This window comes from Pleurodeles waltl, chromosome 5 (genome assembly GCF_031143425.1).
Source record: "Pleurodeles waltl isolate 20211129_DDA chromosome 5, aPleWal1.hap1.20221129, whole genome shotgun sequence".
In the NCBI taxonomy this organism is placed as follows: Eukaryota; Metazoa; Chordata; class Amphibia; order Caudata; family Salamandridae; genus Pleurodeles; species Pleurodeles waltl.
This window is the reverse complement of record NC_090444.1, coordinates 406,831,320-406,975,498: the sequence shown is the minus strand read 5'-3', so window position 1 is coordinate 406,975,498 and position 144,179 is coordinate 406,831,320.

Sequence of the window (144,179 nt, the reverse complement as noted above, 5' to 3'; positions counted from 1 at the left end):
ATGAGGGCCGCCTGCTGGTCACTGCTGCACCGGTAGTTGGTTCCTCTCGGGCCTGGGGGCTGCGGGTGCAGTGCTTCTTCCAGGTGTCGGTTTCTTTGTTACCGGGCGGTCGCGGTCTGGGGGAGCCTCTGAATTCTCTCTGCAGGCATTGCCGATGGGTGAAGGGAGGTTGTCTCAGGGTGTCCACATCATCAGAGTCGCCTGGGGGTCCTCGCTGCAGTGTTGGTTTCTCTGGACACAAGCCGGGGGTGGCGGGTGCAGAGTGTTGGGGACTCACACTTCCAGAGTGAGGCTGGAATCCTTTTAAAGTTGATTTCTTATTTGTTGCTTAGAGAGAGCCACTGTCCATGGGAGTTTCTTGGTCCTTTGGTTTGCAGGGCAGTCCTCTGAGTCATCAGAGGTCACTGGTCCCGCTGGATGCGTCACTGTTGCAGGTTCTTTGAGTCTGGAGACAGGTCGGTAGGGCTGGGGCCAAGTCAGTTGTCGTCTCCATCGTCTCTGCGGGGCTTTCATGTCAGCAGTCCTTCTTCTTCTTTAGGTTGTCAGGAAATCTGTTTTCCTAGGTTCAAGGGTGTGTTTGGGCTGGAGGGCAGTAGCCAATGGCTACTGTCCATGAGGGTGGCTACACCCTCCTTGTGCCTCCTCCCTTTGGGGAGGGGGGCACATCCCTAATCCTATTGGGTGAAATCCTCCAAAGCAAGGTGGAAGATTTTTATAAGGAAGGGGTCACCTCAGCACAGGACACCCTAGGGGCTGTCCTGGCTGGACGATGTCTCCTCCCTGTTTTTCTCATGATCTCCTCCGGACTTGCTGCCAAAAGTAGGGGCTGTGACCAGGGGGCAGGCATCTCCAGTAGCTGGAGTGCTCTGTTGCGCTGTAACACCAGGCTTGAGCCATGGAGGCTCACCGCCAGGTGTTACAGTTCCTGCAGGGGGAGGTGTGAAGCACCTCCATCCAGGACAGGCTTTGTTCCTGGTCCAGGATGCACAAAGGCATTCACCCCATGTGGCCAGACACCCGTCTGGATGTGGCAGGCTGGCAGAAACTGGTCAGTCTAGCACTAGTAGTTGGGCTGGCATCAGTGTGGGTTTATTGTGCTGAGAAGTTTGATACCAAACCTCCCAGAATTCAGTGTAGCCATTATGGAACTGTGGAGCTCGTGTTTGACAAACTCCCAGACCATATACTCTTTATGGCTACCCTGCACTTACAATGTCTAAGAATTGCCTTAGACACTGTAGAGGCATAGTGCTCATGCAGCCATGCCCTCACCTGTGCACTATAGTGCACCCTGCCTTAGGGCTGCAAGGCCGGCTGGAAGGATGACTTACCTATGCCACAGGCAGTGGGTTGTGGGCATGGCACCCTGAGGGGAGTTCCATGTCGACTTAGTCTTTTTCTCCCAAACAGCACACACAAGCTATGAGGCAGTGTGCATGTGCTGAGTGAGTGGTCCCCCAGGTGGCATGGTACATGATGCAGCCCACAGAGACCTTCCCTGTCCAGAGGGCCCTTGGTACCAAGGGTACCATTTACAAGGGACTTATCTGTGTGCCAGGGCTGTGCCAATTGTGGACATAAAGGTACAGTTTTAAGCAAAGAACACTGATGCTGGGGCCTTGTTAACAGGGTCCCAGCACACTTTCAATCATAACTAGCATCAATAAAAGGCAAAAAGTTAGGTGGTAACCGTGCCAACAGTGGCATTTTCCTACACTTACTTTGTACAATAAGTCATTGTACTCAGCTGCAACTCAAAGTTTTGTGTTAGCCACAACTAGCTACAAAATGTCAGTCACACCTAAGGTCCATGAACATGGTGGGCCGAGTTTGGCCTCAGGGGTTGATATTCCTCAAAGCCCGGGTGAACTCCATCCAAAAAACTGTTACCACTGGTCTACTGGTCGCCAGTTACAGTGAAACCAGTTTTTCGTTTTAACTGATGATAACTTCCTTGCTGGGTTACCAAACTTCAGTCCGATGACTTTCCTAGGTCCAGCACACTTGGGTGCAATTTTTGAGGGTTGAAACTCAGTCACCCAGGCTATACTTAAGCGGACAGGCATTCTTGGCTATCAACTCGCCAAGTCAGGCTTCTTCAGCTTTCATTGCTGTGTAGCTGTAACAGAAAGTCAAACAACTAACCTTTGGAGCCACTTTTTTTCCTGGGGATCGGGGACAACCTTTCCTTAAGCAAGGCACCAAAGGCACACTTCTCTCTTTGCTAGCCCAAGGAATAGCAGGTGCAGCCAGTCTTTCATGCAGGCTCTTTTTGTCGGGACCAAATAACAGCAGGGCACTCCTTCTTTGGTCCTCCCTCCAGTACTGATGTGATCTGAGGTCTGGGTGCCAGGGGTGCCACTTTAATGCCCAGTTTTATTCCGAAGACCTCCAAGGCACCAAAGGCCACTGTAAACTGCTAGAAAGGAAATGGCAAAATAGCCAAGACACCATGGACAAAACTACCTAGACGGTTGCACTCAGATGCTATCACCACCAAATTAGAGACTCCAAGAAAACAGCACTAGTGGACTGCATCGAAGGAAGCTCCAACAGCTGCAAGGAGATCTTCTCAATTGTCAAGGATTTCACCTCACCATAAGCCACTGTCAACAACATTGCGGCTACCCAACAAATGTGCGACAAACTATACAACTTCTTCAGAAGCACAATCGCAGGCATTCCAGCAACACTGCACATCAATCCAACCCCAGATAACTCATTGCTAACCTACCGACCAACAACAAAGACAGCCACCGGACCAAACGTACAACCCTCTCCAGAAATGACACAGTGCCAATCATGTGGACCATCCACTCTGGGCCCCACTGGACCCATGACTCCACCACAACCACAACCTGGGAACATCACCAATCAGCTCTAGCCTGACACACATCATCAACACCTCCATCAGGTCTACGACTTTCCTGGATGAATGGAAATTTGCAGAAATCAATGCCCTTATCAAGCAGCGGTTGACCTGAATCAACTGGGCAACTTCTGAACTATCTCCCTGCTCCCCTATTCAACTAAAATGATTGAGAAGGCCATTAACAAGCAACTCACAGCCCACCTCGAACTTCACCATTTTCTAGACAACACACAATCAGAATTCAGAAAGAACCACAGCAAAAAAATAGCACTCATCATGGCCAATGACGGCATTCGAAATATCTTGGACACAGGAAAAACAGTGGCCCTCATCCTGCTCGACCTCTCAGCAGCCTTCGACATTTTGTACCATATCACCTTCATCAGAAGACTCCATGAGATTGGCTTACAAGGATCAGCTCTCAAAGGGATCTGTTCCTTCCTCATGGGGAGAAGCCAAAGGGTCAGGCTGCATCCCTTCACATCAGAGACCAAGAAACTGACATGTGGTGTCCCACAGGGAACGTCCCTCAGCCCCATTCTTTTCAACATGTACATGACATCTCTCGCCAACATCATCCCATCACACGCCATCACTGACATCTCCTACGCTGATGACACTGAGCTCATCCTCTCCCTGATGGACAAGACAAAAACCACCAGAACCAACTTCACCAACTACATGACTCTGTGAGCAGACTGGATGTGAGTCAACAGCCTGAAGCTCAGCTCCAACAAGATGGAAATATTGGTCTTTGGCAACAAGACCTCCCCATGGGATCGGCCGTTAGAGCTAGGACCTACATCCACACACACAGACCACGCAAGAAATCTAGGGATCCTCCTAGTGTTGTGTAGCGATTTTAGCTATAGCTCCATGCACGCTATTTTACTACACTAGGCCAGGCCGCTGTGCACTCTAACCTAGATATATTTTATTCTGCTTTATTTTATTGTTACAATAGCCACTTTTATGGTCTTGTTTTATTTTCTGTTTATCTAACTGTTTTTGCCTAGGCCAGCACTCTGTTCTCAAAAAAGACATTCTTGCTCAATCTGTGCTTCTTCCAAGGCTACAGCACAGTACATTGCCGGTGAACGTGGTAGAAGTTTAGTCTCCAACATTCGTAGAAAACACACATCCTTACGTAGGGACATTTTCTCAGAACATCAGCTGTGTTGTTATAAAAAGACTTCCTTGTCCCTTACACGTTAGAGGGAGATTCCAGCCAGAGAACCACATCTGTATGCTGATTGTCGAATGCTTTGCTGCAGCTGTCTTGCAGTCCGCAGGCCTTTGCTCAGGTATGGGGGATGATGTCTCCCCAGGGGAACCTGAAGGGCAGAATTAGAGCTTAACACACTGTGCTCTATTATAGCTTAGGTAAGAGTTAGTCTACAGACTATAGTGACAATATGGTAGTGTTACTCTTATGCTTGACTCTCCTTGTCACAATTTTAATATTGTCATGTTGTGTCATCCTGGTTATTGCGGCTCACGCATGGAGTTGTTTTATTAAAATCACTATTGAAACATATAATGCCTCTGTTTGTCATTGTATATATGAGACTAAATGTAACTGAGAGAAACGGATGAGACCTGAGTGACCACGGCTTCCCTGATAAACCAATTATGTCATGTGTTCAGCTGCCCAGTGATCACTGCCCTTGGGTGGAGATGAGGCACTGCTAGTTGGCCGGAGCAAAACCCGGATTGGAGTGACAGGTGTCACCTGCAGTGGGACAGACTCAGGGGGTCATTACGACCTTGGCGGTATAAGGCGCTTACCGCCGTGCAGAAGAGCGCCAATACACTGCCGCGGCTGCGGTAGACCGCCAAAAGCTATTATGACACACATCTCGGAATCCGCCGAAATTCAGACACCCACACAACACCGCCACACCAAAGGTCAGCGATAAACTGGCGGAAACAAATCCTCCACGCCAACAGAAACACGCCCATGCTATTACAATCCACGTGGCGGTCTTTCTACCGCGGTATTCCATTGGCGGTAAACACCGCCAGGCTCAAAATACACACACATCTCCAAAACACCGCCACATTGGACATTTCGAAATACACACACCTGACACACATACACACACCACTCCCACACACCCAATACTATATAAAACACACACCCACATCACACACAAACCCCTACGACCACAATTTCTGAGAGAAGGCCAGAGAGAGACAGCACAGAATAGAGAACCCCATTACACAGAGGCACACTACACCATCACCCACACAACACCCACGCACAAAACACCACATACCACTACACTCACCACACTCATCAACACATACACCACCCCACACCTCACCCACACCACCCCATGTCACGCCAAAGACACCCCGCTTCTCCGAGGAGGAGCTCAGGGTCATGGTCAAGGAAATCATCCGGGTAGAGCCACAGCTATTCGGATCACAGGTACAGCACACATCCAGAGCCAGGAAGATGGAGCTATGGCAAAGAATAGTCGACAGGGTCAACGCTGTGGGACAGCACCCAAGAAATAGGGAGGACATCAGGAAGAGGTGGAACGACATATGGGGGAAGGTGCGTTCCACGGTATCCAGGCACCACATCGCTGTACAGCGGACCGGCGGCGCACCCCCACCTCCTCCCCCACAACTAACAACATGGGAGGAGCAGGTCTTGTCCATCTTGCATCCTGAGGGCCTCGCTGGAGTCATTGGAGGAACGGACACTGGTAAGTCAAATCTTCACTGTCATATCCCCCACCCTACCTGCATGCTATCACCCCCCCCACCCTCACACCCTCCCCTATCACTCCAAATCCTCACCTATCTACCCATGACACCAACCACCCATCCCAACCCCAAAACCTGCATGACCTAACTAAGCATGGATACCCATCACTAAAGCATGCCCACTGCACAGACCCACAACACCCCCCAACTATCACCACACAAGCCCCAACACAGGAATGCCTGCACTGGGGTACACGCACACCCAAACATTGCACATCATGAAACACACACCTGCAATAATCATGTACTCATACCCCCGCAGGAACCCGAAGGAACGTCACCACACCAGAGGGTCCAGACAACACCACTCCACCCCCAGAAGAGGCCCACAGTGGCGACAGCAGCTCTGCCCTACTAAATCTTGATGACCAGCCCGGACCATCATGGGCCTCAGGACAGTCGGTTCCCCTTGCCCAGCCACAGCCCAACACCAAGCTTACACCCTCTGGTAACACCAGCACAGCACCCACCCAGCGGGCCCATACCTCCCTACCCAGGACAGGTCAATCAGCGGTGTGTCCACCACTACAGGGCACCCAGGCGAACCCACCACCCCAACAACAACAGGGACCTGGGGGCAGTGGTAGTGGGCACACGGTCCAGGGGACGGAGGCACAGGAACACAGGGGAACTGGGAGGGCTGCTGTGCGACAGAGGGAGGACAGGCCAAGGGAACCTACTCTCAACGAGGCCCTATCCTCCATCATGGAGCATACCACCACTCCCAGGAGACGATGGCAACGGTACTGGGCAAGTTGCAGGAGACCCTGCGTCTGCAGGAGGAACAGTATTTGGGGTTCAGGGAGGAGCTCAGGACCATAGGCTCCTCCCTGGGCACCATTGTAGGGGTGCTGACGGACATTCAAAAGACCTTGAGGTGGCACTCCAAGGGGCCCCTGACACTAGCCAGGACGATGAACTGCCCACCACCTCCGCCGGCGCTAGTGGACAGGAGGCACCGCCACAGGACCATCACACTAGCACCCCATCACCTGCAGACGGACCACCACCACGCAAGCGGGCCCTGAGATCCAGGAACAGGACAGAGCAAGATGGCAAGATCCCCGCCAGGAAATAAGACCACCCTGATCGTCCTCCCACTGTCCCACTTTGTTACCCTGTCCAAATCGGAACTGCCCCAGCTCCACTTCCAATGGCCAGATGTGCAATGTACCTGTGAGACTAATAGACTGGACTCTGCCATGGACATTCCTCCACCATCACCCATCCCCATTTCACAACCCCCCTTCATTGTTATGCACTTAAATAAACACCCTGGAAACATTAATAAAACTGGAGTCAGTCAATGATTGTGAACTTTGTGTTGTCAATTACAGTGTTAAAAAAGGTTACCCATTGGAAGGCCAACATACCAATGTCACACATCACAAGCCTTTCAAGGGTGCAAGCTGTTGACACGTAGGTTACCACAATAGTGAAACTGAAAAGGAAGGGGACAACTCAGTTAACAAATAGGGAGTGAAATATAGGTACAGGATAGAGGTAGACGTGTGAAAGTTAATAATATGCAAAACATGAAAATTTACTCACCTGTGTCTCACTGAAAATATTGCTGTATGACTGACTCCCTGTTGTCGTTTTCATCTTCATCAGCTTCATCCTCATCACGGACCACAGGCTCCCCAGGCTCCCCCGCTGCAACAACACCGTCATCTGGATCATCCTCCTGCAGAAAAGGCACCTGCCGTCGCAATGCCAAGTTATGGAGCAAGTGATGATGATGTTGCACACCTTCTTCAGTGAGTAGAATAGGGATCCACCAGTCATATGGAGGCACCTGAACCTGGCCTTCAGGAGGCCGAAGGTCTGCTCGATCACCCTCCTAGTCCGTCCAGGGGCCTCATTGTACCGTTCCTCTGCCCTGGTCCTGGGATTCCTCACTGGGGTCAATAGCCAGGACAGGTTGGGGTAACCAGAGTCCCCCAATAGCCATACACGGTGCCTCTGGAGTTCACCCATCATATCAGGGATGCTGCTATTCCGCAGGATGTAGGCGTCATGCACAGAGCCAGGGAACATAGCATTTACCTGCGAGATGTACTGGTCTGCCAAACAGACCATTTGGACATTCATGGAATGATAACTCTTCCTGTTCCTGTACACCTGTTCATTCCTGCGGGGGGGACCAGAGCTACATGGGTCCCATCAATGGCACCTATGACATTGGTGATATGTCCAAGGGCATAGAAATCAGCTTTCACTGTAGGCAAATCCTCCACCTCAGGGAAAATGATGTATCTCCTTACGTGTTTCAGCAGTGCAGACAACACTCTGGACAAGACGTTGGAAAACATAGGCTGGGACATCCCTGATGCCATGGCCACTGTTGTCTGAAAAGACCCACTTGCAAGGAAATGCAGCACTGACAGCAGCTGCACATCAGGGGGGATTCCAGTCGGATGGCGGATTGGTGACATCAGGTCTGGCTCCAACTGGGTACATAGTTCCTGGATAGTGGCACGGTCAAACCGGTAGGTCACGATGACATGTCGCTCTTCCATTGTCAACAGGTCCACCAGCGGTCGGTACACCGGCGGATTCCGCCATCTTCCAATATGTCCCAACTGACGGTGCCTAAGAAGGACAACAGCCAAGAAACTGTCAGCATTCCTGCAGGTATGTACCCACAGTCACACACAAGACTACAACAGACAATTAACCCATCCGGGAAAGGTTTTGAGTGTAGGCCTCGGTATGTGTGACGCAGTAGTAATTGAAGCCATGTGGGCCCCTGAAATGGCGGCTGCCTGACCTCTAAACTGGGACAATGGGATTGTGGGGTAACTGCGCTGGCGTTGGACACCGTCGCGGTAGGCGGTCGTAGAGCGCGGCGCAATGCTGCATTGGTTAACATTGGACCCTATGGGTCCCAGGAGCCAATGAACAGGTGTGCTGGCGGTGATGATGCGCCCCGCCGCGGACGTCACCACCATTTTCTATCTCCTCAATCACTAGATACCTGACCTTCGACAGGAGAGGACCTACACTGCTAGTGCTGCTGTGACCTCGGTCTGGAAGCGGCGATGGCTGCTGCGTCTGGGGAAAGGGCCCCTGCCTTCACTGCACAGGAGTTGGAGAAACTTGTGGATGGGGTCCTCCCCCAGTACACGCTACTCTACGGTCCTCCAGACCAACAGGTTAGTACACAGGGAGCACGTTGTATGGGCTAGGCCTGGGTGGAGAGGGCTGGGTGGATGAGGGAAGGGGGCAGAGTACATAGAACAGTTATGCATGGGGATGAATGGGCCACAGGGATAGAGTTGGGAGGGGGCCAATCACAACGACGGTGCTGTAGGTAATGACTGTCCTCTTTCCTTGTGCATGTCATGTAGGTCAGCGCCCACCAGAAGAGGGACATTTGGCGTGCCATCGCCAAGGAAGTCCGGACCCTTGGGGCCCACCAGAGACGGGGCACCCACTGCCGTAAGAGATGGGAGGACATTCACCGCTGCAGCAAGAAGACGGCGGAGGCTCAGCTGGGGATGGCCTCCCAACGTGGGAGGGGTGCCCGTCGCACCATGACCCCCCTGATGTTCCGGATCCTGGCAGGGGCCTACCCGGAGTTGGATGGGCGCTTAAGGACATCACAGCAGACACAAGGGGGTGAGTACTACCTCATCATATGGACTTTGCGTGCAGTGGAGGTGTCTGGGTGGGGGTGGTGGGTTGTGGGTGTCCCTAGGCCAGGGCGAGTTAGGTAGGCAAGGCCCCTCCATTTTGTAGGCCATGTGGCACTCTACCCCAGCTCAAAACAGAGGGAAGTTGATGTATAGTTGCCCCTTTGCCATCCATGTGGGCAGATTACTACCATTGCCATGTAGGCCATATCCCAGAAATAGCATGTGAAGAGGTCAGGAGCACAGGGTAATGCATGGGGCTGCTGCGTCTGTCTTGTCCGCCAATGGTAGGGGTATGCCATGCACTAAAACTCTCTTTCTTCTGTCTCCACCCTTTTCCTGCTCTCCCTGTTTTTTTGTACATCAGCATCAACAGGCAGAGGTACAGTGGCACCGGAGCACGAGGGAGCTGCATCCCACATGGCCATGGAGGGCCACACCACAGACTCTGAATTCACCAGTGGGACGGAGGGCGAGGGGAGCTTCACGTCGGCCACCAGATCATTAACCAGCGACACGGACTCGTCTGCCGATGGGAGCTCCCCTGTGGTGGCGGCACCATCTGTGCGCCCCACTTCTACAGGTACAGCCGCCACCTCCCCTACCAGCACCGCCCTCCCAGCAGCCCCTCAGCGTGTGTCCCGTGCCCGCTCACCCAGGAGGGTGGGCATCACCTTCGCCCCAGGCACCTCAGCCCCTGCCCCAGTCACCCCTGCTGCCCTCAGTGAGGAGGCCATTGACCTCCTCAGGTCACTCACTGTTGGGCAGTCTACCATTGTGAATGCCATCCAGGGTGTAGAACGAGAGTTGAAATACGGTAATACATTCCTGGAAGGCATTCATTCTGGTCAGGCTGTCCTTCAGCAAACCCTGCAATCTCTGGCTTCAGCACTGATGGCAGCCATTGTCCCTGTGTCCAGCCTCCCCCCTCCAACCTCCTCCACCCAGACCCAATCCCCTGTACCCCAGCCCATCCCAAGCACACCTACAGACCAGCAGGCACACAAGTCAACACCCAAAAGTAGCTCAAGCAAACATAGGCACCACACACAACACAGGCACTCACACAAGCATCACACCCATACAGACACAGCAACATCCACTGTCTCCACTGTGTCCCCCTCCTCCTCTTCTCCCTCCTCCCTCCCAGTGTCGTCTACACACCACTGCATGCACCACATCTACAGGCACTAGGACTCGCAACAGAACACCCAGCACCACAAGCCGCTCACCTGCACTCACCACCTTCACTGCCATTTACACGTCCCCTGTGTCCTCTCCCAGTGTGTCTGTGACGCCCCCTCCCAAAGTACACAAACGCCGGCAATCACTCACCCAACATCCATCCACCTCACGACAGCCTCCAGTACCTGCACCTGCACCCAAAACACCTAAAGTGACACCTCCTACAACCACCTCCTCTACCTCCACTCCCAGACCCCCTCCAACTACCCATCCCAGTGTCTATCAGAAACTGTCCCTCTGTCAAATTGACCTGTTTACCCCCACCCCCCCCTCCAGTTCATCAGTCCCATCGTAGCGCCTCAGCCAAAAAGCCTCCAGTACCAGTGGTGCGTGTTCCAGGTTTTTGGAGTGCACCGTCCACCAGGGCAGGCAGTAGGACCCGGAGCCAAGGCACTGTCAGCCCACCCCCTGTAAAGGCACCGAAATTGGAGAGTGGACGACGGGACCGTGTCAAGAGTCCTGGTGGGACAACAAGTGAAATGGGATCGAAGGCGATTGGTGAGTCATCTGTAACTCCAAAGAAGGTGGGGAAGGTTCCGAGGAGGTCTCCCCAGCCTGTTGTGAGTGTCACGGCGGAGAAGTGCGCCATCATTTCCGGCGGTCCAGACACAACCACCAGCACAGTCGTTATTGGTCCAGAGACCACCGCCAGAGTCATTGCCCAGGAGGGCCCGAGTATCGTCACTGGTCAGGAGACCACCGCCAAAGTCATTGCCCAGGAGGGCCCGAGTATCGGTACTGGTCAGGAGACCACCGCCAGAGTCAGTGCCCAGGAGGGCCCGAGTATCGTCACTGGTCAGGAGACTACCGCCAGAGTCAGTGCCCAGGAGGGCCCGAGTATCGTCACTGGTCAGGAGACCACCGCCAGAGTCAGTGCCCAGGAGGGCCCGAGTATCGTCACTGGTCAGGAGACCACCGCCAGAGTCAGTGCCCAGGAGGGCCCGAGTATCGTTACTGGTCAGGAGACCACCGCCGGAGTCATTGCCGGAGTCATTGCCCAGGAGGGCCCGAGTATCGTCACTGGTCAGGAGACCACCGCCGGAGTCAGTGCCCAGGAGGGACCAGGATCCCACAGTCCCGCTGGGCGATGATGGAACGTCATGCCACATCCCAATGTCCAGTATGGAGTTCGTCATGCCACACCCCAATGTCCAGTGTGGAGTTCGTCATGCCACACACCAATGTCCAGTGTGGAGTTTGTCATGCCACACCCCAATGTCCAGTGTGGAGTTCGTCATGCCACACACCAATGTCCAGTGTGGAGTTCGTCATGCCACACCCCAATGTCCAGTGTGGAGTTCGTCATGCCACACACCAATGTCAGTATCTGAACCGCCATCTCAGGCTACCGCTGAACAGTCCATAGCCAGCAATGGCAAAGCACCGCTGAACAAGGCCAAGACCGCCATGGTGAAGACCGCTGAACAGTTCATAGCCAGCCATGGCAAAGCACCGCTGAACAGTCCATAGCCAGCCATGGTAAAGCACCGCTGAACAGTCCATAGCCAGCCATGGCAAAGCACCGCTGAACAAGGCCAAGACCGCCATGGTGAAGACCGCTGAACAGTCCATAGCCAGCCATGGCAAAGCACCGCTGAACAGTCCATAGCCAGCCATGAAAAAGCACCGCTGAACAAGGCCAAGACCGCCATGGCAAAGCACCGCTGAACAAGGCCAAGACCGCCATGGTGAAGACCGCTGAACAGTCCATAGCCAGCCATGGCAAAGCACCGCTGAACAAGGCCAAGACCACCATGGTGAAGACCACTGATCAGGGCAAACACTGTGTGGATATGAATAGGCCGCCACATCAGGCATCCTACTCCCATGTGCAGCTGGGACAGTGACAGGACAGGAACTTTCACAGGGAGACTCATCCAGTCTGGGCACCAGTCCCACCCAGTACCAGTTGAGAACTGCATCTACTTGCGTCAATGTGGCTTTGCACTCCCCAGGATGGTCCAGTGGGCAACCCACCCACTGTAAAGACTTGAGAGACTGTGGCTTTGCACTCCCCAGGATGGTCCAGTGGGCAAGCCACCCACTGTAAAGACTTGAGAGACTGTGGCTTTGCACTCCCCAGGATGGCACAGTGGGCAAGCCACCCACTGTAAAGACTTGAGAGACTGTGGCTTTGCACTCCCCAGGATGGTCCAGTGGGCAAGCCACCCACTGTAAAGACTTGAGAGACTGTGGCTTTGCACTCCCCAGGATGGTCCAGTGGGTAAGCCACCCACTGTAAAGACTTGAGAGACTGTGGCTTTGCACTCCCCAGGATGGTCCAGTGGGCAAACCACCCACTGGAAAGACTTGAGAGACTGTGGCTTTGCACTCCCCAGGATGGCACAGTGGGCAAGCCACCCACTGTATTGACTTGAGAGACTGTGGCTTTGCACTCCCCAGGTTACATCAATGGGCATGGAGCCCCGTCGTGGATCTGGCTTTGCAGTCATGTGGCTGAGGTGCCCCCCCTTCCCTTCCCCCTGAGGTGCCTGTAGTGTTTCAATCTGATGCCCCGGCAGTGCTCTCTCGGATTTTGGTCAGGTATCTATTGTGGGCCTCGCCCATGCATTTTTGGACTGTTGGTGCACGGACATTGTTGTGTACATATCTGCACTACTTCTTGTATTGTATATATAAATATGTCAGATTTCGAGTTATGATTCAGTATATTTTTATATGACATGTATATTGGCACATTACAATATTTGAACGGATCTCGCTTTGTCTTTGCATTCTTCCGGGGGGATTGTGGGTTGTTAATGTGATAGTTTTGACTGCATTGGTGTGTATGTTGTACTATGCGAGGGTGGGGGTGTTTGGTGGGTGTCCCCCTAACTTTTGCCTCCCCCCTTCCCGTGTCATAGATGCAGTACTCACCGGTATGTTCTGCGCCTACGTCGCTGTTGTTCGTACAAGAGCAGAAAGACAAGGGCAGGGAGTGTTTGGAGTTCCGGCTCCATGGAGTCGTCGTTCCTCGTGGAGTGTGTTGAGGTGAGCGTTTTCCCATAGCAAAAGCTGTTTCCGCCGTGTTTTTATCCACGGTGAATCCGCCCCGGAAAAGGTGGCGGATTGGTGTGTTGTAATAGTGTGGGCGGTACATTGTCTCCCGCCTGTCTGTTGGCGGTGACCGCCACGCTGTTTGTCTGTACCGCCGTGGTGGGCGAAGTGTTAAAGTGGCTGTCTTTGTTGGCGGTTACCGCCAGGGTCGTAATTCCCTTTTTTTTCCGCCGGCCTGTTTGCGTTATTACCCCACCTTTTACACCGTCCGCCAGGGTTGTAATGACCACCTCAGTCTCCCACACCGCTGGTGATTCTGCCACTCAAAATCCAGTAGTCTCATTAGAATAATGACAGCCTACGATAGATGGTGCCGCCAACGTTTGGTCAGGCTCTAATTTTTGGGTCCTCCTGAGTATATCTGTCTCATTATATACAACAATACCTCAATACTGTATAGGGAGACGTCCGTGGTACTGAGGATTTCTGCCCCAGCTAGGTAGGTTATCCTATCTGGTGCTGGAGGTTGTTCAAGCTTAAACTCTAAAAGGAAGAACCCTACTTGGTGTGCCTTCTCTGAACATATTTTCTACCTAGCATGGCGAATCCACAGCAGGTAGCAATAGCAGTCAATATGAGACAACCTCTGACTACACATTTATTAGCAAATGGCCTAACAGCCCAGGGTGGTCCAGTCCCATTTGTGGTGGATGCCCATCCAGCTGGTAGAACAGAACATTTCTATTCTTGGGTCACATTTCTAGCAGTTGATGGGAACTCAAACACATTTCATCATTATACACTTGCAAACGTACCTGGACAATACAGGGCATATGCATATTTAGAAATACCAATATCTTATCAAGAACATAATAATTGGCTTGACGGCACCCTACCCCACACAATACTACCAGTAAGGTTAGGTCCTCTAAGTAATGATGGTCCTATCATTCCTTTATTACCCACCTATCCACCACACCCTGCAGTAGCGACATTAGCAGTAGCTGAGGTTCGTTGCTTACATACTGAATTAACAGCGATATATAGACGATTAGTACAGTTTGTGAAGCAAACGTTAAATACAAGCCCAGCACGTGCTGCGCCAGCACAACCACATGCAGTGACACCAGGTATAAACCCTCCGACTGTACATTCGATCATGGGTAAAGTACCCACCAAACAAGAGGAAAATCAGTTTTAGTTAGCAAAAAAAAAAAAATGCGATGGAAGCAGTATTTCCCCATACGGGACCTCAGGATAAACATAGAATTCTAACAATGTGCTTGCCATTTGGGATGGTCACTACAGTGGATAACTGTAATACCTGGGGCCCGGTATTTGCCCGGCTCTATACAACCGCACACCGTACACCGACACTTGGCAATTTGCCAGAAGTGTTGAAGCAAATTCATGATGAATACGGTGCTGCCACGGCCATGGACTTGGGGATGCAACTAATGGTCAATTTTGCCACAGTATCCTCAATTATTTTAAGTAATCTTAAAGGGGAAGCAGTCGCACTAGCAGTGCACATGTGGCTCCGTGACGTTCCTCAACAAGATCAGTAACACAAGTTGCCCAAGATTATCGCAGAGACCTATTCTAGCTTTTGTCGAGATAGTCTAGGGGCCAGACCAACTAAACCACAATTTCAGGGAAAATCTAATAAAGATTTTTCTAAACAAGCTCCTGAGGGTAATAATAAGCGCTGTGATAAAAAACAACAAACTCCTAAAAAAGAGAGGGGAGAATCTCCGCGTACGGAGACCCCACAGAATAGATAGAATCTCAGAAATAGAGATAATATAAAAACACCAGATAGATGTCAATATACTGATACACGCCAATCTCGTTCCTTTCAGGACTCATCGGAAAAATGAAATAAAAGAGGTGGGTGATCAGAGTGAAGAACAGAGTACGTGAAACCAAGACAGGATTCACAACGCTCATTGGAGGTTTCTGTTAAAAAGGAAGAGAAACCTGCCCAATAAAAACCCCAATTCAAAAAGAAAAAAGTGGCAGCAGTCTCAGTTAGACATGCCACTCAAGAAGAGGGTCCTCTTGAAGAACAGGAAGTGGGTACTAGCACTGCTAGACAGCGCGGCAGAGGTCACAGTAGTTCGCTGGAGTCTTCTAGAGCATCTGTAGGTGAAAGCAACTGATGACTTTCTACAAGTAGAAACAGTGGACATGCGTGTCTCCACGCCTGATAGGGTGTATAAAGTAACTCTACAGTTAGAAAGAGACACTGAGAGCAAAATAGACGCAATCTTTTGGGATTGCGTAGTAAACATATATGATGTTTTGTTGGCCGAACAGGATTGGCCACCTGAATTTATCCGTACCTGCCCATCTGCAGAAGATTTTGTTAAACCTTCTTTCTCGCCCCTTGTTCCGGAGGAACTCGCTGAATCCTATGCCATTGATTGGGCTTTGGCACAGGCACCTGCGTTATATTGCAATCACGTAGGATGGGAGAAAGAATCCCCCTACAATGTAATTCCTATTAAAAATCAACCACAACCTCAGTATCCAATAAAACATGATGCTAAAGCACCTGTGAGGGAAATTCTCACACAACAAGAGTACCAGGGCGTAATTGAACCCTGCGTCTCCCCAATGAATAATCCTTTATTCCCAGTGGCTAAACCAGACCATTCATACAGAATAGTCTTAGACTACAGACACTTAAACAGTCATACACGCGCATATGCTATACAAAACTGACATAGCACAGCACTGATGAACAATATAGTCTGTAAAAAATACAAAACAACACTGGACATTTCCAAAGGTTTCTTCTGCCAGAATATAGCGCCTGAGAGTGGAGACTTAACAAGTTTCAGTACACTAGACTCCCAGAAAAAAATCTTTTGTTTACCTCAGGGGTATAAGAACAGCCCAGGACTGTTCGCAGCTCGTGTAACTGCAATTTTGCACGAGATTGACCCTGAAACATTGTCCAATGTAGATGATATTTATCTTATAGATGACTAATTACTGCAAAATTTTAGATGGGTAGCCAGCATTGTTGTTGGATTTACTGAATTTGGCTACAAATTCAACTTTAAGAAATCAAAAATTGCCTTCCTCAACATCCTGTTCCTGGGATATGAGCTATCAAGTGAAGGAAAGAGCCAATCACCACAATTCTTAGAAAAATGCACACAACTACAACCTCCAAACACGATAAAAAAACTCCAGCCTCTATTGGGTTTTCTAAATTATGGCAGAACTTACATTCCAGATTATGCTTCACGCATAAAACCTTTATATGACTTTATACGTCCTGATTTTTCAAACAAATTTTGGACAATTGAACATACACGCATTCTCAGAGATCTGCAGACAGACATGCTTGCAGCACAACATCTACACACAAGGGACAACAAAACACATTTGGTCATCAGAGTAATTGCTGGTGCCATCAGTTTCACCTATGTGACATTTAATGAAGGTGAGACAGTCCCGATTGTATACAAATCACACTTATACTCAGCAGCAGAACAACGCTTTGCCCCCACTGAGAAAATTCTCATTCTGCACAGATGGCTGTCATTAAAGAAAGACCTCTAGCCCAGGGAAAACGCATTATTGTTGTTTCCCCAATCCCAGCCCTAGAGGCAGTCACAAAAGCCAGTGTTCCAAATGCAAAACCATTACATCCACGTTGGATACAATGGGCCACGTCTTTGACAGCCACTGATTTAGACTGCATTTTTGACCCCAAATTACAAACTCAAGAATTTTTGCAGTACGAACTAGAATACCCAGTTCCAGTAAACACACTCCCTATTGAACAATATCATAGAGTCATGTACACTGATGGCTCTGCACAACCTGCAATTGGCACAAAGCACCAATATTCTGCTGCTTGCGCAGTCGTAAGCGGCTATGTGGAGGACAATAAATTTTGTCCCCTGCATACATTCACGGACACCCTAGGGGATTGCACAGCACAATTGGCAGAGCTAAAAGCTCTGTTGATGGCACTGGAACATGTGGATCCTGCACAGCTAACGCTGATTGTTTGTGATTTGTACTGTTGTGTCCAGTCCTTCAATGAATACCAGCATTACTGGAGCCAGAATGGGTTCAGTGACTCTAAAGGCAACACCATTAAACACAGACTTCTGTGGGGGAAAGTAGCAGATCTAAAAGAAACGCTACCAAAAGTCCATGTTGTACACACACTCAGGCACCAGTGCATTGGAATACACGTTGTTGGGAAAACACTGACTGATAAAGCCGCAAAGTCAGCAGTGGCTGTGGCTGCTGTTGATGCAGTAACTCGTTTGAGTTCAAAACTGGACGCAGACATATGGGCTGCCATGAAAACTACGGCTGATGGTACGCCCTATCCAACAGCATTTCCTGACAAATATTACTACCGATTGGGAGGTTTCCTGAACCCAAAGTTAAGATACCAGGCATAGGGGTGTAAGATATTCCCAACTGAGATATAAGACCACAATTAATTAAAGCAGCGCATGAAGGGGTGGCATCTGCCCATTCTGGTGTGGCAGCTACAATCTCAATCTTACAAGCCCGCTATTGGTGGCCAGGCCTCTACAAAGAGACCAAGCAGTATATACTTTGTTGTGACATCTGCCAACAAATTAAAGTTTCCACTGCCAAACGCCCGCTGCAGACACCCATCTTGATTTCAAATAAACCTTTACAATGTGTGTACTTGGACCACTGTGGTCCCCTAACACCGTGTTTTGCTTTCACTAATGACCGAGCTGGCAAAAATCTCTGGAATGCATTTCTTAGTTTAAAGAAGACATTTATTATTACTTCACCACAAGGTTCCTAAAAAATGAAAGAGATTAGTAGGTCGAAGGCACACGTTTAAAAATAGTCACAGCAATGAAATGAATATATATCAAAATGATTCTCAACTGCAATGTACACAGCAAATATATGTGATTATAGTATAGCATAATTGCAAAGCAAAGGATAAAGTAAAAAATTCATCATCGTAGGGCCTGCCAAGCTCTTCATCTTTCTCATGCCAGCAAGAAGATGACCCTTGTTCAACTGCGAGAAAGAGATCCTCATCCTCACGGGAAAATGTCAGGCATTTGACGTCCAATCCTGACTGAGATCTCGGAAATTTCCTCGCTACTGAACAGGGTCACCTCTTTTATAGTTTAAACAATCATGGAAAGAGCCTTCTGAAAGGCCCTCCCCTCTCAGATGGAAATATTCAAACATGCTGGCTAAAGTAGGTCAGAGTTGGAAGAAAAACATTGAAAATCGTCCAACCATTCAAGGCTCCCCTTCCAAGGCCGCACCTTTCCCTGCACTGAAGAAAACAAAAAACATGTGCTCTCTTATTAAGAAGTGTTCGTGTTCAGTGAGAGAAATACGAAAAAACAAGCCTAGTTTACCATGTGAAAAAACACAGCTCATCTGCAATGTCTCAACTGCAATGTCTAACGCCACGATAAAGCCAATAGGCAACTAAACGTAATACAAAATGTAATCTGCAACTGGTGACCACTGAAGAACTAATATGCACAGTGGTGAAACAGTGGTCAAACCTACCTTTTTTCAATACACACCGGACAGTGCATACAAGTATATATTAGTCGCTGTTGATTCTTGCTCCACATTTTTATGGGTGTGGCCCCAACGCTCGGCTGACGCTCAGACTGTTCTTAAACATTTGCAAGTCTTTATCGGTACATATACAGTTGCGGTTTTCCACTCAGACCAGGGCCCTGCTTTCACCTCAAGGGCATTCAGGGACACCATGGATTTGTTAGGGGTCTAACTCCAGGACTCATCTCCATTTCATCCCGAGGGATGAATCGTGGAGCGATTAAACCATGATTTAAAGCAATCCTTAGCCTGAGTCTTAGGTACGGGTCGTAGTTGTCTCAATCACCTGTCTGGAGTTCAGAGAGCACTTAACAATCTGCCTAGATGGTCCCTGGGGGGTCGTACTTCATATGAGTGCCTTTTTGGAACTCAAATGTATGTTTCAGATCATGATGGTCCTGGCGTGGAGGTGGCAGAAGCACCTTTTGACATAAATTACAGTGTCACTGTCTTACAGGAATTACAACAGTTCCACGATGACAATTCTTCTGCCAGTATTGCCTCCGTAGGAATTAAGGATGCACCTGTAACATCTACCAGCTGGATTCCTTGAGCTGGGGATCTAGTACGTGAAAAGGTTGCTGTGAAAAAAGGAATTTTGTCCTTCTTATCGAGCACCAGTCCCAGTCTTGGGGATACACAATACCAGAACTGTAATTCTACCACTGTTGGCAGGTGCCAAAGAAAATCGCTTTGTCTCCATCAACAATGTCAAACTACATCATGTGGCCGATCCTGCACAGCAGACCAAGAGGAACAACCAGTAGTTCCAGAATCCCTCTCACTACTGGTCAAGAAGTCCCTCTACAAGTTGTAAGCAGCAACACTGACACCTCTCGGAGCTTGGAGAGTGTGGAAAATGATCTTGCATTGGTTCCACTATCATCAAATAATACAGAAATAGTTGATCGATTCGCTACAGCTTCAACACAAACAGATGCTGCTATTTATTTTGTGCCACCGTGAGAAACACTAACTCCACAAACTAACACAGCTCCAGTTTTTGCACGAACTGCTTCTGGATATTTTGCTGACATCAATGACAACGTCTCAGACTCATTCGCCTCTTCAACACCTGAACTGTTAATAACACGCAAGCTAATGAACTGGCCTTAAATAACATATTTTATTTTTCCATGGAACTATCTATGGCTTTCCTTGACTGTACTAGCTTTCCTACTTTGGATTTGTTTTGTCATCACTTTCTTTTTATTAATACATGGTCATTTTGTTCCTGAAAAACCAAGAGTCGAATTGGTGGATGAGGTCCTAAAGCCACATTTTCATCACACAAGGTCTGAAGAGACTTGTCTTTTGTGAGCATTTCTGCGATACCAATTCCTGATGGGATTGTTTGGGATAAAGTAACATTTGATATATACAGTCCACGGAGGTTATTCAAATACCATATGTGTTCAAACTTTCCATGAATTATATAATAATACCAGGCATTGTTTCTGAAGGTTGGGATGTGAAAACAGTTGATTCTATGATGACTGAATTGCAGTATTATACTGTATTTGAAAACGAAGATGTTTATCAATCTAAAGAAAATGATGGTGACATGTTTTGTATAACTATTATGGGCACCATTTCATACACAGAGCAAGCAGACCCAAAACTGTTTTTAATTATACACAATTGGAACATTGTCCGACTCCACCACAAGGGAGTTCCAAAACGTATTCTGAAAAGTTTACATATTTGTCTGGGCATGATGTTAAAAATACTGAGTCTTATTATTTTAAATTGCCACCTACTAAAAACATACACATATTATTGACAGATACGAAATTTATATATTCAGAATCCTTTGTTTCCCGGTTGACTATAGAAGGCTATGAATATTGGCTGAAGTCGATTGACTTAAAAAGTGTGTGGGGAACTAGACATTGGCAAATGAGGGGGAAGGAAGCTTTATTCAGAGCATGCCTGATACCTGTGCAAATGATATTCTTAAATGAAACAGTACAACAAACAAGTCGTCTAGGCTTAGCAAAGATTAAAGAATTAAATACGCCCAGTATTCCTGCCCCTAAAATTGTTTATAAATGTCAAAAATATACAAATGCAACTGAATATCAGCTCGACAAATGGGTCCAGAATGGTACAGTTAATGTTTCACGGACACGTCCTGGCGGGTGGTTATTGTGGCCAGTAGATACCAATGAGTGTCACCAACATTTTATCAACTCCTCGGGGGGTTTTAGAACTAATAGGCCGGACCCTCGCTATATATCATCGAAACATGCAGGTATAGTTACAACATACAGTGTAGGGAAACTATGCCAGCAACGGTTAAGAACTTTCTCACTAGATGCGGTTAGAGAACACCTCAGTCTCCTGTCTAATAATACTGACTTACATGATTTCCTGTTAGGCCCCAGAAAACACAGCAGAAAGCATTTCTTATATGAAGTATATAATGAAATTTGGAAGCTTTCCCAACAAGAAGCAGCTGCCCGGTTAAGGCAAATAGACCAGGAAAATCGAAACAAGGCATTTGCTGTTGTGGATAATGGGATTAATACCCTGTCCGACCGGATACACACCTTAAATAACATCGCCTCTTCTGCTGTAGACATTATACAAACAGGTATGTCTTCCTTACACCATGGACAGAGTCAGCCAAGGTCCATTATGCACGACACAAGAAAGAATAGGTGGTAAATGCCACAATGCTAGCACATCCATATAAATGTAAGTACAATGTCAATACAAAGAAGTCCTTTGTCACTTCAAGTCGCGAAAATATGATGGGTGCCAACCCGGCAGGGCATCTTACCACCCGAGGTGTCCAAAAAACCACTGACTGGGTAAGAGTCAGTAGTTATGAATAATATATGCAGAATGCCAGGTCACACCGCAAGCAGTCCTGTGTAGTTGATCCAAGTGGTAGTTCAATCAGAGTCGAAGTCCAAAACGTGGATGAAAGTAGGAATTTATTCACAACATGAACGGGTATCGCCAATTCCCTGCCAATTACCCTATGTACCACAATCAGCCCGATATACAGCAAACAGCTGACACGTGTTTCGTCTCCTAGACTTTATCCAGGCTTACGCAAGTATTGATGAATATCTAAGTGGGCACTAACGGAAAGGTGTGCCTTCCAGAGCAAGCAAAATGTCGACCTCAGAAAAGGCCAATGACATCCAAACAGTAAAAGTAAGGTTGGCCCTGATAAGCCAGTTATCATGAAGTTATCATGAATTTATGCCGTGCCGATATCGGTGGCAAGGTCGTCTGCAGAGATACAGTCCCTTTTAAGTACAAACTTTCCGAGACACTTTGGTGAACTCGTGGGATGGATATTTAATGCGGCCAGTACAACTGGAATCGCAAACTTTTTTAAAGCTGTTGGTTCTGGTTTCGTTCACACCTTCTCCTCCATATTCGGTTTAATGCCATCAGCCATTCATTAATTTTTCTCCAGTATTTTGGGGGTATTTCCAATAACTTTGGCTGTAATTGTTGGCATTTTGCTGTTGCTATTTTTTATGCACAATGGCTGTCCCGCCGCAACAAGGAGGAATGAAAGCGCTCCCATTAGCGCAGCTGTGTTGTGAACGCATGATGCAGTATTTTGGAGCAACACTCCTTGAACAATTGGAGTGTGGCTGGTCTCTATCATTCAAACCGGTTTTGCATTGTGTGCAGCCTGTGTTTCGGTGTCTCTGGTGCTCTTGCAGTGGCCTCCTGGGCAGCAGGGCTGGTGGCGGTGGCCTCCTGGGCAGCAGGGATGATGGCGGTGGCCTCCTGGGCAGCAGGGCTGGTGCTGGCGGTGGCCTCCTGGGCAGCAGGGCTGGTGGCCTCCTAAGCAGCAGGGTTGGTGCTGGCACTGGCCTCCTGGACAGCAGGGCTGGTGGCGGTGGCCTCCTGGGCAGCGGGGTGCTGGCGGTGGACTCCTGGACAGCGGGGATGATGGCGGTGGCCTCATGGGCAGCAGGGCTGGTGCTGGCGGTGGCCTCCTGGGCAGCAGGGCTGGTGCCTGTGGTCTCCTGGGCAGCAGGGCTGGTGCTGGCGGTGGCCTCTTGGGCAGCAGAGCTGGTGGAGGTGGCCTCCTGGGCAGCGGGGATGATGGCGGGGGCCTCCTGGGCAGTGGGGATGATGGCGGTGGCCTCCTGGGCAGGGGGGATGATGGCGGTCTTCTCCACTGTGCTGCTCTTCCCGAACTTGCTGACTTTCTTGTGGCCCTTCCCCACCTTGGAAGGTGTCGCAGCAGACTCCACACTCCCACCTGTACCCCTGGGAGCAGCTTTGGTGGCTGGAATCTTCCCCCTCTCCCGCTGGGCACTGGCCAGCTTTTGATGTTTGACAGGTGAGGGACTGTCCGTGCTGTGGCTCTGTGCCACACTGGCTGCCCTGGAGGCCGGTGCACTCCAGATTCCGGTGACTACAGGCACCACTGGTCCCAGAGATGTTGTGGGGACCTGGAGAGTCGGGCCCTAGGAGATGGACGGGGTGGGGGAGGTGAGGGAAAGAGGTCAAGTTTGGACAGGAAAAGTTTTTGGGGAACACTGGGACGGGTAGCTGGAGGGAGTTTGGGAGTGGAGGAAGAGGTTGTGGTTGTAGGAGGTGTTTGGTGACTTTGGGTGAAGGTGTATGCGCTGGAGGTTGTCATGAGGTGGATGGCTGTTGGGTGGGTGTGTGCCTGCATTTGTGTATCTTGGGAGGTGGTGTCACAGACACACTGGGAGAGGACACAGGGGACGTGTGAATGGCAGTGGGGGTGGTGACGGCACGTGAGCGAGGTGTGGTGGTGTGTGTGCTGGTGATGGAAGTAGTGGCTGTAGATGTAATGCATGCAGGTGTGAGTGTAGACGAGACTGGGAGGGAGGAAGGAGACGAGGAGGAGGGGGACACAGTGGAGGCAGTGGATGTTGGTGTGTCTGCATGTGTGTGAAGCGTGCGTGAGTGCCTGTGGGATGTGTGGTGCTTGTGTTTGCCTGACCTTCCCTTGTGTGTTGACGTGTGTGCATGCTGGTCTGAAGGTGTGCTTGGGACAGGCTGAGGTAGAGGGGATTGGGTCTGGGTGGAGGAAGTTGGAGGGGGGAGGCTAGAGACAGGGACAATGTCTGCAATCAGTGCTGAGGCCAGAGTCTGAAAAGCTTGCTGAAGGGCCACCTGACCAGAATGAATGCCCTCCAGGAATGTATTGGTTTGTTGTAACTGCCTTTCTACACCCTGGATGGCATTCAAAATGGTAGACTGCCCAACAGTGAGGGACCTGAGGAGGTCAATGGCCTCCTCACTGAGGGCAGCAGGGGTGACTGGGGCAGGGGCTGAGGTGCCTGGGACGAAGGTGATGCCCACCCTCCTGGGTGAACGGGCATGGGGCAAAGGCTGAGGGGTTGCTGGGAGGGCGGTGCTGGTAGGGGGGGGGGGCGCTGTACCTGTAGATGCGGGGGCACAGATGTTGCCGCCACCACAAGGGAGCTCGCATCAGAGGACGAGTCCGTGTCAATGGTGTCAGCTCCTGTCCCCGCCGTGGAGCTCCCCTCGCCCTCCTTCCCACTGGTGAACTCCGAGTCAGTTGTCTCGCCCTCCAGGGCCATGTGGGATGCAGCTCCCTCCTGCTCAGGTGCCACTGCTCCTCCGCCTGATGATGTTAATGCACACAAGAACAGGGAGACCACAAAAAGGGGGGACGACGACAGAAGAAAGACATGTTGAGTGCATGCATTACCGCTACCGTTGGCGGACACGACAGACACAGAAGCCCCTTGCACTATGCCGCGCACTTGGGGTCCACTCCTCAATCCCTGGGACATGGCCTACAAGGCTATGGCTGACATCTGCACACATGGATGACACAGGAGCCTGACTAGGTGTACTTGGCACTGTACACAGGTGGGGTGGGGTGCCACAGGGTCTGCCAGAACAAGGGGACCTAACTAGCACACTCGCCCTGGCCTAGGGAAACCCACAGCCCACCTCCCCCACCCAGACACCTCCACTGCACGCAAAATTAGCAGAATGAGAGTGTACTCACCCCCTTGTGGCTGCTGTGATGCCCTCAAGCGCCCATCCAACTCCGGGTATGCCACCGCCAGGATCCTGAACATCAGGGGGGTCATGGTGCGACGGGCAGCCCTCCCACGTTGGGAGGCCATCCCCAGCTGGGCCTCCGCCATCTTCTTGCTCCAGCGGCGAATGTCCTCCCATCTCTTATGGCAGTGGGTGCTCCGTCTGTGGTAGACCCCCAGGGTCCGGACGTCCTTGGCGATGGCACGCCAAATATATTTTTTCTGGTGGGCGCTGACCTACATGATTTGTACAGGGGGGAATAAAAGTTACTACCAACTGCACCGTCACAGTCATTGGCCCCCATCCCTACCCTTGCCATGTGGCACATGCACTCACCGTCGTTTCATGCACGCCTCAATCTCCCCCCCCATCTTTCATCCTCCCCACTCCACACAGGCATAGCCCATACAGCATGCTCCCAGTGTACTTACCTGTTTGTCTGGAGGACCGTAGAGTAGCATGTACTGGGGGAGGACCACATCCACAAGTTTCTCCAACTCCTCCGATGTGAAGGCAGGGGCCCTTTCCCCAGACGCACGAGCTATTGTCTCTTCCAGACCGAGGTCACAGCAGCACTTGCAGTGTAGGTCCTCTCCTGTCGAAGATCAGGTATCGAGTGATTGAACAGATAGAAAATGGCGGTCACGTCCGCTGCGGTGCGTACCGTCCCCGCCGGTGTATATCGTCATTGGCTCCTGGGACCCATAGGGTCCTATGTTAACCAATGCTGAATTGCGCTGCGGTCTTCGACCGCCTACTGCGATGGTGTACAACTTCAGCGCAGTTACCTCACATCCCATTGTCCCACTTTACAGGTCAGGCAGCCACCATTTCAGGGGCCCTCATGGCTTTATTTTTAACTGCGTCACGCATACCTAGGCCTAGCATCAACACTCATACAGGCCAAATTTCGGATTACGATTCGTGTTCTGTGTAAGCTGTGGGTACGTACCTCTGGTTGGTTGACTCTGTGCTCGCTGTTGTCCTTCATAGGCACAGTCCGCTGGGACATATGAGGAGATGGTAGCATCCTCCGGTGTACAGACCGCTGGTGGACCTGTCGACAATGGAGGAAAGACATGTGATCATCACCTACAGGCTTGATCGTGCCACAATCCTGGAACTGTGTGCCCAGCTGGAGCCAGACCTGATGTCAGCTATCCGCCATCCCACAGAAATCCCCCCTCAAGTGCAGGTGCTGTCAGTACTCCATTTCTTTGCAAGTGGGTCATTTCAAACAACAGTGGCCATAGAATCAGGGATGTCCCAGCCTATGTTTTCCAACGTGTTGCCCAGAGTGTTGCCTGCCCTGCTGAAACACATGCGGAGATACATCGTTTTCCCTCAGGTGGAGGATTTGCCTACAGTGAAAGGTGACTTCTATGCCCCGGGACATATCCCCAACATCATAGGTGCCATTGATGGGACACATGTGGCTTTGGTACCCCCCTGCAGGAGTGAACAGGTGTACAGAAACCGGAAGAGTTATCATTCCATGAATGTGCAGATGGTGTATTTGGCAGACCAGTACATCTCCCATGTTAACGTCAAATTTCCAGGCTCAGTGCATGACGCTTACATCCTGCGGAATAGCAGCATCCCTTATGTGATGGTTCAACTCCAGAGCCACTGTGTGTGGCTATTAGGTGAGCATCTGGAAGCAAGTCAGTGGGAATGGTTGTCTGGGTCTGGGGATATCCCTGCAGGTTAGTGTGTGTCTAACAGTTGTCCCTTGCCATTTAGAGGTGACTCATGGTTAGCCCAACCTGTCATGGCTACTGACCCCAGTGAGGAATCCCAGGACAAGGGCAGAGGAATGCTACAATGAGGCCCATGGGCGAACTCGGCGGATAATAGAGCGGACCTTCAGCCTCATGAAGGCCAGGTTCAGGTGCCTCCATATGACAGGTGGATCCCTATTCTACTTACCAAAGAAGGTGTGCCAGATCATCGTGGCCTGCTGTATGCTTGACAACTTGGCTTTGCGACGACAGGTGCCTTTTCTGCAGGAGGATGGTCCAGATGGCGGTGTTGTTGCAGCTGTGGAGCCTGTGGACAGTGAAGACGAGGAAGCCGAAGAAGAGGACATCGACAACAGGAACTCAGTGATCCTGCAATATTGCCAGTGAGACACAGGTAAGAATACAAACCTGCCTACTACATGTACTTTAACACTGCTACCTCTCTACTGTCTGTCCTTTTCACCCAGTGTATGGTCACTGAGTTGTCACTTTCCCTTACGATTTCACAGATGTGGGTCCCACTGTGTGACATCTGCTTTGTTTCCTCATGGACTAGAGCTGTGTGACATAGGTATGTTGACATTACATTTGAAAGAGCATTTTGACATTGTTATTGCTAATACACAATTTCGAAATCACAGACTGACTCCAGATTGTTTTGTGCTTCAAGGGTGTTTATTTGACTGCTCAATATTGGATGGGGTTGTAAAATGGTGAGGGGTGATGGTGGAGGAATGTCCATGGCAGAGTCCAGTCTATTAGTCTCACAGGTGCATTGTCCAAAGGGGCACAGAAAGTGGAGCTGGTGCAGTTTGAGGATGGACAGGGTGACAAAGTGGGACAGAAGGATGACATTCAGGGTGGTCTCATTTCTTGGCGGGGGTCTTGGCATCGTTCTCTGTCTTTGTCCTGGATCTCAGGGACCATTTGCGGGGTGGTTTACCCTCTGCAGGGGGTGGGGTACTGGTGTGGTGGTCCTGTGGCGGGGCGTCCTGTCCACTAGTGCTGGCAGAGGTGGTGTGCAGTTCATCATCCAGGCCAGTGGGGTGATATTTAGTGGTGTGTTGTGTGAGATGCGTGGAAGTTATGTGGGTGATGGTATTGTGTGCCTGTGGATGCTTGGTAGTAGTTTGTAGTGTCTCTATCTGGCCTTCTCTCAGTAATTGTGGTTGTAGGGGTTTGTGGGTGATGTGGGTGTGTAATTTATATTGTAATGGGTGCGTGGGAGTGGTGTGTATATGTGTATCAGGTGTGTGTATTTTGGTTTGTCCAATGTGGCTGTGTTTTGTAAATGTGTGTGTATTTTGAGCGCGGCGGTGTGTACTGCCAATGGAATACCGCGGTTGAAAGACCGCCGCGTGGATTCGTGTGTCGTGATAGTGTGGGCGTATTTCTGTTGGCTTGATGGTGGAGGTTTTGTTTTTGCCAGTTGATCACTGACCTTTGGTGTGGCGGAATTGTGTGGGTGTCTGAATTTTGGCGGATTCCGAGCTGTGGGTCATAATAGCTGTGGCAGATTTCCGTGGCTGCGGCGGTGTGTTGGCGGTCTTCTGCACAGCGGTAAGTGCCTTTTACTGCCAAAGTTGTAATGAGGGCCTCAGTCTCCTACACCACTGGCGATTCTGCCGCTCAAAATCCAGTAGTCTCATTAGAATATTAAGAGCCTATGCGACACTACATGAGAAGCTCAACATGACGGCTCAAGGCAATGCAGTGTGCACATCCTGGTTTCACATTCCATGCATGTTGTGAAAGATCTTCACATGGCTGCTTCAGAACACCAGATGCACCATCACTCTAGCACTCATCACCAGTAAGCTGTACCACGACAACACTCTCTATGCCGAAATCTCCAAATAACTCCTATATAAAAATCCATCAGATCCAGAATGCAGCCGCAAGACTCATACTCAGCATTCCCCACTGTCTCGCATCACAGGAGGCTTCACTGGCTCACTATTCACAAGTGCAGCCAATTCAAACTTCTTATGCTCACATGCAAAGCCCCACACAAGACAGGACCAGAATACTTGAACAGCTGCACACACGTTCATCAACCCACCAGATACATATGTTCTGCCTGATTCTCACTCACACACACTCCCTGCATCTGCAAAAACAGAACTGGAGGTTGTTCATTCTCCTACCATTGAACAACCTTGTTCAACACATCAGAGCTTCCTCCTCACTCCCTGAGATCCACAAGAAGCATAAGATCTGGTTTTTGATATAAGCACCTTGGGACCACATAACTGCACACCTTGCCCAAGTGCCTGGATACCCTCTTGGGTGATTAGGGCGCATACAAATCAATACAACATAACAACATAACATAACATCAATTTAGAAAAAGAAGATATCCAGATGTGCAACTATATCTACTCAACATAGTGCAAACACATTAAGGCCCTCATTATGACATTGGCCGTAAGTCCCACTTACCGCCATGCCGACTGCCGCCAACATACCGCTTCCGCAGCAGTTTACCCTACACATATTATGACCCATACATAGCAATCCATCACTATACAGACACACTAACAAGTCCGCCAGCCTAAAGGTCAGTGATAAACTGACAGTACCAAAACCCACACCTTTACACCAACAGAACAACACCCACAACATTATGACCCACGAATGACTGCGGCGGACATTCAATGGCGGTAAATCAATAGCGTTACATACCGCTGTACTCAAAATACACACACACATGCAAAACAACACCACATTGGACAATTCAAACTACACACACCTGACACACATACACACACCACACCCACACCACTATAAAACACACACACACTACCCACAACCCCTTATGACTCAGCGATATTGACAACTGAGAGAGACAAACCAACAGCACCCACAGAATCATAGCCACAAAACACCATCAGCCATACACCATACACGTACCTTACAGCACACACCCTAACACATCACCCCTTACACCCTCACACACACCACACACACTACACCCATGGCACCACAAAGACAACCCAGGTTCTCAGAGGAGGAGCTAAGGGTCATGGTGGAGGAAATCATCCAGGTAGAGCCACATCCATTCGGATCACAGGTGCAGCAGACATCCATTGCCAGAAAGATGGAGCTATGGCGAAGGATCGTGGACAAGGTCAACGCTGTGGGACAGCACCCAAGAACAAGGGATGACATCAGGAAGAGGTGGAACAACCTACGAGGGAGGGTACATTCCGTGGTAGCAAGACACCAGATAGCATTACAGAGGACTGGTGGTGGACCCCCACCTCCTCCTCCACAACTAACAACATGGGAGGAGCAAGTCTTGCCAATACTGCATCCTGAGGGCCTGGCAGGAGTAGCAGGAGGACTGGACTCTGGTAAGTCAAATCTTTACTACTTTCATGCCCCATACCTGCATGCCATCACATACCTCCACCCTCACCCTCAATCCCATCACTCCACTACCTCCCACACATCCCACCATCACAACCCACCCCTCCCACAACAAAGTCCTGCATGCAACACTAATGCATCAACACCCATCACAGACCTGCATACACACCCATCACCAAAGCATGCACACTTGAAACAATCACCTAGCCCACCAAATCACCACTCACACAAGCCTAGGCTGCCAGGGCAAGAACAACTAGAGATGGCAACACACGCATGCACAAGATGACACACGCAGAAACAATAGCACTGCATTTACATACCCACAGGTCACCCACACAACGTCACCAGAAAGGAGGTGCCAGCAACATCCAGTCCCCCCCATAAAAGGCCCACAGTGATGACAGCAGCTCTGCACGCCTGGATCAGGATGACCAACCATTCCCATCAGGGACCCATTGACAGTCGGTTACCCAGGCACAGACAACCACAGAGCCTCCCCCCTAAGGAAACACCAGCACAGCACCCACCCAGCAGGCCCATACCACTGTCCCCAGGTCATGTCGATCAGCAGTGTGTCCACCACCACTACCAGGACCCCAGGCCACCCCACAAACACAGGACAATCAGGGACCTGGGGTTAGCGGCAGTGGGCACACGGTCCACAGGACAGAGGCACAGGACAACAGGGAAGCTGGGAGGACTGCTGTAAGACAGGGGGAGGACAGGCCCAGGGAACTGACTCTCCACGAGGCACTCACCAACATCCTGGGAGCATAGCACCATTCCCGGGAGACAATGGGCCAGATACTGGCCAAGTTGCAGGAGACCCAGCGGCTGCAGGAGGGACAGTACCTGGGGATCAGGGAGGATCTGAGGGACAGCCACACCACCCATGTCACCATTGCAGGGGTGCTTGCAGACATGGCCAACACCATGAGGGAGGCAGTGGCACACCAACGGGCCCCTGACATTAGCCAAACCGATGAACAGCTTTCCACCTCCGCCAGTTCTAGTGGACAGGAAGCCCCGCCACAAGAACAACAGGCCATAAGCACCCCTCCCCTGCAGAAGGAGAACCACCCCGCAAACGGTCCCTGTGATCCAGGCGGAAGCCAGAAAATATTGCCAAGACCCCTGCCAGGAAATAAGACTCTCCTGAATGTCACCCTTGTGATCCACTCTGTCACCCTGTCCACCTTGAACTGCCAATGCTCCACTTCCTATGCCCCCTTGGACCTGTGATACAAATACACTGGAACTTTACCATGGACTCTCCACCACCACCACCCTAGCCCATTTCAATACCCACTCCACGTATTAGCACATAAATTTACACCCTTGTAAAAAATGTATGGAGTCTGTCAATTGATTGAACTATGTATTTGTTTAACAAGCTGTAAACATTGCAATTCAACTGTACAGTAATGTATTCATAGATATGACCTGTGTTTGGCTGCAGGTAACACACCAGGAGGCAGAGTGGGGCACAGATATCTGAAAATAGACATGCCAAAGGGTACAGTAAGTGGCCATAGAAGTGGGAAGATCAGCCTCCCAGTGACAATATCCAACACATAACTGTCAATGGAAGGTGAAGTTACAGTGTCTTACCTGTGTGTCACTGGAAGTACTGTCATATGACTGATGTTCTGTTGTCCTCATCCTCATCCTCTGCCTCCTCTTTGTCACTGTCCACAGGGTCCACTGCTGCCACACTCCCATCTCCAGCCTCCTCATCCTGCAGAAAAGGCACCTGGCGACGTAAAACAAGGTTGTGCAACATACAACATGGCGCGATGATCTAGCAGACCTTTTTGGGTGAGTAGCACAGGGAACCACCTGTCCTTTAGGAGGCCAAATGTCCTCTCTAAAATCCTTCTTGTTCACCCATGTGCCTCATTGTAACGTTCCTCTGCCCTGGTTCTGGGATTCCTCACTGGAGTCAGTAGCCATGAGAGGTTGGGGTAACCAGAGTCACCTGCAAATATTGAGGGATACCTATTAGACACACACTAACCCTTAGGGCCAACCCCATACCCATACACCAACATATACTGGGTAGGAACCATTGGCTTACCCATTAGCCACAAACGGTCCCTTCCGGAGTTGATCCATCACATTTGGGATGCTGCTATTCCTCAGGATATAGGCATCATGCAGAGAGCCAGGATACTTTGCATTGACATGGGAGATGTACTGGTCCCCCAGGCACACTATCTGAACATTCATCGAGTGAACATTAATCTGTTCATTTCTCCAGGGGTGGGACAAAGGCATTATGTGTACCATCAATTGCCCCAATAATGGTGGGGATATGTCCCATTGCATAGAAGTCAGCTTTCACTGTGGCCAAATCCTCCACCTGGGGGAAACAATGTAGCTGCGCATGTGTTTCATCAGGGCAGACAACACCCTTCCTGCTGCCAAGCCCACTATCACTTGGAAAGAACCAGTTGCCAAGAAATGGAGCACAGATAGCACCTGCACAAGATGGGGGTTCCCAATGGGGTGACAGATAGCAGATATCAGGTCTGGCTCCAATTGGGCGCACAGCTCTTGGATTGTGGCCCTGTCAAGACTGTAGATGAGGATAATGTGCCTGTCCTCCATTGTTGCCAAGCCCACCCAGGGTCTGTACACGGGGGATGTCTCCATCTCCTATTCATCCGCAGCAGTTGCAATCTAGGGGGCAAAACGATGAGCATCTGGTCAGTATTTCACATTTACAAACTGTACACTGCATTGCATGTTGTGACTGAAACAGTATGTTGTTGTATAAGCCCAAATGATGCCTATGTGTACTGTGACGCAGTTAGGTGCCATGGCCTGCCCCTCCCCTGAAATGGCATCTGCCTGTCCTGTGTGGATGGACAGGTGGAAATGAGGTAATGCCGCTGACGTTGTGCGCCGTTGCTGAAGGCGGTCAAGTACCGCTGTGCAACTCCTCATTGGTCGTCTATGGGCCCTATGGGTTACAGTGGCCAATGGTGATATACGCCAGCGGTGACGGTATACACTGCCACGGACGTTACTGCCATTTTCTATCTGTCCTCTCACTTGCTACCTGACCTTCAACAGGAGAGGACCCACACTGCAAGTGCTGCTGTGACCTGTGCCTGGAACCAACCATGGCTCGGGTCACTGGGGAAGGGCCCCTGCCTTCACCGCTGCAGAGTTGGAGAAAGTGGTGGATGGGGTCCTACCCCAGTACCGAAAGCTGCATGGGCCTCCAGACCAACAGGTGAGTACACTGTGAGCATGATGAACGGGCATAAAATCATGGAATGCTGTGTGTGAGGGCCTCATGTAATGGGGGCTGTGGAAGGGTCCTGGGCAAAGTGCTGCATGTATGGTGGGCAATGTCTGTGAGTAAGGGGATGTGAGGGATTTGGTGGGCCATGAGTGTAAGAGGCCGGACGGTATGGCTGATACCTTTTTCTATGTTCATTTTTCTGCAGGTCAGCGCCCATCAGAAAAAGGGCAGATGGCGTGCCATTGGCAAGGACGTGCGGACCCTGGGGGTCTATGGCAGGCAGAGCACCAACTGTCGGAAACAGTATGAGGACCTGAGATGCTGGGCACTGCAGAGGCCCAGCTGGCGATGGCCTCCCAACGAGGAAGGGGTGCCCGTAGAGCCCTGACCCACCTGATGTTCCGCGTACTGGCGGTGGCCTATCCGGAGCTGGATGGGCGCTTGAGTCCATCACAGCAGCCACAAGGGGGTGAGTACAGTTTCTAAACCTACTACTTGCACATGGTGGGGTGGTCTCCGGATGGGGGATGTTGGTCTGTGGGTGACCCTAGGTCAGGCAGGACATTGCATGATAGGTCCCATGTTGGGCAGGGTTCTCATGTGAAAGTCCTCCAACTAAGCTAGTATGCCTCCTCTACTGGGCAGGGGTCTGTGGGTCTCAGGTATGCTGCTATTGGCCTTAGACAAGCCTGTCCTAGGGCTGGTGACTAGCATTGTGACTTGTAGTGCATTGCATTGTGCGTAAGCCTGTTCCCTGTGTGAGTGTGCTGTGCATGCCAACTGTGGTGTTGGGGCAGCATTGACCAAGGCCCTCATTACAACCCTGGTGGTAAATCCCGCTTACCGCAGTGCAGAAGACCGCCAACATACCACTGCGGCCGCGGAATTCTGCTACAGGTATTTCGACCCACAGCTCGGAATCCACCACAATACAGACACCCACATAAGTCCGCCACACGAAAGGTCTGTGATAAACTGGCAATAACAAAACCGACACTGTCACACCAACAAGGATACGCCCACACTATCACGACCCACGAATCAATGCAGCGGACTTTCAACCGCAGTAAACCATTGGCGGTACACACCACCGCGCTCAAAATACACACACAGATACAAAACACAACCACATTGGACAATTGAAAATACACACACCTGATACACATACACAAAACACACCCAATCCAATATAAATCACACACCCACATTACCCACAAACCCTTACTACCAGAAATTTGAAAGCAGGCCAGAGAGAGACACTACCTTAAACAACGCCAGCATCCACAGACACATAACACCATCACTTACACAACATCCACGCACCTCAAACGACACACAACAACACATCCCCTCACACATCACAACACACACCATCTCACACATCATGGCACCTCAACGACCAAAGGTTCTCTGAGGAGGAGCTCAGGGTCATGGTGCAGGAAATCGTCCGGGTAGAGCCACAGCTATTCGGATCGCAGGTGCAGCAGACATCCTTTGCAAGGAAGATGTAGCTATGGCGCAGAATTGTCGACAGGGTCAACGCAGTGGGACAGCATCCAAGAACTAGGGATGACATCAGGAAGAGGTGGAACGACCTACGGGAGAAGGTGTGTTCCGTGGTCTCCAGACACCAGATTGCAGTACAGAGGACTGGCGATGGACCCCCATCTCCTCCCCCACAACTAACAACATGGGAGGAGCAAGTCTTGGCAATACTGCATCCTGACGGCCTCGCAGGAGGACTGGACTCTGGTAAGGCAAATCTTTACTACTTTATCCCCCACCCTACCTGCATGCCATCACATACCCCACCCTTACCCTCACACCCATTACCCCAACAACCCACAGATACCCCACCAACACAACCCACACATCCCAAAAACAAGCCCTGCATGTAACACCAATGCATGGACACCCATCACCAAAGCATGTCCAGTACAGATACCCACACAGACCCCAAATCAACTATTACACAAGGACCAAGCCAAGAATGCAAGCACTGGAGTAGAGGGTCACTCACCCATTGCACACGATGGCACACACAGATGCAATAATCATGCTTTTTCACCCCTACAGGACCCCTACCCAATGTCACCGGACAGGAGGTGCCAGACATATCCAGTCCCCCCACAGAAGAGACCCACAGTGATGACAGCAGCTCTGCACAACTGGATCAAGATGACCAGCCCGGCCCATCAGGGACCTCGGACAGTTGGTTCCTACACAGTCACAAGCCACCACAGAGCCTCCCCCTCAGGAAACACCAGCACAGCACCCACCCACCGGACCCATCCCTCTGTCCCCAGGACATGTCAATCAGCAGTGTGTCCACCACTACAGGGAACCCAGGCAACCCCACTAACACAGGACGATCAGGGACCTGGGGGCAGTGGCAGTGGGCACACAGTTCAGGGGACAGAGGCACAGGACAACAGGGAAGCTGGGAGGACTGCTGTGCGACAGGGGGAGGACAGGCCCAGGGAACCCACTCTCCACGAGGCACTCTCCAACATCATGGGAGCTTACCATCATTCCCAGGAGACGATGGCAACGGTACTGGCCAAGTTTCAGGAGACCCAGCGGCTGCAGAAGGAACACTACCTTGGGATCAGGGAGGACTTGATGTCCATTAACAACACCCTGGTCACCATTGCAGGGGTGCTGCAAGATCTTGTTAACACCAGGAGGGACACAGTGGCCCAACAAGGGGCCCCTGCCACTAGCCTAGCTGATGAACAGCCCTCCACCTCCACCGGCGCTAGTGGACAGGAGGCACCGCCACAGGAACACAACACCAGCACCCCACCCCACCCCCTGCAGATGGAGAACCACCCCACAAACGGTCCCTGATATCCAGGAAAAAGATAGAGAACATTGCCAAGACCCCCGCCAGGAAATGAGACCCCCCTAAATGTCACCCTTCAGTCCCACTTTGTCACCATGTCCATCCTTGAACTGCCATTGCGCCACTTCCTATGCCCCTTTGGACAATGCACCTGTGAAACAAATAGACTGGACTCTGCCATGGACATTCCTCCACCATCCCCCCAGCCAATTATACAACCCCCTCCACCTATTAGCACAGAAATAAACACACTTCAATCACAAAACAATCTGGAGTCAGGCTGTGCTTTCACAAATGTGTAATTGCAATAACCATGGAACATAGCAATGTCAATTTAATTGTGCACATATCGATGTAACAAAGCTGTAGGCCAGGAGGAAATATAGCAGAGGGCACAAAGTGGGACCCACATCTGTGAAATGGAAAGGCAAAGTGACAAGTCAGAGTCCATACACTGAGTGAAAATGACAGACGTATGCTAGCTCCAACAATTGTAGGAGATGTGGGAGGCAGTGACATCTTCTTGCCTGTGTCTCACTGGAAGTATTGCATGATTATGTTGTTTTGGTTGTCGATATCCTCTTCTTCTGCCTCCTCTTCTTCACTGTCCACAGGCTCCACAGCTGCCACAAGACCTCCAGCTGGACCATCCTTCAGCAGAAAAGGCACCTGCCATCGCAAAGCCAGGTTGTGCAGCATACAGCAGGCCACGATGATCTGGCACACCTTCTTTGGTGAGTAGTAGAGAGGGCCACCTGTCATATGGAGGCATCGGAATCTGGCCTTCAGGAGGCCAAAGGTGCATTCGATCACCCTCCTAGTTCACCCATGTGCCTCATTGTAGCGTTCCTCTGCCCTTGTCCCGGGATTCCTCACTGGGGTCAGTAGCCATGACCGGTTGGGGTAACCAGAGTCACCTGCAAATATCGAGGGACAACTGTTAGACACACACTAACCCTTAGGGACAACCCCATACCCAGACACCTGTTCACACTGTATTGGGTCCTTGGCCTCACCTATTAGCCACACACGGTGCCTCTGGATTTGCCCCATCACATAAGGGATGCTGCTATTCCTCAAAATGTAAGCGTCATGCACTGAGCCAGGAAACATGGCATTCACATGGGAGATGTACTGGTCTGCCAAACACACCATCTGCACATTCATCGAATGGTAGCTCTTCCGGTTTCTGTATACCTGTTCACTCCTGTGTCGGGGTACTGATGCCACATGTGTCCCATCAATGGCACCAGTGATGTTGGGGATATGTCCCAGGACATAGAAGTCACCTTTCACTGTGGGCAAATCCTCAACCTGAGGCAACACTTTGTAGCTGTGCATGTGTTTCAGCAGGGCAGACAACACGTTAAAGAACATTGTCTGGGACATCCCTGATGCAATGGCCACTGTTGTTTGAAAGGGACCACTTGCCAGGAAATGGAGTACTGACAGAACCTGCACTAGAGGGGTTATTCCTGTGGGATGGGGGATAGCTGACATCAGGTCTGGCTCCAACTGGGCACACAGTTCCTGGATTATTGCACGATCAAGTCTGTCTGTGACTATGATGTGTCTCTCTTCCATTGTCGACAGGTCCACCAGGGGTCTGTACACCGGAGGATGCCGCCATCTCATCACCTGCCCCAGCAGACGTGCCCTATGGAGGAGAAAACCGAGCAGAGAGTGAGCCAACACTGAGGTATCACAAAATGTCATTTGCAGAAATTTATTAATCAGCAATGTGCCTGTAACTGTGTGTATTCCAGGCCTAGATGGGTGTGACGCAGTTATTATTAATGCCTGCCTGACCTGTAAGGTGGGACAAGGGGATATGAGGTAACTGTGCTGACATTGTACACCGTTGCGGGGGGCGGTCGAAGACCGCGGCACAATTCAGCATTGGTTAACATTGGGCCCTATGGGTCCGAGGAGCCAATGATGATGTACGCCGGCGGTGACGGTACGCACCGCTGCGGACGTGACCAACATTTTCTGTCTGTTCACTCACTTGATACCTGACCTTCAACAGGAGAGGACCTACACTGCAAGTGCTGCTGTGACCTGTGTCTGGAAGCGACGATGGCTCATGTGTCTGGGGAAAGGGCCCCTGCCTTCACTTCGGAGGAGTTGGAGAAACTAGTGGATGGGGTCCTCCCCAGTACACGCAACTGTACGGTCCTCCAGACAAACAGGTGAGTACACTCTGAGCATGCTGAATGGGCAATGCCTGCTTTGAGTGGTGTGGCTGGAAGATACATGGGTGGGCTGAGGCCTACATGTGCGGATGGTGAGTGTATGTGCGTCATGGCATGGGTGAGAACAGGTGGAGAATGAGTATGACGGTCGGACGGGTGAGTAATGTCCTTTACCCCTGTACCATTCCTATAGGTCAGTGCCCACCAGAAGAAGGCTATTTGGCGTGCCATTGCCAAAGATGTCCGGATCCTGGGGGTCTACCACAGACGGAGCACCCACAGCCGTAAAAGATGGGAGGACCTGCGCTACTGGAGTAAGAAGACGGCGGAGGCCCAGCTGGGGATGGCCTCCCAATGTGGGAGGGATGCCTGTCACACCATGACCCCCATGATGTTCCGGATCCTGGCGGTGGCCTGTCCGGAGTTGGATGGGCGCTTGAGGGCATCACAGCAGCCACAAGGGGGTGAGTACACTCTCATTCAGCTGACTCTGCGCGCATTACAAGGTGTCTGGGTGGGAGAGGTGGGCAGTGGGTTCCCCTAGGCCAGGGCGATCTTGGTAGGCAAGGTCCCTTGTGAGGTAGGCTATGTGGCACCCCAACCCCACTAGGGGTAAGAACCATCTACACCTAGTCAGACTCCTGTGACTTCCAGGTGTCCAGCAATTGGGCTTAGACCTTGTACCCCAGGGGCATGTGAAAAATCTAGGAACTATAAGTGCATGGCGTATTGCAGTGGGCTGCTCACTGTCTGTTGTGTCCACCAACGGTAGTGATGTTGCATTCACTGAACATGTCTTTCTTCTGTCTCTCCCCCCCCTTTTTGTGGTCTCCCTGTTCTTGTGTGCAATAGCAGGTGGAGGAGCATTGGCACCGGAGCAGGAGGGAGCTGCATCCCACTTGGCCCTGGATGGTGAAGCTACGGAGTCTGAAGCCACCAGTGGGACGGAGGGCGAGAGGAGCTCCACGGCGGGGACAGGATCAGAGACCAGCGACAGCGAATCCTCCTCTGATGGGAGCTCCCTTGCGGTGGCGAACTCCTCTGTGCCCACTGCATCAACTGGTACAGCCGCCACCCCCCCTACCAGCACCGCCCTCCCAGCAGCCCCTCAGCGTGTGTCCCGTGGCCGCTCACCCAGGAGGGTGGGCATCTCCTTCGCCCCAGGCACCTCAGGCCCTGCCCCAGTCAGCCCTGCTGCCCTCAGTGAGGAGGCTATTGACCTCCTGAGATCCCTCAATGTTGGGCAGTCTACCATTCTGAATGCCATCCAGGGTGTAGAGAGGCAGTTGCAACAGACAAATGCATACCTGGAGGGCATTCATTCTGGCCAGGCAGCCCAGCAGAGAGCATTTCGGGCTCTGGCCTCAGCACTGATGGCAGCCATTGTCCCTGTGTCCAGCCTCCCCCTCCAACCTCCTCCACCCAGACCCAATCCCCTGTACCTCAGCCTATCCCAAGCACACCATCAGACCAGCATGCACACACATCAACATACAAGAGTGGTTCAGGCAAACAAGCACCACACATAGCATTGGCACTCACACAAGCAACATACCCATGCACACATACAAACATCCACTTCCTCCACTGTGTCCCCCTCCTCCATGTCTCCCTCCTCCCTCCCAGTCTTGTCTCCACTCACGCCTGCATGCACTACATCCTCATCAACTACCTCCATCACCAGCACGCCCATCACCACACACCACTCACGTGCAATCACCACCCCTCTACCATTCACACATCCCCTGTGTCCTCTCCCAGTGTGTCTGTGAGCCCTCGTCCCAAAGTACACAAATGCAGGCACACACCCACCCAACAGCCATCCACCTCACAACAGCCTCCAGCCCATGCACCTTCACCCAAATTCAGCAGGCGTACACCTCCTACAACCACTACCGCTTCCTCCACTCCCAAACCCCCTCCATCTACCCGTCCCAGTGTGTCTAAAAAACTTTTCCTGGCTAACATTGACCTCTTCCCTACACCACCCTCCCCGTCCTTCCCCTAGGGCCAGGCTTTCCAGGTCCCAGTCCAGCAACTCAGCCACCACATCCCCAGGCACAGTGGTGCCAGGTGCCACGTAGCGAGGGCAAGGACATTCCGCCACCTGCCAAGATGAAAAAGGTTTCCACATCACGGAGGGAGAAGCTGAAACCACCAGCCACCAAGGGGTCAGCGAAAATGAAAGGGGATAGTGGCAAGACAACTGTGCCACCATCACAGACCCCGCCGCCAGCACCGCCACCACAGACCCCGCCGCCAGCATGGCCACCACAGACACCGCTGCCAACACCGCCACGACAGACACCGCCACAAGCACCGCCAGGGGCCCCCGACGTCCTCAGACAGTTGCACCACCGCTGACATGCCTACCATCCCTAGTGGTCATTTGTCCGAGGCTGGTGGTGAGTTCCAGGACCCTGAGCAGCTTCCATGAAGCATTACTGTCATCACTGTTGGCACGTGCAGGTGGAATGAGAAGCCGCAGCAGTGTGGAGTATGTCGCTGCCTCCATGGCGTATCATGCTACCTGTACCTCGCCAATGTTGTGCCCACACACACCCAGGTGAGTGTATTGTACCGGCCACACTGCACATGGAGCTCTCTGGGCACCAGGCCCCTTCCAGAACCAGTGGAGAAATACATCCACTACCTCAGTCCTTGGCAGGATGAAGCACTCTGGACACCAGGCCCCCTCCAGAACCAGTGGAGAATGACATCCACTACCTCAGTCCTTGGCAGGATGAAGCACTCTGGGCACCAGGCCCCCTCCAGAACCAGTGAAGAATGGCATCCACCACCTCTGTCCTTGACAGGATGAAGCACTCTGGGCACCAGGCCCCCTCCAGAACCAGTGGAGGATGACATCCACTACCTCAGTCCTTAGCAGGATGAAGCACTCTGGGCACCAGGCCCCCTCCAGAACCAGTGGAGAATGACATCCACTTGAGAGACTGTGGCTTTACACTCCCCAGGATAAAGCAGTGGGCAAACCACCCACTTGAGAAACTTGAGAGACTGTGGCTTTGCACTCCCCAGGATAAAGCAGTGGACAAACCACCCACTGGAGAGACTTGAGAGACTGTGGCTTTGCACTCCCCAGGGTAAAGCAGAGGGCAAACCACCCACTGGAGAGACTTGAGAGACTGTGGCTTTGCACTCCCCAGGATAAAGCAATGGGCAAACCACCCACTGGAGAGACTTGAGATACTGTGGTTTTGCAGTCCCCAGGATAAAGCAGTGGGCAAACCACCCACTGGAGAGACTTGAGAGACTGTGGCTTTGCAGTCCCCAGGATACAGCAATGGGCATGGAGCCCCCTCGTACAGCAGTGGCGTTGTGCATTCATCTGGCTGAGGTGCCCCTCCTCCCCCTCCCCCTGAGGTGCCTGTTTCATTTCGATCTGATGACCCTCCAGTGTTCTCTCCGTTTCCAGTCAGGTATCTAGTGTGGGCTTCGCCCATGCATTTTGGGCCCAGTGGTCCACGGACAATGATTGGTGCACTATCCGGACTTGTGTAGTTGGTGTACATAATTTTATTTACTGGATTTTGAACTTTGATAATGAGATTTCACATGATCACATTCGTTCAAATCATTTCCTTTTGTCCTTGCGTTCTTCCAGGGTTTGGGGGGTGTGTGTGTACTGTTGCTGCATGTATTTGTGTGTATGGTGTTGTGGGTCAGGGAGGGGGTGTTGCGTGTTGCGTGTGTGTGTCACTCTCTTTTCCCTCCCCCCCCTGTGTTGTGGGTGCAGTACTCACTGTGGTTGTTGCCGCCGTCTTTGGTGCTCCTGATAGAAAAGAAGGAAGACCAGCATCAGCAGTATCTGCAGTTCGAGCTCCATGGCGTCCTGGTTCCTTGTGGGGTGTGGAGAGGTGAGTGTTTTCCTTTCTGTGTACTGTTTCTGCCGTGTTTTTGTTTGCATTGGTTCTGCCCCAGAAAAGGTGGCGGATAGTCATCTTGTGATAGGGTGGGAGACACATTGTCTTCCACCTGTCTGTTGGCAGTTACCGCTGCGGTGTTTGTTTCTACTGCAGTGGCGGTCAGAGTGTTAAAGTGGCTGTCTATGTTGGCGGTTTCCGCCATGGTCATGATTCCATTTTTTTTTCCGCTGGCCTGTTTGCGGTATTACCGCCGCTTTAACACCGACCGCCAGGGTTGTAATGGGGGCCCAAGTGTATCCTTTGTCTCCCCCCCTTTTGTTTTGTCACCCTGTCCTTGTGTGCATTAGCAACATCTGGCGGAGGAGCAGAGGCACCTGCAACCGAGGGAGCTGCATCCCACATGGTCCAGGAGGCCGAATCCACCGGCGGTGAGGGCACCAGTGGGATGGAGGGCGAGGGGAGCACCACGGCAGAGACAGGAGGGGACAGTTCTGACACTGATACCTCCTCTGATGGAAGCTCCCTGCTGGTGGCTGACACCTCTGTGCCCACCCCAACTACAGGTCCGGCGCCACGCCTGTACCAGCTCCGCCCTCCCAGCAGCCCCTCAGTGAGTTTCCTGTGCCCACTTACCCAGGAGGGTGGGCATCTCCTTCACCCCAGGCACCTCAGGTCCTGCCCCAGTTAGCCTTGCTGCCCTGAGTGAGGAGACTATTGACCTCATGCGATCCATCTCTGTTGGGCAGTCAACCATAGTGAATGCCATCCAGGGGCTGGCAAGCCATTTGCAACAAACAAATGCATTCCTGGGGGCATTTACTCTGGCATGGCGGCCCAACAGAGATAAATCCAGGTTCTGGCCTCCTCCCTGATGGCAGCCATTGTCCCTGTCTCTAGCCCCCCTCCAACTTTCCTCTACCCAGTCCCATTCCCCTGAACCCCAACCTATCCCAAGCACACATTCAGACCAGCATGCACTCAAGACAACACACAGGAGTGGCTCAGACAAACACAAGCATCACACATCATCCCACAGGCACTCATACAAACACCATCCAGAATCAGACACACCAACATCCACTGCCTCCATTGTGTCCCCCTCCTCCTCCACGTCCACTACCCTCCCAGTTGTGTCTCCACTCACACCTGCATGCACTACATCCTCATCCACTACCTCCATCACCATCACGCCTATCACTACACACCCCTCACTGGCAGTCACCACCCCCACATCCATGAACACATCCCCTGTGTCCTCTCCCACTGTGTCTGTGCCCCCTCCTCCCAAAGTACACAAACGCAATCACTCAGACACCCAACAGCCATCCACCTCACAACAGCATCCAGCTCATGCACTTGCACCCAAACACAGCAGACTGACACCTCCTACAACCACTCCCTCTTCCTCCACTCCCAGACCTTCACCCTCTTCCCATACCAGTGTCCCTAAGAAGCTTTTCCTCTCCGCTGTTGACCTCTTCCATATCCTAGGGCAAGGAGGCACCACCAGCTGTGAAGGACAAGGGCAAGGAGGCACCACAAGCTGGGAAGGGCAAGATCAAGGGGCCTGCCCCTGCAGGCAGGAAGGACAGGAGGCCTGGTGCAGGGACTTAATCAGAGCCCCCATCACCAACCATGGCGGTTCAGCTGTCCGAGGCTCCAGGGAACGGGCTGGAGCATCCCCCCACCACGGGCATTCCCAACACCAGCACTGCCACCAGCACCGCCACCAGCATCACTGCCTGCAGCAGTGTCAGAAACCCCAGTGGGCAGCCGTCTGAGGCTGCAGGGGACGGGCTGAAGCCTCCGCCCACCACGGGCATTCCCGCCACCAGTACCGCCACCAGCACCACCACCAGCACCACCACTAGCATCGCTGCCTGCAGCAGTGCCAGCAGCAGCAGCAGCAGCCCCAGTGGGCAGCCATCTGAGGCTGCAGGGGACGGGCTGGAGACCCCCCTCACCACGGGCATTCCCGACAACCAGCACCACCACTGCCACCACTGAGCAGCCGTCACCGCCGGCGGGCAGTGTGTAGTCCTGCTTCCATGGACTGAAGTGCGTCCTGGCCCTTGCAAATCCTGTGGATGTGACATCCAGGTGGGAGACTGTTACCTTGTACTCCCCATATGCTGCATCACAGGGCAGAAAGCCCCCTCTAGAACCAGTGGAAGAAGGCATCCACTCACCCCCTCCTTGCCAGGATGAAGCACACTGGGTACAAAGCCCCCTCCAGAACCAGTGGAAGAATGCATCCACTCACCCCCTCCTTGCCAGGATGAAGCGCACTGGGCACAAATCCCCCTCCAGAACCAGTGGAGAAGCCATCCACTTGAGAGACTGTGGTCTTGCACTCCCCAGGACCAAGCAGTGGGCAGACCACCCACTTGAGAGTCTGTGGACTTGCATTCCCCAGGACCAAGAAGTGGGCAGACCACCCACTTGAGAGACTCTGGTCTCGCTCTCCCCAGGACCAAGCAGTGGGCAGACCACCCACTTGAGAGACTCTGGCCTTGAACTCCCCAGGACCAAGCAGTGGGCAGGCCACCCACTTGAGCGACTCTGACCTTGCACTCCCCAGGACCAGACCACCCACTTCAGAGACTCTGGCCTTGCACTCCCCAGGACCAAGCAGTGGGCAGACCACCCACTTGAGAGACTGTGGCCTTGCACTCCCCAGGACCAAGCAATGGGCAGACCACCCACTTGAGAGACTGTGGCCTTGCACTCCCCAGGACCAAGCAGTAGGCAGACCACCCACTTGAGAGAGTGTGGCTTTGCACTCCCCAAGACATCACACAGGGAATGTTGCCCCCTCCAGGACCAATGGTGTTGTTCCATCTTCCGGCTGAGGTGCCCCCCATTCCCGTCCCCCTGAGGTGCCTGTGCATTTTTGACCTGATGCCTCTGTAGTGTTCTCTCCGTGTTGTGGCAGGAGTCAAGTGGGGCCTTGGCCTATGTGATGTGGCCCTGTGGCCCATGGACATTGAGGACTGGGCAGTGTCCCTCCATTTGTATATATGTATATATTAGTTTGATTTTGAAGGACGTATTTCTAGTGTTTTATCTTATTACACTGACTTTAATCAATTCCTTTTGTCCTTGCATTATTCCTGAGGAGTACGGGGTGGATATGTAATGTTACTGCATCTATTTGTGTGTATGGTGTTGGGGGTGGGGTGTTGCGTGTTGTGTGTGTGTGTCACTCTCTTTTTCCTCCCCCCTCCAATGTGTGCTAGGCAGCAGTACTCACCAAGGTCATCTTAGCTGTCGTTGGTATTCATGATGAAGATGGATATAGATGTGCATGGGGAACACCTGCAACTAGGGCTCCATGGCGGCATTGTTCTTCCTTAAGTCTCCAGGGGTGAGTCGTTTTCCTTCTGTGCACTGTTTCTGCCGTGCTTTTGATGTTAGTCCGGCCCCGGAAAAGGTGGCTGATAGGCCTGTTGTAATAGTGTGGGCGGTACACTGTCTTCCCCCTGGCTGTTGGCGATTACCGCCATGGTGCTTGTTGCTACCGCCGTGGCAGTCGGTGTGTTAAAGTGGCTGTCTGTGTGAGCGGTTTCCGCCGTGGTCATAATGCAATTTTTTTTTACTGCCGGTTTATCACCAACCGCCAGGGTTGTAATGGGGGCCTAAGTGCTTCATGTGCACAATTTACTCATTCCGAACATAAATGCACACAACAGACACTAATCATTGACGATGCACTCCCTCTACTTATCTGAGCATGAGAAGCAATAAAGGAAGGAAGATAACTGCCTTATTAGGGATTTTATGTTGTTCAGAATGTTGAAACAAAGTTCTAAAAAGCGTTTGTTGCTGCATGGAGAGAATAAAGGAAGTTGGCATAATATTTGACTCAAAGCCTCACCATAAAATATACGATGTATGAGAAATTAAGAGCTGTGCGGCAAAGAACCCTAAATGAGAAGCATGTCTAGTGCATTTGATCTTGTAGTAGGTAAAGGTGTGATGGATGGGGTGGGAAATTGTTTATTGAGACATACCCAAACTACTATCACGTTGTATTAGCCAAACGTAATACAAAGAGAGAATCATTAAAATAGTCTAATAAACAGATATTTCTCCTAAATCCTTAATTATAAAAACAACTAGAAAGTAATGAAACAAACTGTGAAAATAAACTGTAAATGTAATAATCAAATTGAGAAAGACCAGCATTGCTACCCAGCGGAAAACACCGAGCAGAGACATATCATAAGATCTGCCTTCTCTGAAGTGGATAGGACATTCAGGCTAGCATCCGGTTGTCCCATTCTCTGGCTCATTTCCACTCCGCTGGAGTGGTAGGTGGAAATGTGTCTGGGTGGCAGGGGAGAGTTGTGTGGTGCTGTCCTATAGATGAGGGAATAAAGCCCTGGAACTCGCTACTTAAGGTAGCAGTGGTCCATAAGACACCAAGGGGGTCATTCTGACCCTGGCGGCCGGTGGCCGCCAGGGCCACCGACCACGGGAGCACCGCCAACAGGCTGGCGGTGCTCCCACGAGCATTCTGACCGCGGCGGTTCAGCCGCGGTCAGAAGCGGAAAGTCGGCAGGCTCCCGCCGACTTTCCGCTGCTCGGGGGAATCCTCCATGGCGGCGGAGCGCGCTCCGCCGCCATGGGGATTCTGACACCCCCTACCGCCATCCTGTTCATGGCGGGAAACCCGCCATGAACAGGATGGCGGTAGGGGGTGCCGCGGGGCCCCCGTAAGAGGGCTTCGCAAAGTATTTCAGTGTCTGCTTTGCAGACACTGAAATACGCGACGGGTGCAACTGCACCCGTCGCACCCCTGCAACTACGCCGGCTCAATTCTGAGCCGGCGTCCTCGTTGCAGGGGCATTTCCTCTTGGCCGGCGGGCGCTCTTTTGGAGAGCGCCCGCCGGCCCAGAGGAAATGTCTGAATGGCCGCCGCGGTCTTCTGACCGCGGTGCGGTCATTTGGCGGCGGTACCTTGGCGGACGGCGGAATCAGGGCCCAAATGTGGGGCACTTGCCTGCCAGTGCTCCCATCCATGCACCACTATCATATGTAGAACAGATAAATAGTAAGGTTCAGTGGTAGTAGACACGCTATCACCAAGCAGTAGCCGCTACCCCTTCACCTAATAGTAGGGATGCTCATGCTAGATATGAAGGATTGATTATGTCTTTCTTGTATAAGACACACAAATTAGGTGAAGACTGTAGGACTGTAAGAAGAATTATCAGTTGTTTGCTAATTAATCCAGGAGGTTAATGTATCTGCTGTTAAAATATGTATGAAACTTGAACATCACAGATTTGAATGCCAACAAGCCTACTCGCCTGCTGAGGTAGGCGATTGTAACACCTGCTATGTAAAGTACTAGAAACAGAAACATCTTCCATAGCAAGCAGTGTTTTAAAAACATATACAACTGTGTTTTTCAACCACATCCAGCACACATCCATAGGGAATTAAGCTATTTCCACACAAGAAAACACTAAGGGCCATATTTATACTTTTTGACGCAAAACTGCGCTAACGCAGTTTTGCGTCAAACAAATTAGCGCCGGCTAACGCCATTCTGAAGCGCCATGCGGGCGCCGTATTTATTCAATGACGTTAGCCGGCGTTAGCCGCCGGCGCTGCCTGGTGTGCGTGAAAAAAAATGACGTACACCAGGCAGCGCAGGTGTAGGGGAATATGGAGCTTGGGCGCCAAAAAATGGGGCAAGTCAGGCTGAGGTAAATTTTTCGCCTCAACCCGATTTGCGCCATTTTTTTCGACTCCCAACCCCCATTGAAATGACTCCTGTCTTAGCAAAGACAGGAGTCATGCCCCCTTGCCCAATGGCCATGCCCAGGGGACTTCTGTCCCCTGGGCATGGTCATTGGGCATAGTGGCATGTAGGGGGGCACAAATCAGCCCCCCCTATGCCACAAAAAAAAAAAAAAAAATACTTACCTGAACTTACCTTAATGTCCCTGGGATGGGTCCCTCCATCCTTGGGTGTCCTCCTGGGGTGGGCAAGGGTGGCAGGGGGTGTCCCTAGGGGCATGGGAGGGCACCTCTGGGCTCCTTCCGAGCCCACAGGTCCCTTAACGCCTGCCTTGTCCAGGTGCTAAAAAACGGCACAAAATCGGCTGGACGTCATTTTTTTTGACCCGCCCACTCCCGGGCGTGAATTTTGCCCGGGAGTGTAAATACGGCGCACATGCCTCGGAGTCAATTTTTTAGACGGGAACGCCTACCTTGCATATCATTAACGCAAAGTAGGTGTCCACGCTAAAAAGTGACGCAAACTCCATCGACTTTGGCGCTAGACGCGTCTAACGCCAAAGTATAAATATGGAGTTCGTTTTGCGTCAGAATTGCGTCAAAAAAAACGACGCAATTCCGGCGCAAACAGAGTATAAATATGCCCCTAAGATCTGCTCGGTAGTTTGTACTCGTCACTGTTGCACTGATTTCACATATGTACATATGTTTCTTTTATTAGCACATATTTAGGTAATCCCCTCCTCACACAGAATGTGCGTTTCTGTTTCTAAGGGAAAAATAAGGAACACAGGCCTCATTCTTGAAGCCACACACGTAAGACTGTTAAGCACAGACTGTTTGCTTTTATTTAGCGCTGTACCTCATCGACTCAGTCTCAGAGGTAATATCACCTCCTCTATTGACAGGCATTACAGCAAGTCAGTCCACCAATGCATAACGTAAGGCTAAATTGTATTTATAAATGGTATTTGTATAGCGCTTACTCCGACTGGTGAAGAAAATAGAATGCTTTCAACAAGCTAGCAATACTCCCGGGAGAATTTTTTCTTTGGTTTTCATCCCGCCCACCCAGCGCCTGGAGCTGTGAAATGAAATATATTTCATATGTAGTATTATGAACATTTGCTTGCATGGTATCGACTCCCATCTTGACTATAATAACAGGGTGAGGTGTTAACGTGAGGTGTTAGTTATATTCGCCTTTACAAGGTTCATTCATCTAGACATCTAGATGGCAGTTCAGTGTATCAGCTCTTGCATTACACATCTCTCTACGAGCTGGGCTTTAAATGTCTCCTAGTGCAACTATTCCTGTTTGCCAGGACTAATAGTAGATCAGAATGAGAATTAAATATGTTTGCCATCACGTGTTGGTGCATTAGCACTCTATCAACTACATGGCGGGGCTGTCTCTGATGCTGTCTGTCCACTGTCTTTCCATTTCGTGGCGGACAGATCCAGTCTGCCCCAGGCAACATTAAGACCTCCCAACTGTGTTCACACCCAGCAACAACCTAATTTAGAGGATGACCTTAATACACTTCTTTTCTGACCCTGGGATCAAATGTGGCAAAATGAATCTCAAGAACAGAAAGGAAAAATTGTTTTGATGAGCACTGTCTCCTTCCGCTAGAGAATTACCCTTTAGGTTCTCTCCGATAAATACATTCATCAATGCATTGTGCACATTTGTATTTAAATAAGAAAAGATCAATAAAAACTAAGGATTTTTTAAAGAAGTTGTTCCCATGTTTCATTAATGTGAATTAGTGAAAAACGATGTGCTTTAATACAACTTTCACCTCTGTCCAGGTGCTTAATTTAAGCCGGTGGTTTCCTGTGGGGGACAGAGGCACTTCTTTTTGAGGGCCGGCAATGTTTACCTGCCTCAAGCATTCACTGCGAGCAAAAGACACATATGGGAAAGACGGAGGAAGAGGAAAATAAAAAACATTTCAAAGGGAGAAAGCAGAACGCTGCAAGAGTGAGCTGAAGAGCAGGGAGTGTTTGTAAGTGGATTAAAGAGGCCCGAGATGGCTTCAGGACTACAAAGCCTCGGTATTCCGTGCTCACACATTTAATTACAACAGCCACGTTTCAAAGGAGAGCTTTGGGCACCCGCACGTTTTTATTTACAAGTCAAGCACTGCCTCTGTCCTTCATACAAGTTGCAACGCCTCACAAATGAGCAGAAATCAAATAAATAAAGTAAAAAATAATTATTAATAAGGACTAATTAAAGGCAATAACTTAATTCATATTAAATGCATATTCAATATTCAGTACATTGTCCATATCGTTCAATAGAGGTGGATGTAACTATTTTTTGAATGAATTTGTTGCCTCTCTCTATGATTTATCAATATATTTCTTGTACAGGTATACTCTAGGGGATTGATTAAATAACGGCAGCCTGTGGAATAAATAAATTAGCTGCTGTGTTCATGGTAATATAGCATCCTCTTCAAATAAACACACTGTACTGCCTGAGTGGCGCAGGAATAACACAATGCAGAAAAACACTAGCTACAAGGTTTTGAGCATCAGCGGAGGTTAGTCCCTGCGCCAGCATAGAATCACAGTGGAACAGATACTAACGAGATGAGAGGAGAGGTTGATGTAAAAGTGCTAATGGCATAGCAAGGAGTGTGTCCTAGTGGAAGGAAGGAACCTGGCTCCTTTGATTGCTGTTGGGTTAGTAATTATCATGGTTCAATGGGCCCTTGAGGGCTTTGGGCGCAATGCCACAACACCTACAACATCTTTGATAGCTAACCACCCTGGAGAGGGTCTTGTCAGCTATGGAGGTTATGGTCGCTGTGAGTCTGATCGACTGAGGCTAGAGTTGTAGGACTCATACGAGCCAGGGACAAACTCATCATTATCTACATATGGTGGACATCTAAGTGTCCATGTTTCTTAGAGCCTTTGGGATCTCTCTACTGCTGATTTACGGTAGATGCTGGTATTCCTCTTTTTAACAATGCTAAAGGGAATTTCTAAACCTTTGTTTTGCAAGACAGCTTCAATAATGCAGCTCATCCCTCCCAGTTACCATGGAAACACAATCTGAACCCTCACAGGCACCTCTGCACACCACACATTCACATTATGCAGGGCTGCAAGAAGGATATTCTTCTGGGATGCTTGGTGGACATCCCTCCAGGCCACCCCTGGCTTCCTGGTCAGCACATGATATTGGATGCTCAGCCTTTCCTTTTTTCAGTTTTTCATTACCTGTTTGCTTGTTTACAGAGAGTGAAGCACCAGCTATAAAATGCACATGGTAGTACTCTAGGTATTCAAACTTTTTCTGAGTGAAGGATTTTTATCCGAACATGATCGTGTTTTTGTACGTAGAATCGTGCTAGCAGCAGTGTGAGGAGGCTAAGTTTATTTGTAAATCACATTGTTTTTTTCACTAGCGTCTTCCCTCTATCTTTTGATTGCATGTAAATAATCAGCAAAATATTCAAAGACTCATCAGATATCTTCCTAAACCAGGTCACGTAGAAGGGAAGAAAGATGTGGATGCAATCGCAGTGGTAAAGGTACATTTCACTCGAAGGTTATTATGCAAGTTACTCATATGTTCTGCTGAAACAGCAGACGAATTGTGAACCCATAGAAGAGCTGTGACTGTAACGAGAGGCTTAAAACAACGTCGTTGCTCTGTGTGTTATTCTGTGTTCATGGAGAGAGTGGAGATTTTGCTCAGTGACAGATTTTTTACTGAAAATGCATTCACTTTCCAACTTTATGGTGTCTCAAATCAGTCCTGTTCTAATCAACTCTTCAATTCTGAAAGTTTGGCAAATAGACCGAAGGCAGGGATGGTGTAGATTTAGCGCAGTCTGGCCCTTATTGTGAGGTGGCCAGAATTGCCATACATGTCAGAAATCGCTGTTTTGGGCAAAAAGAGGAAGTAAAAGTATTGAATTATATACGGTTACAAATCCAATTGGTGGACATTTTGGTAGAAAATGGTTTAGAACTCAAGAAAAAGATGCAGAAATCGGTCTGGCAATCCGGATTTCTACATGATAATGGGCATTACATATGGGGCAAAAGTCAGAAAATGTCTGAAGTCCTAATGAGCAGCAAATAAAGAAAAGATTCAGACAGTATCCCTAATAGAACAGGAAAGTCTGGTGGATGCCGCGCAAGCTGGCCGCTGCGTTGGTTCATCTTTATTAATGCAGCAGATATATTCCTGCTACATGGAACTTATTTGCCACAAGAGACAGTGTCAAAACTTGCATGGGCCACCAGTCTATTAATGTCAAGTCAGATGAATTATTTTTGGCAGGGTACTTATGGATACAAGGTACACCTTTACACTTCGTTTTGCATTCTCTACTTCACCACTCCCATCAGTTTATTTACCGGTCTACCATTCCTGCTGGTCATATACATACAATATGGTTCAGATCCATGATAAGGTCATCTACATGGTTTCTATTTTCAGCAGCATTACCTTGTATGGCACAGTGTGAATACTCCAGCTCACCTTCTTCAGTTGTGTCCCTTGACATGAAGTGGTTTCACAATTGGATTTTACTTCATGTGTAGAACTTGGAAACAAAACAAAGTAGCTAAACCTCTGTTTTCCTCCAATCAATTCAAATTTAGGAATAAGAATCCTTAACTGGACCTTGCTCCTGATTATCTCTCTGCCCTAATTGAGGGTGCCAGTTGATATGGTTGGGGGGTGGTGCACCATCTAGTTCAGGTGCTATATCATAGAAATACTATGGATGGGTCAAACAGCGTGAAAAGGACTTGCACTCTCATTCAAAATCACCTTCCCCCTAATTCTGGAGGATGTCATGGAAAACATAAGAATGCTAAAGCCTTTAGAAGTAGGAATCTATAAATCTCTTCAATTAATCGAGGAAGCATTACTGCTATTGAACAACGTTAGTAAAGTGTAGGACTCCATTCTGGATGTGACTCATCTGGCAAACAAAAAGAGCAATTCAAAAAGCTTACTGAGGACTTGGATAAAAGGAAAAGCAGAACTAATCTCAGGCTCTAAGGTATTACAGAGAATTTTGACGGATCCAGTATGATTGCTTTTCTGCACAAGGCCATCCCCTCAATTGTTCATATACAAGATCACAGCCCTCTCAATATTGAAAGAAATCATTGTTTGAGTCCTACCATCATTAATATCTTCTACATGACCAAGAAATAGTATTATTCTCTTTTTCAGTTTACTAACTTAATGCAGGCTCTCTTAGCAGCCAAAACAATTTGGAAACTTACAGTGGTCTGGAAACAAGGTCTTCTTCTCGCAGGCTGTTGCTAATGCAACAGCAGCTATAATGAAATGTTTTCTTGAAATGCATTCTCAATTAAAAGCCATGAATATTAGATATGACTTGGTACACCAATGTTTCTTTAAAATTGCATACCAAGAGAAATCTTATATTTTTTAAGATCCAGCCCAGTTGCAGGATTTCATCCACCAGCATCAACATGTGGACACAGAGATCAAGTCAACTGCTAAAACGTAACTGTAACTCATTCTGTCACACTTGATGTTTTCATGTTTGACCTTCTGTCTTTCCTTTTAAAGCATATTTTTTTAACTACTCATTTAACATTAGTGTCTCTTTCTCCGTTGTTGTTTCAACAGCAGAGTATTCTGTGGGCCTCTCCATTTGTCTTTGTCACACATGCCCTACTGTCATTCGTGTATCGATACCTTAGACCCCTTTTCCCTGTCATCTGTGGTAAGTTCAAGGTTTAGTTATTTAATCTTACAGCATGTGCTTCCATGATAACTGTTTCTTGTTGTATTTGTGAATCAATTAGCGTATTGTGTGTTGTCATTTAGTATTACTGTGCTTATCCTTTTAGTTTGCCGGGTCAGGTATTCTGTACCCTTTTCATCCTTTAGGGTGTTCTTTTCTGTTATTATGTGTATATTATTAATCAAGGAATTTTCTTCCTGTATTATTCTTGTTCTATCTACTTTTATCTCTTCTCCATTTCACTCTCCTCCTTTTCCTTTGCTCTTCCACTTTTCTCCTTATCCTTTTCTTTTTCTCATCTTGTCTAGCCTTAGCCTCAGCAATACGATTGTTATTTATTATATAATTATTTACAAATGTTATCCTCGAGAATGAATCTTAGAATCAAAAACTGGAATGTCAACGGTTTGAAAAATCCTATCAAATGTCAACAAATATATTTCACCTATCACGCTTGAAATGTCAGTTTGCCTTATTTCAGGAAACACATCTCACCGAAGTAGATATTGGTAAGCTAAAAAAACAGTGGGTAGGAGAACTATATTTCTCCCTTTCTGTTCTTCATAAAAATGGAGTGTTCATACTTTGTCATAGACACCTTAATATATCACTTAGGTACCCAGAGAATGGTAATGGGAAAGTGTCCAATTCCACTTGTGGAGTGGCAGCTGACCCCTCATGTTCCACAAAATACTGCCCTATTTTTATTTTGATGTCCTCCCTGAATGCATGGTCCTCCAAAGACTCAAGCTTCAATCTCCATGTAGGAATGCAGGCTCTGGGATGTCCCCAGTTCAGTCAGAGGAGGACAGGATTATGGTCAGTGACTGTTCGTGCCAGATATTCTGTATCATAGACCGCCAGCAACTGCTATAGAGACTCTGGTGGTCCCCCTTCTAAAGCCAGGAGAACCTGCCCAGACTATAGGGCATATAGACCACTTTCAATGCTAAACATCAATTACAAGATCCTGAGCAGGATATTGGTGACACAGCTCCTTCCGCATATGACCAAATTAATCCACCCTGATCAGGCGGGTTTTATACCTGGCCTCAGCATTGCACTTAACATTAGATGTTTTCTGTCACTGTGAGAGCCAATGACAACTGCTAATGGTGATTTTCACTGTTGATATTGAAAAGGCCTTTGACAGCCTAGAGTGGGATTACCTGTATGATGTGCTGTTTTATATGTGGCTTGGAAAGGGCTTTGTGGCATGGACTAGATTGATCTATACTGACCTCAATCATCTCAGACACTTATGCAGTGGGCTGGGGGACACGTCAGGGTTGACCCCAGTCACCAGTACTATTTACGCTGGCCATGGAGCCACTGGTTGCCCTCACAAGATCAGGTAGTGATTTCCAGGGTCTTCACATTGGTGGAAACTGGCAAAGTCTAGCCTTATATGCGGATCACTTACTGGTCTTCCTGCAAAATATACGCTCAGGATTTAACCAGTGCTAAACTCCTGCTATACAGTTTTGGCTCTATGTCGGGCCTGCGTGAAAACTGACAGAAGTCTTGTCTCTTCATAATTACCATTGCTAGCCAGCCCCCTTAGGGACTGGAACTGCTGCAATGGGAAGCTAGGTGTCTAGTCTATCTGGGAGTGAAGATGTACCATGATTGAATTCCAAACTAGATTGAACGTGGGCCAATCAATTAGATCACTGCGATCTCACATGAAATTCTGGAAACACTGCCAAAATTGGTGATGGGTAGGATAGCATTGCTAAAAATGATTGTACACTCAAGGTTATTATACCTCTTTGGAACACTTCCTATCTAGGTTCCATGAGCACTCTTCAGAGAACTTGATTCCCTGATTACCACCTTCATCTGGAGTCGGGCCGCAGGAGGGTAGCCTTGTCCACCTTAAGCGCCCAACGGGGGCCAGAGGTCTAGCAGTTCCCAACTTCAAGACTTATTTCCTTGTCGCCCAACTCCAGTGGTTAGTGTAATGGCTGGCGGGGAGGCACATCCTGGTCCAAATCGTGTGACCTTTCATCCCACAACTCCCAGATCTCATCACAATCTTCTTGTGCATACAATGCTCCTTGACAGAAAACATCTGGTGCTTACAAAAAACAAACAGCAGAATCCCATATACACCAGAATTACCTATCACTGTGTTAGCGGAATTACCGCATGGAGGGAACTAGGCAGAACTAGAGAGCTGGGTGACTAGGGGTCAACCACAATTAGAGACCTCTATTGGACCACAGAACTCATGCAGTTCGAGTTAAGTTTGATCTCCCGCAGGGCCACTTTTTGCTTCACAGAGTGATTATGTCAGCTCTCAGCAGGCACTGGGGAGCAGGCATGACAGAACTACATACACACCAGAGCTGTCACTACATGGTCCTTTCCTCTGGCACGGTTAAAGCTGTCACTTGTCTATATTGGTCCATAGGGACAGACTTACATCACCCCTTGAGCGGTTAAGAGCCAGCTGGAAGGAGGACCTGGGTGTCTCCTTGCCTGAAAAAGTTTGGGTCACTATTTTTGACAGGAACCTGAGAGTCTCTTGAAACACCCACTTTATAAATTACTTAACTGTTATGCCCTACATCGATCATACCTTACCCCAGAATGCATGAGTAGATATTTTCAGGTAGATAATGTGGCCTGCTTGAGGTGCGGAGCAGATAGAGCAGGTCTGTTACACATGCTTTGGTCTGGTCCATCACTAGAAGCCTACTGGGAAGAGGTCAAAAGAATACTTGAGGTGGTCACAGAACAAGAGCTCCCCTGCACCCAAGCCATTGTCCCCTGAGCTGGTTCCCTCATACATCCAAAACCAAGGTCACAAGCAAATTCTAGGATCTTGCTTTCATCTTGGTCAAAAGGAAGAAAATGAGGAACTGGAAATCTCCCAGAGGGTCCTGAATAACAGATTGACGCCAGGAGTGAGAAAAGTGGGCAGATTGTGAGGGTAGAGCACTAGAGAGAGAGGCTGAATGTGGAAATGGCACACTAGACATGCCTGTGCCTGGGAAGCACTGGTAGATGGCCTCAAGGACTCGGAATCCACCTTTTTTATGTGACTGCTGTGGGAAACCCCTGACTGAACTACACCGTAGGACAGTCGTTCCTAACCTTTTGATTTCCGTGGACCCCCACTTTATCATTACTGTAACCCGGGGACCCACACTTAATCATTATTGGAATCAGGGTACTCCCCCACTGAGTCATTACTGAAAGCTGGGGACCTAATCGGTTCATATTATTTAATTTTCTAAGCTGCTGCAGCCCCCTCAGGAGGCTTTAAGGACCCCAGGGGTCCCTAGACCACAGGTTGGGAGCCACTGCCCTAGGACGTATTGCCTTCCCTTTCCTGACTGTCACCTTTGCTGGGGGCACTAGGATCCCTATGGATATTCTTTTGCTCCTAATGTCATGAGGGCACGCAAAGGCCTGACCATATAGACATAACCAATGACAACTCACTGCGAGGGTCGGGGGATAGGGTGATTCTGCCACTTACATCTACCGATAATTTAGCAGTACTGTTTAAAATAAAAACTGCATTCAATCCAGTGAAGCTCGTAGTCTCACCTAAATTACTGAAAACTCACCCACTGGCACCAAATAGTTTCTGCTAAACTTGTAGAGACAATAACAGCCTCGACACCCACTTTTTCTACTAAGCTTAATCATGCTACCAACATCTACCATTCTTGGTTGGATCACAGTACTAGAAGCTAGCCCCTGAAAAAACCTCTTTGAAAAGGAGAGCGTCTCAGTCACAGCCTTGGTTCTCTGACAAACTGAGAGATTGCAAGTAGGCCTGTAGGAAACAGGAACGGAAATTGAGGCATAGTTTTGAAATGATAACAATACAAATGAATACTTGGCAAATATAATGCCTCAATTTTAAAGAAAAATCAGCCTACTTCACGCACATAATAAAAATGGCAAAGAGCTCGGCTCAGGAGCTATGCTCTTTGGTAAAAAAACATTCTAATATTGAACCGTCTAAAATGACTCTTAGTAATCAATCTTGTGCAACTCCATTGCCTGTTTCTTTGTGGCATATGTGGAAGACATTGATAATGCCTTCACTGCGAAGAGCATATCAACTCCCTTGGAGTTGGGGTCGGATGAGATAGAAAGGAAATGCGCAGGCCTTTATAACTCTAGCTCTCAACATAACAATGGTGACATCAGTGCTGTTCCAGTACTCTTTTTAACCCTTTCAAACCTGTTAGTTAAGTATGTCATGGAATTTAATTTATCAACTAAATTAAGTTCTCCTCTTGACCCCCGTCTGCCTAAGATTGCACAGTTGGATCCCATTGTTTTAGCCACCCACTTTACATTTATCTTCAATAACATGATTTTTCTAGGCTATTTTCTGAAGGCATGAAAAGTAGCATGTATTCTTCCACTGCTTCAAAATTGAATTTGTCTCCCTCAGGCTCAAATAACTATCGGCCAATATCATGCCTCCCCTTCCCTCCTAAGAATATTTAAAGGCTGCTTAGCAAAGAACTAGCGATAGTCCTTGAGGCTAACCATCTGTTGGACCACTCTCAATTCAGCTTAAGGACTGAACGCAGTATGGAGTCAGCTCTGATAGTTGCTTCAGAAGAGTTGCAGTCTACTCTGTACTCAGGATCAGTGGCAGCCTTGATCCTGTTGGATCTTTCAGCTTCTTTTCATACAGTCAACTAAGTGACAGTGATCGAACAGCTTTATTCCCTAGGCATTAGGGACTCTGCTCTGCCCATTCTTAAATCCTTTCCTTCTGAGACAGAAATTTGTGGCACTAGATGATTTTTCTTGTTCACTTCCATGTGGGGTCCCGCAGGTCTCTTCTTTTAGCCCTATGCTTTTTAATCTTTATGTTACCCTCCTGGCCACCCTAATTAAAAAGCTTGGATTCTCAGACATCAGTTATGGAGGCGGCACTCAAATAACAGTTACTATGGCTGGCATCCCAGAAGATACAGCCTATACATTTTATAACTCTATGCTGGAAGTTGACAAATGGATGTCTAACAACTGCCTAAAGTTGCAGCAAAGCTGAGGTGCTCCTGTTGGGTAATAATCCATCTTTTTGGATCCCTTCCTGGTGGCCTCAGGAATTTGGAGCTCTACCTTCACCAGTTTCCACAGTCAACAATCAGGGTGTCATTTTTTATGACAAATTGACATTTGACAAAAATATCAATGCTGTGACTTCCTAAGCTTTATTTGTTCTTAAAATGCTGAGGAAAATGTGCCCTTTCATCTTGCAAGACATGTAGAAGTTGGTGGTCACTGCACCAGTGCTTTCAAAACTTGATTGTTGCATTGCACTATATGCCAGTTTACAGCAGAGGCTTATAAACAAAGGACAAGTCCTGCAGAATTCTGTGGCAGGTATGATACTCAAGATCCCAAAATATCTCTCAGGCTCTCAAGCCCTGTACTGGCTCCATTGTCTACCTATTCGCAAGCATATTGATTTCAAAAGTTTAGAGCTTTGAATGGTCACGGCCTAGAGTACCTGAAATATGACTATACTTTGCACTGTCCTTCCAGAACTCTGCGGTCCTCTGCAGCCTTAAATTTGACTGTTCTCAAAGTTAAAAGAGCCAGCTGAGGAGGCAAGAGCTTCATTTATTGTAAGGCCAAGAAGTGTGGATCCCTCCCTCCTTGTCTGAAGAAATGTGTAGATCTTCTTGCCTTTACGAAGGCTTTGAAAACATGATTTCTAAGTCAAGGTCTATATCGTTTTGAGTAAAACTTTGACCTAACATTTGATTAACTCGGACATTGGTTCAATGTTGATCCCGGATGTCCCTCCCTGCACCGATCTCAAAATCCTTTAGGATCACACACCCAAAACTTGCTGGAAGTTCAGTGATACATTATTCTCTGACAATTGCTTCCTCTCTTCCTATAAAATATTTGTGAATTAATATTTTAGGCACAGTGATATAGAGGAGCCTTATTTTGGTTTTGTTTGCAATGCATTCAAAGCTACTTCTAGAAGTGCTATTATTAATTATGTTTCCTCTAAAAGGAGGGCTAAGAAAAAAAGCATCTAACTCCATTTACACCAACATTAAAAGACTGTAACATAAATACTATACTTCCAAGAATAATAAAAAACAGATTTAAATTAGTTTGTGGCAGCCAAGATTCAATTTAACAAGTTCTCTACAGAGAAGGCTTGTGGTATGCTCATGCTCCTCTAGAATGTTGCCGGATACTTTGGGACCAAGACCAAAGCTAGTGATCTGTTAACAAATTATTTAAAATATAGAAAAGAAAAACCTTCTGTCAAATTTATCACTAACAAATTAGGCACCGAAGGGCTTTGAGGTACAGTCCTTGCAATGTGCTTTGTGGACTACTATCAAACCCTTTACACTCCTGAATCTCATCCTTCAGAAGAATTAATTGAGTCATTGTAGGAGGCTGGACTGGCTTGTAGTGAGTACCAAGGGGTACTTACACCTTGCACCAGGCCCAGGTATCCCTTATTAGTGTAGAGGGGTGTCTAGCAGCTTAGGCTGATAGAAAAGGTAGCTTAGCAGAGCAGCTTAGGCTGAACTAGGAGACGAGTGAAGCTCCTACAGTACCACTAGTGTCATATGCACAATATCATAAGAAAACACAATACACAGATATACTAAAAATAAAGGTACTTTGGCCCGTATTTATACTTTTTTAGCGCTGCATTTGCGTCGTTTTTTGATGCAAAAACGGCGCAAACTTGCAAAATACCATTGTATTTTGTAGGTTTGCGCCGTTTTGTGTCAAAAAGCGGCGCAAATGCGGCGCTAAAAAAAGTATAAATACGGGCCTTTATTTTTATGACAATATGCCAAAGTATCTCAGTGAGTACCCTCAGTATGAGGATAGCAAATATACAAGATATGTGTACACAATACCAAAATATGCAGTAATAGTAATAGAAAACAGTGCAAACAATGTATAGTCACAATAGAATGCAATGGGGAAACATAGGGATAGGGGCAACACAAACCATATACTCTAGAAATGGAATGCGAACAACGAATGGACCCCAAACCTATGTGACCTTGTAGAGGGTCGCTGGGACTGTAAGAAAACAGTGAGGGTTAGAAAAATAGCCCACCCCAAGACCCTGAAAAGTGGGTGCAAAGTGCACCTAAGTTCCCCAAAGAGCACAGAAGTCGTGATAGGGGAATTCTGCAGGAAAGACCAACACCAGAAATGCAACAACAATGGATTTCCAGACGAGAGTACCTGTGGAACAAGGGGACCAAGTCCAAAAGTCACAATCAAGTCGGGAGTGGGCAGATGCCCAGGAAATGCCAGCTGTGGGTGCAAAGAAGCTGCCACCGGATGGTAGAAGCTGTGGATTCTGCAAGAACGACAAGGGCTAGAAACTTCCCCTTTGGAGGATGGATGTCCCACGTCGTGAAGAGTCGTGCAGAGGTGTTTCCGTGCAGAAAGACTGCCAACAAGCCTTGCTAGCTGCAAAGGTTGCGGTTACGGTTTTTGGATGCTGCTGTGGCCCAGGAGGGACAAGGATGTTACCAATTGTGTGAGGAGACAGAGGGGGCATCCAGCAAGACAAAGAGCCCACTCAGAAGCAAGCAGCACCCGCAGAAGTGCCGGAACAGGCACTACAAAGTGGAGTGAACTAGAGCTCACCCGAAGTCACAAAGGAGGGTCCCACGACACCGGAGGACAACTCAGGAGGTCGTGCACTGCAGGTTAGAGTGCTGGGGACCCAGGCTTGGCTGTGCACCAAGGAAATCCTGGAAGAGTGCACAGGAGCCGGAGTAGCTGCAAAACACGCGGTTCCCAGCAATGCAGTCTAGCGTGGGGAGGCAAGGACTTACCTCCACCAAACTTGGACTGAAGAGTCACTGGACTGTGGGAGTAACTTGGACAGAGTTGCTGGATTCAAGGGACCTCGCTCGTTGTGCTGAGAGGAGACCCAGCAGACCGATGATGCAGTTCTTTGGTGCCTGCGGTTGCAGGGGGAAGATTCTGTCGACCCACGGGAGATTTCTTCGGAGCTTCTAGTGCAGAGAGGAGGCAGACTACCCCCACAGCATGCACCACCAGGAAAACAGTTGAGAAGGCGGCATGATCAGCGTTACAAGGTCGCAGTAGTCGTCTTTGCTACTTTGTTGCAGTTTTGCAGGCTTCCAGCACGGTCAGCAGTCGATTCCTTGGCAGAAGGTGAAGAGAGAGATGCAGAGGAACTCTGGTGAGCTCTTGCATTTGTTATCTAAAGAATTCCCCAAAGCAGAGACCCTAAATAGCCTGAAAAGGAGGTTTGGCTACTTAGAAGAGAGGATAGGCTAGAAACACCTGGAAGAGCCTATCAGAAGGAGTCTCTGACGTCACCTGCTGGCACTGGCCACTCAGAGCAGCCCAGTGTGCCAGCAGCACCTCTGTTTCCAAGATGGCAGAGGTCTGGAGCACACTGGAGGAGCTCTGGACACCTCCCAGGGGAGGTGCAGGTCAGGGGAGTGGTTACTCCCCTTTCCTTTGTCCAGTTTCATGCCAGAGCAGGGCTGGGGGATCCCTGAACCGGTGTAGACTGGCTTATGCAGAGATGGGCACCATCTGTGCCCATCAAAGCATTTCCAGAGGCTGGGGGAGGCTACTCCTTCCCAGCCCTGACACCTTTTTCCAAAGGGAGAGGGTGTAACACCCTCTCTCTGAGGAAGTCCTTTGTTCTGCCTTCCTGGGCCAAGCCTGGCTGGACCCCAGGAGGGCAGATACCTGTCTGAGGGGTTGGCAGCAGCTGCAGTGAAACCCCGGGAAAGGTAGTTTGGCAGTACCCGGGTCTGAGCTAGAGACTCGGGGGATCGTGGAATTGTCTCCCCAATGCCAGAATTGCACTGGGGTGACAATTCCATGATCTTAGACATGTTACATGGCCATGTTCGGAGTTACCATTGTGACGCTATACATATGTCGTGACATATGTATAGTGCACGCGTGTAATGGTGTCCCTGCACTCACAAAGTCTGGGGAATTTGCCCTGAACAATGTGGGAGCACCTTGGCTAGTGCCAGGGTGCCCACACACTAAGTAACTTAGCACCCAACCTTTACCAGGTAAAGGTTAGACATATAGGTGACTTATAAGTTACTTAAGTGCAGTGGTAAATGGCTGTGAAATAACGTGGACGTTATTTCACTCAGGCTGCACTGGCAGGCCTGTGTAAGAATTGTCAGATCTCCCTATGGGTGGCACAAGAAATGCTGCAGCCCATAAGGGTCTCCTGGAACCCCAATACCCTGGGTACCTCAGTACCATATACTAGGGAATTATAAGGGTGTTCCAGTATGCCAATGTAAAGTGGTGAAATTGGTCACTAGCCTGTTAGTGACAATTTGGAAAGAAATGAGAGAGCATAACCACTGAGGTTCTGGATAGCAGAGCCTCAGTGAGACAGTTAGTCATAACACAGGTAACACATACAGGGCACACTTATGAGCACTGGGGCCCTGGCTGGCAGGGTCCCAGTGACACATACAACTAAAACAACATATATACAGTGAAATATGGGGGTAACATGCCAGGCAAGATGGTACTTTCCTACACAACCCCCCCCCCCCCCCCCAAACGAAGGACAATAAGACTAGCCATGACCTGATGAGTCTTCATTTTCTAAGTGGAAATATCTGGAGAGTCCATCTGCATTGGAGTGGGTACTCCCAGGTCTATGTTCCACTGTATAGTCCATTCCCTGTAGGGATATGGACCACCTCAACTATTAAGGATTTTCACCTTTCATTTGTTTTAGCCAAAGTAGAGGTTTGTGGTTTGTCTGAACAATGAAGTGAGTGCCAAACAGGTATGGCCTCAACTTCTTCAGTGCCCAGACCACAGCAAAGGCCTCCCTCCCTATGGCAGACCAACGCTTTTCTCTAGGGGTCAACCTCCTGCTGATAAAAGCAACAGGTTGATCCTGGCCCTCAGAATTAAGTTGTGATAAGACTGCCCCTACCCCTAATTCAGATGCATCAGTTTGGAAAATTGATTTTTTGGAGTAACAGGGGCTTTTCAGGACAGGTGCAGAGCACATGGCCTGCTTCAGCTCCTCAAAAGCTTTCTGACAGTTTGCTGTCCATAATACCTTTTTAGGCATTTTCTTAGATGTGAGGTCATTAAGAGGGGCTGCAATGGAGCCATAGTTCTTTATGAACCTCCTGTAGTACCCAGTGAGGCCTAAAAAGGCTCTCACCTGAGTCTGAGTTGTAGGGGGAACCCAATCTGTAATAGTTTGGATTTTCCCCTGAAGTGGTGCAATCTGTTCTCCACCTACCAGGTGTCCCAGATAAACCACTTTCCCCTGCCCTATCTGGCACTTTGAAGCCTTGATAGTGAGGCCTGCTTTTTGCAGGGCCTCTAAAACTTTCCATAGGTGGACCAGGTGATCATCCCAGCTGGAGCTAAAGACAGCTATATCATCTAGATATGCTCCACTAAAAGCTTCCAGCCCTTGCAGGACTGTGTTCACCAACCTTTGAAAAGTGGCAGGTGCATTTTTCAATCCAAAAGGCATTACTGTGAATTGGTAGTGCCCTCCAATGGTTGAAAATGCAGTTTTTGCTTTTGCATCCTCTGATAACTTGATCTGCCAATACCCCGCAGTCAAATCAAAGGTGCTTAGATACTTGGCAGATGCCAGTGTATCTATTAGCTCATCTGCCCTGGGTATAGGGTGAGCATCAGTTTTGGTTACCTGGTTGAGACCTCTGTAGTCAACACAAAATCTCATTTCCCTTTTACCATCTTTGGAATGAGGCTTTGGTACAAGTACCACAGGAGAGGCCCATGGACTTTCAGAGTGCTCAACCACTCCCAGTTCAAGCATTTTCTGCACCTCTTGTTTTATGCAGTCTCTGACATGGTCAGGCTGCCTCTAGATCTTACTTTTGACAGGCAAGCTGTCTCCACTATCTATGGTGTGCTCACACCAAGAAGTGGTGCCTGGCACAGTAGAAAAAAGTTCAGAAAACTGACCCAGGAGATTTATGCAGTGGTCTTTCTGCTCAGCAGTAAGACAATCTGCCAGTACTACACCTTCCACTAGAGCATCTTGTTCTGTGGAAGAGAAGAGATCAGGGAGAGGGTCACTCTCTTCTTCCTGTCCTTCATCTGTTGCCATGAGCAGGGTGAGATCAGCCCTGTCATAGTAGGGTTTAAGGCGATTGACATGGAGCACCCTAAGGGGACTCCTGGCAGTGCCTAAGTCAACTAAGTAGGTGACTTCACCCTTTTTCTCAACAATAATGTGGGGTCCACTCCATTTGTCTTGGAGTGCTCTTGGGGCCACAGGCTCCAAGACCCACACTTTCTGCCCTGGTTGGTACTGAACCAGTACAGCCTTCTGGGCATGCCATTGCTTTTGGAGCTCTTGGCTGGCCTGAAGGTTTTTACTGGCCTTTTTCATGTACTCAGCCATTCTAGATCTTAGGCCAAGTACATAGTCCACTATGTCTTGCTTAGGAGCTTTTAAAGGTTGTTCCCAACCCTCCTTCACAAGTGTTAGGGGACCTCTTACAGGGTGTCCAAATAGGAGTTCAAAGGGGCTGAAGCCCACTCCTTTCTGGGGTACCTCCCTGTAAGCAAAAAGGAGGCAAGGTAACAGGACATCCCATCTCCTGCAGAGTTTTTCAGGGAGTCCCATTATCATTCCTTTGAGAGTTGTATTAAACCTCTCAACCAGTCCATTTGTTTGTGGATGATAGGGTGTGGTGAACTTGTATGTAACACCACATTCCTTCCACATGGCCTTTAAGTAAGCAGACATGAAATTGCTTCCCCTGTCTGATACCACCTCTTTTGGGAAGCCCACCCTGGAAAAGATTCCCAGGAGGGCCTTTGCCACTGCAGGAGCTGTAGTGGTCCTTAGAGGAATTGCTTCAGGATATCTGGTGGCATGGTCCACTACCACCAAGATAAACCTATTGCCTGGAGCAGTAGGAGGGTCAAGGGGGCCAACTATGTCAACCCCTACCCTTTCAAAGGGAACCCCAACCACAGACAGTGGAATAAGGGGTGCCTTTGGAGTGCCACCTGTCTTGCCACTGGCTTGACAGGTTTCACAGGACTTACAAAATTCCTTTGTGTCCTCTGACATTCTAGGCCAATGAAACAAGGGGACAAGCCTGTCCCAAGTTTTCATTTGCCCCAAATGTCCAGCTAAGGGAAAGTCGTGGGCTAGAGTTAGGAGGAACTTTCTGTATTCCTGAGGAATCACCAATCTCCTGGCAGCTCCAGGTTTTGGATCCCTTGCTTCAGTATACAAGAGGTTGTCCTCCCAGTAAACTCTGTGAGAGTCACTGACATCCCCATTTGCTTGTTTGACAGCTTGCTGCCTTAGACCCTCTAGTGTGGGGCAGGTATGCTGTGCCACACTCAGCTCCTCTCTGGCAGGCCCCCCTTCACCCAAAAGCTCAGCAGTGTCTGCTTCTAGCTCCTCTGGTGTAGGTTCTGCACAGGGTGGACATTCTTCTTCCTCAGAAGTTGAATTCACTGTAGAGGGAGGGATAGTAGGTAGTGTTTTACCTTTACTAACCCTAGCTTTAGGGAGCACTTGGTCCATTCTTCCAAGATCCAAGTCACCCTGTCCTTTTTGCTTTTTGGCCTGAGCCCTTGTTAAAGCAAAAATATGCCCTGGAATGCCCAGCATTGCTGCATGAGCCTCCAACTCCACTTCTGCCCAAGCTGATGTCTCTAAATCGTTCCCTAGTAGACAGTCTACAGGTAAATCTGAGGCAACCACAACTTTCTTTGGACCAGTAACCCCCCCCCCCCCAGTTGAGATTCACAACAGCCATGGGGTGGCTAAGAGTGTTGTTATGAGCATCAGTCACTTGGTACTGGTGACCAAGTAGGTGTTGTTCAGGGTGGACCAGTTTCTCTATTACCATTGTAACACTGGCACCTGTGTCCCTGTAGGCCTGAACCTCAACACCATTTATTAGGGGAAGTTGCTTGTACTTATCCATATTAAGGGGACAAGCAACCAAGGTGGCCAAATCAATGCCCCCCTCAGAGACTAACACAGCCTCTGTGGTCTCCCTAACAAGACCAACCCCAACTAAATTACCAAAAGTGAGCCCAGCTACTCCCTTGGATTGGCTATTAGTAGGTTTGCTCCCACCACCACTGCTATTACTTGGGGCACTAGGTGTAGCAGCAGGGGTTGTAGTGGTAGGAGGCTTGGTGCTTTTCTTTGGGCAACTGGGATCAGTTGTCGAAAGGACAGAAAACTTTTTAAACTTTTAAAGAACTTTTTGAAAGTTTAGAGGTACTTTTCAGCACTTAGCAAAGAAGTGAGAGGAGAAAAGCAAAACTTTTTGGTTAGGTGTACATACACTGAACTTGTTTTGTATATTTTTCTCTTATGAAAAGTACAATATGACAAAGTGGTAAGTAGTTGCATGTACTTATCCCACCGCTGCCACCAATGTAGGAGGCAGGACTGGCTTGTAGTGAGTACCAAGTGGTACCTACACCTTGCACCAGGCCCAGGTATCCCTTATTAATGTAGAGGGGTGTCTAGCAGCTTAGGCTGAAAGAAAAGGTAGCTTAGCAGAGCAGCTTAGGCTGAACTAGGAGACGAGTGAAGCTCCTACAGTACCACTAGTGTCATATGCACAATATCATAAGAAAACACAATACACAGATATACTAAAAATAAAGGTACTTTATTTTTATGACAATATGCCAAAGTATCTCAGTGAGTACCCTCAGTATGAGGATAGCAAATATACACAAGATATATGTACACAATACCAAAATATGCAGTAATAGTAATAGAAAACAGTGCAAACAATGTATAGTCACAATAGAATGCAATGGGGGCACATAGGGATAGGGGCAACACAAACCATATACTCTAGAAGTGGAATGCGAACCACAAATGGACCCCAAACCTATGTGACCTTGTAGAGGGTCGCTGGGACTGTAAGAAAACAGTGAGGGTTAGAAAAATAGCCCATCCCAAGACCCTGAAAAGTGGGTGCAAAGTTCACCTAAGTTCCCCAAAGAGCACAGAAGTCGTGATAGGGGAATTCTGCAGGGAAGACCAACACCAGAAATGCAACAACGATGGATTTCCAGACAAGAGTACCTGTGGAACAAGGGGACCAAGTCCAAAAGTCACGATCAAGTCGGGAGTGGGCAGATGTTTAGGAAATGCCAGCTGTGGGTGCAAAGAAGCTGCCACCAGATGGTAGAAGCTGTGGATTCTGCAAGAACGACAAGGGCTAGAAACTTCCCCTTTGGACGATGGATGTCCCACGTCGTGAAGAGTCAAGCAGAGGTGTTTCCGTGCAGAAATACCGCCAACAAGCCTTGCTAGCTGCAAAGGTCGCGGTTAGGGTTTTTGGATGCTGCTGTGGCCCAGGATGGACCAGGATGTCGCCAATTATGTGAGGAGACAGAGGGGGCATCCAGCAAGACAAAGAGCCCACTCAGAAGCAAGCAGCACCCGCAGAAGTGCCGGAACAGGCACTACAAAGTGGAGTGAACTGGAGCTCACCCGAAGTCACAAAGGAGGGTCCCACGACGCCGGAGGACAACTCAGGAGGTCGTACACTGCAAGTTAGAGTGCCAGGGACCCAGGCTTGGCTGTGCACCAAGGAAATCCTGGAAGAGTGCACAGGAGCCGGAGTAGCTGCAAATCACGCTGTTCCCAGCAATGCAGTCTAGCGTGGGGAGGCAAGGACTTACCTCCACCAAACTTGGACTGAAGAGTCACTGGACTGTGGGAGTCACTTGGACAGAGTTTCTGAGTTCAAGGGACCTCACTCGTCATGCTGAGAGGAGACCCAGAGGACCGGTGATGCAGTTCTTTGGTGCCTGCGGTTGCAGGGGGAAGATTCCGTCGACCCACAGGAGATTTCTTCGGAGCTTCTAGTGCAGAGAGGAGGCAGACTACCCCCACAGCATGCACCACCAGGAAAACAGTAGAGAAGGCGGCAGGATCAGTGTTACAAGGTCGCAGTAGTCGTCTTTGCTACTTTGTTGCAGTTTTGCAGGCTTCCAGCGCGGTCAGCAGTCGATTCCTTGGCAGAAGGTGAAGAGAGAGATGCAGAGGAACTCTGATGAGCTCTTGCATTCGTTATCTGAAGAATTCCCCAAAGCAGAGACCCTAAATAGCCTGAAAAGGAGGTTTGGCTACTTAGGAGAGAGGATAGGCTAGCAACACCTGGAAGAGCCTATCAGAAGGAGTGTCTGATGTCACCTGCTGGCACTGGCCACTCAGAGCAGTCCAGTGTGCCAGCAGCACCTCTGTTTCCAAGATGGCAGAGGTCTGGAGCACATTGGAGGAGCTCTGGACACCTCCCAGGGGAGGTGCAGGTCAGGGGAGTGGTCACTCCCCTTTCCTTTGTCCAGTTTCGCGCCAGAGCAGGGCTGGGGGATCCCTGAACCGGTGTAGACTGGCTTATGCAGAGATGGGCACCATCTGTGCCCATCAAAGCATTCCCAGAGGCTGGGGGAGTACTCCTCCCCAGCCCTGACACCTTTTTCCAAAGGGAGAGGCTGTAACACCCTCTCTCTGAGGAAGTCCTTTGTTCTGCCTTCCTGGGCCAAGCCTGGCTGGACCCCAGGAGGGCAGAAACCTGTCTGAGGGGTTGGCAGCAGCAGAGCTGCAGTGAAACCCCAGGACAGGTAGTTTGGCAGTACCCGGGTCTGAGCTTGAGACTCGGGGGATCATGGAATTGTCTCCCCAATGCCAGAATGGCATTGGGGTGTCAATTCCATGATCTTAGACATGTTACCTGGCCATGTTCGGAGTTACTATTGTGACGCTATACATATGTCGTGACATATGTATAGTGCACGCGTGTAATGGTGTTTCCCGCACTCACAAAGTCCGGGGAATTTGCCATGAACTATGTGGGAGCACCTTGGCTAGTGCCAGGGTGCCCACACACTAAGTAACTTAGCACCCAACCTTTACCAGGTAAAGGTTAGACATATAGGTGACTTATAAGTTACTTAAGTGCAGTGGTAAATGGCTGTGAAATAACGTGGACGTTATTTCACTCAGGCTGCACTGGCAGGCCTGTGTAAGAATTGTCAGATCTCCCTATGGGTGGCACAAGAAATGCTGCAGCCCATAAGGGTCTCCTGGAACCCCAATACCCTGGGTACCTCAGTACCATATACTAGGGAATTATAAGGGTGTTCCAGTATGCCAATGTAAAGTGGTGAAATTGGTCACTAGCCTGTTAGTGACAATTTGGAAAGAAATGAGAGAGCATAACCACTGAGGTTCTGGATAGCAGAGCCTCAGTGAGACAGTTAGTCATAACACAGGTAACACATACAGGGCACACTTATGAGCACTGGGGCCCTGGCTGGCAGGGTCCCAGTGACACATACAACTAAAACAACATATATACAGTGAAATATGGGGGTAACATGCCAGGCAAGATGGTACTTTCCTACACAACCCCCCCCCCAAACAAAGGACAATAAGACTAGCCATGACCTGATGAGTCTTCATTTTCTAAGTGGAAATATCTGGAGAGTCCATCTGCATTGGAGTGGGTACTCCCAGGTCTATGTTCCACTGTATAGTCCATTCCCTGTAGGGATATGGACCACCTCAACTATCAAGGATTTTCACCTTTCATTTGTTTTAGCCAAAGTAGAGGTTTGTGGTCTGTCTGAACAATGAAGTGAGTGCCAAACAGGTATGGCCTCAACTTCTTCAGTGCCCAGACCACAGCAAAGGCCTCCCTCCCTATGGCAGACCAACGCTTTTCTCTAGGGGTCAACCTCCTGCTGATAAAAGCAACAGGTTGATCCTGGCCCTCAGAATTAAGTTGTGATAAGACTGCCCCTACCCCTAATTCAGATGTATCAGTTTGGACAATGGATTTTTTGGAGTAACAGGGGCTTTTCAGGACAGGTGCAGAGCACATGGCCTGCTTCAGCTCCTCAAAAGCTTTCTGACAGTTTGCTGTCCATAATACCTTTTTAGGCATTTTCTTAGATGTGAGGTCATTAAGAGGGGCTGCAATGGAGCCATAGTTCTTTATGAACCTCCTGTAGTACCCAGTGAGGCCTAAAAAGGCTCTCACCTGAGTCTGAGTTGTAGGGGGAACTCAATCTGTAATAGTTTGGATTTTCCCCTGAAGTGGTGCAATCTGTTCTCCACCTACCAGGTGTCCCAGATAAACCACTTTCCCCTGCCCTATCTGGCACTTTGAAGCCTTGATAGTGAGGCCTGCTTTTTGCAGGGCCTCTAAAACTTTCCATAGGTGGACCAGGTGATCATCCCAGCTGGAGCTAAAGACAGCTATATCATCTAGATATGCTGCACTAAAAGCTTCCAGCCCTTGCAGGACTGTGTTCACCAACCTTTGAAAAGTGGCAGGTGCATTTTTCAATCCAAAAGGCATTACTGTGAATTGGTAGTGCCCTCCAATGGTTGAAAATGCAGTTTTTGCTTTTGCATCCTCTGATAACTTGATCTGCCAATACCCTGCAGTCAAATCAAAGGTGCTTAGATACTTGGCAGATGCCAGTGTATCTATTAGCTCATCTGCCCTGGGTATAGGGTGAGCATCAGTTTTGGTTACCTGGTTGAGACCTCTGTAGTCAACACAAAATCTCATTTCCCTTTTACCATCTTTGGAATGAGGCTTTGGTACAAGTACCACAGGAGAGGCCCATGGACTTTCAGAGTGCTCAACCACTCCCAGTTCAAGCATTTTCTGCACCTCTTGTTTTATGCAGTCTCTGACATGGTCAGGCTGCCTATAGATCTTACTTTTGACAGGCAAGCTGTCTCCAGTTTCTATAGTGTGCTCACACCAAGAAGTGGTGCCTGGCACAGTAGAAAAAAGTTCAGAAAACTGACCCAGGAGATTTATGCAGTGGTCTTTCTGCTCAGCAGTAAGACAATCTGCCAGTACTACACCTTCCACTAGAGCATCTTGTTCTGTGGAAGAGAAGAGATCAGGGAGAGGGTCATTCTCTTCTTCCTGTCCTTCATCTGTTGCCATGAGCAGGGTGAGATCAGCCCTGTTATAGTAGGGTTTCAGGCGATTGACATGGAGCACCCTAAGGGGACTCCTGGCAGTGCCTAAGTCAACTAAGTAGGTGACTTCACCCTTTTTCTCAACAATAATGTGGGGTCCACTCCATTTGTCTTGGAGTGCTCTTGGGGCCACAGGCTCCAAGACCCACACTTTCTGCCCTGGTTGGTACTGAACCAGTACAGCCTTCTGGTCATGCCATTGCTTTTGGAGCTCTTGGCTGGCCTGAAGGTTTTTACTGGCCTTTTTCATGTACTCAGCCATTCTAGATCTTAGGCCAAGTACATAGTCCACTATGTCTTGCTTAGGAGCTTTTAAAGGTTGTTCCCAACCCTCCTTCACACGTGTTAGGGGACCTCTTACAGGGTGTCCAAATAGGAGTTCAAAGGGGCTGAAGCCCACTCCTTTCTGGGGTACCTCCCTGTAAGCAAAAAGGAGGCAAGGTAACAGGACATCCCATCTCCTGCGGAGTTTTTCAGGGAGTCCCATTATCATTCCTTTGAGAGTTGTATTAAACCTCTCAACCAGTCCATTTGTTTGTGGATGATAGGGTGTGGTGAACTTGTATGTAACACCACATTCCTTCCACATGGCCTTTAAGTAAGCAGACATGAAATTGCTTCCCCTGTCTGATACCACCTCTTTTGGGAAGCCCACCCTGGAAAAGATTCCCAGGAGGGCCTTTGCCACTGCAGGAGCTGTAGTGGTCCTTAGAGGAATTGCTTCAGGATATCTGGTGGCATGGTCCACTACCACCAAGATAAACCTATTGCCTGAAGCAGTAGGAGGGTCAAGGGGGCCAACTATGTCAACCCCTACCCTTTCAAATGGAACCCCAACCACAGACAGTGGAATAAGGGGTGCCTTTGGAGTGCCACCTGTCTTGCCACTGGCTTGACAGGTTTCACAGGACTTACACAATTCCTTTGTGTCCTCTGACATTCTAGGCCAATGAAACAAGGGGACAAGCCTGTCCCAAGTTTTCATTTGCCCCAAATGTCCAGCTAAGGGAAAGTCGTGGGCTAGAGTTAGGAGGAACTTTCTGTATTCCTGAGGAATCACCAATCTCCTGGCAGCTCCAGGTTTTGGATCCCTTGCTTCAGTATACAAGAGGTTGTCCTCCCAGTAAATTCTGTGAGAGTCACTGACATCCCCATTTGCTTGTTTGACAGCTTGCTGCCTTAGACCCTCTAGTGTGGGACAGGTATGCTGTGCCACACTCAGCTCCTCTCTGGCAGGCCCCCCTTCACCCAAAAGCTCAGCAGTGTCTGCTTCTAGCTCCTCTGGTGTAGGTTCTGCACAGGGTGGAAATTCTTCTTCCTCAGAAGTTGAATTCACTGTAGAGGGAGGGGTAGTAGGTAGTGTTTTACCTTTACTAACCCTAGCTTTAGGGAGCACTTGGTCCATTCTTCCAGGATCCAAGTCACCCTGTCCTTTTTGCTTTTTGGCCTGAGCCCTGGTTAAAGCAAAAATATGCCCTGGAATGCCCAGCATTGCTGCATGAGCCTCCAACTCCACTTCTGCCCAAGCTGATGTCTCTAAATCGTTCCCTAGTAGACAGTCTACAGGTAAATCTGAGGCAACCACAACTTTCTTTGGACCAGTAACCCCCCCCAGTTGAGATTCACAACAGCCATGGGGTGGCTAAGAGTGTTGTTATGAGCATCAGTCACTTGGTACTGGTGACCAAGTAGGTGTTGTTCAGGGTGGACCAGTTTCTCTATTACCATTGTAACACTGGCACCTGTGTCCCTGTAGGCCTGAACCTCAACACCATTTATTAGGGGAAGTTGCTTGTACTTATCCATATTAAGGGGACAAGCAACCAAGGTGGCCAAATCAATGGCCCCCTCAGAGACTAACACAGCCTCTGTGGTCTCCCTAACAAGACCAACCCCAACTAAATTACCAAAAGTGAGCCCAGCTACTCCCTTGGATTGGCTATTAGTAGGTTTGCTCCCACCACCACTGCTATTACTTGGGGCACTAGGTGTAGCAGCAGGGGTTGTAGTGGTAGGAGGCTTGGTGCTTTTCTTTGGGCAACTGGGATCAGTTGTCGAAAGGACAGAAAAAAAAACTTTTTAAACTTTTTAAGAACTTTTTGAAAGTTTAGTGGTACTTTTCAGCACTTAGCAAAGAAGTGAGAGGAGAAAAGCAAAACTTTTTGGTTAGGTGTACATACACTGAACTTGTTTTGTATATTTTTCTCTTATGAAAAGTACAATATGACAAAGTGGTAAGTAGTTGTAAGTACTTATCCCACCGCTGCCACCAATGTAGGAGGCAGGACTGGCTTGTAGTGAGTACCAAGTGGTACTTACACCTTGCACCAGGCCCAGGTATCCCTTATTAATGTAGAGGGGTGTCTAGCAGCTTAGGCTGATAGAAAAGGTAGCTTAGCAGAGCAGCTTAGGCTGAACTAGGAGACGAGTGAAGCTCCTACAGTACCACTAGTGTCATATGCACAATATCATAAGAAAACACAATACACAGATACTCTAAAAATAAAGGTACTTTATTTTTATGACAATATGCCAAAGTATCTCAGTGAGTACCCTCAGTATGAGGATAGCAAATATACACAAGATATATGTACACAATACCAAAATATGCAGTAATAGTAATAGAAAACAGTGCAAACAATGTATAGTCACAATAGAATGCAATGGGGGCACATAGGGATAGGGGCAACACAAACCATATACTCTAGAAGTGGAATGCGAACCACGAATGGACCCCAAACCTATGTGACCTTGTAGAGGGTCGCTGGGACTGTAAGAAAACAGTGAGGGTTAGAAAAATAGCCCATCCCAAGAACCTGAAAAGTGGGTGCAAAGTTCACCTAAGTTCCCCAAAGAGCACAGAAGTCGTGATAGGGGAATTCTGCAGGGAAGACCAACACCAGAAATGCAACAACGATGGATTTCCAGACGAGAGTACCTGTGGAACAAGGGGACCAAGTCCAAAAGTCACGATTAAGTCGGGAGTGGGCAGATGCTCAGGAAATGCCAGCTGTGGGTGCAAAGAAGCTGCCACCAGATGGTAGAAGCTGTGGATTCTGCAAGAACGACAAGGGCTTGAAACTTCCCCTTTGGAGGATGGATGTCCCACGTCGTGAAGAGTCGTGCAGAGGTGTTTCCGTGCAGAAATACCGCCAACAAGCCTTGCTAGCTGCAAAGGTCGCGGTTAGGGTTTTTGGATGCTGCTGTGACCCAGGAGGGACCAGGATGTCGCCAATTGTGTGAGGAGACAGAGGGGGCATCCAGCAAGACAAAGAGCCCACTTAGAAGCAAGCAGCACCCGCAGAAGTGCCGGAACAGGCACTACAAAGTGGAGTGAACTGGAGCTCACCCGAAGTCACAAAGGAGGGTCCCACGACGCCGGAGGACAACTCAGGAGGTCGTGCACTGCAAGTTTGAGTGCCAGGGACGCAGGCTTGGCTGTGCACCAAGGAAATCCTGGAAGAGTGCACAGGAGCCGGAGTAGCTGCAAATCACGCGGTTCCCAGCAATGCAGTCTAGCGTGGGGAGGCAAGGACTTACCTCCACCAAACTTGGACTGAAGAGTCACTGGAATGTGGGAGTCACTTGGACAGAGTTTCTGAGTTCAAGGGACCTCACTCGTCATGCTGAGAGGAGACCCAGAGGACCGGTGATGCAGTTCTTTGGTGCCTGCGGTTGCAGGGGGAAGATTCCGTCGACCCACGGGAGATTTCTTCGGAGCTTCTAGTGCAGAGAGGAGGCAGACTACCCCCACAGCATGCACCACCAGGAAAACAGTTGAGAAGGCGGCAGGATCAGCGTTACAAGGTTGCAGTAGTCGTCTTTGCTACTTTGTTGCAGTTTTGCAGGCTTCCAGCGCGGTCAGCAGTCGATTCCTTGGCAGAAGGTGAAGAGAGAGATGCAGAGGAACTCTGATGAGCTCTTGCATTCGTTATCTGAAGAATTCCCCAAAGCAGAGACCCTAAATAGCCTGAAAAGGAGGTTTGGCTACTTAGGAGAGAGGATAGGCTAGCAACACCTGGAAGAGCCTATCAGAAGGAGTCTCTGGCGTCACCTGCTGGCACTGGCCACTCAGAGCAGTCCAGTGTGCCAGCAGCACCTCTGTTTCCAAGATGGCAGAGGTCTGGAGCACATTGGAGGAGCTCTGGACACCTCCCAGAGGAGGTGCAGGTCAGGGGAGTGGTCACTCCCCTTTCCTTTGTCCAGTTTTGTGCCAGAGCAGGGCTGGGGGATCCCTGAACCGGTGTAGACTGGCTTATGCAGAGATGGGCACCATCTGTGCCCATCAAAGCATTCCCAGAGGCTGGGGGAGTACTCCTCCCCAGCCCTGACACCTTTTTCCAAAGGGAGAGGCTGTAACACCCTCTCTCTGAGGAAGTCCTTTGTTCTGCTTTCCTGGGCATTCTTCATCCCAAATGGCATCACTTTGAATTGAAAGTGTCCATCTGGCATAGAGAATGCTGACCTCTCCTTGGCCCCCTCAGTTAAGGCGATCTGCCAAAACCCAGATGTTAAATCAAATGTACTGAGGTACTTGGCAGCTCCCAACCAGTTAATGAGCTCATCAGCACGGGGGATGGAGTGTGCATCAGTCTTGCTGACTGCATTGAGTCCCCGGTAGTCCACACAGAACCTGAGTTCTGGAGTGGCACCAGGGGCAGCAGCCTTTGGGACCAATACCACTGGACTGGCCCAAGGACTGCTGGAGTGCTCAATAACCCCTAGGATAAGCATTTTGGATACCTCATCCTTAATGCATGCCCTGACCCTGTCAGTCACCCTGTAAACTTTCTGTTTAATGGGTGTACTGTCCCCAGTGTCCACATCATGTGTGCACAAGTGTGTGACTCCTGGGATCAGGGAAAACAGTAAGGAAAACTGTCCCAACACTTGGCAACAGTCACCTTGCTGCTCCTCTGTCAGGGAGGGGGAGAGGATCACACCGTCCACTGACCCATCTTTTTCTCCTGCAGACAGGAGGTCAGGAAGAGGCTCACTCTCCTCCTCTACCCCATCATCTGTCAAAAGGAGCATAGACAGTTCAGTACGCTCATAGTGAGGTTTGAGGCGGTTGACATGCAGGACCCTTAAAGGGTTCCTTGGAGACCGCAAGTCCACCAGGTAGGTGACTTCACTCTTGCGCTCCACCACCTCAAATGGCCCAGTCCACTTATTCTGGAGCGCCCTAGGCTCCACTGGCACCATCACCCACACTTTTTGACCAGGTTGAAACTCAACCAGAGTGGCATTCTGGTCATACCAGCGTTTCATGTCCTCCTGGCTTGCTTCCAGGTTTTCCTGAGCGAGACTCCTAAAGCGGGCAGTCTGGTTTCTCAAAGCCAGCATGTAATTGAATACATCCTGGGGGGATTTAGTAGGAGCTTTCTCCAAAGCTTCCTTAACCAGACTTAAAGGTCCCCTCACAGGGTGGCCATAAATCAGCTCAAAGGGGCTAAACCCAAGTCCCTTTTGAGGCACCTCCCTGTAGGCGAACAGAAGGCGTAGCAAGAGGACGCCCCACTTCTGCCTCAAGGGCTCTGACAGGCCCATGATCATGCCTTTTAAGGGTTGGTTGAATCTCTCAACCAGACCATTACTTTGGGGGTGGTAAGGGGTGGTGAACTTGTAGGTTACCCCACACTCCTTCCACAGAGACTTCATATACGTTGATATGAAGTTGGTACCCCTATCAGATACCACTTCCTTGGGGAACCTCATGCGGGTAAAAACTCCCATCAATGCACGACCCACCACAGGGAAAGTGATTGATCTCAAAGAAATGGCTTCTGGGTACCGGGTGGCGTGGTCCCCCAAAACCAGGATAAACCTGCTGCCCATGGTTGTCTTGGGATCCAGAGGCCCGACAATGTCAATGCCTACCATCTCAAAGGGAGTACTGACAACAGGCAAAGGCTGGAGGGCAGCTTTACATTTCCTCCCACTCTTGCCACTTGCCTGACAAGTCTGACAAGACCTGCAATGTGCATCTGAGTGCCTGCGCATTAGGGGCCAGTAAAAGTGGGCGACAAGCCTCTCAAAGGTCTTGTCCTGACCCAAATGTCCAGATAAAGGCACATCATGAGCCAACCCCAGTAGGAAGACCCTGAAGCACTGAGGTACCACCAGCACACAGGCTGACCCAGGCTCACGAACCTTAGGCTCACTATACAGGAGGTAATCCACCCAATGAATCAGGTGTGATCCTGGCTCCTTGCCAGCCGCCTGGTCTGCAGCCTGCTGCCGCAAACCCTCCAAAGTAGGGCATGTCTTCTGTGCTGCACAGAATGATTCCCTGGTGGGAACCCCTTCCTGCTGCCACTGCAACATCTCAGGGACCTCCCCCAGTTCAGCCACCTGTTCCCCTGTAGGCTGTGGGTGTCACCCTCAGGCTCCGCCTCCTCCCGGACTGTGGGAACATCTGGGGCTGGTTTCCCACACCCCCTGCCCTTCCTCTTCTTGGCAGCCCCCTGGGCTACTGTTTCAGGCTCCAGGGGCTCCTGATTACCCTGACGGGCTGCCATTGACCTGGTGGATACGCATACCCACCCAGGCAGACCCAACATCTCCAAGTGAGACCTGTGTTCCACCTCCTTCCAAGGGGAATCCTCCAGATCATTGCCTAGCAAACAATCAACAGGCATGGTTGGACTCACAGCTATCTTCAAGGAACCTGAGACTCCCCCCATTCAAAGGGAACCTGCGGCATTCTGCACAGGTGCTCTGAGTTGTCCACTGCAACTACTTAGTGAAGTACCCGGGGATCTATCTGCTCTTCAGACACCAGCTGACTCCTCACTGTAGTCATACTGGCTCCTGTGTCTATTAGAGCCTCTACCCTCTGTCCATTAATGGTCACCCACTGCCTGTACTTCTTAGTGTTTTCAGCACTAGGGTTCTCTGGACCATCTCACTGTCCCCTAGTGAGACAAGGGTCATCTCAGCTGGTTCCCACCCACCTGAAACCAGCACCTCCCCAAGCACTACACTGGCCAAACCCTGGGACGTTGCACCAGTGGGTGCCGGTGTACTTTTGGGGCATTTGGGGTCCCCCCTCGCATGACCCACCTGGTCACCTGCATAGCACTTACGTAGGGGACCACCTGCCACTGGCCTCCCTTTGGAGAACCATGGCTTCTTTTCACTGGGGGGTTGGGAATCTTTATCCTGGGAATCAGTTTGGGGCCCTTTAGAGAACTCCCCCTGTTTAACCTTACCCCCCCTTTCTTCTGAGAGGGACCCTGCCCACCCTTGGCGTGGTCTCCCCCATACCTCTTCTGGACCCTGGTGCTCTCCCAGCAGTCCAGTTCCTGCGCAAGCTTCCTGGGGTCAGTCAGCTTGCTGTCAATCAGGTGCTGGCGCAGCTCTGGAAAACACAAACTGTACAAGTGCTCCCAAGCAATCAGATTGTAAAGCCCCTCATACGTAGTTACCTTACTGCCCTTCACCCAACCATCCAGTGACCTGCAATAAGAATCAACACATTCCAACCATGTTTGGGATTCCTTCTTCTTGTAGGACCTAAACTTATCTTGTCAGCAAGGCATCCTTCATGCTAGAGTAGGTGAGATTCTGAGCATCCCCTAAGGCTGTCAGTGTATCCCTCTCCTCTTCCTCAAAGTGCTTCCACAGAACCGCCACCCAATGAGCTTTAGGGACCAGATTCATGTGGAGAGCAGACTCATACCCCTTGAACCACAAGTATATGTCATCCTCCCTCTTGTAATCTTTCACAAGGTTTTAGGAATGTGCACCCTCCTCTCAGGCTGCACTGTAGGGTTACTGCCACCATCTCTACTGGATTGGCTTCTATGATCCATCTCTCTCAAGCTAAGCTCATGAGCCATCGCTAACTTCCTCTCCTCAAGGGCTAGCCTTCTCTGCTCCAATTGGTACTCCCTTTCTGCCTGTCTGTCCTGTAACTCCTCAGGTGTCAGACCCTTAGAAGAGGCACTGCTACCTGCCCTGGAGACTTTCTCCCTGGACATAACAGGCCCAACCACAATACCACTGTGTACGGAACACTCTTCTGCCTCCTCCTCATCTCCCTCATCCTCTGTGTGCCCTTCAGTGCTCTTGGCTGTCACCCAGACCCTTAGCGCCTTTTGCAGCTCCTCCTTCCTGGATGAGCTCTTAATGGGACAGTCAACATTTTTACAGAACTGCTTCAACTGAGCGTTGGTATAACTCTCCAATTTCTCAAGGTCAAAGTCAGCTCCAACAGATGCATCTCCAGCTTGGGACATGATGAAGATTCAAAAACAAGTGCAAAGTTCCAAAGGCAGAAAAACAAGTTCCCAAATAAAGTTCCAAAGAAAGTCAATCAAGGAATCAGTGAAAAAATAGAAGTAGAACAAAAACAGTCCCATGGAGAAAAAATCAAAAGATCACCAAACAAGTAGTATGTGGTCACATAGTGGTCTGCACTCAAAATAGTAGTGTACACTTAATTACTGTATGTCAAGTACAAATACAAGTCCAAATCCCAACCGCTGATCACCAATGTTAGAAATGGGGTCTTTGGTTGACTATCAGGTTACCCCCTGTTCAACAAGGACCGTCACTCTAGTCAGGGTAAAAGAGAATCACCCTCAGCTAACCCCTGATTACCCCCTTGGTAGCTTGGCAGAGCAGTAGGCTTAACTTCAGAGAGCTAGGTGTAAAGTATTTGAACCAACACACACAGTAACCTAATGAAAACACTTCAAAATGACACAAAACCACTTTAGAAAAATAGGAAATATTTATCTAAACAAAACAAGACAAAAATCGGACATACACAAGTCAAGTTATCAATAAAAATGCAAAAAGAGTCTTTAAGTAGTTTTAAACACACACGAGCGCTGCTAGCGTGAAAATGTACCTGGTGCGCATCAAAAATAACCCTGCACGGGCGAGTGTGCGTCAAAAAGGGCTTGCGAGGCATTGATTCCACTCACGAGCGGGACCATGTGCCGTTTCTCCTTTCGCCGAGTCGGGCGCGTCGTTTCTTCAGCCGCAGATCAGAGTCGCGTCAATCTTTTCCCCGCACGGCGGTCTGTGCGTGGATTTCCTTGTCTTTCTGCTGCCAGCTTCTCCTTTCAGGGTCCCAGGAACTGGATGGGCACCACAGGGCAGAGTAGGAGTCTCTCCAGAGACTCCAGGTGCTGGCAGAGAGAAGTCTTTGCTGTCCCTGAGACTTCAAACAACAGAAGGCAAGCTCTAAATCAAGCCCTTGGAGATTTCGTCACAAGATGGAAGGCACACAAAGTCCAGTCTTTGCCCTCTTACTCTGGCAGAAGCAGCAACTGCAGGATAGCTCCACAAAGCACAGTCACAGGCAGGGCAGCACTTCTCCTCAGCTCTTCAGCTCTTCTCCAGGCAGAGGTTCCTCTTGATGTCCAGAAGTCATCTAAAGTCTGTGGTTTTGGGTGCTCTTCTTATACCCAATTTCTCCTTTGAAGTAGGCCTACTTCAAAGTAAAGTCTCTTTTGAATGTGAAATCCTGCCTTGCCCAGGCCAGGCCCCAGACACTCACCAGGGGGTTGGAGACTGCACTGTGTGAGGGCAGGCACACCCCTTTCAGGTGTGAGTGACCACTCCTCCCCTCCCTCCTAGCATAGATGGCTCATCAGGATATGCAGGCTACACCCCAGCTCCCTTTGTGTCACTGTCTAGTGTGAGGTGCAACCAGCCCAACGGTCAAACTGACCTAGACAGGGAATCCACAAACAGGCAGAGTCACAGAAATGGTATAAGCAAGAAAATGCCCACTTTCTAAAAGTGGCATTTTCAAACACACAATCTTAAAATTAACTTTACTAAAAGATGTATTTTTAAATTGTGAGCTCAGGGACCCCAAACTCCACATGTCCATCTGCTCCCAAAGGGAATCTACACTTTAATCAGATTTAAAGGTAGCCCCCATGTTAACCTATGAGAGGGACAGGCCTTGCAACAGTGAAAAACGAATTTAGCAATATTTCACTGTCAGGACATATAAACCACATTACTATGGGGGTCATTCTGACCTCGGCGGTGAAAGTCCAGAAGGCCGCCATAACAACGCCGCGGCAAACCGCCACGGTCATTCTGACCCGCAACTGGCAAACCGCCAAAAACCCGACATCCACAAAAATCTGCCACACCAAAGGTCAGTGGGAAACTGGCGATGACCAAACCTCCACCGTCACGCCAACAGAAATACGCCCATGCCATTCCGACCCACAAATCCCCGCAGCGGTCTTTCAACCGCGGTATTCCATTGGCGGTACACACCGCCGCGGTCAAAATACACACACCTTTACAAAACACATCCACATTGGATAATTCAAAATACACACACCTGAGACACATACACACACCACTCCCACACACCCAATCCAGTATAAAACACACACCCACATCACCCACAAACCCCTACGACCATATTTGCGAGTGAAGGACAGAGAGAGAGAGCACAGCATAGAGTACACCATCACACAGAGGCAAATCACAACATCACCCACACACTTTCCACGCACAAAACACCATACACCACCACACTCACCACACTCTACAACACATACACCACCCCTCACCTCATCCACACCACCCCATGGCACCCCAAAGACACCCCAGGTTCTCTGACACAGAACTCAGGGTCATGGTGGAGGAAATAGTTCGTGTAGAGCCCCAGCTCTTCGGGGCACAGGTGCAGCACACCACCATTGCCAGGAAGATGGAGCTATGGCAAAGAATAGTGGACAGGGTCAACGCTGTGGGACAGCATCCACGCAATCGGGACGACATCAGGAAGCGGTGGAATGACCTACGGGGGAAGGTGCATTCCATGGTATCAAGGCACAACATTGCAGTGCAGAAGACTGGCAGCGGACCCCCACCTACTCCCCCAGAATTCACAGCATGGGAGGAGGAAGTCTTGCACATCCTGCATCCTGAGGGCCTCGCAGGAGTAGGCGGAGGAATGGACTCTGGTAAGTCAAATCTTCACTACTTCATTCCCCCCACCCCACCTGCATGCCAAATCATACCCCCACCCTCACCCCCACCCCCATCACACCAACTCCTTGCTAATGGCTCACCATCACAACCCACCCATCCCAAAACCTAGCCCTGCATGCCTCCCCAAAGCATGGACACCCATCCCCAAAGCATGCCCACTGCACACACCCATCACCCCCACAAGCCACCGTCACAAAAGCCCCCACAAGGAAATGCCAGCACTGGGGTACACGGCCACCCACCCATTACACGAAATGCCACACACAGAAGCAATAACCATACTCTTATACCCCTGCAGGACCCGAACGCCACCACACCGCCACGGAGGGTCCAGAGATGTCCATCCCACCCCCAGAAGAGGCCCCCAGTGATGACAGCAGCTCTGTCTCCCTGGACCCTGATGACCAGCCCGGCCCATCGGGGACCTCAGGACAGTCGGTTCCCCACAGACAGCCACAGGCTACACCAGACCTAACCCCCTCTGGGAACACCAGCACAGCTCCCACCCAGCGGGCCCATGCCTCTGTCTCCAGGACACGTCAATCAGCGGTGTGTCCACCACTACAGGGCACCCAGGTTGACCCACCATCCCAACAACAACAGGGACCTGGGGGCAGTGGTAGTGGGCACACCGTCCAGGGGACAGAGGCCCAGGGAAACAGGGGAACTGGGAGGGCTGCTGTGCGACAGGGGGGGGACAGGCCCAGGGAACCGACTCTCCAAGAGGCCCTCTCCTCCATCATGGGAGCATACCACCACTCCCAGGAGACGATGGCTACGGTACTGGCCAGGTTCCAGGAGATCCAGGTCATGCAGGAGCAACAGTACATGGGGTTCAGAGAGGAACTGAGGAACATTAGTTCCGCAATGGGGACCATCGTCGTGGCCCTAACCCAGATAGTCACCACATTGCGGGACCATGTGGCACCACAAAGGGCCCCTGTCACTAGCCTGGACCAGGAACAGCCTACCACCTCCGCCGGCGCTAGTGGACAGGAGGCCCCCACACAACGACAGGCCACCAGAACCCCACCTCCTGCAGAAGAAGAACCACCCCGCAAGCGGAACCTGAGATCTCACAAGAAGACAGAGTAGGATTGCAAGACCCCCACCAGCAAACGATACCCCCTGATGTCATCCCACTGTCCCACATTGTCACCCTGTACAACCTAGAACTGCCCCTGCTCCATCCTTCCACAGGCATATGGACAATGCACCTGTGCGACTGAGAACTGGACTCTGCCATGGACATTACTCCACCATCACCCATCCCCGTTTTACAATCATGTTCCATAAATTTAGCACTTGAATTAAATCACTTTTTGCACTAAAAAAATCTGGAGTCTGCTTGTAATTTGAACAAATGTATTAGACATAACGGTGCCAAAATGTTCAGTTACATTGTGATGACAACATACCACTGTCACACAGCTGTAGTCCATGGGCAAACAAAGCAGAGGTCACGCAGTGGGGCCCACAGCTCTGAAAACGGAAGGGGAAGTCACAACTCAGTTAACAGGAACTGGGGTGGAACTCAGACAGTAGAGAGGCAGGAGACTTTAAGTAAATGTAAAATGGCGTGGTTGATTCGTACCTGTGTGCTACTGAAAATACTGTTGTATCACTGTGTCCCTGTTGTCTGTGTCGTCCCCGTCGTCCTCCTCCTCTTCACTCTCCACAGGCTCCACAGCTGCTACAACACCACCATCTGGACCATCCTCCTGCAGGAAAGGCACCTGGCGTCGCAAAGCCAGGTTGTGAAGCATACAGCAGGCCACGATGATATGGCACACCTTCTTTGGTGAGTACATTAGGGATCCCCCTGTCATATGCAGGCACCTAAACCTGGCCTTCAGGAAGCTGAAGGTTCTTTCTATAATCCTCCTAGTTCGCCCATGGGCCTCATTGTAGCGTTCCTCTGCCCTTGTCCTGGGATTCCTCACTGGGGTAAAGTAGCCACGACAGGTTGGGGTAACCAGAGTCACCTATTAGCCACACACTGTGTCTCTGTAGCTGTTCCATCACATAAGGGATGCTGCTATTTTGCATGATGTACGCGTCATGCACTGACCCAGGGAACTTGGCATTTACGTGGGAGATGTACTGGTCAGCCAAACAGACCACCTGGACATTCATAGAATGATAACTTTTTCTGTTCCTGTACACCTGCTCACTGCCACTGGGGGGAACCAAGGCCACATGGGTCCCATCAATGGCACCAATGATGTTGGGGATATGTCCAAGGGCATAGAAATCACCCTTCACTGTAGCCAAATCGCCCACCTCAGGGAAAACAATGTAGCTCCGCATGTGTTTCAGCAGGGCAGACAACACTCTGGACAAAACCTTAGAAAACATAGGCTGAGACATCCCTGATGATAATGCCACTGTTGTTTGGAATGATCCACTTGCCAAAAAATGGAGTACTGACAGAACCTGCACCAGAGGGGGAATCCCTGTGGGTTGGCGAATGGGGGACATCAGGTCTGGCTCCAGCTGGGCACACAGTTCCTGTATAGTGGCTCGGTCAAGTCTGTATGTAAGTATGACATGTCTTTCTTCCATTGTCGACAGGTCCACCAGCGGTCTGTACACGGGAGGATTCCTCCATCTCCTCGCAAGTCCCAGCGGATGGTGCCTAGGAAGGACAACATGGAGCACAGAGTCAAGCAACCCACAGGTACGTAACCACAGCTTGCACAGTACACGATTCGCTATGCATTGAATGGCTTGTATGAGTGGCAATGCAAGGCCTAGGCCTGTGTGACGCCGTAGAAATTCAGCCATGTGGGCCCTTGAAATGGCGGCTGCCTGACCTGTGAAGTGTGACAATGGGATGTGAGGTCAATGCGCTGGCGTGGCACACCGTGGCGGTAGGCGGTCGAAGACCGCGGCGCAAAGCAGCATTGGTTAACATAGAACCCTATGGGTCTCAGGAGCCAATGACGATGTGCGCCGGCGGTCGCGGAACGCACCGCCGCAGTACGCACCGCCGCGAGTGTGACCGCCATTTTCTAACTGCTTAATCACTCGAGACCTGATCATCCACAGGAGAGGACCTATACTGCAAGTGCTGCTGTGAACTCGGTCTGGAAGAGACAATGGCTGCTGCGACTGGGGAAAGGGCCCCTGCCTTCACATCTGAGGAATTGGATAAACTCGTTGATGGGGTCCTCCCCCAGTATGCGCTACTCTACGGTCCTCCAGACCAACAGGTAAGTACACTGGGAGCACGTAGTATGGGCTATGCCTGTGTTGAGTGGGGTGGATGTAAGATGGTGGGGAGGGGAGCGTATGAGGATAGCAACGCACGACAGATGAGAGCATGTGCCACATGGCAAGGTTGGGGAGGGGGGGCCACTCACATCGACCATGCAGAAAAGTGATGATATTTCTTTTTCCACCTTGTCCATGTCACATAGGTCAGCGCCCATCAGTTCGACATTTGGCGTGCCATTGCCAAGGACGTCCGGGCCCTGGGGGTCCACAACAGACGGGGCACCCACTGCCGCAAGAGGTGGGAGGACATCCGCCGCGGGAGCAGAAAGACCGCCGAGGCTCTGCTGGGGATGGCCTCCCAACGTAGGAGGGGTGCCAGTCGTCAATTGACCCCCCTGATGTCCCGGATCCTGGCGGTGGCCTACCCCGATTTGGATGGGCGCGTGAGGACATCACAGCAGACACAAGGGGGTGAGTATCAGCACATTCTGCTATATTAGCGCACAGTGGAGGCGTCTGGGTGGGGGAGGAGGGCTGTTGCTATCTCTAGGCCAGGGTGGTTTCTGTAGGCTAGGCCCCTCCGTTAGACATGGCCCTGTCCCCCGCCCCCCACCTCTGTAGGGTGCTAAGTACAGCTATCCATGGCCCAGGCTCACCTATGTGTGCATTTGTCGTCCATAGACTTGTAGGCCAAGTCACAATAATTGAGTAGTGTACCCCGAGTGCGCGGCGTAGTGCAGGGGGCTTCTGTGTCTGTCCTCTCCGCCAACGGTGCCGCCAATGCATGCACTCAACATGTCTTTCTTTCTTCTCTCGCCCCCTTTTTTTTGGTTTTCCTGCTCATGTGTGCATTAGCATCATCAGGCGGAGGAGAAGTGGCATCGGCGCACGAGGGAGCTGCATCTCACATGGGCCCGGAGGGCCCTGCAACCGACTCGGACTTAACCAGTGAGACGGAGGGCGAGGGGGGCTCCACAACGGGGACCCGTGAAGACGTCAGCGACACCGACACGTCCTCGGAAGGGAGCTCCCTTGTGGTGGCGGCACCATCCATGCCCACCGCAAAAACAGGTACAGCCGCCACCCAGCGCACCAGCTCCGCCCTCCCAGCAGCCCCTCAGCTTTCGCCCCATGCCCGCTCGGCCAGGAAGCCGGCTATCTCCTTCGCCCCTGGCACCTCAGGTCCTGCCCCAGTTACCCCTGCTGCCCTCAGTGAGGAGGTCATTGACCTTCTCCGGACGCTCATTGTTGGGCAGTCTACCCTTTTGAATGCCATCCAGGGGGTGGAAAGGGAGGTGCATCGGAGCAATGCATACCAGGAGGGCATTCATTTGGGTCAGGCTGCCCATCAGCGATCGTTCAACGCCCTGGCCTCAGCACTGACGGCAGCAATTGTCCCTGTGTCTAGCCTCCCCCCTCCAACTTCCTCAACCCAGTCCCACTCCCCTGTTCCTCTGCCTATCCCAGACACACCTACAGACCAGCCTGCACACACATCAACACCCAAGGGCAGCTCATCCAGACATAAGCACCACAGATCACACAAGCATTCACCCAAGCAACATCCACATGCAGACACAGCAACACCCACTGCCTCCACTGTGTCCCCCTCCTCCTCGTCTCCCTCCTCCCTCCCTGTGACGGCTCCACTCACACCTGCATGCACACCACCATCAGCCAGTACGTCCATCACCACCACACCCACCAGAACAGTCCGCACACGTGCAGTCACCACCCCCACTACCATTTACATGTCCCCTGTGTCCTCTCCCAGTGTGTCTGTCACCCCCTCTTCCAAACCACACAAACGCAGGCAGCCACCCACCCAACAGCCATCCACCTCACGACAGCCTCCGTCACAAGCACCTGCACCCAAAGACAGCAAACTTGACTCTCCTACAACCACATCCTCTTCCTCCACTCCCATACCCACTACAACTACCCGTCCGTGTCTTTCTAAATTGATTTTCCTTTCCAACCTTGACCTCTTTCCAACAACTGACCCACCCCCTCCATCTCATAAGACTCCAACCAGCACCTCAGCCACCACAAGCCCTGCACCTACTAGGACCATCGTTCAGGGCTATTGGAGTCCACCAGCTCCTAGGGCAGGAACATCGGCCAGCAGCAAGGGGACAGCCAGCCCACCCCCTGGGAAAAGAAGCAAAAAAGTGAAGGGCCGGCGCCACAGGTCTGAGACGGCTGCCCCCAAGGACACCAGCCTTGCACCGTCACCTGGCCCATCCACCAAGGGAGGCAAGGGCCCCAGAGATTCTTCCAAGGAGGGCAAGGGCCCCAGAGATACTTCCAAGGGAGGCAAGGGCCCAAGAGATTCGTCCAAGGAGGGCAAGGGCCCCAGAGATACTTCCAAGGAGGGCAAGGGCCCCAGAGACACTTCCAAGGGAGGCAAGGGCCCCAGAGATTCGTCCAAGGAGGGCAAGGGCAGCAGGGCGAAGAAGTCCGGCAGCAGGCGAGCTGCCCAGGAGGGCCCCACCAGCCCCATTTGGGGTGTGACGGAGGACACCCACGGGCCCAGGAGTCCAGCACAGGAGGGCCCCGCAAGCGATAGGTCGGATGGCGACTGAGCAGAAATGATTGCCCAGATCTGGTTCCCTAGGAACACAAGACAAGCACCGCTGAACAGGGCCCCGCCGTGAGAAGCACCGCTGAACAGGGCCCCGCCGTGAGAAGCACCGCTCCGCTGGGCCCCGCCGTGAGAAGCACCTCTCCGCTGGGCCCTTCATCTCAAGCACCGCTCCGCTGGGCCCTTCATCTCAAGCACCGCTCCGCTGGGCCCCGCCGTCTCTGCACCGCTCCGCTGGGCCCTTCATCTCAAGCACCGCTCCGCTGCGCCCTTCATCTCAAGCACCGCTCCGCTGGGCCCCGCCGTCTCTGCACCGCTCCGCTGGGCCCTTCCTCTCAAGCACCGCTCCGCTGGGCCCTTCATCTCAAGCACCGCTCCGCTGGGCCCTTCATCTCAAGCACCGCTCCGCTGGGCCCTTCCTCTCAAGCACCGCTCCGCTGGGCCCTTTATCTCAGGCACCGCTCCGCTGGGCCCCGCCGTCTCTGCACCGCTCCGCTGGGCCCTTCCTCTCAAGCACCGCTCCGCTGGGGCCTTCATCTCAAGCACCGCTGGCCCATTGGCAGGGCCGGATCTGTGTCGGGCAGGGCTTCACGAAGCACTCTGGGCACCATGCCTCCTCCATAACCAGTGGAGTCTGTAATCCACCAGATGGACTGTGGCTTTGCACTCCCCAGGATGGTACAGTGGGCAATCCACCCACTGAAAAGACTTGTGAGACTGTGGCTTTGCACTCCCCAGGATGGTACAGTGAGCAATCCACCAACTGTAGAGACTTGTGAGACTGTGGCTTTGCACTCCCCAGGATGGTACAGTGGGCAATCCACCCACTGAAAAGACTTGAGAGACTGTGGCTTTGCACTCCCCAGGATGGTACAGTGGGCAATCCACCCACTGTAGAGACTTGTGAGACTGTGGCTTTGCACTCCCCAGGATGGTACAGTGGGCATGGAGGCCCCTCGTGGATCTGGCGCTGTGGACTCATGTGGCTGAGGTGCCCCCCCTTCCCCCTGAGGTGCCTGTGGTTTTATTATCTGATGCCCCAGCAGTGTTCTCTCCAATGGAATCGGGTCTCGTGTGTGGGCTTTGCCCATGTGTTTATGCACATTGGCCCACGGACAATGGCATGTAGCCAATATGTGCCGGACTTTTGGACTATGTTCATATTCTTCATGTTGTGATTTATTTGTTTTAATAATCTAATATTTCACTTAAGTTCAAATATGCTTTAATATACTTCTATTTTAATGATCATTTTATTTTGTCTTTGAATTATTCCGGGGGGCTTGGGGGGTGTAAATCTGACTTGTTGCTCTGCATTGGTGTGTGGGGATTTGGGGGGGGGGGTGTCGCGTATGTGTGTGCCCGTAATCTTTTCTCCTCCCCCCTCCCCTGTGTCGTAGGTGCAGTACTCACCGTTGTCTCCTGCGGCGGCGTTCGTGCTCCTGGTAGAGGAGCAGGTAGACAATCGCTGGTAGGATGTTTAATTCGGGTTCCATGCTGTCCAGATTCCTCGTGGAGTGTATAGAGGTGAGCGTTTTCCCGTTCGTGATCTGTTTCCGCCGTGTTTTTAACGGCGGGGCTCCCGCCCCGGAAAAGGTGGCGGATTGGTGGGTCGTGATAGGGTGGGCGGTACATTGTCTGCCGCCTGTCTGTTGGCGGTGACCGCCGCGCTGTTTGTTTGCCCCGCCGTGGCGGTCGGAGTGTTAAAGTGGCGGCCTGTGTTGGCGGTTCCCGCCAGGGTCAGAATTCCATTTTCTTTACCGCCTGCCTGTTGGCGGGTTGGCCGCCGCTTTAACACCGACCGCCAGGGTTGGAATGACCCCCTATATGTCCTACCTTAACCATACACTGCACCCTGCCCTCGGGGCTACCTAGGGCCTACCATAGGGGTGTCTGACATGTAAGAAAAGGGAAGGGTTAGGCCTGGCAAATGGGTACACTTGCCAAGTCGAATTTACAGCTAAAACTGCACACACAGACACTGCAGTGGCAGGTCTGAGACATGATTACAGAGCTACTTACGTGGGTGGCATGACCAGTGCTGCAGACCCACTAGTAGCAGTTGATTTACAGGCCCTGGGCACCTCTATGGCATTTACTAGGGACTTACTAATAAATCAACTATGCCAATCATGATTAAGCCAATTACATACACATTTTGTAAAGGAGCACTTGCACTTTAGCACTGGTTAGCCACGCCAAGGATGAAAAGTCTAACAGGGACATTCTATCCCCCTCTTGGAGGTGGAGGGTGCTGTATGCCCTGACCAGCTACCTCAGAGAGGTGAGGAGAGTGATGGTGATGATGAGGAAGGGGAAGATGTCAATTCCAGGACCCAACTGATACAACTCTACTTCCAGTAACTGTGTGAGACTTGGGCCTGATATTGGGGTTTGTGACACATACTGTCAGTGTGCTCAGTCATATAAGGGGGTTGATAATGATAGCTGAAACATGGTACACTTCTGCATGGTACAGATTTAAATTTTCTGCATTTACTTATTGTCGAACATTTAGGCACACAGGACTCCCTACATGCACAGATTTGTAGTAGTTATCAGCCAGTTGCATCCATACTTCACTTTGTTCACAATTTAACACAGGGGACAGTGTTACGGGTGTGGTATGTGTTTTATTGGTTGAAGTGAGTGAATAGTGCTATTTACAGTGATGGCAAGTGATAAGGGGTGGGTGTCCTCAAGACCAACATGGTGGCAGCCTTGTTGGTACTAATGATGGGTCCATCTTTTCTTACATTAGTTCATATTGCCTCTTAGCAATGTGTGGTGGCTGATTGAGTGGGATAGTTGCTGTGAGGATTGCTGCTGAGTTACCTCTTGAAGGGGGCCATGTTTTTTGCTGGGGTTCCAGTGCCATATCTTGGCCTGAGGGTCCGTTTGGGCACCTGCTGTTGATCTTCAGGGGATGACATGGTAGGCCCTTGGGTTTCCTGTGAGGGTTGTTCTTGGGGTGTTTCTGCTGATGGTGTATTCTCATGGTGGGTGTCCGGTGCTGTAGTGGTGGCCTCTTGTCCTGTGTGGGTGTCAGACTGGTTTTGGACCAGCTGCCACAGTGCTCCTGCCATGGTGGCCATTATGGCGCTGTGCTGTTTCCACTGCTCCATGGCCTGTTGGTGGTGTTTCTGCTGCATCCTTTGACTGTGCTCCAGGGTGGACACAATCTGTGCCAACCTGTCATGGGTATGCTGGTAGGTCCCAAATATCTCTGATATCACATCCTTGGCTGCTGCATCCATCCTGTGGCCTCCCCCCTGGCCCACTGCCACCCTTGCACTTGCCCTAGCCCCCTGTGCCTGTGTCCCCTGCACAGGTCTGGCAGTACCACTTGTACTGGGGCCCTCACCTTCCTGTAGGTTGGGAGTGGGAGACTGTGGCCTCTGTACCTGTGTTCCACCAGTCTGTGGCCTAGATACACTGGTGTGGGGATGCTTGCCCTGGGCTGCTGGTCTTGACTAGGTGACAGTGGTTTCCTGGGTGGGGCTGCTGCATGGTGGGAGTCCAGGACTGTGTGAGAGGCCTGCCTGCTCATCAGTGTTCAGGGATCCTTCACCAGTGTCCTGTGAGGTGCCTCTGTCTCCCTGGGGGGCAGTGGCACTCCTTCTCCCGTCCGTTAGGGTTGCATGGGTGGTGGTGCCTTTTGGGGGACATAGACATGTCTGTAACAACTGCATGAACGTTTGAGGTGAACAGGACTGGGATATTTTGTGCTGGGGTTACTTTCAGTGGCCTTACAGGGTACCTTTGTGAGTTTGACACTGCATCTAGCGTTGACTGTGGGGTTGCATTGTGGTGGGGGGTGTTGTTCCATTGTGGGTACTTGCAGGGGTAGGTGACTGTTCACAGGGGGAGGGATGTGGGCTTGTTAGTGGGTTTGCGGTCATGCAGGGGTGTGTGGATTTAATGGGTGGGGTGGGGTGGTGCATGCATTACAGGTATGGCGTATATGGGGTATATGTTGATGACTTACCCGAGTCCATTCCTTCAGTGAGTCCAGTGAGTCCCTCAGGGTGCAGGATGGCCAGTACCTTTTCTTCCCAGTCTGTGTATTCTGGTGGAGTTGGTGGCGGTCCTCCCCCAGTCTTCTGCACTGCAATGTGGTACCTTGATACCATGCCCCTGACATTCCCCCGCAAGTCGTTCCATCTCTTCCGGATGTTGTCCCTGGTGCGTGGATGGTGTCCCACTGCATTGACCCTTTTCACAATGGTCTGCCATAGCTCCATTTTCCTTGTGATGGTTGTGTGCTGCACCTCGGCCCGAATATTTGAGGCTCCACCTTCAGGATCTTGTCTACCATGGTCCTTAAATCCCTTTTGGTGAAGCGTGGATGTTTGGGGGGTGACATGGTGAGTGTGGTGAATGGTGTCGGGGTTGGGAACGCGGTGAGGGTGCTCTTCTGTGGGTCCGTGTGCGTCTCCTGTATGCTGGAGTTGGATGTGTGCCTCTGGTGCTCTCCGTCTTCTTGGCCTGGTTTCATTGCAAAAGATTGTGGGGTATGTCTGGGGGTGTTTTATGGTGTTTATGGGGGTATGGATGTGTGTCAGGTGTGTGGGTTACACGCTTATCCAATGTGTGCGCTTCTTGCTGTTAAGTCCACTTGCCGCCCTTGGTCGGAGCCGCCAATGGTCATTAGGGCTCCACTGTCTGCCAGGGGGATTTATGCATCATTATTTGGAGGGCGGGATGTGGGTGTGCTCGGCAGTGGCGGGGTGGGGAGGTCCGGGATTCCCGCTGACAGGGTAATGGCGGGAGTGGTGGTCTGGTGATTTTTGGCAGGGTTGCGATTTTCGTTCATTATATGGCAGGTTTCCATTCACCGCCAACGGCGGCATTCTGTTCACCGCCGTGTTTTCTGCTGTGTTCATAATGACCACCTTAGTAACTTTGCACCTGACCTTCGGCAAGTGAAGGTTAGACATATAGGTGACTTATAAGCTACTTAAGTGCAGTGAAAATGGCTGTGAAATAACATGTGCGTTATTTCACGCAGGCTGCAGTGGCAGACGTGTGAAAGGGTTTGTCTAAGCTCCTTATGGATGGCAAAAGAAATGCTGCAGCCCATAAGAATCTCCTGGAACCCCAATGCCCTGGATACATAGGTACCATATACTAGGGACTTATAAGGGGGGTCCAATATGCCAATTGAAATTAGTAAATGAAGTCACTAGCCTACAGTGACAAATTTAAAAGCAGAGAGAGCATAAGCACTAAGGTTCTGGTTAGGAGAGCCTCAGTGACACAGTCAAGCATTACTGACAACACACACATTAGACCACAAACTATGAACACTGGGGTCCTGGCTAGCAGGATCTCAGTGAGACAGGCAAAACACACTGACATATAGGTTTTTATCTGTCAGCACTGGGGGCCTGGCTAGCAGGATCCCAGTGACAAAGTAAAAACACACACTCACAAACAGGCCAAAAGTGGGGGTAACCATGCTATAAAGAGGCTACTTTCTCACAAGTACTCATATATAAAGTGCTTAGTACTGCTAGGTCTAAATCCAATCAGGAACTTTTATGGGAGCCTGTCTCACAACATAATTGGCCTATTTCCTTATGGGATAAGATATGGACGAAGATTCATTCTGCAATTCGTCTGGTCAATCTCACCCAAACTTTAATTTTTTTAATGATAGATTGTTTTACACCTCGGCATGTTTTTTAAACCTTAATCTTCTTGAACAAGATACCTGTTGTCATTGCAATACTCATTCTAGTTCCTATATGAATATGTTTTTTCTGTGCTCCACACTTTCTGATTTGTGGGTTCAACTAGGATTTGGGGCTATAACCTACATTCCTGCATCTTACTGATTGGACACATCATTCCTTGGTGGCTTACATTTTTTTGGTCTCATAATAAAGTTCTTGGAAAATTAGTGGAACTCCTAATTGCACTTGGTTTGCAGATTATTACCTCCAGCTGGAAGCCCACTGACAATATCAATATTCAACAGTGGTGGAATTTAGGGCCAGATGTAGCAAACTTTTGCGAGTCGCAAATGGCCCGATTCGCAATTTGCGACCCCGCATAATCGGAAATGGGATGCAAAAATCCAATTTCCGTCTGTCAAAATGTGACGCGAGCCATTACCGACTCGCAAAATTTGCGACCCCATTTGCGACCCGCAAATAGGAAGTCGCAATTTGCGAGTCGCAAACCATATGCAAAAGCAACTCGCAAATTGTAACTAGTCTCAAAAAGCCCATTTTGCACTTCCAATTTACCACTAACTCAGAGCAGGTGGTAACCACTACCAAAGTATAAAAGGAGGCATCTGGGTTACTCAAGATGGCGGAGATATATGTGATAGCAATGAGGAGGAGAGCCCACGCCGCCCAGCAGAGGAGGAGGAGGAGCCAGAGACAGGAGAAGATATACAGAACCAGGCAGACACTTTTCCAACAAACTGAGGAGGAGATTTATGATAAATATAGACTCAGCAGCACAGCTATACTAGATTTAATAGAATTACTCAAACCACAGCTACAACGCCAGACTGTGCGCGGCTGCGCCATCCCTACGCATGTGCAACTGCTATGCTCACTGCACTTCTTGGCCTCGGGTAGCTATCAGGGGGTCATTGCTGTGGCAGGTGGGGTATCCCAAAGTTCACTCTCACGGTTCTTTAGGGCATTCCTAGACGCCTTACTCACACACATGTCCAGATACATATACCTACCCAGGAATGAGGCAGAAATCAACAGTACCAAGTTGGAATTCTACAGGATTGCCAACTTCCCCCATGTCATAGGGTGTGTAGACGGGACACATATACAAATATGCCTTCCTGAAAACCTGGAATATCTGTTCCGCAATCGTAAGTGTACCCACTCACTCAACATCCAGGTGGTATGTGACGCCCATTATGTCATCACTTACAGGGTTGCCAAATTTCCAGGAAGTACTCATGACTCCTAAATTTTTAGGCACAGTTGGATACACCAACGCCTAGAACGTGGGGAGTTTGGAGATGGATACCTACTAGGTATAGCTGAAAACACATTGCAGACATACACACAGGTCAATGTGGAAACCATCCATGCCAAGCTAACATTGTACATTTTTTGCCAGACAGGTGACAGTGCATATGCACTCCAACCATGGATACTTACCCCGTACTTAACACCCAGCAATGAGACAGAGAGGCGATACAACAGTTCACATAAGAGGACCAGAAATATAATTGAACAGACCTTTGGACTGCTGAAAGCAAGATTCAGATGCCTCCACAGAAGTGGAGGTGCCCTCCAGTATACCCCAATAACAGCTTTCAAGATCGTTGTCGCATGCGCTATACTGCACAACATTGCCACCAGACGTGGGCTACCTCTCACCCCTGAAGACCCTGATTCTGAGGATGAAGAGCAAGAGCTACCACATCGCCATCATGGGGATAGAAGCATAGCAAATCAAGGCAGACTGAGACGGGAACACATTGCAATCCAATACTTTGGAAGGTACATGCTAACTGTTACCATACTCACTAATGTCACAAACAAAGAGTCCGTGTGTTAAGTGGAAAGAACAAGTGATTTAATAAGTGCAAACAAAAAAACTATATACATTTGGAACAGGTCAGGGGCTTGAAAAGTCCACCTGGCATGGAACACATTGACTTCATGTGCCCCAACCCCAGGACCGTGTGGAGCTCAAACCCTACGCCGGGCTCGGCCAGCATGGCTGGTACTAGGGGGGTCTGCAGTGCCCTGCCTTGTGCTTCCACTGCGAAGCACCCTGGTGTCACCGGCAGAGACACTGCTGACGGTGGAGCCCTCCTCACTATCTTCTGGCGTGTCGCCTGTGCCCCTGGCCACCTGCCGTGCCTCCATTAAGTCTACATCGCGGCTGAGACGGCCCAGTCCACGTGCCACGTCACTGGCAAAGTGGCCCATGTCCACTTGGAGGCTTACCGTGCGCCTAGAAAGACCTGTAGTGTTCACAGCCAGCCTTACAATTGATGATGACATCCTGTCTAGGCGGTTCAGCAGCTGCCTGTCCCGACGCCGTGCACTCTCTGTCTGCGTTAGCAGTCCTGCCACGAGTTGACGCATGGAGAGTGCAAGGTCACCCATGTGTGAACTTATCTGTTGCAACTCAGAATGTACAAGCTGCATGCTGTTTCCTTGATTGCGCTCCATGCGCCGCAATGCCCCGGTAATCCTCCTGATTTCTTGTGTCTGCAGGCGCTGACCCCGTAGGAGTGCGGCCTCAGTATGTGAAATTGAGGCATCCCCTGACTCTGCCTGCCGCTGTGAGGATGGATTTCCACGTCACCTGCGACGCGGTGGAGGCTCTGTGACGTCTCCAGTGGCACTTTGGCTGGGACCTGGTGCAGGCTCACACACCAATATTGCAACTGGTGTCTCGTGAGGGGACATGGTGTCGGTGGTGCAGGTCGCAGTGGTGGCTGGTCCTGTTCCCTCGTGTGTCTGCTGGCTGACCAGTGGCCCCTGGCTGCTTTGGCTGGTGGGGGTGTCTTGTGGGAGACCTGTGGGACATAGGGAACACACTGTCAGTTTCTACTATCTGTTGTCAACTTCCTAATAAACTGTTGCCTATAAACTGCCTACTTGACTACATTGCCCATAATGCACCATTCTGGTGTTTGCTACTCTGAAATGGAACTATTTTGGTTGTGCATGCTCCTGTGTCCAAGGTGGGTGGGGGTATGGCATTAATGAGGGTACATGCATGTCTCATGGTACTCACTGGTTGATGGTCCTGGCTCAGATGTGTCCAGCTCTCCCATCCCGCATACTGCCTCAGGCTCAAGGGTCTCCTCTACCCTTTCCTCCAGGGGTGTGGGTGGTGGTACTGTTGATGGTCCCCCTCCTGTGCCGCTCATCTCCCGGAGCCGCTCTGCCACCCTCTCCTTGGTCCGGGAGCACAGGTCGTACCACCTTTTTTTGAGTTCCTCAATACTCCGGTGGCTGACACCCAGGGAGTTTACTTTTTCCTGGATCTCCATCCATAGTCTCCTTTTCTCAGACTCTGGCACGGTGAGGGCTGCCCTTCCAAACAGTTGGTCATGGTGCTGACAACACTCCTCGGTCAACACCTCCAACTCTTTTTCTGCAAACTTGAGTTTCCGCTTCCTTGGGGTCTCTGCCATGGTAGCTGGTGCTCTGTGCGTTTGCAGTTCTGCAGTTGAAATGGGTGTGGTCCTCCCTCCTCCCAGGTGTATTTGTAAACTTCCTGGCTGTGATGTCATCATCATGTGCTAGGAAGTGTTTTCCAGAGTGTTCTGCAGCACCTGCATTCAATTTGCGGCACAGTCGCAATTAGCGACACCCACTCGCAAATTGCGTGTCCGTTTTTTGCGCGGTCGCAAAATGTGACCTCGCAAACAGCGGACTCGCTATGTGCAGTGCGACTGCATTTGCGAGTCGCAATTTGTCCTCGCGTTTTCTTCTTGCATTGCAGTTAGCGAGTCGGAAATTGCGAGTCGCAACGACTCGCAATTTGCGAGTTACTAATTTTTCCCTACCTACATCTGGCCCTAAGTTTGCTATACTCATTGACTGGATAGGTATAATTTGCATTGTCATCATTTATTTGTTAAACGTGATGTGTTGTGGTCACTGCTTACCAGGTATCTATCTAGGATTGCAATTTGAAATGCTTCTTTGATTTCCAAGCCATAGGTTTTTTTAGGTTTTACTATGGACTCTATTTCTTCTGTTTTCTCCTTGACTTAATTTAACTTTACAAAGTTGTGGATACTGTTATTTACTAATTTAATGTTAGATGCTACTTTCCTTTCCCCGTTCCTTCCCTTCTGTTTTCTCTTTCTCTCTTTCACATCTGCTATAAATTTTCTCCTAGCTGCCCTTCCATTAGCCTTTATTTATTGATATGCTTAATTATTTGCAGATTATGATTTATTGTGGTTTTATTTATTGATACGCTCAATTATTTGCAAATTATGGTTTATTGTTCCTTACTATGTTTATTCTACGATGTTGTACGAATGGAATTGTATGCTTGTTTTTTGGTATATTCTTCTTTATTTCAATAAATATATTAACAAAAAAAGAACAGGAAGGTCTTCTTTATCATCCCCAAAATCAAAGGTTTTTCCACACAATTCTTGCATAAAAAATATGATTTTTGGGCAGAATAATTGTGGTGTCAGCAAATGTAACATTTCTTGAGCCAATCAGATCACTTAAAAAATTAATGCAATTTCCTTAAGACCTAAGCACTATCCAATTTTTTGAAAAATTATTCAACATCCTATATGCTGATACTATCTGGAGATGTTGGAACAAACAAGTTACATTTACCTTGTAACACTATTTAAATGAATCGTTTCATTGAAGCAGCGGAAGTCATTGGTGGTCATTACAACCCTGGCGGTCGGTGTTAAAGCGACGGTAAAACTGCCAATAGGCCGGTGGTAAAAAAAATTGAATCACGACCATGGCGGAAACCGCCAACATAGACCGCCTCTTTAACACTCCGACCGCCACGGTGGTACAAACAAACACAGCAGCGGTAACCGCCAACAGACAGGCGGAAGATAATGGACCGCCCACAGTATTACAACAGGCCAATCCGCCACCTTTTCCGGGGCGGATTCACCGCGAACAAAAACACGGCGTAAACAGGACTTGGAAGGGAAAACGCTCACCTCTACACACCCCACGAGGAACCAGGACGCCATGGAACTGGAACTACAGATTCTCCCTGCCTTTGTCTTCCTGCTCCTCTACCAGGAGCACGAACGCCGGCGGCGACGACCACGGTGAAGAGTGACACACACACGCAACACCCCCACCCCCACCCTCACCCACTACAACACACACACTAATACATATTGATACATTACAGTTCCACACTCCAACCCCCCGGAAGAATGCAAAGACAAAAGGAAATGATTTGAACGTTGGTAATCTATTAAAATCGAGTACTCAAAAATATATATACACTATAAACAAACAAATACACCAAGAATACTAGTCCAGGTATTGCACCATTAAAGTCCGTGGACCACTGGTCCCAAAATGCATGGGCGAGGCCCACACTCAATACCCGATCAAAACAGAGAGAACACTGCAGGGGCATCAGATAGAAATACAACAGGCACCTCAGGTGGAAGGGAAGGGGGGCACCTCAGCCAGATGAGTGCACAACGCCAGATCCATGAGGGGGCTCCATGCCCACTGCTGTATCCTGGGGAGTGCAAAGTCACAGTCTCTCAAGTCTCTCCAGTGGGTGGTTTGCCCATTGCTTTATCCTGGGGAGTGCAAAGCCACAGTCTCTCAAGTCTCTCCAGTGGGTGGTTTGCCCACTGCTGTATCCTGGGGAGTGCAAAGCCACAGTCTCACAAGTCTTTTCAGTGGGTGGTTTGCCCACTGCACAATCCTGGGCAGTGCAAATCCACAGTCTATCAACTCTTTTCAGTGGGTGGGTTGCCCACTGCTTTATCCTGGGGAGTGCAAAGCCACAGTCTCACAAGTCTCTCCAGTGGGTGGTTTGCCCACTGCTGTATCCTGGGGAGTGCAAGCCACAGTCTCACAAGTCTTTTCAGTGGGTGGTTTGTCCACTGCACAATCCTGGGGAGTGCAAAGCCACAGTCTCACAAGTCTTTTCAGTGGGTGGGTTGCCCACTGCTTTATCCTGGGGAGTGCAAAGCCACAGTCTCACAAGTCTTTTCAGTGGGTGAGTTGCCCACTGCTTTATCCTGGGGACTGCAAAGCCACAGTCTCACAAGCCTCTCAAGTGGGTGGTTTGCCCACTGCTTTATCCTGGGGAGTGCAAAGCCACAGTCTCTCAAGTGGATAAAAGCCTCCACTGGTTCTGGATGGGGCTTTGTGCCCAGAGTGCTTCATCCTGCCAAGGACAAAGGTAGTGGATGTGAATCTCCACTGGTTCTGGAGGGGGCTTTGTGCCCAGAGTGCTTCATCCTGCCAAGGACAGAGGTAGTGGATGTGAATTTCCACTGGTTCTGGAGGGGGCTTTGTGCCCACAGTGCTTCATCCTGCTCGTGGCGGCCTCAGTAGTGTCAGAGCTTTCGGCGCTCATTGGCCTGCGGTGCTGGTGGCGGCGATGTCCTTGGCAGCGATGCTGGTGGCGGCAGTGTCCTTGGCAGCAGTGCTGGTGGCGGCGGTGTCTGGCAACGGTGCTGGTGGCGGCGGTGTCCTGTGAAGTGGTGCTGGTGGCGGCGGTGTCCTTGGCAGCGGTGCTGGTGGCGGCGGTGTCCTGTGAAGCGCTGCTGGTGGCGGCGGTGTACTTGGCAGCGGTGCTGGTGGCGGCAGTGTCCTGTGAAGCGGTGCTGGTGGCGGCGGTGTCCTTGGCAGCGGTGCTGGTGGCAGAGGTGTCCTTGGCAGTGGTTCTGGTGGCGGCGGTGTCCTTGGCAGCGGTGCTGGTTGTGGCGGTGTCCTGTGAAGCGGTGCTGCTGGCGGTGGTGTCCTTGGCAGCGGTGCTGGTGGCAGCAGTGTCCTTGGCAGTGGTGCTGGTGGCGGTGGTGTTCTGTGAAGCGGTGCTGGTGGCGGCGGTGACCTTGGCAGCAGTGCTGGTGGCGGTCTTGTCCACCGTGCAGGTTTGCGGCGACTTGACTTGCCTTTCTTTCTGTGCCCCTTCCCTACCTTGGATGGTGGTGCAGCTGTCTTCCCACTCCCAACTGTTCTCCTGGGAGATCCTTTGGTGGCAGATGTTTTGTCTTTCTCGCACCGGGCAGTGGCCAACTTTTTATGCTTCTGAGGTGGGGGACTGTCCGTGGTCTGGCTCCTTAGCACACTGGCTACCCTGCTGCTTTGGGCACTCCAGAAGCCGGTTACTGCTGGCACCACTGATCCCGCAGATGTGGTGGCTGAGGTGCTGGGTTGGGACCTGGAAAGGCGGGCCCTAGGGGACTGAAGGGGTGGGGGAGGTGAGGGGAAGAGCTCAAGGTTGGACAGGAAAAGTTTTTGGGACACACTGGAACTGGTAGATGGAGGGAGTTTGGGAGTGGAGGAAGAGGTAGTGGTTGTAGGAGGTGTACGGTAGCTGACTTTGGGTGAAGGTGCATGGGCTGGAGGCTGTCGTGAGGGGGATGGCTGTTGGGTGGGTGTGTGGCTGCCTATGTGTACCTTGGGAGGTGGGCTCACAGACACACTGGGAGAGGACACAGCGAATGTGTGAATGGTAGTGGGGGTGGTGAGTGCACGTGAGCGGGGTGTGGTGATGGGTGTGCTGGTGATGGACGTAGTGGCTGAAGATGTAGTGCATGCAGGTGTGAGTGCAGACAAGACAGGGAGGGAGGAGGGAGACGAGGAGGAGGGGGACACAGTGGGGGCAGTGGATGTTGGTATGTGAGTATGGGTATGATGCTTGTGTGAGTGCCTGTGGGATGTGTGGTGCTTATGTTTGCCAGTGCTTTCCTTGTGTGTTGAGGTGTGTGCAAGCTACTCTGAGGGTGTGCTTGGGATAGGCTGAGTTACAGGTGTTTGGGTCTGGGTGGAGGAAGTTGGAGGGGGGAGGCTGGACACAGGGACAATGGCTGCCATCAGTGCTGAGGCCAGAGTCTGAAAAGCTTGCTGTTGGACTGCCTGACCAGAATGAATGCCCTCCAGGTATGCATTTGTCTGTTGCAACTGCTTCTCTACACCCTGGATGGCACTCAAAATGGTAGACTGCCCAACAGTGAGGGATCTGAGGAGGTCAATGCCCTCCTCACTGAGGGCAGCAGGGCTGACAGGGGCAAGGGCAGGGGCTGAGGTGCCTGGGGCGAAGGAGATGCCCACCCTCCTGGGTGAGCGGCCACGGGGCAGGCGCTGAGGGGCTGCTGGGAGGGCAGAGCTGGTATGGGCGTGGCGGCTGTACCTGTAGATGCGGGGGGCACAGAGGGGCCCGCCACCGCAAGGGAGCTCCCTTCAGAGGAGGAGTCTGTTTCGCTGGTCTCAGCTCCTGTCCCCACCGTGTCGCTCCCCTCGCCCTCCGTCCCACTGGTGGCTTGAGACTCCGTTGTGTCGCCCTCCAGGGCCATGTGGGAAGCAGCTCCCTCCTGCTCCGGTGGCACAGCTCCTCCGCCTGATGATGCTAATGCACACAAGAACAGGGAGACCACAAAAAGGGGGGGAAGACAGAAGAAAGATATGTTCAGTGCATGCAATACCGCTCCGTTGGCGGACACTACAGACACAGAAGCCCCCTGCACTACGCGGTGCACTTTGAGTTCCCTAATTAATCACAGGGACATGGGTTACAAGGCCTATGCCCGATTACTGCACACATTGAAGTCACAGGAGCCTGACTAGGTGGAGTTGGCTCTCAACACAGGTGGGGTGGGGTGCCACATGGCCTGCCTTATGAAGGGACCTTGCCTACTAAACTCGCCCTGGCCTAGGGGAACCCACAGCCCACCTCCCCCACGCAGACACCTCCAATGCACGCTGAATCAGCTGAATGAGAGTGTACTCACCCCCTTGTGGCTGCTGTGATGCCCTCAATCGCCCATCCAACTACGGATACGTCACCGCCAGGATCCAGAACATCAGGGGGGTCATGGTGCGACGGGCACCACTCCCACGTTGGGAGGCCATCCCCAGCTGGGCCTCCACCGTCTTCTTGCACCAATGGTGAATGTCCTCCCATCTTTTACGGCAGTGGGTGCTCCGTCTGTGGTGGACCCCCAGAATCCTGACTTCCTTGGCGGTGGCATGCCAAATATCCTTCTTCTGATGGGCACTGACCTACAGGAATAGTACAGGGGAAAAGGAGAAGATATAACCTTCCGCACTGTCACAGTCATTGTCCCACCTCCCTACCCTTGCCATGATGCACATCCACTTACCGTTGTTTCATGCACGCATCATTCTCCCCACTTATCTTCCATCCACACCACTCCACACAGGCATTGCCCATACAGCATGCTCACAGTGTACTTCCCTGTTTGTCTGGAGGACCGTAGAGTAGCGTGTACTGGGGTAGGACCCCATCCACTAGTTTCTCCAACACCTCTGTGCTGAAGGCAGGAGCCCTTTCCCCAGACACATGAGCCATTGTCTCTTCCAGACGGAGGTCACACCAGCCCTTGCAGTGCAGGTCCTCTCCTATCGAAGATCAGGTATCAAGTGAGTGAACAGAGAGAAAATGGTGGTCACGTCCGCGGTAGTGCGTACCCGCACCGCCGGCATACATCGTCATTGGCTCCTGGGACCCATAGGGTCCAATGTTAACCAATGCAGGATTGCGCCGCGGTCTTCGACCGCCTACCGCGACGGTGTACAACGCCAGCGCAGTTACCTAATATCCCCTTGTCCCACATTACAGGTCAGGCAGCCGCCATTTCAGGGGGCCACATGGCATTAATTTTAAATGCGTCACACATATCTAGGCCTTGCATACACACTAAGACAGGCACATAGCGGAGTTAAAAAATTGTGGAATAAAGTTGTGTTTTCATACCTCAGTGTTGGCTGACTCTCTGCTCGCTGTTCTCCTCCATAGAGCACGTCTGTTGGGGCAGGTGAGGAGATGGCAGCATCCTCCGGTGTACAGACCGCTGGTGGACCTGTCGACAATGGAAGAGCGACATGTAATTGTCACCTACAGACTGGACCGTGCCACAATCCAGGAACTTGGGTGCCCAGTTGGAGTCAGACCTGATGTCAGCTATCCGCCATCCCACAGGAATCCCCCCTCTAGTGCAGGTGCTGTCAGTACTCCATTTCCTGGCAAGTGGGTCTTTTCAAACTACAGTGGCCATAGCATCAGGGATGTCCCAGCCTATGTTCTCCAACGTGTTGTCCAGGGTGGTGTCTGCTCTGCTGAAACACATGCGCAGCTACATCATTTTCCCTCAGGTGGAGGATTTTCCTACAGTGAAAGGTGACTTCTATGCCCTGGGACATCTCCCCAACATGATAGGTGCCATTGATGGGACACATGTGGCCTTGGTCCCCCCCGCAGGAGTGAACAGGTGTACAGAAACCGGAAGAGTTACCATTCGATGAATGTGCAGATGGTGTGTTTGGCCGACCAGTACATCTCCCACGTGAATGCCAAGTTTCCTGGATCAGTGTATGACGCTTACATTTTGAGGAATAGCAGCATCCCTTGTGTGATGGGGCAACTCCAGAGGCACCGTGTGTGGCTATTAGGTGAGGACATGGACCCTATACAGTGTGACTAGGTGTCTGGGGATAACCCTAAGAGTTAGTGTGTGTCTAACAGACTTCCCTCGACATTTGCAGGTGACTCTAGTTACCCCAACCTGTCATGGCTACTGACCCCAGTGAGAAATCCCAGGACAAGGGCAGAGGAATGCTACAATGAGGCCCATGGGTGGTACTAGGAGGGTTATAGAGGGGACCTTCGGCCTCCTGAAGGCCAGGTTCAGGTGCCTCCATATGACAGGTGGTTCCCTATTCTACTCACCAAAGAAGGTGTGCCAGATCATCGTGGCCTGCTGTATGCTTCACAACTTGGCTTTGCGACGACAGGTGCCTTTTCTGCAGGAGGATGGTCCAGAAGGAGGTCTTGTGGCAGCTGTGGAGCCTGTGGACAGTGAAGACGAAGAAGCAGAAGAAGAGGATATCGACAACAGAAACACAGTGATTCATCTATACTTCCAGTGAGACACAGGTAAGAAGACATCACTACCTGCTACATCTGATACCCTTGTTCTACCTCTCATCTGTCTGTCACTTTCACCCAGAGTATGGACCCTGAGTTTTCACTTTCCCTTTCAATTTCACAGATGTGGGTCCCCACTGTGGGACATCTGCTTTGTTTCCTCATGGACTAGAGCTGTGTGACATAGGTATGTTGACAATACAATGGATATAGCAGTTTTCCACAGTAATTGCAAATACACATTTTCGAAAGCTCAGACTGACTCCAGATTGTTTTGTGATTTAAGGGTGTTTATTTAAGTGCTAAATAGTGGAGGGTGTAAAATGGTCAGGGGTGATGGTGGAGGAATGTCCATGGCAGAGTCCAGTCTATTAGTCTCACAGGTGCATTGTCCAAAGGGGCATAGGAAGTGGAGCTTGGGCAGTTTAAGGATGGACAGGGTGACAAAGTGGGACAGAAGGATGACAATCAGGATGGTCTCATTTTTTGGCGGGGGTCTTTGCATTGTTCTCTGTCTTTGTCCTGGACCTCAGGGACCGTTTGCGGGGTGGTTCTCCATCTGCAGGGGGTGGGGTGCTGGTGTTGTGGTCCTGTGGTGGTGCATCCTGTCCACTAGCGCCGGCGGAGGTGGTGGGCAGTTCATCGTCCAGGCTAGTGTCAGGGGCCCCTTGTTGTGCCACAGTGTCCCTCCTGGTGTTGACGAGTTCCTTCAGCACCCCTACAATGGTGCCCAGGGTGGTATTGATGGATTTGAGTTCCTCCCTGAACCCCAAATATTGTTCCTCCTGCAGCCGCTGGGTCTCCTGAAACTTGGCCAGTACCGTTGCCATCGTCTCCTGGGAATGATGGTATGCTCCCATGATGTTGGAGAGGGCCTCGTGGAGAGTGGGTTCCCTGGGCCTGTCCTCCCCCTGTTGCACAGCAGCCCTCCCAGTTCCCCTGTTTTCCTGGGCCTCTGTCCCCTGAATCGTGTGCCCACTACCACTGCCCCCAGGTCCCTGCTGTTCTTGGGGTGGTGGGTTAGCCTGGGTTCCCTGTAATGGTGGAGACACTGCTGCTTGATGTGTCTTGGGGACAGAGGTATGGGCCCGCTGGGTGGGTGCTGTGCTGGTGTTTCCTGAGGGGGGAGGCTCTGTTGTGGCTGGTGCCAGTGTGAGGGGAACCGATTGTCCCGAGATCCCAGATGGGCCGGGCTGGTCATCTGGATCCAGTTGGACAGAGCTGCTGTCATCACTGTGGGCCTCTTCTGTGGGTGGAGTGAACATGTCTGGAACCTCCTGTTCGGTGACGTTGGGTAGGGATCCTGCAGGGATGTAAAGGCATGATTGTTGCATCTGTGTGTGCCATGGTGTGCAATGGGCGGGTGACCCAGTACCCCAGTGCTTGCATTCTTGTGTAGGACCTTGTGTGCTAATTGTTTAGGGGTCTGTGTGGGTATGTGTAGTGGCCATGCATTGGTGATAGGTGTCCATGCTTTGTTGTTGCATGCAGGGCTTGGTGTTGGGATGTGTGGTTTGTGATAGTGGGACATCTGTGAGGAGTTGGAGTGATGGGGTGAGGGCGATGGTGGGGGTATGTGATAGCATGCAGGTAGGGTGGGGGATGAAGTAGTGAAAGATTTGCCTTAACAGAGTCCATTGCTCCAGCTACTCCTGCGAGGCCCTCAGGATGCAGTATAGCCAAGACCTGCTCCTCCAATGTTGTTAGTTCTGGGGGAGGAGGTGGAGGTCCGCCGCCAGTCCTCTGAACTGCAATCTGGTGTCTTGAGACCACGGGTTTGTGGGTGATGTGGGTGTATGTTTTATATTGGATTGGATATGTGGAAGTGGTGTGTGTATGTGTATCAGGTGTGTGTATTTGGAGTTGTCCAATGTGGTAGTGTTTTGTAAATGTGTGTGTATTTTGAGCGCGGCGGTGTGTACCACCAATGGAATACCGCGGTTGAAAGACCGCTGCGTGGATTCGTGGGTCGTGATATTGTGGGTGTATTCCCGTTGGCATGACGGTGTCGGTTTTGTTATCGCCAATTTATCACTGACCTTTGGTGTGGTGGACTTGTGTCGGTGTCTGGATTTTGGCGGATTCCGGGGTGTGGGTCGTAATAGCTGTGTTGGAATTCCACGGTGGCGGCGGTGTGTTGGCGGTCTTCTGCACGGCGGTAAGCGGCATTTACCGCCAATGTTGTATTGACCCCCTTAATATGTTGCCACTTGCATCCAAGTTAGAGAAGTTCACCATGAGGAGAGCAATAACAAAAGGTGAAAATAGTCTGTTACAGTGCAGCATGACTGTTTGCTGTGGAGCTTGTGAAGTGAGGATGTTGGGGGTGGATGAGAAGCACTGAATAAGTAACATTGATAGCTTACATCTTATGTAAAACAGAGATTGCACAGAAATATGCCCTAACTAAAATACATTCTTAAATACACTTTTACACACAAAAGTAAACTTACACCAAAAGCAATTATATTCAGTATGTAGATGTGAAATTGCGTGTGAAAATACACATAACCCATTATTAATATTCCACAAAAATATAAATCCATAAAATTCCTTTATCTACACGCATGCTATTAAATGGCAACTCATATTGAAGAGCTAGGTGTTCTCAATTCTTAGATCTTACAAATGAGTATCTTATGATTGCTTTCAGGAGTATATGCCCTTATTGATAGTCAATGAATTACCAAAAAGACTACCCTTGTACTAAAAAAGAGCCAGCAAACAGAGCACATTGCAAATAAGATTAACCTGTGAAGTGGGTTGCTTTGGAGCTCCATCAACCCCTACAGCACATACTTTTCTAGACTGCAAGATTCTTGAATTGTAGACAAGCACTCAATCATGATTACTGGGCTAATTAGCTACTCTACTTGACGTTAATGTGCCTGAAAACCCACACAAGCTGTGGAAATACATGTGTAAAAGTCAGCTGCAGCATTCTTAAGCCTGGTGGATCACTTTTTAATATGCTTATGTGTGTCCTCAGAACAATACACTTTACCAATAGCCAGCTCGACTTGGGCATAATTAACAAGTATGTCTTTACCTCAATGACTGAGCAATGAATAAAGAGCATATTGGTAATACATCTCTAGCTCAAAAATTGAACAATGGATAAGGATTGTGTTTGCCAATTCAATTCAGTCTTCGCAAAAAGTCGATCATTAGCTGGAGTGTATAGTAGTGCATCACAAGCAATAATCGCACTATCCTTGTTAGGCCCAGAAACCTTTTCAGTATGTTAAACCTGAGCTCAATCCTTGGAGCAGACAGGATTAATTTATAAATGTGTGTAAAGTATCTAGAAGTACCATAAGAGTTAAAAAGTCATAAATACAATTCAATAAAAACCCCACTCCAATTTATACAAATAGAAAATACTTTAATGAACAGAATGATGCTGAAAATTTTTGAATATAGTAAGAGGAACCATCGTTATGATTGTTTACGTTTAAAAAAAAATAGCACTAAAAAAGCGCCAATTGCTGAGAATGGTTGCGATAGACCGGGACAAGGGTAAGGTTTAAGGCCCACTGTGATGGAGCACGGTTAAGATACACTGGTTGGACTGGTCCGGGTCGGAATGTTAGCTTCACACTGAAAACATTTTCAAAAAGGTAGGATCCCTAGTGGAGTAATGCTGCAGGCTGAATCCGAAGACTGGCTCATCAATGACAGGTTGACGAAAGATGAAGTCTCAGTGATGTTATGGGCAAGGGCAGGAAAAGCTCAGAGCTGGAAAATTCCATAGTTTGTTCCTCAGAAGTATTTAATGCCAATCGGCTGCTGCTCTGTGTCTGGCCCCATTAATATTTCAACCTGCAGAAAATAGGGACCTACCTGCCACAGCGCAGTCAAACCCACCAACAATGCACCATCAGCAGATCAGCCTGCCAGGCAGGTCCCTATCATCTGTTGTTTCTCTAAGCAAAACGTCTTGCAAATGCTTCTACTGCTCAGATTTGAGATTTGGGCAGGAGGTGTACACTCTGACACCAGCCAAGGATTCCATGGCCTTAATAATATCACTTGGGGGTTAGGACTCACTCCAACAGAAGCTACCTGCATGGTCCAGGGCAAGTTCAGGTAAAACTGATCAGGCAAGCTCCTCCAGAAAAGTGGGCGCCTTGCAACTTTTGTGTCCCTGTAGCTTAACAGGAGATCAGCTGAATGACTCTGAGAGTCCACTTTTTTTGTCCAGGATACAGATGAGAGCAGGGTTCTCCTCAAAGGTCTCAACATCAGGTACAGTCCTCCTTCTTTCTTCTACAGGTCCAGGAGTGTTCTGAATAGAGTGCACAGGTGTGCCAAATATATTCCAGGAACTAGTCTGTGGATAGGGATGACTCCTGGCCCAACTGTAATGAATAGGGAAAATGTTCCTGGGGTATCTCTACCCGCATTTGAAGCAGTTCATGTGTGCCCTACTTCAAAGAATCCCACAATGCCCCCCTACCTTAAATCAAATAGGCAGAACCTTTCTTCTTTTGGGTGCACCTAGAGGTGTGGCCTGAGAAATGAGCAACTCTTCCTCAGTAGTCACTCAAGACCAGTTCTGAGAGCAGTTCCCCTCCCACTGTGAATGGTTCCTGGCTGGCTAACATGACAAAAGGTGAGGGATGCCAGGGAACAACAACATCTTTCTGTGACAGGGGAGACCTCTTTGAAGATAATTAGGTTTGTGGGCACTGCTCAGATGGTCATTCTGTCTAAGGAACAGAACACCTCCCACACCCAAAGACTGTCTCAGCTCTGAAAGCAAGTTCACACCTCAAGGAGCTACTCAGTTCCTTGGTAACAGTTGGAAATTCTTACAAATGAGCTTCAAGAGCTGCCTTTCTAAAAGTTCCTTTTTAAAAAATATTTAGCATAAACCTGACTATACCAATTAATTAAAACTGTAATAAATATTTTTACAAAGTCCAAGAATGAATTGTTTAATTGGTTTCTAAGTGGAGATAACATTATTTAATTTTAATATTAACTCCCAAATGGAACAGCTTACCCTGCTATAGTGAAAATAGTTTTTGTGGTCTTGTCACTGTAAGGCTATGTTTTACATTAAACATTTATATGTCCTATGTTTAACCCCTTCGCTGCCAGGCCTTTTCTCCTCCTGTGCCGAGCCTTTTTTTCTGGCTATTTGGGGCAGTTCGCGCTTAGGCCCTCATAACATTTTGTTCACATAAGCTACCCATGCCAAATTTGCATCCTTTTTTTCCAACATCCTAGGGATTCTAGAAGTACCCAGACTTTGTGGGTTCCCCTGAAGGAGACCAAGACATTAGCCAAAATACAGCGAAAATGACATTTGTTTCAAAACAATGGGAAAAAAGGGCTGCAGAAGAAGGCTCGTGGTTTTTTCCCCTGAAAATGGCATCAACAAACGGTTTGCAGTGGTAAAATCACCATCTTCCCAGATTTCAGGAACAGGCAGACTTGAATTAGAAAACCACTTTTTCAACACACTTTTGACATTTTACTGGGACATACCCCATTTTAAAAAAATGTTGTGCTTTCAGCCTCCTTCCAGTTAATGACAGAAATTGGTGAGAAACCAATGCTGGATCCCAGAAAGCTAAGTATTTCTGAAAAGTAGATAGAATTATGAATTCAGCAAGGTGTCATTTGTGTAGATCCTACAAGTTTTTCCTACAGAAACTAACAGCTGAAATAAAAGAATATTGAAATTGAGGTAAAAAAACTGCAATTTTTCTCCACATTTTACTCTGTTATTTTTTCCTGCGATGTCAGATTTTTTAAAGCAATATACTATTACGTCAGCTGGACTCTTCTGGCTGCGGGGATATATAGGGCTTGTAGGTTCATTAAGAACCTTAGGTACCAAGAGCCAATAAATGAGCTGCGCCTTGTAATGGGTTTTCATTCTATACCGGGCATACAGCAATTCATTTGCTGAAATATAAAAAGTGAAAAATAGGTATCTAGAAAACCTTTGTACTTCCAAAATGGACACAAGATAAGGTGTTGTGAAGCAGTGGTTATTTGCACATCTCTGAATTCCGGGGTGCCCATACTAGCATGTGAATTACAGGGCATTTCTCAAATAGAGGTTTTTTTACACACTGTCTTACATTTGGAAGGAAAAAATGTAGAGAAAGACAAAGGGCAATAACACTTGTTTTGCTATTCTGTATTCCCCCAAGTCTCCCGATAAAAATAGTACCTCACTTGCGTGGGTAGGCCTAGCGCCCGTGACAGAAAACACAAAATGAAAACATCACAGTTTCACAAAGAAAACAGAGCTGTTTTTTGCAAAGTGCCTAGCAGTGGATTTTGGCCTCCAGCTCAGCCGGCACCTAGGAAAACCTAGCAAACCTGCGCAGTTTTGAAAACTAGACACCTAGGGGAATCCAAGATTGGGAGACTTGTGGGGCTTTGACCATGTTCTGTTACCCAGAATCCTTTGCAAACCTCAAAATTTGGCCAAAAAATACTTTTTCCTCTCATTTCAGTGACAGAAAGTTCTGGAATCTGAGTACAGCCATAAATTTCCTTCCACCCAGCATTCCCGCAAGTCTCCCGATAAAAATGGTACCTCACTTGTGTGGGTAGGCCTAGCGCCCGTGACAGGAAATGCCCCAAAACACAACGTGGACACATCACATTTTCACAAAGAAAACAGATCTGTTTTTTACAAAGTGCCTAGCTGTGGATTTTGACCTCTAGCTCAGCCGGCATCTGGGGAAACCTAGCAAACCTGCTCATTTTTTAAAACTAGACACCTAGGGGAATCCAAGATGGGGAGACTTGTGGGGCTCTGACCAGGTTCTGCTTCCCAGAATCCTTTGCAAACCTCAACATTTGGCAAAAAAATCACTTTTTCCTCTCATTTTGGTGACAGAAAGTTCTGGAATCTGAGAGGAGCCACAAATGTCCTTCCACCCAGTGTTCCCCAGAGTCTCCAGATAAAAATGGTACCTCACTTGTATGAGTAGACCTAGCGCCCGTGACAGGAAATGCCCCAAAACACAACATGGACACACCACATTTACAGAAAGAAAACAGAGCTCTTTTTTTACAAAGTGCCTAGCTGTGGATTTTGGCCTCTAGCTCAGCTGGCATCTTGGGAAACCTAGCAAACATTTGAATTTCTGAAAACTAGATTCCCAGGGGAATCCAAGATGGGGTGGCTTGTGGGGCTCTGACCAGATTCTGTTACCCAGAATCCTTTGCAAACCTCAAAATTTGGCCAAAAAACACGTTTTCCTCTCATTTCGGTGACAGAAAGTTCAGGAATCTGAGAGGAGCCATCACATTTCCTTCCACCCAGCGTTTCCCTAAGTCTCCCGATAAAAATGATACCTCACTTGTGTGGGTGGCTCAGGTACCTGCAACAGAAAAATGACAATAACCTGTAGAGATTGAAGGAATAGCACAGTGAGTTGATAAGCACATATTTTTGTTTTATACATCTTTTAGGCTGACTCTGCTTTGGGGATCCACGCAAGTGAGGTATAATTTTACCTGGGAGACTGAGGGAACGCTGGGTGGTAGGAAATTTGTGCCACAGCCGTGATCATACAAAGAAAAGTGAGGAAAATATGATTTTTAAAGCAAATTCTGAGGTTTGTCAAGGAGTAAGAAAATGTTGGGGGATCCAGGCAAGCCACACCTTCTTGGACTCCTTGGGGTGTCTATTTTTAAAACATGTCTGGGTTTGGTAGGTTTTCCTAGATGAAGGTCGCACCCAGGACCAAAAACCTAGGTGACCCCCCAAACACAGGTAGTTTTGCAAAGGATCATTTTGGTGTGTTCACATACTTATGTGATGTTACAAACACTAAAATTGTGAAAAGAAACACACTTAGGTTATGTTAAAAAGACCCCTCACCCACCAACCAAGTTTGTGGTATGCTTCATCATCGGCGTCCCACCCGAGACACCAGGACCTCATAACAACATTGGCGGTAAGAGCCACTTACTGCCATGCAGAAGACCGCCAACACACCGCCGCAGGCGCGAAATTCCGCCACAGCTATTACGACCTACTGCTCGGAATCTGCCAAAATTGAGACACCCACACAAGACCGCATCACCAAAGGTCAGTGATAAACTGGCAAAAACAAAACCTCCACCATTACGCCAACAGAAATACGCCCACACTATCACGACCCACGAATCCACGTGGCGGTCTTTCAACCGCGGTATTCCATTGGCGGTACACACCGCCGCACTCAAAATACACACACATTGACAAAACACTGCCACATTGGACAATTTGAAATACACACACCTGATACACATACACACACCACTCCCACACACCTATTACAATATAAAACTCACACTCACATCACCCACAAACCCCTACGACCAAAATACCAAAAGAAGGCCAGAGAGAGACACTGCAAACTACTACCAAGCATCCACAGGCACACAATACCATCACCCACATAACTTCCACACACCTCACACAACACACCACTAAATATCACCCCACTTATCACTACACGCACCACCCCACACATCACCCACACCACCCCATGGCACGGTAAAGACACCCCAGGTTCCCTGACGAGAGTCATGGTGGAGGAAATCGTCCGGGTAGAGCCACAGCTATTCGGATCACAGGTGCAGCACACCTCCATAGTGGACAGGGTTAACGCAGTGGGACAGCACCCAAGAAATAGGGATGACATCAGGAAGAGGTGGAACGACCTACAGGGGAAGGTGTGTTCCATGGTCTCAAGACACCACCTTGCGGTTCAGCCGCCTGGCAGCGGACCCCCACCTCCTCCCCCACAACTAACAACATGGGAGGAGCAAGTCTTGGCGATTCTGCATCCTGAAGGCCTCGCAGGAGTAGATGGAGGAATGGACTCTGGTAAGGCAATGCGTCACTACTATATCCCCCACCCTACCTGCATACCATCACATACCCCCACCCTCACCCTCACCCCCATCACTCCAACTCCTCACAAATGTCCCAATATCACAAACCACACATCCCAACACCAAGCCCTGCATGCAACAACAAAGCATGGACACCCATCACCAAAGCATGGCCACTGCACATACCCATACACCCCCCTAAACCACCATCACACAAGGTCCCACACAGGAATGCAAGCACTGGGGTACACGGTCACCCACCCATTGCACACCATGGCACACACAGATGCAATAAACATCCTTTTATACCCCTGCAGGACCCCTACCCAACGTCACCGGACAGGAGGGTCCACACATGTCCACACCACCAACAGAAGAGGCCCACAGTGATGACAGCAGCTCTGTCCAACTGGATCTAGATGACCAGCCCAGCCCATCTGGTACCTCGGGACTGTTGGTTCCCCTCACACTGGCACAGACCACCACAGAGCTTCCCCCCTCTGGAAACACCAGCACAGCACCCACCCAGTGGGCCCATACCTCTGTCCCCAGGACACGTCAATCAGCAGTGTGTCCACCACTACAGGGAACCCAGGCTAACCCACCACCCCAAAAACAACAGGGACCTGGGGGCAGTGGCAGTGGGCACACGTTCCAGGGGACAGAGGCCCAGGAACACAGGGGAACTGGGAGGGCTGCTGTGCGCCAGGGGGAGGACAGGCCCAGGGAACCCACTCTCCACGAGTCCCTCTCCAACATCATGGGAGCCTACCACCATTCCCAGGAGACGATAGCAAGGGTACTGGCCAAGTTTCAGGAGACCCAGCGGCTGCAGGAGGAACAGTATTTGGGCTTCAGGGAGGAACCCAGATCCATCAATTCCACTCTGGGCACCATTGTAGGGGTGCTGAAGGAAGTCCTCAACACCAGGAGGGACACTGTGGCACAACAAGGGGCCCCTGACACTAGCCTGGATGATGAACTGCCCACCACCTCTGCCGGCGCTAATGGACAGTTGGCACTGCCACAGGACCACCACTCCAGCACCCCACCCCCTGCAGAGGGAGAGCCACCCTGCAAACGGTCCCTGAGATCCAGGACAAAGACAGAGAACAATGCCAATACCCCCGCCAAGAAATGAGACCACCCTGATTGTCATCCTTCTGTCCCACCTTGTCACCCTGTCCATCCTCAAACTGCCCCAGCTCCACTTCCTATGCCCATTTGGGCAATGCACCTGTGAGACTAATAGACTGGACTCTGCCATGGACATTCCTCCACCATCACCCCTCACCATTTTACATCACCCTCCAATATTGAGCACTTAAATATACACCCTTAAAGCACAAAACAATCTGGAGTCTGTCTGTGATTTTGAAAGAGTTTATTAGCAATTACAGTGTCAAAATGCTCTTTCAATTGTAATGTCAATATACCTATGTCACACAGCTCTAATCCATGAGGAAACAAAGCAGATGTCACACAGTGGGACCCACATCTGTGAAATCGTAAGGGAAAGTGACAACTCAGTGACCATACACCGGGTGAAAACGACAGACAGTAGAGAGGTAGTAGTGTTAAAGTACATGTAGTAGGCAGGTTTATATTTACCTGTGTCTCACTGGACGTATTGCAGGATCACTGAGTTCCTGTTGTCGATGTCCTCTTCTTCTGCTTCCTCGTCTTCACTGTCCACATGCTCCACAGCTGCCACAACACCTCCATCTGGACCATCCTCCTGCAGAAAAGGCACCTGTTGTCGCAAAGATAAGTTGTGAAGCATACAGCAGGCCACGATGATCTGGCAAACCTTCTTTGGTGAGTAGAATAGGGATCCACCTGTCACATGGAGGCACCTGAACCTGGCCTTCAGGAGGCCGAAGGTCCGCTCTATAATCCTCTGAGTTCACCTATGGGCCTCATTGTAGCGTTCCTCTGCCCTTGTCCTGGGATTCCTCACTGGGGTCAGTAGCCATGACAGGTTGGGGTAACCAGAGTCACCTGCAAATGGCGGGGGACAACTGTTAGACACACACTAACCTGTAGGGATATCCCCAGACAACCATTCCCACTGACTTGCTTCCAGGTGCTCAACTAATAACCACACACAGTGCCTCTGGAGTTGCCCCATCACATAAGGGATGCTGCTATTCCACAGGATGTAAGCGTCATGCACTGAGCCAGGGAATTTGGCAATAACATGGGAGATGTACTGGTCGGCCAAACACACCATCTGCACATTCATCGAATGATAACTCTTCCAGTTTCTGTACACCTGTTCACTCCTGCGGGGGTGCCAAAGCCACATGTGTCCCATCAATGGCACCTATGATATTGGGGATATGTCCCAGGGCATAGAAATCACCTTTCACTGTAGGCAAATCCTCCACCTGAGGGAAAACGATGTAGCTCCACATGTGTTTCAGCAGTGCAGACAACACTCTGGAAAACATAGGCTGGGACATCCCTGATGCTATGGCCACTGTTGTTTGAAATTACCCACTTGCAAGGAAATGGAGTACTGACAGCACCTGCACTAGAGGGGGGATTCCTGTGGTATGGCGGATAGCTGACATCAGGTCTGGCTCCAACTGGGCACACAGTTCCAGGATTGTGGCACAATCAAGCCTGTAGGTGATGATCACATGTCTTTCCTCCATTGTTGACAGGTCCACCAGTGGTCTGTACACCGGAGGATGCCGCCATCTCCTCACATGTCCCAGCGGACGGTGCCTATGAAGGACAACAGCGAGCACAGAGTCAACCAACTCAGAGGTACGTACCCACAGCTTACACAGAACACGATTCATAATCCGAATTTTACATGTATGAGTGTTGAGGCAAGGCCTAGGTATGTGTGACGCAGTTAAAAATTAAGCCACGTGGGCCCCTGAAATGGCGGCTGCCTGACCTGTAAAGTGGGACAATGGTATGTGAGGTAACTGCGCTGGCGTTGTACACCGTCGCGGTAGGCGGTCGAAGACCGCAGCGCAATTCTGCATTGGTTAACATTGGACCTTATGGGTCCCAGGAGACAATGACGATGTACGCCGGCGGTGACGGTACGCACCGCCTCGGACATGACCGCCATTTTTTATCTGTTCAATCTGTTCAATCACTCGATACCTGATCTTCGACAGGAGAGGACCTACACTACAAGTGCTGCTGTGATCTCAGTCTGGAAGAGACAATGGCTCGTGCGTCTGGGGAAAGGGCCCCTGCCTTCACATCAGAGAAGTTGGAGAAACTCGTGGATGGGGTCCTCCCCCAGTACACGCTACTCTACAGTCCTCCAGACAAACAGGTAAGTACACTGGGAGCATGCTGTATGGGCTATGCCTGTGTGGAGGGGGGTGGATGAAAGATGGAGGGGAGATTGAGGCGTGCATGAAATGACGGTTAATGCATGTGCCACATGGCAAGGGTAGGGATGGGGGCCAATGAATGTGATGGTGCAGTTGGCAATAATTTTTCTTTTTCCCCTGTACAATTCCTGTAGGTCAGCGCCCACCAGAAGAAGGATGTTTGGCATGCCATCGCCAAGGACATCCGGACCCTGGGGGTCTAGCACAGACGGAGCACCCACTGCCGTAAGAGATGGTTGGACATTCGCCACTGGAGCAAGAAGACGGTGGAGGCCCAGCTGGGGACGGCCTCCCAATGTGGGAGGGGGCCCCTCGCACCATGACCCCCCTGATGTTCAGGATCCTGGCGGTGGTGTACCCGGAGTTGGATGTGCGCTTTAGGGCATCACAGCAGCCACAAGGGGGTGAGTACACTCTCATTCAGCTGATTCAGCATGCAGTGGAGGTGCCTGGGTGGGGGAGGTGGGCTGTGGGTTTCCCTAGGCCAGGGCGAGTGTGCTAGTTAGGTCCCCTTCTTCTGGCAGACCCTGTGCCACCCCACCCCTCCTGTGTACAGTGCCAACTACACCTAGTCAGGCTCCTGTGACATCCATGTGTGCAGATGTCGGCCATAGCCGTGTAGGCCATGTCCCAGGGATTGAACAGTGGACCCCAAGTGCACGGCGTAGTGCAGGGGGCTTCTGTGTCTGTCGTGTCCGCCAACGGTAGCGGTAATGCATGAACTCAACATGTCTTTCTTCTGTCCCCCCCCTTTTTGTGGTCTCCCTGTTCTTGTGTGCATTAGCATCATCTGGCGGAGGAGCAGTGGCACCAGAGCTGGAGGGAGCTGCATCCCACATGGCCCTTGAGGGCGAGACTATGGACTCGGAATTCACCAGTGCGACAGAGGGCGAGGGGAGCTCCACGGCGGGGACAGGAGCTGAGACAAGTGATACGGACTCGTCCTCTGATGGGAGCGCCCTTGTGGTGGCGGCCACATCTGTGTCCCCCGCATTTACAGATACAGCCGCCACCCCTCCTACCAGCACCGCCCTTCCAGCAGCCCCTCAGCCTTTGCGCCGTGCCCGCTCACCCACCAGGGTGGGCATCACCTTCGCCCCAGGCACCTCAGGCCCTGCTCCAGTCACCCCTGCTGCCCTCAGTGAGGATGCCATTGACCTCCTCAAGTCCCTCACTGTTGTGCAGTCTACCATTTTGAATGCCATCCAGGGTGTAGAGAGACAGTTGCAACAAACAAATGCATTCCTGGGGGGCATTCATTCTGGCCCTTCAGCGAGCTTTTCAGACTCTGGCCTCAGCACTGATGGCAGCTATTGTCCCTGTCTCTAGCCTCCCCTCTCCAACTTCCTCCACCCAGACTCACACCCCTGTACCTCAGCCTACCCCAAGCACACCATCAGACCAGCATGCACACACGTCAACACACAAGGGAAGCTCAGGCAAACATAAGCACCACACATCCCACAGGCACTCACGCAAGCATCACACACATGCAGACACACCAACATCCACTGCCCCCCTCCTCCTCGTCTCCACTCACACCTGCATGTACTACATCTACAGCCACTACTTCCATCACCAGCACACAGACCACAACACCCTGTTCACGTGCAGTCACCACCCCCACTACCATTCACATGTCCCCTGTGTCCTCTCCTAGTGTGTCTGTGACACCACCTCCCAAGATACACAAACGCAGGCACACACCCACCAAACAGCCATCCACCTCACGACAGCCTCCAGCGCATGCACCTTCACCCAAAGTCACCAAACAAACACCTCCTACAACTACAACCTCTTCCTCCACTCCCAAACCCCCTCCAGCTACCCGTCCCAGTATTCCCAAGAAACTTTTCCTGTCCACTCTTGACCTCTTTCCCTCACCTCGCCCACCCCGTCAGTCTCCTAGGGCCTGACTCTCCAGGTCCCAACCTAGCACCTCAGCCACAACATCTCCGGGACCAGTGGTGCCAGTAGTCACCGGATTCTGGAGTGCACCAGGCAGCAGGGCAGCTAGTGTGGCAAGGAGCCACAGCACGGACAGTCCCCCACCTGTCAAGCATCAGAAGTTGGCCAGTGCCCAGGGGGAGAGGGTGAAGACTCCAGCCACCAAAGCCGCTCCCAGGGGTACAGGTGGGAGTGTGGAGTCAGCTGCGACACCTTCCAAGTTGGGGAAGGGGCACAAGAAACTCAGCAAGTCTGGGAAGAGCAGATCATCAGCCCCGCAGCCCAGGAGGCAACCGCCATCATGACACCGCCATCATCCCTGCTGCCCAGGAGGCCACCGGCATCATCCCCGCTGCCCAGGAGGCCACCGCCATCAGCCCCGCTGGGCCAGAAAGGACCGCCAGCACCAGCCCCGCTGGGCCAAACAGGACCGCCAGCACCAGACCCGCTGGGCCAGAAAGGACCGGGCCAGACACGATCGCCAGCACCAGGCCCGCTAGGCCAGACTGGACCGCCAGCACCAGGCCCGCTAGGCCAGACAGGACCGTCAGCACCAGCCCCGCTGGGCCAGACAGGACCCCCAGCACCAGCCCCGCTGGGCCAGACAGGACCGCCAGCACCAGCCCCGCTGGGCCAGAAAGGACCGGCAGCACCAGTCCCGCTGGGATAAAAAGGACCGCCAGCACCAGCCCCGCTGGGCCAGACAGGACCGCCAGCACCAGCCCCGCTGGGCCAGAAAGGACCGCCAGCAGCTGAGTCGCTGCCAAGGACCCCGCCGCAAGAAGCACCGCTGAACAGGACACCGCCGCCACAAGCACCACTGAACAGGACACCGCCGCAACAAGCACCGCTGCCAAGGACACCGCCGCAACAAGCACCGCTGGCCCATGAGCGCCAAGGGCACTGACGCTACTGTGTCCGCCACGAGCAGGATGATGCACTCTGGGCACAAAGCCCCCTCCAGAACCAGTGGAGATTTACATCCACTACTTCAGTCCTTGGCAGGATGAAGCACTCTGGGCCCAAAGCCCCCTCCAGAACCAGTGGAGAAAGGCATCCACTACCTCTGTCCTTGGCAGGATGAAGCAATCTGGGCACAAAGCCCCCTCCAGAACAAGAGGAGACTGTTATCCACTTGAGAGACTGTGGCTTTGCACTCCCCAGGATTCAACAGTGGGCAACCCACCCGCTGTAGAGACTTGAGAGACTGTGGTTTTGCACTCCCCAGGATCGAACAGTGGGCAACCCACCCACTGTAGAGACTTGAGAGACTGTGGCTTTGCACTCCCCAGGATTGAACAATGGGCATTGAGCCCTCTCGTGGATTTGGCGTCGTGCACTCAACCGGCTGAGGTGCCCCTGAGGTGTTCTCTCCGTCATGTTCGGGTATTGAGTGTGGGCCTCGCCCATGCCGTGTGGGCCCAGTGTTCAACGGACTTCAATGGAGCAATACCTGGACTACTATTCTTGGTGTATATATTTGTTAATAGAGTATATATATTTTTGCGTACTGGATTTTAATATATTAAAATGGTTACACTCATTTCCTTTTGTCTTTGCATTCTTCCAGGGGACTTGGGGGATGTAACTGTAATGTATCATGCTGTATTAGTGTGTGTGTTGTAGTGGGTGAGGGTAGGGGTGGGGAGTGTTACGTCTGTGTGTCCCTGTTTTTTCCCTCCCCTGTGTTATAGGTGCAGTATTCACCGTGGTCTTTGTCGCTGGCGTTCGTGCTCCTGATAGAGGAGCAAGAAGATAAGGGCAGGGAAAATGTACAGCTCTGGTTCTATGGCATCCTGGTTCCTCGTGGGGTGTGTAGAGGTGAGTGTTTTCCCTTCAAAGTCATGTTTCCGCCTTGTTTTTGTTTGCGGTGAATCCGCCCCAGAAAAGGTGGCGGATTGGTAGGTTGTGATACTGTGGGCGGTACATTGTCATCCGCCTGTCTGTTGGCGGTGACCGCCATGCTGTTTGTTTGTACCGCCGTGGCGGTCAGAGTGTTAAAGTGGCTGTCTTTCTTGGAGGTTTCCACCACGGTCGTAATTCCATTTTTTTTTCGCCGGCCTGTCGGTCTCAGTGTGTCACAGGTGTGCTGTGATGCCTGATTACAGCAGAGCAGGTTTTGGCTTTTTTACCAAACATACTGGTTGGATTTGGCACGAGGGTGAGTTATGGTTCAGTGGTTCAACTTTTATTAACAAGAGATTTCACAAAAATGAAATGCACTGTTAATAACTGAAAGGCCAAAAAACTGAACCAATGAGTCACAGCTCGGGATCTGTAAAGCCACGGCAAGGCACCAACCGCTTTACAGTCCATTCACACACCTTTCATACATGACATGCACAAGATCATTCACGCCGCCAGCCACGGGCCCAGCACATTACAACACTCACATCGACAGACAGTGCCACTCAAGGGCCCATCACTCACAGACACCCACATGACTGATACAGCAGTCACACCAGTTTATGGGAGTGTGTGGACTGGCGTTTAGCTGGCAGTGTGTTGCAGTAGCCAACAGCAAGTCAATATGTACACCGTCAGCCAAGCGCCACTCCACACACAATGGCATCATTTCTTTTTTTGTTTAAAAAACAAAGAAACCACTAACCAATTAGAAATAATTACAAAACTGCAAGCACAAAAGCTCTAACTAAGTACATGACAGAAATGCCAAACTGAACACATGAAAATATAAAACAGGCAGTTTACACTCATGGTAGTTCCCAGTAATTCTTCTGGGTGTGGTAATTCTTGAAACAACCACCTACACACAGCCCAAGTTTTGAAGGACAATCTGGGCAGTACATTCGAGCCTCCCTCCAGATACCTCTTCGAGCACAGACTCTACATTTCTTAGCTGCAAAGTCTTTTTTGGGCGTGGGTGCATCTTTCATTGAAACCCCCCACTACCAGAGGAGAAACTCACCTGTTTCTCCTAGGTCGCACTGGAAGCAAATGGCTTCCAGTGCGACCAGCACCCTGTAATAATGTCAGCGCGTGATCGTGTGCTGATGTCATTAGGGGGATCTGGGGTGTGGGGGCGGAAGGGGTAGGGCTTCCCCTTCCATCCCTACCTTTGGGGGATGGGAGGGAAGCCCAGAGAGGGAGCGCTACTGCTCCCTCTGAGCTCAGTGCCGAGGACGTAATGGTTACGTCCTCAGCACAGGAGCACTGTGCCAGTGGAGGTAACCGGCAACGTCCCCGGCACTGAACGGGTTAAATAACAGCACCCTGTATTTTTAAGCATTAAGGATTTTTTTGAGGTGATATTATTTTTAAAAAGGAGGATCTAGGTGTGTGAAAGGAGATTATTTTGACATGTCGAATTTGCAGCTTAAACCTGCACAGCCAGGTACTGGTGGTGGGCTGCAGAAATGTTATGCATTGTCACTTTAGTGGGGGGAGCAATATGTGCCACAGTCCACTAGTGATGTTTAACTCACAGGCCTTGGGTATACTTTGTACCATATAAACCTTGCCCTGTCTCCTGGGTAGCAAAGTCCTAGTATGCAGACACTTAAAAAACAGCAGCATCAGTCAAACAATGGGGGTGAACATGCAAAAAGGGCCCTTTCTTACAAGTCTTAGTAATGGAGCAATTAAGTTGACAGAGTCCATAAATTCAAGAATCCATTATTTGGTGGCAGAGAGAGAAGACTGTGACTGTGTTATCCGTATACTACTGGAATATCTCATTATTATTTCAAAATAAACATTTGATTACAACTTTGGATAAAATGTGTCATCAAAGCAATTATGGCAAGCTTTCACTTGAGAGTTTTCCGTTATTATATTAATTATGTAAGTTTATTGTAATTATTGATTGTGTATTTTGACAATGACTGTAGCCGGCATGTCTCAGTCACATTTATTTCTTTCAGAGGCACAAGCACCACTGCTTCTTCAATTCATACCTTATAAAAACAGGTGGCAAGAATCTTTCCCAGCATTTGACAAAGGATCTAGCTGGAGGTACAGGTACTAGTGGCAAAGGATAGACAAGATGGTGGAGTCTTTTGTGCCAGAAATAACAAGGTCAAGGATGTGAGCCAAGCACTTCTGTCTCAGCTGCTTGTCCATAATGAACCATGGACAAGATGTTATGTGTCCTTTCAGAGAAACTTGTGATAACACTGCAAAGGGGTCACTACAAGGTGGGTCAGTTTGATCTCTACCCAGACTTTGTTGGAGCTCCTTATGGGTGAGTAGATCACTGAGAGTATTCTCAATGTTATCCTAAATGATAATGGTGTGAAGTTTGTGTTGACGGAGGTGCATGAATTTTTAAGTAGCTTGGCTCTTAATCATCACAGGATTAAATATATGCTCTCCACGCCAATGAGTTGCCATAAATAATTAACCGGATGGGGGAAGGGTGTATGCAGAGTTAGGAGGAGCTAAGAAGGTCATTGAAGACTATGTTCAATGAAATGTTTTCGCCAATGGACTCCTCATGACTGTGTGAGAGGAATTTCACCATTCCTGACTCTTAAAGAGAGGGCGGTGCGAATGCTGATTTGTTACTAGTGAAATTTGATATATTATAGGATAAGAATTTGCATAGAATTAGGCTAATAAAGAAAATAATGTGCTACTTGGAAAATGTGCCCACTTGAGTGGCCGCTATAAAATACGTAATGATTTTAGTGACTGCATATTAATTATTATTCAAAGCGTATGTGTAGAGAAATTTAATAGTATGTTACATTAATGATTCTATGTTATGTATTTGCTTATTAACCGTAGGCCTTAAGTTAGCGAGGTTTGGGCCTAGTCTGCACAACCTCATACTAAGCTGCAATGTCTGAAAAAAAATCGTGGGAATGTATGTCCAGACAAATAGAGATGTATTATTCACACTGTGTTGACCAAACGTTTGGAAGATGTCTTTAACTTTCTCATGAGAACTGCTTGATGGAATGTCTTGTACTAGAAGCTGAAACTTTGTGAAGTTTGATGCGTGAGACAGCGATGTTTCCAAGAACCAACAATGGACGCACTGACTGGACTATGGATTGTTACAAGAAAGTTATTTGACAAGTCTGACAATGGGAACAGGAGAAGAGGAGCCAATTATCGACTTGTGAAAGACAGTTTAGTTATATCTTAGATTTGGGGTTCAATTTCTATTGGATTGACTGTAAACATATGATTTTCTGACCAATTGCAACATGGGAAGTTCTTTAGGAGATTTTAACTTAGCCCGACTCACAGAGGAGAAGCACTTTTTCTATTTTGATTTTCCACATAGAGGTTCTGATTGAGGACCTGAACAGTTCCTGATGACTTTATTTCTGAACTTTGACTTTAATGCTTAATTGTTAATGGTTGATGCTGACCCCTTAGAGATTGCTTCTTAGATAGTTCAGATTGCTTAGAGACCCCTTTGTCTGAACCATTCCCTTTCATTCGCTTTTCGCTGAAGATAACCAGACGGATTTCCAACTGACGAAGAGAATCACACCTTGCCAATCCATATTGAAGAGAGGTATAACAAAATGCAATTGTCTTGGTTGTGAATCTTTGTTTATGAATACCAACTGTTATTCTGTTAGAGCAATAGTTAGATGTTTCTTTCCAAATTAACTTTGACTAAAATTGCTTTCCATGAAGCCCAAACATGCTATTCTAACCAGAAGGTTAGTTAAGGAACCCCAGAAAATGTTAACAAATTGATATTAATGAAGCGTTAATGTTGTTCATTTGCTGAAATCTAGATTTATGTCAATTCTATTTCACATTTATTTGTGCTATTAATTTGTACTGTGATTCTTGAATGGCTAACAGTTAATGCTTTAGCTAAATTGAGATTCTTTAAAAGATTTGGGCAACTGATGTTGTTTATATATGTTTATCATTTGGTTTTGATACTAATTTACGTGATATTAGCATTGTTGATCTAGCAAAATAAATATTATAAACTTTAACAAAAGGTGTGGTTATTCATGGACAAGTGGGTCATGGTGTGTAAAGATTATTGACTCCAGATATATGTGATGGTGTTTATTGATAATATTGTTGAATTTGCATTGAATCAAGGACTTATGGTGGAATCACCCTAAGCGTAGTCAAAAGGTCTATCGGACCTAACGCATCCTTGTATGAATCAAACAATTAAAAAAACAAATAAGGACTGACAAGCTAACAGAGGCAAGTTTGAAGCATTTTCCAATGTGATTAAAGTGAGGTGAGGAAGGTGAGCAAACCAGAGCAGAAAGATATGATTTCTGAACGAGGGCCCAGACAGCATTAGAAAAATAAAACATGGTATGACAGGTGTCATAGAGAGAAGGGTCTGTGTTGGGGTGTGGGGGTTGAAATTCATGTGAATATTCAGGTTGGTGAACAAGGGCATTCAGGACCATTTGGTGCCTTCTGAGGTCACTGAAGTCAGAAGCAACTTCACATGTCCCTGTCCCAACTTATTTCAGCTAGTGACAAAAACACTCTTCAACTTGTTCAAGTGAAGCTGTTCCATTTAAGCCGAATCGCAAGTTTCAACGTACTGGACTCAATAAATAGAGAAAGCCCCGTGTTTGATTGATAAATGTCACCAGTTGAGTCCCCAAGAACTGTCTTTTGTGCAAGACAACTATCCAATATGCTTTGCGGTACTTTTTTATTTTTCCTATGTTGTATACCTTTATTCCTCAACTTTGTGTTTGCCAGAAGTGATCTGTGCATCAGCGGTCCCTCGCTAGTTCGTTTCGGTGCTTTGCGAGGAGAAGAGGATACATTTTTCATTTGTCGAGCAAGATGAATGCAGACAAGGTTATAGGAGTCAGGCATCTGTCAATACCATTTTCATTTCATAATTTTTTCCCCCTCACAGCAAAGGGAAACGAATCACACTTCCTGTACACATCCAACTCAGGAAATAAATGCCTTCACATTATAAGCTATTCAGGGCCATATGTATACTTTTTGACGCACAACTGCGCCAACGCAGTTGTGCGTCAAAATTTTTACCGCCGGCTAACGCCATTCCAACGCGCCATGCGGGCGCCTTATTTATGGAATGAGGTTAGCCGGCGCTGCGGGCTGGCTGCGTCAAAACAAATGACTCACACCAGGCAGCGCCGGCGTATGGGAAAATGGGGGGTGTGTGTCAAAAAATGGTGCACGTCAGGTCTGAGGCAAAAATCAGGCCTCAAACCAGACTTGCACTATTTTCTTTTTACGCACATCCTCCATTGACATGACTCCTGTCTTAGAAAAGACAGGAGCCATGCCCTCTTTCCCAATGGCCATGCCCAGGGGACTTCTGTTCCCTGGGCATGGTCATTGGGCATAGTGGCATGTAGGGGGGCCCAAATCTGGCCCCCTAGGCAACTTTAAAAAAACGAAAAAAAATACTTACCCCAACTTACCTCAAATTCCCTGGAATGGGTCCCTCCATCCTTGAGTGTCCTCCTGGGGTGGGCAAGGGTGGCAGGGGGTGTCCCTGGGTCAGGGGAGGGCACCTCTGGGCTCCTTCCAAGCCCACAGGTCCCTTAACGCCTGCCCTGACCTAGGCGTTAAAAAACAGTGCCCATCAGGCTGTGCGCCGTTTTTTAAGGCCCACCCCCTCCTGTGTGTCAAAATGACACCAGAGTATAAATAAGGCGCACAGGCCTTAAAGTCATTTTTTGGAAGGGAACGCCTACTTTGCATATTATTAACGCAAGGCAGTTTCCCCCTTCCAAAAAATTACGCACATGGTGGGATTTTGACATCTGCGGGGTCGGGCGTCAAAGTATAAATATGGGGCAAGGTTTGCGCCGAATGTGCGTCAAATTTTTTGATGCACATTCGCCGCAAACAGAGTATAAATATGCCCCTAAGTTTTTCAAAACAGCTTTCTATTCATGCACTCTACCCTTCTCCCACACTGAGTCTTCTCCAGGGAGCATTGCTGTATCTTGTGGTTCCAGCCCTGTTGTGCAACTGATAAGAATCCTGAACAGTGCAACACTGGACTTCTAAGATGAGGGTATTTATAAGAAGACAAGCTTGCTGACTTAAAGGAGAAACTATTGAAAGTCCATCATTCGGGGTTTATTGTACATTATTTATTTGGGCGGAGAATACAACTGTGAGAAATGCCCCCTCGCCTCATGAATCCACAGTAATGTCACTGAGAAATCCAGAAATTAAGTGAATACACTTCTGCACATATGCTGCATTAAGTACATGACACACACCTGCTATACAGAGGAGTTATCAGGTCTGAGAAGATGATTCCATTCTTTATAGTGGCTCATGGACACACCATCACAAGTAAGACCGCATCTTACACACTGCACTCAAGGCTCTCCTATTAAATAGGTAGCACTACTCACATACAGAGAGGGACACTTGGCAAAATAGCTGTCACGCCTTGTACCTGGCCTGCAACTCTGCGCTTTGTTTATTTTACCCGTATTGTGTAACTTGTTACATGTTATATTGGACAGAACTCAGATGCCTATCCCGGATAACATATTAGTAAAAATAAAATAAACAACAATAATAAGAAATTATTACTTGCTGTAATGTTACTCGTGAGCTTTGGCCTTCAAGACAGAAAAAAAGAGAGCCGTTCTGGCAGAATGGAATGCATGGCGACGCACCTAAATACCAAATGTTCTTTTAATTTGCAATTATTGTAAAACACCCACAGTGCACTACAAAAGAACATGAAAACAATTTACACCCAGTGGAATTTATGAGTGGATCAAAAGAATAATTTGTGGGCAAACTTCACAAAGATGTCCTCTGAAACAAAAGAGGAAAGGCTGGAATATCTCAGAGATACTTTCACTGACTATAATTGCAAAATCGTGCACAGCATCAAGCCTGAAGATTCCTGGATTATTTTTAAGATGCTCTTGCGCAGATCAGAATTTTCTGAGTTCGTTGTCACAGAGCATCTCAAAGAAAACCTAAATACCTTCGGTTTTGCCCAAATCCAAATCTTTCTGAATAGTCCAAAATATCTGGTGCAAATTTGAACTCTTTCTGGGAAAATCTTGTAAGTGAAGCTGTGTGTGTTGGAAAGTGCTAATGTTTGTGTCACACATACATATTATCCCTTAACACACACACAGCGGCCTGCACATGCACACATGCCAGTGTTTGCTAATGAACACTTTAGGGAGCAGTGTGGCTGCGAGGGGGAGCACAAATAATGGGGGGTGTATATGTGTGTATGGTCATGTCTATATACTTAACGTCTATTTTAGTTTATGTGCGGATGAGTCATTTTGTCTGCATTCAAAGAGGCAAACATGGAATAGCTCATCCATACACGAAGGGCCCGTTTATTAAATGCTAGGCACACATTATCTAGAGGCAACATGTTCGTCACAAGTGCGTCCGCAATTTCTGAGCCCACGTGTACTGTTTGAGGAGCAGAAGGATGGCCGGGCAGATAACACTGGCACTGCAGTGACACATTCACCGAACCTCATTGCCAAACAAATGAGCGCACATGGTCTCCAATGATTAGTTCGTCAAGTAGATGTAATAAGGAGAGCCTGCTGATGTCAGCCTTGGACAACACTAGCAAGCTTTTTAGAGTCCAGAGAAATTTATGAATGTAATTTAATTTCCCTGTAACATAGAGGTGATAGTAGAATTGTGCCCCCCATCACACATCCATTTTTTAACAGAGGAATTTGGAGTTTGCGTTGCAATCTAGGGACATGTGTGTACACCCACAAGCACGCACGCGCTCACACGCATGCACACGTGCGACATTTTACACACCCGACATTTTACACACCCGCTACTGTTTGAGAATTAGCCTGGCAGGCCAGCTGTTTCCTTCTTTGATTAAGCATTAAGGTTTATCATTTCCTCCCTCATTCAACAGGCCTTGTTTCTTCCTTTCTGCTCAAATGACGAGCTCCCATTGCTTGGCATGCCATTGGATAACTTGTATAAATGGGATGCAGATGTGTACAGGGAGCCAAAACTGAGTTACGTTTAAAACAGCGAAAGATGCCTACGTAATTGGCACGTTTACACTTGAATCCTACCAGTCTTCACATACAAAACGCCGTGTGGCCTGATTAAAACCGGGGAACATCCTTAGCGGACCTCTGATCATCCAAAATAAGGTTAAAACTTAGTATTATTGAATTATGAGGACATCACAGGTCTAAAAAAACCTGAAATAAAAAATACATCCAAGAGGAACGAACATGAAAACATTTAAACTTTTTCTTCAGTTTTAGCAACGTTTTTGTTCTGAAAAATGTCATTTTTAAGGAAAATATTAAATGCCAATTGTCTCTAATTATCATTTGAGTAGCAGACGATATTGGGAACCAACAGTCAACTCACAGAGTGACTGTACTTTTTTTTTTTGTTTTTACTTTGACATTTTATAAAATAAGTCTGCAGAAACTGGTGGAAAGGATCAAAAGATTGAATACAAAAGAGACATTTTAAATAATGGGTTGGAATCGCTCAGGTCAAGATGCAACCGTTTTGAGTAGACCTTATAACAAATGCAATTTATCAATATAAGACCATAAGAACTACAGCGAGCTTCAGAATAGCATAATGGAATACTTAATCTTCGCAGAAACAGTGAATTTATATATAAAACTATTCTGAAGCTTTCTGTAGTTATATTGATAAATTGCATCTGTTATAACGTCTACTCAAAATACACACACTATATAATATATATAATATAAAATATAATATATATATAATATAAATATAGGTAGGTAATATATATATATATATATATATATATATATACTGTATATATATATTACCTATTGGAGGTTGCCACTAGGTAGTATTGGTAATAACTTAGCCATCGTTTGACAAACCTTTAAGAAACTTTCCAAAAAGGTGCTACTTTATGACTAGTGTGTGCATGCTAAGTTTCGGGGTGATCTGTCAAGTGGGGCTGAGAAAAAAAGGGAGTCCCAAAACACCAAATGCCCATGCATTTTTAGGCAGGGCCACAATGAAAACTGCTGAACAGAATTACACCAAATTCATCAAGAAGCTAGATCTTGACCTGCAGATTGTCCTTTTTGTAATTTTGGTATTTTAAAATGAAATGGCGGCAGTTACTGTTTACTGTGAAAAATTGGAGGTGTTGTTTGTGGAAATGAAGTAAAACAAACTATATAAGGGGACAACAGAAAGGCATGCTGTCCCCGTAGATTTAAAGAGGATGTGTCAATGGGTTAACTACTGTGATAAAAATAAATGTATAATGTGTTTAACTCATTTTTACAATGTCACAGGACTTTTGATAGATCGTGAACAGTAAAAAAGAGTAAGTTAGTTCTCACTGCACTGTACTTGTAGGAATGCATTTGGTGGGACTTCTTGCTGGAAGGAAGTGTGTAAGGGATAAGTACTGAAATAAGTAGAAGGTTTTAATTTTCAAAAAATGGTACGATCTCACAAGACTCTTGTGGAATCCTGAAAAGTAGGAAGGAATAAGTGATCTTTGAATACACTCTGGTATGCACACTTGTTACTGTAGGTAGGTGTGTTACTGGGGCGGTGTTTCTCAGAGTCTACTATCTATGCCCATTGGTTTGGGAAGAGTTGTGAGTAGAATTAAGACTCTTTCCACACACTCACTCTACCACACACACCCATTATCTGACAGAGAACACTGGAAGGAGCGTCCAGTCCATGCAGACACCCTACTACACACACCTGTCATCTGAGAGAGACGTCTGAAAGGAGGGGCAAGTCTAGTCATGCACCCTACTACTCAACCTGATATTTAACAGAGAGGTCTGAAAGGAGAGGGCAGTCTATCCACACACTCTACTACTCATACCCGTCATGTGAGAAAGAAGTATGAAAGGAGAGGCCTGTTACTCCCCACACACTACTATGCATTCCCATCATCTGAGAAAGAGATCTGATAGAAGAGGCCAGTCCCTCCCCACTCACTACTACATACACCTGACCTCTGAGCGTGAGATCTAAAAGGAGAGGCTTGTCACTCCACAAACCCTGCTATGCACACCTGTTATCTGAGAGAGACCTCAAAGGTGAGGCTACTCCATCCATACCCCCTACTACTCACACCAGTGATAGCGCGTCCAGTCCTTATAAATTACTTGTACTCGGACACGCTGGAGGTCGGTGGACCTTTTAACCGAGTCGGGCTCTCCTCATCCAATAATAGTCGGATCACTCACATCAATCATCGATAACCAATTATAATCAATAACCAATAACCAATCAATAATCAATCAACACGTTAGGAATCAATAGCAATCTGTATTTTGACGCACCATGACCTTTCAGTCATGAATAACCACACCAGTTTAATTGAAGTTAATGAATTTATTTCCCTATATTAACAAAGCTAGCATGATATAAGTAAGTCTCAAAATCAAATGATATATGTATACGAACATTACTAGCTGTCCATAGCGGCGGAAGAAACGCAATCTACGCAAAATCTGGATTATTATGCACTCGGTTATAGCAATGCAAATCACTAATATAAGCAATTGAATTTGACTAATTTCATACATCGGTCAGCATAACAAGATTTCAATTTAGCATGGTGCATCAGATGAATACCTCGACTAGCCTCTAATTAGCATTGGCATGTGGGGCCGCATGCAAAACGAATTTAGTCCACACAAATTTAGAAAACTTCTAGCTTGGGCCCTATCAAAATAAGCAGTTGGTACCTAGGAAGGAAAACACAATGCATAATGCAATTATCCTTTCATATTTACCAAATACAATCAGCATTCAAGAAAAGTCTTCGTCCTTCAGGTATCGGTTCGATCAGCATGGGGTAGATTTCAAAAGGGGGCAAAGTTAAGGGAAAGTTTCCTTGCGGCAGCAAGGAGAATGGGGCAAAGGTTACTACATGAACTGGACGGGGCAATGTTAAAGTTAAGTCTCTAGGGTGAGAATTCTTTAAAGTCTCTTTCTCTGTGACAGGGAAAAGGGCATCAAGATGTTGTCTAAGATGGCGTCTTGAATCGGGCTTCTAAATGGCATAGAGGAAAATGTCTGACTTCTCCTTGTCCGGTGGGTTTAAGTATGAAACATTCCAAATTGTTCAGGGTCTTCCATTGGAGGGTTCATAGGGTGGCTTCCTTTTGACCAATGAATAGTGTCTTTCTCCTAGTACTTATTTATGCATAAGGTGTCCTTGGAGCCTTGGAACACAAGTTGCAACAAAGTTTGCCAATTATTTTGGTATCAGTACTTTTATTGTCCGCACCTGCAGAGACTGACCTTGCTTGAAAAGGGATGAAACCGGCCTAGTACGAAACCTTGAGATAAATGTATTAGTCATCTCTACTGGAAAAATACAACCTTTAAAGTAAAATACAGCCTTTATTAATGCAAGTGAAAAACACGCAGTTAAATTTGAGACCAGGCAACTAGGCCAAAGCCTCTACTAAATTTAAGCTAAGCATATAACAGTTTTGACAAGAAAATCATAGAATACATTTGTAATTATGACGGATTAATATATTTGTCGATTCTTCATGATTAATTAAGATTGTTTATAATAATGGCAAACTACTCTGTGGGCACAATTTCCCACGTACATTATTTTTCTTTGCTAAGATCACACTACCTTATACGATTTTGATTATATGATATATGAATATTTGTTAGACCTTCTGTTCCGCGTCATCAATCCCTCCTCTGATGACTAATTATGTCATCATATCAAATCTTCCACCACAAATTTTATTCCATTAAAATTCTGTTTTAGTAATTTGGCACTTCAGTCAATTCCCTCTTTCTTTTGGTTCCCTTTGATTTTTCTCTGTATATCTCTATCATTTTATTTTGTTCTTTCTCTTCCCTTTTCCTTTTATTTCTTATTTTCAATATTTTAATAGCTTTCCATATTCCCCAAATACCTAATAAGCAAATTAATATTATTAATATTCCTTTTACTATTTTCAGTAATATTCCGTTCCAAATGTTGCTGAGCCAATTTTCCACAGAAGCAAATCCTTTTCCAACCTTTTCCCATATTCCTGGTTCTTTCAATTCTTTCAAATCTGTACTCTCGTTAGTTAAATTTGTAAACATTTTTCTAATTTGCCCGCTGTTGTCCGGAATAGAAGAAGAACAGTGACGTGTACCAAGCATTTTGCAAACGCCGCCATCCCTTGCTAAAAGAATGTCTAAAGCAATCCGATTTTGAAGAGTCATAGCTCTTTCTGCAGCAAGTTCAGCATCCATCAGGATTATAGCTCTTGAAAACTTTGTCAACATGTTATCCACAATAGTAGACAACTTTCGTATTTTGATTGAATTCAGTATGACTCCTACTGAAGGAATCATCGCTCCAAATATATCTCCTACCACACCAGAAGCTGTCTCCCTTTTCTGAACACAATGTGATTCAGACAGATTTGGAAATTTCTTTAAATCGTCTAGTTGATAAATCTTTGGAAATACTATTCCCAAATAACATTTCCCATACCATCCTTTTGGAAGACGGTAATAGGCGTTAAGTCCACAAATATAATATATCCCTGGAATAACTGGGTCTTGTCCATTCAGCATGAATGTCCACTTAGCTTGAAACAAAAACGTATGTTTACATTCACTCGTTCCTACAAAGATTGTGTCATAATATGATTTAGGCCTATATACACACAGCCTCCCTACGTGTACTGCATCTAAAGCTATTTTCCCTTGTGTCTTTATCGCGGCAAAAGCGTAATTATCTACAGATGTCCTCTTGTGTAATTCCTTTTCTAATCTCTCCTTCTCCTCCTTCTTTCTATCATCAGTGTGATCTAGAAAACTTTTCTCTATCGGTGAAAGCAAGCATGTAAGGTTTTCTCTGTGAGCGTGAGCAGTGTGAAAAGGTGACAATGGCTCAAAGAAGCCCCTAACTAACTTTATATAATAATCTCTTGCTGTTTTACTCAGAATCTCTATTATGGGGATATATGCAAATACAACATCATAATTGGAATAAAAGTAGTGAATATACTCTTGGCCATAAACTCTGGTCATTAATAAACTACATGAAATTCCATACGTAAGAGGCATGCTATGATATGTCACTCCTTCTTTTACTGAGGTATGTATTTGTGTGCACACATAACAATCTTTCGCATCCATTGTCTCAACATACTCATTCAGCAAGCGATAGAAAACGTTTGAGGAAAGTTCCTTCTTATCATGCAAATATTTCTCGTCTTGTTCGAGTTTCCGTTGAGGAGTTAGTTCAGTAGTAGTAGGTTTAGAAGTAGAAGCATCATTTGCATCTCTTTCATTCTTTCCATGCATTCCAAGAACTATTGCTATAATTATTAGTACACATGCAGTTATTAAGCCTATACATATGTATTTACAACACTTCATTTTATGTCCCTTTGTATTATTGCCTGGCATGATCTATACAGAATCAGAAAGTTGAAGACACTTTATCAAATCAAATTTGCAGATATATATACAGTATATATATATAAAGCTGAACGAGTTCAATGTTCACATGGTTTTCTTTAGCAGCTTAGTCTCTTATCGGTTAGCAGCTTTGTCTCAAAATTGGTTTCAAAAGTCAATCAGGTTGTCAATGTCTTATCCGGTTCAAAAGTCAATCAGGTCGTCAATGTCTTATTCGCTAATGTTCATGGAATTTCACTTCTCAAGTGCCAAAGTGACGCTCTGCTTCTTCGTTCTCAAGACTGAGAGATAGGAATTCGTCTGACCAGACGTTAGTGGCTATGTATGCCCACTCCGGGCCAGAATATCTTCTGCTCTGTATTCTTCTCCTTTTCAATTTTGCATCTTCTTTTGATTCTCTCTTGCTGTTGCCTTGTTCCTTGGCTGGGTCTTCCTCTTCACTTGGTGTTGTTATTGCTACAGACACTTCCTTTCTTTTCCCTTTCAACTCTGGCCCTTCACTTTTGTTTGATATTTCTTTAGTTCTTAATTTCACTGGCGATATGCTTTGTCTCCTTTTCGCACTGTTTTCACCTGATGGACCTGCAACCGATTCTGAAAGAGATTTAACTATTTCACTCTGTCCCGCCTCCTTTTTTCTCCCTAGGAGGTCTATCAGGTTTTCCTTTTCTTTTCCTGTATCGTCTGCTTCTGGGAGAGCCCTCCTCTGATCAGGCTCTCCTTCTTCTTCACCTGTCGCAGGCTCTTCGCCACCTTCAGGATCTTCATCACTTTCTGATGTTTCTCCTCTGTTCTCCTCAAATGGATCAGCTGTTTCTTCCTCAGAAAATATTTCCCCTTCCTCTATTTCTGCCTCTTCGCCTCCAGGTTCTCTTTGTCTTGTCTCGGTGCCTGGTACTCTTTTGTCAGTTGCTGGTAATTTCCGCGCTTCGACTTCCTCTTCTGTGGGGCACGTCACCCTTTTCGTATGACTGGCGTGAATCCAGTTGGGAACTCCCGCACACTTCACAGCTGTGGTAGTTGTCAGAATCATTTGGAAAGGTCCTTTCCAACGGGGTTCCAGACACGATTTCCTCACGTGCTTCTTTAGCACGACCCAGTCACCTGCTTTCAGGGTGTGTCCTGGACCTTGGATCGGTGGCAAGGTGGTTGCCTCCACCTGGTGAGAAAAAGAGCGTACCACATCAGCTGAACCTTTGCAGTAGTCCAATACCATACATCGGTAATATTTACAAGTGCATTTGCAGGTACTGCTGGAAATCTCATGGCTCTGCCCATGAGGATTTCATGCGGCGACAGTCCAGTTTTTCTATCAGGTGTGTTTCTCATTGACATTAACACCAAGGGCAGTGAGTCAGGCCATTTCAAGTTTGTGGATGCACATATTTTTGCCATCCTCGATTTCAATGTGCCATTTATTTGCTCCACTAGTTCTGATGCTTCAGGGCGGTAGCTACAATGTAACTTTTGTTCAATGTTCAGCGCTGCACACAACAATTTGATTACTTCATTATTAAAGTGACTTCCCCTATCTGATTCTAAAGAGATCGGGAATCCAAAACGTGGTATTAGCTCTCTTAAGAGTAGTTTTGCAACTGTGAGACTGTCATTTCTGCGTGTAGGGTACGCTTCAATCCAATGACTAAAAATACACACAATCACAAACACATACTTCAAGCCTCCATGCACAGGCATCTCAATGAAATCCATTTGCATCCTGCTGAATAGCCCACCAGCTCTTCCTATGTGGCTCAAATTTACTACTGTTCCCTTACCTGCGTTCATTTGTTGGCAAATGACGCAACAATGGCAAACTGCTTCAGCAACTTGATGGAATTTGGGATTAAACCAATCAATTTTGAATAGCCTAATCATGGCATCCCTTCCAAGATGGGCTTGTCCATGATACAGTCTGGCCAATTGCGTTAAAAGACTGTCTGGCAGAACCAATTTCCCTTCACTTGAAACCCACAAATCATCTGGTTTCTTAATGCATTGTAATTTACCCCATGAGAGTTTCTCGTCCTTACTGACATTATTTTGTAGGAATTTCAATTTATCAATCGTATCTACAACCTTTAGAGCGAAGGCTTCACTTTGTTCAAGTTCTGGCTCATTTATCAAGTTCCATTCGTCTCTGAGCAATATACAGTTCAATGCGCAAAACCTTGCGACTTGATCTGCATATCCATTTCCCAGAGAAACGAAGTCCTGTGATTTCGAGTGTGCACTGCATTTTACCACTGCCACTTCCCCTGGCAACTGGATAGCGTGTAACAGTTCTCTTATTCTTTCACCATTTTTCACTGGTGATCCTGAAGAGGTCATGAAGCCTCTCTGTGACCACAATTGTCCAAAATCATGTACTATTCCAAATCCGTACTGACTGTCGGTGTAAATGGTGACTTTCATTAATGCAGAAAGTTGGCAAGCTCTAGTAAGGGCTACTAGTTCCGCTACCTGTGCAGAGTAAACTCCTTGAAGCCAAGATGGTTCCAGAACACCTGTTATTGTACATACAGCATATCCTGCTCTCCATCAACAAAAATAATTTGATCATTTTCTTCCAATGGGGTGTCTTTCAGATCAGGTCTTAGCTTTGTACAAAATTCAGTCACCTGAAGACAGTCGTGCTCAATGTCTTCAGCGTTCTCAATTTCGACATTTTCACTGGGAAACAAGGTTGCTGGATTCAACGTAGTGCACCTTTTCAGCTGCACATTAGGGAACCAAGAATTATTGTCTCGTACCTTGTAAGTCTAGCACCGGTCATGTGCTGTGTTCGGGAACGTGTCAAAAGTATCTCGACTGAGTGAGGGACCATGACTGTTAAAGGATGTCCCATCACTATTCCTTCACTCTGATTTAGGCTGATACCAACTGCTGCTACAGCGCACAAGCACCCTGGTAAGGCTGCTGCGACTGGATCCAAAGTAGCTGAAAAATATGCTACTGGTCGGTTTATGCCACCATGGGCTTGAGTCAAGACAGACAAGGAACATGCATCACATTCATGACAAAACAATGTAAAAGGCTTTGTGTAATCAGGCATACCTAAAGCTGGAGCTCTGCACATGCATTCCTTTAATTCAATAAAAGCATCCATTTAATCTCTTTTCAATACTATTTCATCCAGCGCTTCTCTCTGGGTCAATTTCAGCAAAGGTTTAGCTAGAGCAGAGAAATTAGGAATCCAATGGCGACAGTAGCTCACCATTCCCAAAAACTCTCTTCTCGTCTTTGGTGGACTCATTTGAAGTACGCTTGTTATTCTCTCTTTCATTATTCTTCTCGACCCTTTCTCTATTTGGTGACCCAAATATTTCACTTTCTTCTGGCAGAACTGTAACTTTGAAGGAGACACTTTGGGGGTTATTCCAACTTTGGAGGAAGTGGTAATCCGTCCCGAAAAGTGACGGTAAAGTGACGGATATACCACCAGCCGTATTACGAGTCCATTATATCCTATGGAACTCGTAATACGGCTGGTGGTAAATCCGTCACATTTGGGACGGATTACCATCTCCTCCAAAGTTGGAATAACCCCCTTTGTGTCCGTTCCTTCCCAATTGGTTCAATAGGGCAATAGGGTCAACCGTACAGTCATTTTCTGTCTTGAATGCGAACAGCAAATCGTCAATATACTGTACCAAGGTTGATTCAAAAGGCAATTTCAAGGATTCCAAATCTTTCTTTAGAATCTGATTGAATATTGATGGTGACTCCGAAAACCCTAGAGGAATTCGACACCAACTATAGACCCTGTCCAGGAATTTGAAGCAAAAAAGAAATTGGCTGTCCTCGTGAAGAGGCACAGAAAAGAACGCTTGTGACAAGTCGATGACTAGGAACCACTCTGCATCACAGGGAATTTGAAACATTATCACAGCTGGATTAGGTTCTACGGGACAACATTTGACTATTATGTCATTTATTTTTCCCAAATCCTGAACAATTCGGACCTTTCCACTCGGTTTTATTAATCCCATGATTGGTGAATTCCAAGGACTACTCAGTACCTCTTTCAGTACTCCCTGTTTCACAAACTCATCAATGAGTTGGGCGACTTTCATGAGGGTGTCTTGCGACATATGGTATTGTGGTGTCTGGGGAAAGTTTGCATTGGGTTTTACAGTCATTTTCACTGGTTCTGCTCCTTTAACGAAGCCCACTTCTTCCCCTGTCATGTCCCACACTTCCTTTCCAACTGTTTCCTGTAACTCAGCTGGAATATCTGCTTCAGTGAGCATCGGATAAAGAGTAATCAGGGGATACTCCTCGTCGACAGTTTCCACTTCATCCCCTCCTAAACTGTTCTCTTCTTCCTCATCACTGTTTGTCTGGATTTTAATTCCTTCATTTGAGCACGTAATTGAGCATCCCAGTTTGCACAGTAAGTCTCTCCCTAACAGGGATATTGGACTCGAGTCACACACCACAAATTTATGTGACCCTTGATAGTTGCCAATTCTAACTTGCACTGGATCTGTGATTGGGTTTGTCAGATATCTATTTGCTACTCCCACTACTTGGACCGTTCTCCCTGAAAGTGGCAAATTTGGTACTTCGATACTTCTGACTGTATAGCGTGTCGCTCCTGTGTCAACCAAGAATGAAACTCTGTGACCCATAACTCTTCCTTCCACATACGGTCCCTTATGATCAACTTCCAAAGATGCTGCAAGCATACAATTTCCCTCCTCATCTGAACTTTCACTCTCCCATTCATTGTTTATTCCATTCTCACTGTGTAACGGGAATTGGTGTACTGTGTCATTCTGATTCACTCCTTGACCCGTGACCTGTTGAGGAAGCATTACCTGTTGCTGATTCATCGGTGCTAAGGGTATTTGCATTTGGTGATTAGGTACCATGGGAAACTGCTGTTGCATCGGCTGCAACTGTGCCATTTGTACACGGGGCATTTGCACCTGCTGTGGTTGTATGGGTTGTAAACCCTGCATCTGATTCATATTATTTTGAAAATGTGGATTTGGACCTCTCATTTTCGGTCCTCTCATATTCTGAAATGAATTGACATCATTGTTTTGCTGACCTACACCTTCCTGCACCATCATTGGGCACTCCCGTTTCCAATGCCCGACGATTCTGCATGTGTGACATGGCATCACCTTCTTCATTGCCTGTATACCATTTGGCACTACAACAGTATTCAAATCAGGACCATTATTCACAAAACCTCCTCGGCCTCTGCCTCTCATCTGTGGCTGAAACATAGCATTTCCCTGCTGTTGCAACTGCGGCAACTGTTGTTGGAAACCTTGCAAACCTTTCAAACCTGTCTGAGCTGCTCTAAGCTGCATCACCATCACCTTTTCCTTCAAACTTTTCTGCTTTGTCTCAATCTCATCACTGCAGTACTTTGCATAATTCAACACCTCATCGATCGACTTTGACTGCCAACAAATCAAATGCATTTTAATCATCTGACTGATTTTGGGTCTCAATCCTTCCACAAATCTGAACACAAAGTGGAGCATGTCCTTTGCCTCAATCGTTTCCGTACCACTGTAGTTTTTAAACACCTTCAACAATCTCTCATAGTACGCATGTATTGACTCTTTAACTTCTTGTGCTGTTCTGTCAATTCTCTGCCAATCTACATTTTTCGACACAACCTTTGTTTTCAAATGTTCAATCACTTTATGGTATAAACTCATTACCGTAGGCGATGGTGCACCTCTCTGTCTCTTTCTGGTTCACTTGTTGGCCAACCTACAGCCCTCTTACAATCTTCCCACAAATCTGCCGGAACCACAATTTCGAATCAGGTGTTCAGGTCTTCCCAAAGACATTTTGCGAGTTTCACAAATCTATCTGTTTGTTGATACCATTCGATCGGTTTCTCTCTTAATTTGGGGAAATCATCCGTAAAGGATTGAATATCGCACCTGTGCCACAGTACATGTACAAGTTTTCCCCCTGCTCTTTCTCTCATTGGCAACATGGTTATCAGATCGTCATTCTGTTGTGCTTTTTCATTCCGATCTGGGGTACTTTCCTTCTTTTTGTCCTTTTTCTTAACCCACCTGCTCTCCCACTTATCTAAACATCTCCAGACCTGCGCGCTTTGCAGTATCTCTTTAAGGTGTGTTTTCATCCCTGCAGATCTCATGTGTTCAAAATCCTTTGTCTCAAAGTCTAGTCTGTAACTTCTGCTCAAGTGTTTGGTCTTACCTATATCGATCTCGTTTCTGTCTGCAATTTCTTGTAACTTCTTATGTATGCTGCTTACTTCTCTTGTAATCCTAGGGCACAAGTATCTCCGCTCCTCTTCTGTGTATGATTCTAGCCTGTTCAGACCCATTGTTCCCTCTACTAGTTCATCTGCTTCCATGCCCAATCCTATTTTATTCAAATACTCTTCTCCCTTCCCGCTGGGTGTACTCTGTGGGGAGTTCAGACTGTTGAACCATTGTGTTAGCTGTTGTGCATTCTATCCCATCAATGTAGCACTTACATCAACTGCTACTGATGGTTGCTGTAACGTTTCAGTTTTTGAAGTTAGCGGTATTATTAATGGTGGATTTTACCTTACCACAGTTGACAGAGCACAAGCTGGAATTGGACTGAATTTCAACGAGGACCCAGATCTGTTTAGCAGTGTACCTACCGGAGTCATTTCTTGGGTATTTTCTATGCATCTCCTTCCTGTCTCGTTTTGTGTCATTACCCCTTGGTCGCATACATTCGGCTTTGCCTGTATGTACAATGGTACTGGCGGACCTAGAGTGATAGGCAGAGATATTGCGTCTGGATTCTGTCTGTTCCCCGAATTCTGCGGCATGTTAATTCCCACATTATGGTTCATCATTGCTGGCATATCTAACTGGTTTTCTGCTGTTTGAATGTACCTCAGTACTTCTTGCATCTGCTTTTGAGGCATTAAAATTTGCGTTGATTCGGCTTGAATCAATGTCGGTCTTTGATAATTCTGTCCTCCCTGCGCCATTAACCTAGAAGTAATTTCCATATTATGCTCATCGCAACAGTGCCTTTGAGCCTGCGGTTGATAATCATCGACAGGTTTCAATTTAGGCACGTCAGGATATATTCTCTGAATTTGTGGTATTTGTGGTGAAAAAGGCATATCGGAACTGCTCTGCCTCTGTGATATTCTCAAATTCAGTGTTACATTACCCTGTACTGGTTCTGGAGAGTCAGTACTGGTGCTTGGGCCATTTTCGCTTTCCACATATGGTGGTGGGCGATCATTTAGCAATTGTATAATGAACTCCTCATCGTCTGACTCGTCTGACCTTTTCAAATTTCTGTTGTTTTCTCTATCTCTGGACTGACTCCTGTTTGTTTTATAGGTAGCTTTCCTCCCTTCCGTCTCTACTTCGTCAGTAATTGCTGGAAACAATTTAATTCCCTGCAATACATCTGATCTCCAAACCTTTTGGGTACTATCCCATCTAGCATCCGCTAGTGTCTTTTCTACTTTTCTCACTCTTGTCTCAAATTTCTTTTGTTGTTGATTTCTAGCCATTTGCTCCCAAATTGCTAGCGCTTCAAATTGTGCTGGTCTTGGAGGTACTTTCATGTCGTATAGCGTGAATCTTAAATTCTCCAAAACTCTCAAATTAAACGACCCATGGATGGGGAACGCTACACTTCCATGCTTTTCTGTTAATTTGCACCATTGCTTTAGCCAAAGACATGGTGCAACACCCTTTTCTTCAATCACGATGTAAGCTGGTGTACCCTCAGGCGGTGTTCCTTCTCCTACATTTGCTTTAATATATACATCTCCCCTCAAGGCACTCTTAAATGCTTTGAAAAATTTCATCTTTCCATCTTTTATTTTTCTAAAATGTGTAATCAATAAGTGACTTTAATTCCCGGAATACTCTTTGCTTGCCTTTCCCCACCAATTGCGCTTCACGGACTGTGTCCAATCCGTGCGCGACCCTTCTCACCAACCAACCTATCCCAGCGCGGCTCCTAGTGACGTCACACTCACACACTGCGGCTGACAAAGTCCCGCGGCTTGTCCTCCTTCATTCAGCTTCACTCAAAACTAATTTCTGCAGAATATCACGAGCACTAACCAAAAAGAAGAAAACAAATCTGTTGGTTTACTACAGGAAAGGTAATACAATCGCTTCAGAAACCTTAGGGATTTTTCACTAGCCTCTGCAGTTATTCCATCTTTCTCGGTTTCCCACTTTCGCAAGCAAAATTTGACCCGCAAATTTTACTCTCAACTGATCAATGAACTATTCTAGCACGCTTTAGAATTTGTCAAATCTCGAAGTCGAAAATTTTCTTTCATTCCTCAATATTCATACTGACTTGTTGACCACGCCCGATCAACCTATTAAACTGAACAGATTACAACATCAATCAAGTGTCTCATACACTTTTCAACATACTCCGGAGTCTCTTGACCTCGCAGGGCCCGTCTCAACATCAACAACCACGTGGACAATTTTTCCTGCACAAAGTGCTACACACATGTGAAGTTCGACGACTTCCCTACTCTCACACCTTGGAGTACCACTCCTCTAAAATTTCAATTGGAGTTCGTAACCCCCTAAAATCCTCACTAACTTCAAAATTCATCTGCGGCATAACCGTCACTAGAAACGCCGAAAACATTCTCACACCTCCATTTCTTCCATTCGCAAGCTCCGAGATTCCGGGAAAGTCATTTGGGACTTAGGGCATCATCATCTCTCTAACTTGTTTTATCAAAGAAAATTCTAACTTGACTCCGTCTATTGTTTGGATGGGGTCCCAAAGGGCCAAACCATCAATCTCTGCTACCATCTACTGATAGCGCGTCCAGTTCTTATAAATTACTTGTATTCGGACACGCTGGAGGTCGGTGGACCTTTTAACCGAGTCGGGCTCTCCTCATCCAAGAATAGTCGGATCACTCATATCAATCATCAATAACCAATTATAATCAATAACCAATAACCAATTAATAATCAATCAACACGGTAGGAATCAATAGCAATCTGTATTTTGACGTACCATGACCTTTCAGTCATGAATAACCACACCAGTTTAATTGAAGTTAATGAATTTATTTCCCTATATTAACAAAGCTAGCATGATATAAGTAAGTCTCAAAATCAAATGATATATGTATATGAACATTACTAGCTGTCCATAGCGGTGAAAGAAACGCAATCTATGCAAAATCTGGATTATTATGCACTCGGTTATAGCAATGCAAATCACTAATATAAGCAATTGAATTTGACTAATTTCATACATCGGTCAGCATAA